General features: G+C 45.5%; 5 protein-coding genes, 1 long non-coding RNA gene, 1 other non-coding gene and 1 pseudogene across 13 annotated transcripts; 3 read left to right on the top strand and 5 right to left on the bottom strand.

The window, feature by feature from the left end:
- Positions 1–789: 789 nt before the first annotated feature.
- Positions 790–38,694, top strand: sbf1 (SET binding factor 1). Of its 4 annotated transcripts, none has more exons than XM_067254538.1 (41): positions 790–966; positions 13,407–13,492; positions 14,103–14,240; positions 14,471–14,590; positions 14,698–14,808; positions 18,688–18,793; positions 18,988–19,120; positions 19,339–19,447; positions 20,300–20,413; positions 22,711–22,902; positions 23,057–23,185; positions 23,279–23,377; positions 23,694–23,904; positions 24,024–24,136; positions 24,273–24,422; positions 24,528–24,596; positions 24,741–24,902; positions 25,077–25,363; positions 25,485–25,657; positions 25,767–25,840; positions 27,197–27,389; positions 27,502–27,629; positions 27,763–27,938; positions 29,170–29,306; positions 29,437–29,644; positions 29,746–29,942; positions 30,082–30,219; positions 30,371–30,466; positions 30,838–30,912; positions 31,756–31,928; positions 32,116–32,292; positions 32,472–32,573; positions 32,675–32,860; positions 33,734–33,860; positions 34,462–34,592; positions 34,730–34,972; positions 35,059–35,166; positions 35,337–35,542; positions 35,662–35,749; positions 35,848–35,979; positions 36,117–38,694. In XM_067254538.1, the coding sequence occupies exons 1-41, from the start codon at positions 912–914 to the stop codon at positions 36,213–36,215; spliced, it is 5,751 nt and encodes a 1,916-aa protein (XP_067110639.1). In that variant the 5' UTR covers positions 790–911; the 3' UTR covers positions 36,216–38,694. The 4 variants fall into 4 exon arrangements, with proteins under 4 accessions (XP_067110639.1, XP_067110640.1, XP_067110637.1 ...); XM_067254539.1 differs by having other exon boundaries at positions 14,465–14,590; positions 25,077–25,351; XM_067254536.1 differs by having other exon boundaries at positions 14,465–14,590.
- Positions 38,695–39,810: 1,116 nt separating this feature from the next.
- ppp6r2a (protein phosphatase 6, regulatory subunit 2a) lies at positions 39,811–50,491 on the bottom strand. 3 transcript variants are annotated; one of them, XM_067254542.1, is made up of 24 exons: positions 50,433–50,491; positions 47,225–47,394; positions 46,743–46,997; positions 46,411–46,597; positions 46,167–46,304; positions 45,967–46,032; positions 45,730–45,842; positions 45,513–45,626; positions 45,296–45,422; positions 44,993–45,145; positions 44,647–44,874; positions 44,486–44,550; positions 44,258–44,373; positions 44,074–44,159; positions 43,892–43,972; positions 43,661–43,758; positions 43,470–43,527; positions 43,257–43,384; positions 42,911–43,083; positions 42,662–42,806; positions 42,450–42,550; positions 42,141–42,327; positions 41,450–41,578; positions 39,811–40,990 (listed from the first exon to the last, which is right to left on the bottom strand). In XM_067254542.1, the coding sequence occupies exons 3-24, from the start codon at positions 46,967–46,969 to the stop codon at positions 40,942–40,944; spliced, it is 2,769 nt and encodes a 922-aa protein (XP_067110643.1). In that variant the 5' UTR covers positions 46,970–46,997; positions 47,225–47,394; positions 50,433–50,491; the 3' UTR covers positions 39,811–40,941. The 3 variants fall into 3 exon arrangements, with proteins under 3 accessions (XP_067110643.1, XP_067110642.1, XP_067110644.1); XM_067254541.1 differs by having other exon boundaries at positions 50,173–50,458; XM_067254543.1 differs by having other exon boundaries at positions 42,929–43,083; positions 50,173–50,458.
- LOC136960560 (small nucleolar RNA SNORA84) lies at positions 41,939–42,078 on the bottom strand. The gene has a single exon (XR_010878856.1). It is a non-coding gene; the product is annotated as a small nucleolar RNA SNORA84 (small nucleolar RNA).
- A 393-nt stretch (positions 50,492–50,884) lies between the features above and the next one.
- Positions 50,885–54,119, top strand: cbll1 (Cbl proto-oncogene-like 1, E3 ubiquitin protein ligase). Of its 2 annotated transcripts, none has more exons than XM_067254447.1 (6): positions 50,885–50,930; positions 51,580–51,747; positions 51,835–51,944; positions 52,050–52,112; positions 52,221–52,294; positions 52,402–54,119. In XM_067254447.1, exons 1-6 carry the CDS (start codon positions 50,918–50,920, stop codon positions 53,423–53,425), a joined length of 1,452 nt encoding a protein of 483 aa, XP_067110548.1. In that variant the 5' UTR covers positions 50,885–50,917; the 3' UTR covers positions 53,426–54,119. The 2 variants fall into 2 exon arrangements, with proteins under 2 accessions (XP_067110548.1, XP_067110547.1); XM_067254446.1 differs by having other exon boundaries at positions 52,050–52,133.
- A 208-nt stretch (positions 54,120–54,327) lies between these two features.
- On the bottom strand, positions 54,328–58,988 carry LOC136960492 (chloride anion exchanger-like). The gene is made up of 19 exons (XM_067255002.1): positions 58,861–58,988; positions 58,589–58,728; positions 58,387–58,497; positions 58,089–58,249; positions 57,585–57,749; positions 57,276–57,428; positions 57,080–57,162; positions 56,850–56,997; positions 56,606–56,719; positions 56,352–56,429; positions 56,140–56,235; positions 55,923–56,029; positions 55,776–55,845; positions 55,577–55,669; positions 55,399–55,494; positions 55,000–55,227; positions 54,797–54,851; positions 54,572–54,699; positions 54,328–54,402 (listed from the first exon to the last, which is right to left on the bottom strand). The coding sequence occupies exons 1-19, from the start codon at positions 58,986–58,988 to the stop codon at positions 54,328–54,330; spliced, it is 2,229 nt and encodes a 742-aa protein (XP_067111103.1).
- Positions 58,989–59,344: 356 nt separating this feature from the next.
- On the bottom strand, positions 59,345–66,769 carry LOC136959918 (chloride anion exchanger-like). Its single transcript, XM_067254154.1, has 21 exons — positions 66,699–66,769; positions 66,066–66,241; positions 65,599–65,738; positions 64,969–65,079; positions 64,492–64,652; positions 64,210–64,374; positions 63,910–64,062; positions 63,567–63,649; positions 63,313–63,460; positions 63,099–63,212; positions 62,626–62,703; positions 62,264–62,359; positions 62,036–62,142; positions 61,416–61,485; positions 61,222–61,314; positions 60,703–60,798; positions 60,335–60,562; positions 60,189–60,243; positions 59,938–60,083; positions 59,770–59,844; positions 59,345–59,640 (listed from the first exon to the last, which is right to left on the bottom strand). Exons 2-21 carry the CDS (start codon positions 66,194–66,196, stop codon positions 59,614–59,616), a joined length of 2,277 nt encoding a protein of 758 aa, XP_067110255.1. The 5' UTR covers positions 66,197–66,241; positions 66,699–66,769; the 3' UTR covers positions 59,345–59,613.
- A 2,617-nt stretch (positions 66,770–69,386) lies between these two features.
- Positions 69,387–77,613, bottom strand: LOC136960491 (pendrin-like; annotated as a pseudogene).
- A 4,026-nt stretch (positions 77,614–81,639) lies between these two features.
- On the top strand, positions 81,640–82,705 carry LOC136960036 (uncharacterized). Its single transcript, XR_010878810.1, has 3 exons — positions 81,640–81,808; positions 81,926–82,300; positions 82,404–82,705. It is a non-coding gene; the product is annotated as an uncharacterized lncRNA (long non-coding RNA).
- Positions 82,706–121,896: the final 39,191 nt, after the last annotated feature.

The following is a 121,896-nucleotide window of genomic DNA, read 5'->3' as shown; positions in this document are numbered from 1 at the left end:
ACAATGGTTTATCTAGTATATGTGTTATCTTGTTTGACATTGTTGTCAAAGATGGTGTCTGTCAAAGGAAACCAGTGACCTCCTTAAAGCCAATTATCTTCAGTCAGGGGCATAAACAGCTTAACCAGGAAAATTGAAGAGAAACTGTTGCTGAAAGGCAAGCATCAATGCAAAAATGCATGAGAAAAAGCATGCCTGGGAATGTTTTTAATCCCAGAGTGATAAGTACTTTTGGTCAAAGTTCACAGTGCAGGAAGTGTTGGAATTCTCTCTGTGGCATTGCTGACTGGACAGGCACAAAATATGTAACTGTTTGGATAGATTTCTGGGACAAAACTCATCTACCCATAACTTCTGTATTTTAATTTATCTGTCCGTTTGCTATAGTTTACTTAGTCATAAATATGGGGCCGTCCGTCCTATTACAATGTGACATTAAATATGAAATATTAGCATAAATTATTTATGTAACTGCTGCTTACAAAATCCTTATGTCTAAATTAGAGATTTACAAGAAGACAGACACACACACGATTGATTTAATGTAAATACCACCAGCATGCTTTTAGTAAATTATTGTCTTTACAGACTCATCCCAAATTAATTGTAGCCCCCTGTCCGTCGCACAGTCAGCAACACCCGTTTTACTCAACTAATGTCTGTCATCCTCGTAGAGTTAAGTCAGAATGTGTACTGGACATTCCTGCCATGTGCCCCTCCCTGAGAGTTTGTGCGCAGACTCATTGCTCTCCACTGTCAGGGCAAGGCAGACTGACAGTATGGCGGCGGGATACAGCTGGAAGGATGCTACTGTCGCCCGTGATGTGTCTTTCACCATCAGAATGTGAATGGATTATTGACGTTCAAGTGCAAGGATATAGCTACAAAGGCCTGTCGCCGTAAACTCCAAGATGGCCAGGCTCGCCGACTACTTCGTGGTGGTCGGTTACGACCTCGATAAGAGAGGTGAGGTTTGAATGCTAGCTACATACATGCTACATAATGCTAGCGTATTAGCTAGTACGGTGCAGCGCTGTGATAAACAGGGGGCGGAGGAGAGGGAGGCGGGGACGGGCTCGGGACGGGACGGGACAAAACGGCTTCCCACAGCTCAGAGGTGTCTGATGGGGCATAGCACTGAACTATAGATCGCGGAGTCAAACGACGGCCCCTTGAGATTAGTCACTTGCGTCGTCCTGTCATGTCAAACTACGAGAAACAAATTGAGTAAAAGCGTGCATGTTCATCTTTTGCTGGAATGCATAACTGTAACACATAAATGTAAATAACCACGTAAGGTAACTTGCCAATATTGAAAGCGAACTTGCTAGCCAAAGCTTTAGCAACATTAGGTTAGCTAACAAGGCTACTCCTCCAGCTAGTTATCTAGCTAGCCAGCGAGTGGTGTCTATCAGACTGGGTTAGCTATAGTGGCTACAAATTCATTAATTAGGCACTGTGCACATTTCTAAAACCGCTTCAAGATTCAGATAAATGTTTTGTTAGCTAAATTAATCTTAACGAAGTGGCCAGAATTGCCACTTCATCCTTCCTAGCAGGCATCTACTGTGTAGTATGATACATTGCAAAGTTTGTAAATCTTTTTGTTTGAATGTCTTGATAGTTTGCAAACGTGTTGTGTTTGTTATTTGTAACCTGTGTCTTCAATCTTTATACATGTTGGTGGATTTCTTTGTTTCTGTTTGTGGAGATTAACCTAGAAGGGTTTGCCCCTCCCCGAGCCCCCTTCACACAGCAGTCAGAATGGAGACCAGCTCAGCTTTCCTCCTGTTGTGTTGTTGGGACGAGGACTCTTTAGGACCGTTATCTGACGCTCCCCCCTGTTTGTGCTGCCCTAGATCCGTGCAGTATAATGGCCCGTTAGCCATTAAATATTCAAGCCGCCTTATTCAAAGAAAGCATGTAGCTAGTTTAAAACGTGTAACGTGTAGTCTTTTATTTATAGGCTGGATTTCTCTATGATTTATTCAGAAGTAGCATGGAGAAAAAATTGCAACATGACAATCTTTCTGCATCTTAAAAGCAAGCAACAACTGGCATTGCTTTTTGGCAAATTAAGAGGTTGTACAATGAACAGTAGTGTTTTTGCATGCGCTTATTGCATGTTTGTTTGATGGGGCAAAATACGTGCAGGTTCGGCAGGATGCTATGATGTGGACGTTGCACACGCTGCAGAAACGCTCCTTCCTGTTTCTACCCTGCTGTTCTGTACTGAATACCAGGCCTGTAAAGCATCTGGAAGCCAGACATTAAAGACTAAGCACTGAGATGATCAAGGCTCTCAGTCTCATAAAAGGATCACTCAGGGGCAATGATGATCTTTCGCTGCTTACAACTGTATTCTGCTACCATATGTTTCCTTTTCTCAACATCCTCCAAGGAGTCGAGACTCGTTATCTTAAGTGGATGTAGCCTACTTCTGCAAATCGATACCGTGGCTTGATATGGTTTAATTGGTGAGGCTGATCTCTCTACATTTTCAAGCTTGGTGCTGTTTTTTAAGTGTTATGTCAGCCCAGGAGCACTGTGGCATTAAAGGCCTAATTAAAGACAGGTGATGGCAGTAACTGGTTCGAACATCTGTGTTCTGACTGTCAGACAGACGGCATAGGACATTTCACAACATAGGCAAGGAAGTGACATCATCAGTGTTTGGCAAGCTTGTCCCGACTTCTGACACTCTGCACCGACACAGTGTTGGGGCATGTCTTTCCCACCTGCTGCAACAGTTAAACCCCATTTGTCACACAGTCAGTGACTGTTAATATTGTGCCCGTGAACACACCCTTGCTCTATAAGATGGAGACCTGAGAGCTGTTCCTTCAGATGCTATTCATGCTCTCTGCTAGCCATTTGTGTGTCAGGTTTCATACTTTGAGCTCACCCCAGACACTTACCACTTGGATACACCCTGGTCAGATCCAAGATGGCTACTTGCAGTGGGGGATTAGCACTCAGTTACAGGGGTGTGGTTCTCCTAGCTGGGATTTCTGGTGAAACTGTGCTCCATGTTGCACTGTTTTGACAGCAACCTCCCCCCCCCCCCCCCCTCACCCCACGGGGCTAAGAACCCGCCAGCGAATTGGATGCTCCGTCCACTGGACTCGTGGACCAAACAGGAAATGGGAGAGAGGACCCAAGAGAGAAGTGTTTAGAGCGAGAATCCAGATTGTCCTTCTGTGCATATAAAGAGTTTCTGCAAAACCTGAGGAAGAGGGTGTGTGCATCTTTAAAGTGGCCTGAACTTAAGCAGCCACAATGATTTCAAAGGAGTTTATCCTAATACACACACACACACACACACACACACACACACACACACACACACACACACTGGTCTACATTCTGTCGTCCTCGTAGCGGTAGCGCCTCAGCTCAGGGTGGGGTTGGAGGGGTGTTTGTGTATGCTGTTGTGGTCTAAACAGAATGCAGGCAGAGCAGTTGTTTTCCAGCCTGGAGTGACAGCTCTGGCAAAGAGAGCCTGACAAGAGCGCACTGGTCACCACAGCTTCCCTTAAGCTGTCAGCTGCCCACCCGGCCAGAGTCAGCCACCCACCCACCCAGCCAGCCAGCCACCCAGGCAGACAGGCAGACAGCCCTCTGTTTGGCATTGGGAGCTACAGGATGAACCCATTCTCCTGGGACAATGTCTGGGACTGGTGCTGAGGAAGCCAAATGAAACACAGCCATTTTGCAAGACAACTGCGTTCATACAGACTGAGCAACTTTCACACAGACTGAGCTAGCGTTAACACAGACTGAGCTAGCGTTAACACAGACTGAGCTAGCGTTAACACAGACTGAGCTAGCGTTAACACAGACTGAGCTAGCGTTCACACAGACTGAGCTAGCGTTCACACAGACTGAGCTAGCGTTCACACAGACTGAGCTAGCGTTCACACAGACTGAGCTAGCGTTCACACAGACTGAGCTAGCGTTCACACAGACTGAGCTAGCGTTCACACAGACTGAGCAACGTTCACACAGACTGAGCTAGCGTTAACACAGACTGAGCTAGCGTTAACACAGACTGAGCTAGCGTTAACACAGACTGAGCTAGCGTTCACACAGACTGAGCTAGCGTTCACACAGACTGAGCTAGCGTTCACACAGACTGAGCTAGCGTTCACACAGACTGAGCTAGCGTTCACACAGACTGAGCTAGCGTTCTTGGAAAGCAGCGTGCGCGTCATCAGGGGGTTTCACAGGGCCAGCGTCAGACCGGTGGGTTGTGTGGGTGAGAAGTGAAAACGGTGGTCAGGGTAGGGGAGAGGGGGCAGAGTCGTAATGTTTCAGGCAGAAGAAGAGAGCAGACAAGACGGGGGGGGGAGATTGGAGGGAGGACTGGGGAAGGGAGGAGGGCTGGGGATGTGCCAGTGATGCCCGTCTGTGGCCTGCCACTTCCTCTCTGGTTGCAGAGCCGAGCTGCACACACTCTGGCCTTCCAGAAATAGCCCTCACAATCTGTCTTTCATACGGGACAGAGGGGTGCTGGAAGGAGGACTGTGTGTGTGTGGTTGTGTGAATTCATGTGTTTTTTTCTTCGTCCTTATAAACTTCTATTATTCCAATGTGTGTGTGTTCCTGCACGACCATGCGTGTGTATGAATAATTCCCTCTATGTGGGACTGTTAAGTATGTTTCAATGGTACCAGTGGCCACACTGCTGTGAATAGCCACCAGCTACACTTGAGGTGACAATGCACTGGCTGTTGACTGCTCTTAACCAGTGATGCCCCAGTGAGACTTGGACCTGCATCAGGTCTCTGTGTGTGTGTGTGTGTGTGTGTGTGTCAGATATCCATACTGAGCAGGACTGGCAGGCTGTCACTCTGCTGGTGCTCTAGTGTCAGAGATGCTGGCCATGCAGAGCTGATGCCAGACCCATGAGCTGTGTTAGAGCTTTCTGTCTGCTGGAATCAATGCTCCTTATTCATGGAGGCAGACGACTGCCTCAAGGCCCTGCTGTCTGCCCTCATTCTTGCTCCTGAGATACAGAACACACACACACACACACACATACACTCTTATCTATCTCCATTTCCAACACCCAACGCACAGTAAGCGATGTGTGTCTTGATGATGAGAGTCGCAAGGCTAGCAGTGATCTGCTCCCCAGGGGCACTGGAGGTCAGCTCGCAGTCACACTGTCGGGGGTCATAGGGTGGTAGAGAAGGATGACCCAATGCTAGAACCATGCTTTGATGGTTCTCCATGGAATTTGGAGAATTCCTACCCCCTGCTCGGCTGTCACCCCTGCCCCCCCCCCCCCCCCCCCCCCCCACACACACACACACACACACACACACACACACATACACACACACACACCCCGGCCACCCCATATGCCCCTCCGGACCCCCCTGGAAATCCAGTTCCCAGTCAGCCTGAGGGGGTTAACGGAGTAATCGTTCAAATCCCCCCAGGGTAATTGAGTGGTGGCACTAGATTACGTCTGTTGGCCTTTCTCCCAGCCCCTCCCCCCCTGGTCATCATAGACTGTCTCAGATTGAAAGGAATAATAATCTGGTTGGTACCCCACTGGGTTTGTTTTTTCCCTTAATCTGGCATGTGGATTGGTCGAAGAATGCTGGGGAAAGGCTGCTCATTGGTCCTGGCCAGGGAAGGATGCCCCTTTCTCCGTCAAAGGGCAGTGGCAGGGATTTGTTCCCTGTTCCCCCCTCCCCCTCTGCAGACCTCAGGTTCAGAGGTATCGGAATGACAGATTATCGCTTCTCTTCCACCTCATCATCACTGACCCACCAGTTTCAGGACCAATTTCTGACCCTTTAAGTGGTCTTAGCCATTGACTTGGTGAACATCATTTAGACTTTTTATGGGGGGTTTTACTTGATGAATGTATTGGTTGGGACGGCTCATTAGGGTAAGGGCCAGTGCTCTGTGACACTGGATCATCCTGAAGGACTCTTTCCTGTGAGGTCAGTGACGAGCTGATGTGATGCTGTGGCCCCTTGTGACTTTTGGACCGGAGATGAACCTGTAACCTCCCGAACCTGACGCACAGCGTCAAGGGAACAGCTGACCAATTAGGAAGGGAATGGGATTGCATTGGTGTTGGGGGATGGGGGACGGTGAGATGGGAGTCAATGAGGGAGTGAGGCATAAAGGGAGATTAGGGGCTGATTGCTTCAATCCATTGTGTTTCAATTTCCTAAGCCCCACCCACTCGGAGGCCGTTGCGTGTCTCGGAGGGGCCTGTTGGGACTGCTTGTCATCCGCCCAACACATATTTTGACTCTGAGGAAACACTCTTGGTAAATGCCCTTAACCACTGTAATTCCTCTCATAGTTCTCCCTTCAGTTGCTCCTGATCTGACCAGGCTTGTATTTAGTCTAGCTTAACACAGTTAACTATCTTTGTGCAGTTACCTGACCTAGCACAGTTTGTAGCAGGGTCTTTACCACCAGACTGCCATGGCGTCGTTGATGCTAACATGCTAAAGTGACTTCAGTTCGGAAATGAAATGATTCCATGAGGCCCTGGGTCGTCACCACTCATGTGTGCTGCCCTGTGCTGCTAGCCAGCTGGTGTCTGAATGGGTGAATTTGAACGGTGATTCATCAGTGTGATGCTGATCATTCTTCCAACATCAGCTGCCCTGAACCTCGGTCAATCCCAGCTGTATCTGGAGCAGTGCTTAGAGGAAGGCATAACATTTGGATGCCAAACACTGCGCTGTATAAGCATACAAAACAGACAGAGCCGATATTTCAAGGCTAATATTTTTTTGTGACACTGTTTGAAATGCAAGGCATTTTTGTAATAATGTGGTTTACGTCCAAAGTTCCTGAAATGTCTACAAGGTTCTGGTCACAGTCAAGCAGGTTTCCACAGCTAACCGTGTGGGAGGCGACAGAAATAACAGGCCAAGACAGACACGCACACACACACCACTGCAAAAGGAACCGAGACACAAAACCTCACAACAACCAGGTTCGCATATTGCAAGGCCAAACTTGGACGTCTGACAATCAGACCAAGGAGAAACTGTGGAGTTCTAGGGAACACTCTCTCCCTTTCTGTGTTTCCTCTCCTGGAAAGCCTGTTTTTTGTTTAGTGGGGGGGGGGGGGGGGGGGGTGTGTCGTTCAGAAGGGGGGGAGGGGCTGGTGGAAGGGGTATTAGTTTTGCAGGAAGGATGTGAGTTTGTTGAAGAGCTTTTTGCACAAAGAAAATGTCCCTCATGGTCACCCGGGCGACGGCGGTTGCCAGATGGAGCCTTTTTTCACCCCCCTTCTGGTCGCTGGACACGCGGGTTGCTTGAGTTGGTGTCGCATGGATTTCGGCATTCATTAAGCATAGCATTATATTTGCGCTAACTGTCTTATAGCAAATTTGGAGAGAATCTTAAAGTCAAATAAGTGCATTTGAGTTTGTTCCTTCTCTCATCCAGAGGACCCTGCGTGTGTGAGCCAAGAGAGGCTATGGTCTGGCCTAGTACACTGCTGCTTTCAATCAGAGAAAGTGACTCACTCTCACTCGACCCGTATAAAATATCAACTCTGCTCTGTGTGTGTGTGTGTGTGTGTGTGTGTGTACACGTACGGGCGTTTGTTTGTCTGTTCGCTGCATGCACGTGCGTTTTATGTGCAAGCGTGGCCTGCGATTGTTTTACATTTGAGCGTATCCCCAGAGAAGGACAGTGTCCTCACTGGGTGTGGTGATTGGATATGATATCATCCAAGTGGGGTGTTTTTTGCCTGCACTGACTTCAGTTGCCTGTTCAAAGAGAACAGGAGAAAGTGAGCTTTGTGCATTCATCAGATACTCACTTATCTCTCCCTCTGTGGTGGAGACTCAGAGCCTAAAGGTCGCTGGCTGATAGCTGGAAGGAGGCACACGAATGGAGTCCATATCTCAAAACATGAAAACATGTCCATGTGTGTGATATGTAACTGAGCTATGTAAAGTGATGTATTGACAGTTATGGCCCCATGGCAACCTGCTTCATGACAGCTTGCGTCAGACCAGACACACACACACACAGAGCTAACTTTGTCTTCTGAATTTGGGTAACCAGGGAAACTGTCCGCTGTCGTGTCAGTGTGGTTTGGAGACTTGCTAAAGTGAAATAGTGTTTGAGGATGGATTAGTTTGAGTATCATGTTGCGCCCTTCCATACAGACACACAGGTAGGCTACATGGCCTTTCACACACCCTGAACTCTACCACACAGTCTATGTGTCAGTCTGTGTGCTGTTTTTTCTAGCCAGAGTGCTCATTGTCATAGGTTCAGTAGTGTTCTTGTCATCAAGGCGATATCCACTCCTATCAGTGTACTAGATCAACAGAGTCTTTCTGTCCTTCACTCACTCTTCTCTCTCTCTCTCTCTCTCTCTCTCTCTCTCTCTCTCTCCTCCCCCCCCCCCTCCCCGTCTTTCGTTCCATGCTAGCTTTCATTCGGACTCCTCTCTCTTCCTGCGTCAGTGCTTCGTCAGTGCAGTCACACAACAGGTCTGCTAGAGACCTGTGTCCCTCCCATAAGTCCTCTCCCCATATCCCAGACCCTTCTGTCCCTGTCTGTTTCAGCTAACTCAGCTGGGTCTCCAATAACCTGCTCACCTAACCCACCTGACCCACAGCCATTAGTAATATTAGAACAACTCTACCAACCTAGGATCAAAGTCTAGAATGGGGCCCACCCCTACTGATCATGCAAATAGCCTTGTAGGTGCACCCTGGGTTAGTGGCATAGAATCTATCTACTACCGGTATCTACGCCATATATAGTTGAAACTGTGGCCCGTGTGTGTCTGGCGGTGGCTGTGGTCGATATCACCGCTACATAGTTCCGTATTGCCTTCAAACAGGTGAAGAAGTACCTCTTTAGCACGGGTTCAGACAGACACACCAGACGTGTCAGGTGGCTGGCGTAGGCCGTCTCTGTCAGGAGATACTAGCTTCCTCCTCCTGTGTAAAAAGCATCTCTCGTACCACAGGACTCGTTTGCTCTACTGACTGCAGCCCCAAAATGGCCGCCGCCGAGTTCATCCGCTGCACACGGTTTCAGTTCACCTCCGTCAGGTTTCATTATGATGCGTGTCATTCGGGGACGTACTGATCATAAAGCAGCCGGCCGATTTCAGTACTTAGGGGGTTTTCGAACATTTGATTGTCAGTGAGGAGATGACCTGGGCGTGAGGTCTGAATTGTAGTGCTTGAGAGTTCCCATGACCCTTGTTAAATATGTGAACTCTCACCTAAAGAGGCACAAGATCGTGCAAGAGATGTCCTGGTGCATGACTATCTCCTGGAACATGACAGAATCCTATGTTCCCTCTCCGCCAAAGTTCAATCTCTCACTAGCTTTGGAATTGAAACCGACGAACAAACAGTTTAATCGTGGTCCCAAGGTCTATAACGGTGCTAAACGCCAGCCTCCATGCCCACTTTATCTTGGACTGCCACAATGTCAGCCCAGACCTATGTGAACCTTCGCCAGCTCCCTGTGCCAGGGCCCAGGCATGTCTCCCAGGCATCAGAAGCAGCCTGTCCTGGTGAAGCACGATGGCACACTTCTAGATATAGCACAGACCTTTTGTGGGTAGGGGGGGTAGGTGATTTGAGCAGGGCGACATTCGGCAAGGGCTTTCTGACGTAACATCTCAGTAGTGGTCCGCTGAAAAACGCATCATGAAAGACACTCCTCTGTATCCCCGAGGATGCATGTTTGTTGGCAGTGCCCCTTCAGGCATATCTGCTGTGTTTGCGTGTGGAGCTAATGGCTAAAGGGAGGCCTAGCATACTTACTGTTGTGCTTGATGCCCGTGTGATAACCCCTCCTGCTGTAGGTAGGCATGATGCAGATGCTGGGGGTAGTGTTTCAGGGTTTGAAAGCAGCCCAATCCCCCACAGAGTCAGCACACTGGGAGCCATTAGCATCACCTCTAAAACACTAAGAGCATCCCAGCACTCCACCGTAAGTGTGTGCGTGTGTGCACGGGTGTGCCGCTTGCGTGTGCATGTCCTTGCTCGTGTGTATTTATTAATGGACTGGACTTCCTAAGAGGCTGTTAGTTCTGTATGGCTGAGTCAGCCACAGACATTTACGGAAACTCCGAAGAACTCTCTTCTAGAACGGCAGGCCCAGTCACTGTGCCCTGGCAGGCTGGCTCACACAGCCAGCACCGAGGTCCCCATCTGGGTCATGGTGGTGTCGGAGAGACCGAGGTGGCAGGAAGGATGGAGAGCAGAGGAACGCTCTGATGGCTAGATCGTGATAGTGTGTGAACTTTGGCCTTGTGAATGTGAGTGTGTGTGTGTGTGTGTGTGTGCATGCATTCGCTTTTGTGTGTGTCTCAAGCAGACTGTTTGGCTGGTATCAGGATCCAGGGCTATGTCACTTCCGATGCCCTGCTGGCTGGCTATGTACCCTGTACAGCCAGCCTTGTTCCAGGCAGCTTCTGCTTTGAGTGGGGGTGTATTTGTGTCTGTGTGTACTTCCGTATTTGTGTGACTTATCTATTTATGGTATGAATTATAGTTTGATAAACACCATGCTGTTGTACACCCATGGTTGTTTATTTTCCATGTGTAATTGAGCGGGGGGGGGGGGGGGGGGTGGCAGGTGAGGTTGGATGGCCTGGTGACTGGGGCCTGTGCAGGTGAGGTTGGATGGCCTGGTGACTGGGGCCTGTGCAGGTGAGGTTGGATGGCCTGGTGACTGGGGCCTGTGCAGGTGAGGTTGGATGGCCTGGTGACTGGGGCCTGTGCAGGTGAGGTTGGATGGCCTGGTGACTGGGGCCTGTGCAGGTGAGGTTGGATGGCCTGGTGACTGGGGCCTGTGCAGGTGAGGTTGGATGGCCTGGTGACTAGGGCCTGTGCAGGTGAGGTTGGATGGCCTGGTGACTGGGGACTGTGCAGGTGAGGTTGGATGGCCTGGTGACTGGGGCCTGTGCAGGTGAGGTTGGATGGCTGTGATCTTGAGTCAGTGCAGTGCAAACACAGGAGGGAACATGAGCAGAGTCACGTGTGGAGACACAACAGGGGTGTGTCTCACCGGCTTTCAGCGTCGCCTGCTATTCTATGGTCACCTGACTAACTTTTCGACTAGCCTTTTATGCCTCCTACGTGATTATGTACACACACAAACACACACAGCTTTGACCAGAAGGACATAAATTTGAAACCATTGAACTAGGGCTGCACGATTATGGCCAAAATGATAATCACGATTATTTTGATCAATATTGAGATCACGATTAATTATCACGATTATTTGTTGATTTTAACCAAAACAAATGTTATTGTCACATAGGCTAATGTGAAGGCTAACTGCTTTCACATCCATATTGTGCTACATTCCTGCTAATTTCCAAATATGTGCATCAAAATAGGTCCTCTTATTCACCAAAATTCAGTGCATCTCCTTAAAGAATAAATAAAAATAAATAAATAAAACAATAAAGAAAATTTAGCAAAACTTCAACAGGGCACTATTTTCCATTGTGTAAATATATTTTAGGAAGCCAAAAAAAACACAACTTGATACTATGAACGTAATGACACATTTTAAATATCGCTCGATCACGCAAATTTGATCGTGAGAAGCCAAAATCGTGATCGGGATTAAAATTCGATTAATTGTGCAGCCCTACATTGAACACATCTAACACGTATCAACCCAGAAACACACACCTATGTTATGTGCTGGAGCTCACAGATGCAGACCGTTTAGAAATGACACCCACTTCCCTGTTTGGGGTCAGGGGACTCTCTGGGGTGCATTCTGGGAAACCACAACTTTAGTCTCAGGCTTGGCACTCCTCCTGACCTTCTAAACAAGCTCGCCTCAGGTTTTCACTTCAGTACATGTTGTCATACATATGTCAGTGTGTGTTCAACACCAGTGGGGCTTGTTGCCATGGTGTGAGCTGGGGTAAATTATGGGATGAGTCCCAGTAAATGTAATACGCACAGTAGCATTCCTGCTCCGGTGTTTTACTGGCGCTCGTCATCAGTGTTTGACACCGGAGCTGTTTCAAGTGGTCAGGAATGAAACACAGCTGGTCGGATGAAGAGAGCCTTGAGTGACCAGCGAGATGGGATTCTTCTCACGAGAAAGAAGGAGAGTGGAAGAGAGAGAGAGAGGGTGGGCGGGAGCAAAAGGAGGGAGAAGGGAGGGATGTGGGAAGAGAAGGGAGGGACACAAGTTGACCCCCCCCTCCCTGTAGTTTTGGGAGCTGCCCTACTTTCTGTTTGCGTGTTTGGGACCGTGGCGCGCTGGTTTATTTGTCCTTCGGATAAAAGCCCGGCCGCTCGGCTTCTTTCTCAGATGGAGCTTTCAGACCAAACTTGGCGGTCTGCTCCTCCAGCCCTCCACCCCTCCATGGGTGCAGCTGTGTCAGGCTCAGATCTGCTCCAGCCCAGTGACATGACAGAGGCCTGTTCTGTGTGCGAGCATCGCTTCCAAGCAGGCTGGAAAGCAGGAAAAGCTTCCAAATTGTGTCCGGTTATATAAGCAGGCCATTGTGGCGGGGTTATGATGAGCAGCATAGGGAACGTCCTTGTTAGCCAGCTGTCTGTCTGTCTGTCGGTCTCTGTCTCTGTCTGTCTCTCTGTCTGTCTGTCTCTGTCTGTCTCGCTGTCTGTCTGTCTGTCTCTCTGTCTGGAGGGAGGGAGGGAGGGGGCCAGAGATGTGTCTGTTAGAGAGAGGGAGTTCACTCTTGGTTATCACCCTGTTGTGGGTGTGAGATCACTTCTATAGCTAGCTACGTAGCTAGTTTGTGTTGACCTTTGAGTGAATGTTTGCAGTATGTTGATACTAAGTTAAGAAGGATATAGTAGTAGGTATTGATCCACAAGAAGAAGTTGAAGCAGGCAAGAAGAGGAAATAGGAATACGATATAAGAATAAAGAACAGGTTACAAATACTACATATGCAAATTACTAATACAAGAGGAAAAACTCAATACTCAATACAAAACATACACAAGCCTGTACATGAGGTACAACACAGGGTTGAATCACAGGTTAATACACGTACAAAACAACACAATGCTTGCGACACACAGGGGGTAACACACATATATTTCCAACACATAAAAGGGGAGTCTGGGGAGTCATGTGGCTGAGCGGTGAGGGAATCGGGCTAGTAATCCGAAGGTTGCCAGTTCGATTCCCGGTCATGCCAACTGACGTTGTGTCCTTGGGCAAGGCACTTCACCCTACTTGCCTTGGGGGGAATGTCCCTGTACTTACTGTAAGTCGCTCTGGATAAGAGCGTCTGCTAAATGACTAAATGTAAATGTAAAAGACATACAGAGTTATAAAGTACATGTTATAAAGTCACATCTTTGACCCAACCTGAAAATTGTTCTCCCACCCTCCTTCCCTCTTCCTTTTTCTCTTCCTCTTTTTCTCCAGGGGGCAGTGAGGGTCAGGGTCGCATTCTCCAGCGCTTCCCTGAAAAAGACTGGGAGGACAACCCCTTCCCACAAGGCATAGAGCTGGTGAGTAGCACACACACTCTCACACAAACACACACACACACACACTCACACAATTCAGATATCAGGATTCATACAGGATTGGTTAATGGATACCCCACTTGTCTCAAAATGAAGTGTACTGTTAATATTAACATTCACACACACACACGTTGACACCACGTAGTGAGCGATTACTCGATTAGGAATTGAGATTGCGGTTAATATTTAACTTTTAATATTTTTGCGTTTTATGTACATGAGTAGACGTGGAAAACTTTTCTGAGGCTGTTTGTGTTTTTCCACTGTGGAGGGTAAATTACAGAGCAGGGTCTAGATCAGAGGTGACTCACACAGGGTGCAGTTAGAGCATGTGACACATACCACCCCGTGATGTCACACCAAGCCTGGATGTTCTTCTGTCTCTCTTCACACCTCCCTCAACTGTTCCTTCTACTCACCTCCTGTCTCATCACCGCCACTCTCTCTCTCTCTCTCTCTCTCTCTCTCTCTCTCTCTCTCTCTCTCTCTCTCTCTCTCTCTCTCCACTCGATTTGACCTTCTGTCTGTCTCTTTCTCCTTCTCCCCTCCCTGTCGCTATCTCTCTCTCTCTCTCTCTTCCTCTCTTCTCCAGTTCTGTCAGCCTAATGGATGGGAGTTGGTTCCAGAGAGGCTGCCCCCGTCGTTCTTTGTATCTGTTCTGACTGACATCAACTCGGAGCGTCACTACTGTGCCTGTTTCACCTTCTGGGAGGGCCTGGACAACCCTCAGGTGAGGAAAGCCCCCCCCCCCCCCCCCCCCGCCCTAGCCTCTGGGCCTCACAGCTCCTCACAAAACATGACAGGCTGCTTCCCTTCTGCTTTGCCTTAATGAAACGAAAACAAACAAGTCTGACTCATGGTTAATAGATGAGTTGAAAGCGGCCTACACATTTCATCTCTGTTGATACACAAGTTGAAGAAAGTGTGTGCGCGTGTCTGTGTGTGTGTGTCTAGTTGCAGAAGGCTGAAGCCAGCGAGGCGGACGAGGATGAAGTGCCAGGAGTGCTTCAGCCAGCCCAGGTCTTCGCCCCCAAGAGCCTGGTCCTAGTGTCCCGCCTCGACCACACCGAAGTCTTCAGGGTAGGACACACACACCCACACACCAGACGGGGGGGAAAGGTTTGCTGATGCCATGTAGACTCCGGGGAGGGGTGCTTGTTCCCTGACTGTGCGTGTGTCCTCTGCAGAACTGCCTGGGCCTGATCTACACCGTGCACGCGGACAGCCTCAAGGTCCCCTTGGAAACGGTGATAGGGAACCTGCTCACGTGTGTCATCCCCATCGCCGGAGGCTCCCAGGTACAGAACACACCCGACCCCACACACCTCGCACCCCACCACTCGCACACAACTGTGGTGGACGGGTCATCTCTGTTCCAAGGCGGTTAGCATGCTAGTGTGTTCTAGCTTGTTAGCTGGCAGCTAGCATGTTAGCTTAGCCAGCCTGGTACAAATGAGGTGGCAGTGTATCGTCCACTGTGTTCTCTCTTCCTTCCGATTAGATAACGAATGTCGGTATGTAAATGAGTACACACACGTATGTGTGTTTGGATTTCACACATATTTTCCAACAGTTGCTGAGCAGTAAGCTAAATCTTATAATGCTGTATTTTTAAGTATTAAATCCCTGTTGGGGATTGAAAACAACCGTTGCCATGTCCTCTGACCCACAAACATCTACTGTACGGCACCACAGCTCAAACCTGACTACTCCTGTGTGTACAGCTTGCCCTCAAAATCAGGTCACCTGCTCTCAATTATCCACACAGGCACACCACTGGATAGTGATTGTGTGTTTGGACGGTATAACGCCATGTTGCTGTAACGATGTTTTGTCCTACATATCCCATCCCTTGTGTTACATGTAAATGGATCCCCCTGTTCTGCGTATTGGTTTCTGTGTTCCAGATAAGTGGGTCCCCAGTGTGTAGTTTAGACTCACTTCCTCATGCCCTAGCCTGTGACTGGCTGCTGGGCTGTCTCCAGGTAACGCCTCACTCTGGAAGCTTCTACCAATCAGCCCATACGGTGCACTTTCAATTTGAATGTTATTTTTATTTGTTTTTTTTTTTACTTATTTTGCTGGAACTCAAAATCATGGTGATTAATGGGAGGGACCTTGTTGGATTTGTGGCTGAATTTGTCATACCAATCAATCTTTTTAATTGTCTTGTTTTTTGTTGTTGTCGCACGAATCAAATTCATTGATGGCACTGCTTTACTGGACTTTACAGTCGCATCATTATTTACTCTTTCTTAATCAATCTTTTTGGGTTAATGATCCTTTGACCCTTTTACAAATTACTGAAATGATTTGACTTTGATTTGTTTGTTTCCTGTAGTTTGGAGTGGATCAAATGACATCACTGTAATCACACACACACGCACGCGCACACACGCGCACGGACGCACACACACTGTGTTGTTGTGCGCTCCAGTGCTGGGAGACCATATGGGGCAGCAGATGGCCTCCTAGCTGGCTGCCCTGTCTGAAAGAGAGACACGGGACTAATCAGCATTAACACACAAAGGCCCAGACACACTGCACACAGTACACTTTTACACACACACATCTTAGACAAACAAAACCAAAAATATTGTACACACACACACACTTTCAGCCTTTTGGTGATGGAGTACAGATAGTTCTTCATTTACTATTGAATAGGACGCTTTGGTGTAAACACAGTCAGATGTGTGAGACTGGTTCTAGACTTCTCTCTGAGGTCACTGCACCAGGGAGGTGTCAGACATTAAGCCCCTGCCCGATCATGTCGCGTCAAACCGCTGTCATACCAACTTGGATCACTGCAGTCTTCTGCAGCGACCCATCATTATCCCGGACTACCTGGCAACCCTGTCTCACAAGTCAACCTTTAGCACAGATACCCTGGCCTGTACGATATGTGCTCTGAAATGTCACCTGTCTAGATCTGGTGGTGCGTGTGTGAAAGAGAGAGCATGCACTTATGTCGGAGAGAATCGTAGCGAGACTGAACGACACGTTTGGAGTTGAAGCGCATACACGTGTGAAGAAGGTGTTGCTGGCACATGCACGTAGCTAATTTCGGCTTGAGCGGTTGAATTATGGTTGTAAATCTATACTGTGTCTCCACTGTGACTCTCATTTACCAGCGGGCATTACAGCCCAAGTACACTCTCTGTCCCGCTGCCAAGAACTGGCACTGGCTGTTCTCCAGAGAGGCCTTTTGGATCAAACATTCATTGAGAAACAATAAGTCCTTACCATAGGTGTGCGCTTTATACAAATATGCCAACGTTGCCCCAGTCAAGAACTCCCCCGTCTAGTTCCGGGATGTCGTCGGAACGAACCGTGTGATGCGACCCATCCAGAACCCTGCTGCCCTGCCGACGGTGTTGCGTTTCATCCACCAGGCCTCACGTCAAACCTCGATGCATCTCCAGGGCTCCCGTACAGTCGCGCTGTAGAGGAGCTGCCGTTGTCCTCGCTTGTTTGGTCATGTTCAACATGCTGGTCTAGCTGCTGTGTGTTTGTGTTGTCGTGTGTTGTCAAGTGTCCTGTCGTTTTTTTGTTGTTTGGGGCTCTGCTCCCTCGGTCCAGTGTTGTCTAACCTGTGTGTTCTGCTGTGGTCTCTCTCTTTGTCTCTCTCTCTCTCTGTCTCTCTCTCTCTCTTTGTCTGGGGGGGTGATGTATAGCCGGGCCAGGAGGAGAGTTCTGAGAGTTTGGTACGCCTTGACTTTATTCTCCTTTCCAACCAATCAGCTCCTGTCTCTCCTAGTTCTGCACCGGAAATCCTCTCTCCTTGTATCCCATCCTCTCCCTATCTCCGCCCCCCTGTCCTGCTCGACCAATCCAGACGCAGCCCCTTCTCCCGCCAGGGAGGAGGGGGGAACCCAATCAAAACGCTCTGATGAGACTCAATCTGTGACCAACAGCTGATCCAATCACTAAGATCCATTTTGTTATTGGCTGGCTGCATTCCTAGGGCCCTCTAAGAGTCAGATGAATAGTGAGTGATCAGGTGTTGGCTCTCAGTAGTGGTGTCTGAACAACTCTTCTGCTGCTGCTGCCTGTGAGAGCATGTGCTGCCAACCCTAGCCTGTCCTGTCTCTGCTCATACTCTGGGACAGCCTGCCTGGCAGCTGGATTTGAAGCACTTTCAGACGGCCACAATGCCGCTATGGGCAGACCTGTTTCCATGACAATTGACATTTGAGCTAACCTCTCAAATGAGCTGTCAAATGAATAAAAACATTGAAATAGTGTCAATGCAAAGTAAAGAAATGGTGTTGAACTGTCTGAAAGTACTTGAAATTCTGGAGACTTCCACGTGTAGCAGTGAGGCACGGGGGTGTGTCTCCATACCGGCTGTGTTCTGCTCAGGGGCGGGGCATAGCTGCTCTAAACGTGGTTGTCTGTGATTGGCTAGTTCCCAGCCTGTGCTTCCTGTCTCAAGCTCTGCATACGTTCCACAGCGTTCCTCTGATCTCTCCACAGCCAAGACTACCGTAGAATAACCTCCCTGATTAGGAAACCCATCTCTCTTCTGGATGCAATGGATGCTGAACACCGTCAAATTAAACACACTGCCATTGACTTGATAAAAAAAAAGCTCAATTGAAAATGAGGATCATTACAGTTGTGTGAAACAACAGATCTATAAAGTATTTGGCCCACTTGCACGCACAACGCGAATGCTAAAATCCCTGATAAATCTATTTTGTCCGTGACTCTGAACTCTGCCCTTTACATGCACACACGCACACACACACTCATTTGTAGCAGTGCCTGTGTGTAGAACCTGGCATGTCCTTGGCATTTTTCTTCCATAAAGGCCCATTGATATGGTGCTCTGATTGAGACCTCCCTATGCAATAGGGGTTGCTATGGAGTTTGTGGACTTCATCCAGCTGAAATGGCCAGTGTAATTGGCATGTACCGACTAAGCCCTCCATGACTCGACCTCTTTCCTCCAAACCACCTTCACCTTCCCCGTAACCCTGACGCCTTTCTGTGATTGTGTAAAGTACAGCTGTTAAACCCAATTTCCAGTGAAAGAGTGTTCACACTCCCCCCCCACCCCCCGTTTTTGTCTTTCTCCTCCCCTACACCCCCCCCCCCCCCCCTCTCTCTCTCTCTCTCTCTCTCTCTCTCTCTCTCTCTGTCTCTCTCTGCCTCTCTCTCTCCCTCTGTAGAGGACAATAACTCTGGGAGCGGGGGACAGGCAGGTCATCCAGACGCCCATCAACGAGTCCCTCCCCGTCAGCGGGAGCAGCGTGGCTCAGCTCTTCAGGCAGCTCGGTACGACCAATCACAATCCCCCTTCGGCTGCCACCGGCCAACGAAGCATCTCGAATCTGTCTTTATGCCATTTCTATGGAAGAACGAACACTTGTTATCTTGGAAAAAGAGCTTGATAATGTCCAGAAGAATAGAGACGTTCTCCAGGGTTCCTGATAAACGTGCCTCTGCGTGTGTTCCGTGTTCCTCCCCAGGTATAGTGAACGTCCTGTGTCTGTTCTGCGCCGCTCTGACGGAACACAAGATCCTGTTCCTGTCCAGCAGCTACCAGCGGCTGACAGATGCCTGCCGAGGCCTGCTGGCCATCATGTTCCCTCTCAAGTACAGGTGTGTGTGTGTGTGTGCGCGTGCAGGCGTTGCTACCCAAGCTTGCACGAGTCGCAGTTAAAGTCACTGATCCATCACTACTTGTGTGTGCAGTGTACACACAACCGTGTGTCTGTGTGGGGACTTTACATGTCACTCCTCCAGCAATCCCCTCTCTGGTGATGATGACCACTTCCTGTTCCCCCCCCCCCCCCCCCCCCCCCGGATGCCTTTCTCAGCTTCACCTACGTCCCCATCCTGCCAGGGAAGCTTCTGGAAGTGCTGAGCACCCCCACCCCCTTCATTATCGGGGTCAACTCCTTCTTCCGCTCCGAGACACAGGAACTGGTGGGTGTCCCCCCTCCACACACACACACACACTAACTCCAAACAAGACAAGCTAGCGCGCTGAACGAGAGTTACAGTTACGTAGAATAGATCCAGTCAGATATAGGGAGCCGATAGTAAAGCACAGAGCCTGGTCTCTTGTAAGGCCCTGTGATGATTCTCTCTCGGTGGTCATGTAGGCGGTGTCGGGGACATGGGTCTAAACTGGGTGCGGGGTCTTCATGCGGGCTCGGGTTCCCATCACGTACCGACGGCTTAGTGGCGGTCCGACCTTTGTTTGAACCCGAGAGTAGGGCGTGACCTCCCCGCGACCCGCCTGTCTCAGGTTCGTCCGTGCTAACAAGCAGTCCCACTGTGGTACGGCCACGCGGAAGAGCTTGCCGTTTGAATACCTCCCCGACTCGGAACAGCGCAGCCTTTGTGAGGCGCGCCAAGGTACGTGTCTCCAATATAGCTGACATTGAGGAAGACCCTCCGTCCACGTCCCGACAAGAATGTGCGACTGCCCGAGAGTTCTCTTCCCGAAACGTTGTGGATCGAAATGAGGGTTTAATGAATGATACCCGGGCCCAGGGGCAGTGTGCATTGAACCACATGCTTTGCCTCACTGCTGTTCCGCTACTGTAAATGAGCCCACATGGTTGATGCATTAATGAATGTTGGGGTCAGGGGGGGAGAGGTTATCTCCTTAGCAACTCGTCGTGTGGTCTTCAACGGAAGACAGTCCTCGCTAGCTACCTCCTGTAATCACCAGCTGTTGAGAGAGACTGTCTGTGTGTGTGTCTGTCACCTACTGTAATGAGCATAACTCCTAATGTATACTGGGCTTGTATGTGTGTTCGCCCCCCCCAGTTGGACGTGATCATCGCCGACCTGGACGGGGGCACGGTGACCATCCCGGAGTGCGTCCACATCTCCCTGCTCCCCGAGCCCCTCCTGCAGCAGACCCAGACCGCCCTCTCCATGGTAACCAGCCCATCGCCATGACGGCCACCGTAGCAGACGTCCAGCGGTCGCAGCTTCCCACAGCTCGACGCGTTAACTCGCTATTCCGTTTTCTTTTTCTTCACGAAAGCAGTGGACAGCGTACAGTAGCTTGAGAGCGGCAGCGTCCCACTGCTTGTCTTCCTTCTTACCAACCTCCACCCGTGGAGTCCTTTGGCTCCTTGCCACAACATTTACTAGAAATGTCTCTTATCTGTTTATCTAATGCTGATAAAGTGATTAAAGTAAGGCCCACTGTTTGTTTGGAAAAGGCCTGTTCAGATTTCCTGACTAGCCTCACCCTGGCATCCTTGTTTACCGCACACTTTATGATTTCCCCTCAGTGCTCACGTTTGTAATGTTAAAAACAATAGCCTCATAAAGGTTTATACATCACGGAAATCCATATAATACAATCTCCCAAGTATGTATTATGTCATCTTCCAAGTGTGTATTGTCTTGAACGTAAGGGGTAAACATCATTAGCCTGGCATCCCATCAAAGGCTTTTACAAGAAACACGAATCCAAAAGAGTTTGCTGGTGGAATCTGGAGCTGTTAAAAGCAAAGATTATAAAGATAATTCCTACTTTCCCGGGTAAAGGTAATAACTCCAAGTGTATGAAGGGAAACAGTCATAAACTAGCTTGTTGTGGTAGTTAATAGAAGGGGGTGGGCGTGGGTCAGTCCCCCCCCCTCCCCCCTCCCCTCCTCACGATGTCTTGGTTTATGGGTGTCCTCATCCTCACGATGTCTTGGTTTATGGGTGTCCTCATCCTCATGTCTTGGTTTATGGGTGTCCTCATCCTCATGTCTTGGTTTATGGGTGTCCTCATCCTCATGTCTTGGTTTATGGATGTCCTCATCCTCGACGGACCATCACAAGAGGGTCGGAACTTTATTTGTTTGGAAAGGAGAGACCAGCATGCCATTGAATGCCCGCAGGCATGAGGTTTTCCGCAGCAGTTGTTGCGCAACAGCGTGCATGTTTATTTGGATGGCATTCCCAGAACGCCTAACAAATATGTACATTTGCCATTGTTCAACAGCTCCAAATGGTTAACAACAGAGATCAGAGGAACGTTGTTCAAACACTCCAGGATGTTTGAAGTAGTTCCTTGTAGATTGCCAGGCACCTGCTAGCACCATGCCAGCATGAGTAACAGCCCTGTGCCTGTGGCCTCCCACACACCAGCACTGTGACACGTATCTGAACCAGACTTGACGAAGGGGACTGGGGGGGAGCTGTGGTTTCCTGAACCCGTCTCACATCCTTCCTGTCTTCAAGCTCGGACGGGGGCGTCTGTAGCTAGCATTGCGCTTCGATAGCAAAAGTGAGAGCCAGTGATGATGCAGAATGGGCTAGTTCAACAGCAATGTGCTGGCTAGTTTGTCCATAGTGCTGGCTTTGCATCGGTGGAGAGAGAGAGTGCCACTGGAGCCAAGCCCAGTTGTTCTGCAAGCTTTGACTGGGGGGGGGATTCGGCCACTATCATCAGCCAGTACTGTGTGTGTGTGTAGTTTTGTTGTCCGTAACACACACACACACACAGCTCCACTTACTCCGTGTGGACACTGTGCATGTCTGTCTGCACCTGCTGTGTGTCTATGGCCCCAGCCTCTGCCCCAGCCTCTGCCCCAGCCTCTGCCCCAGCCACAGCCACAGCCCCAGCCACAGCCCTAGTCTCAAGCCCCCTTGACCCTGTCTGTCTGGAAGTCCTGACTGGCATTCTCACAGAGGACTGAGCCCCAGACTGGCCAGTTCACACAAAGGACCCTGGAGCGGAACACGGGGAATAATTGCGAAAACCGATAGCACTGCTTCTGAATCGGAGGCATAATGAATTAGTTTGATCTACCGGAGAAGTTTTGTTGGCGCGGGGAGAGGGGCCTGCACTGATGAGGCTGTAGATAGTTGTTCAGCTGCCGTGGCTTTGCAGAGCGCTGCTCTCCTCTCAAATGAGCTGCATGTGTTATTCACCTCCTAGGGAGACCTGGGGCTAATCTAGTTAATGGCTGCCTGAATACGTGCCACTGTTTAGTCTGTCCGAATCAGGCTTCCAGGGAGCCTTCCAAGTAATAATTTTTTTCCAAAAGCTTTTAACCTGATAGTATGCTGTGGTCAGGTTTTTTTTTATTTTTATGCCACGACGCGACAGTGCCATAAAGCCAAATGATTCATTGCGGTGACATTGTGATAAGCCATCCCAGCTCGTGTGTTCTGAGAAGTGCTTGTGCTGCCGAGCGTGACTCACCCTGGCGCCCGTGTCCTGCGCGCAGGTGTTGGACCCGGAGCTGGAGATAGCCGACCATGCCTTCCCCCCGTCCTCCACCCAGCCCTCCTCCCTCAAGATCCAGGACAAGGAGATCCGGGCCGTGTTCCTGTGGCTGTTTGCTCACCTCTTCCAGGGCTACCGCTGGTGCCTGCACATCATCCGGATCCACCCAGAGCCCGTCATCCGCTTCCATAAGGTACCACAGCCAGATGGGAGTCGGAAGGACTCTAAATGACACGTGCTGGCTGGTCTGGCAAGCTGATGAGATGCTGAGTCACTGGCGTTTGGGATGGTGTGTTTGTTATTCCTGTGTGATTTGTGATGTGTGTGTGTGTGTGTGTGTCCGTCAGGCTGCGTTCCTGGGCCAGAGAGCTCTGTCTGAGGATGACTTCCTGATGAAGGTTCTAGACGGGATGGCGTTCGCAGGGTTCGTCTCGGAGAGGGGGCCGCCCTACAGGGCCACCGATCTGTTCGACGACGTAAGCGCCATTTGAAATCGGCCTCCTCGCCCCGCAGAGCGACCAGGGAAGCGCGGGGCGGCGTCTAACCGCCTTCCTCCTGTCTCTCTGCAGCTGGTAGCCAATCAGGTGGAGCGCGTCCGCCAGGAGGAGAGCTGCCCTCACAAAGTCATGAATCACGTCAAGGAGCTGGCCGAGCAGCTCTTCAAGAACGTACGGGCCACAAACACAACCACAACCACACAGGGTTTATCTCAGAGCCAAACGTAGTCTTGTTCTCATGCTTTCTAACGTTATTTATTGAGTCAGGTGGCTGAGCGGTTAGGGAATCGGGCTAGTAATCAGAAGATTTCCGGGTCGATTCCCAGCCGTGCCAAAAAATACCATGTGTCCTTGGGCAAGGCACTTCACCCTACTTGCCTCGGGGGAATGTCCCTGTACTTACTGTGAGTCGCTCTGGATAAGAGCGTCTGCTAAATGACTAAATGTGAGTCAATCTTTTTTTTTTTATGTTCTCAACCCCTCTCAGGAGAACCCGTACCCTGCGGTGGCCATGCATAAGGTCCAGCGGCCGAGCGAGAGCCCGGGTCAGAACGCCCCCCAGAACAAGGAGCCCTTCCCCCCGCTGGACGACGTTACGGTCGAGCTCTTTGTCGACCACGCCGCCGCCAAGCTCAGGACGGCGCCTCCCGTGGTCAAGGCAGAGGTGAAGGGCATGGTGCCCTCCGGACCCCCGTTGGGTGAGCCGAGCTCGAGCGTGAAGAACGTTCCGGAAACCTTCCGTCACCTCAGCATGTGTTACTAGAGCCAGTGTGGACTGGGGGGGTGTTCTGACTCCTGGCTGTTGGTGTTGTTCCAGGAGACATCGTCGACAGGAATGGGAACGTCCTGGCTAACAGCGCTCGCAGGCTGGAGGTGGTCCGCAACTGCATCACCTACATCTTCGAGAACAAGATGCTGGAGGCTAAGAAGGTGAGAGACAACCGCATGGCTGCCTCAACCTTATCTCGTTTAATACCTCCAATACCGTAACCATGGCCATAGTAAAAGACTAGCGTTGTTAATGTGCTGCCACTATCTCTCTCTCTCTCTCTCTCTCGCCCCCTAGCTGATGCCAGCGGTACTGCGGGCGCTGAAGGGCCGGGCGGCCAGGGTGTGTCTGACCCAGGAACTCAACCAGCACGTGCTGCAGAACCGGGCCGTGTTGGACGACCAGCAGTTCGACTACATCGTCCGCATGATGAACTGCACCTTACAGGTAAGAGCCCCCCCCCTCTCCCCGGACGAGCGTTCCGCGGAGCCGCCGCGGCATGGCCGCAATCCGGCCAATCACATAATCTCTGCTCTCCTCGTCCTCGCTCAGGACTGCTCCCACATCGACGAGCACGGGATCGCCGCCGCCCTCCTGCCCCTGGTCACCGCCTTCTGCAGGGTGAGGACCCATCTTACGGCCACGCCTTTTTTTTTTACCAAGCCCACACAGTGTTCCCTCGTTGTTCCTCCTCGTGTCGCGAGAAGCTCTCTCTCTCTCTCCCCTAACCGTCACGATGGTTTTCCCCCCGTGTGTGTGTGACAGAAACTGGGGGCGGGCATCACCCAGTTTGCCTACAGCTGCGTTCAGGAGCACATGGTGTGGACCACCATGCAGTTCTGGGAGGCCATGTTCTACAGCGACGTCCAGAACCACATCCGGGCCCTGTACCTGGAGACGGAGGAGGCGGAACAGCAGCTGAGCCCTGTAAGGACCCCCCATCCCCCCACCCTGCTGCCCCCCAGGGCTGACCGTGTGTTGAGCGGTGATCCCCACCACAGTTTTTTGTCCGGTGGTGACGTCTTAAGGTGAGGCCTTTAACCGAAATCCACCGATCGATCAGTGACCTTTTTCCCCCTTTGCCTCGCTCCCCCCCCCCAGTCCCAGGAGGTGCGTGAAGCGGGCGGAGGCCAGGGGCTGCTGAGCGCCCTGGACCTGGCGTCGGAGCAGAGCCGCCTGTGGCCCACGCTGAGCAAGGACCTGCAGACGGAGCGCGTGCAGAAGGAGGAGAGCACGGTGTTCAGCCAGGCCATCCACTACGCCAACCGCATGAGCTACCTGCTGCTGCCCCTGGACACCAGCAAGAACCGGCTGCTGCGCTCGTCCGGCCTGGGGGGGGACGTGGAGAGCGTCAGCAACAGCTACGTCACCAACAGGTACACCAACAGGTGCAGACGACCCTTCCTTGTTTTTCACGCTTTTCGTACTTGTGGGAACGGGACCTTTATTGGGGTGGGGGGGGGGTTTGTCTGCGGAGCCGTCACCCGCCGCTGTCGCCCATCCCCCCAGCATCGCTGGGAGCATGGCGGAGAGCTACGACACGGAGAGCGGCTTCGAGGACGCCGAGGTGTCGGACGTGGCCAACTCGGTGGTGCGCTTCATCAACCGCTTCGTGGACAAGGTGTGCAACGAGAGCGGCGTGACCAACGAACACCTGAAGGCCCTCCACACGATGATACCAGGTAGGAACGGAGGTCAGGAGGCGTGGCTGGGACACCGGGGGCCCCCTGAGGGGTGGGGTAACATTCATGGTGGGGCGCCTCTGATCCGCTCCTGTGTGGTTCCTCTCAGATATCGTCCAGATGCACATTGAGACGTTGGATGCAGTCCACAGGGAGAGCAAGCGACTGCCGCCGATCCAAAAGGTAACCAATTCCTTCTTTTACATTCCGCTGGACAAAGGCCACGCCGAACCCAGGCCAGACCCGCCCATCCCCCCCTCCACCAATCCCTACAGCTCAGTGTCACAGTGGCACGGCAGGTACGTCTGTCCCAACAACGTTGCCGCGTAACTCACACAATCTGCCTGAGCGGTGCATGCCGGATGTTGTCGTTCCTTCTCTGATCCCCCCCCCCCCCCCCCCCCCCCCCCTACAAGCCTAGCAGACTCCTTCTACAGTGGTGCATGCTGGGCCTTGTAGTCCTCGGGGGGCCTGTCAGACTACAGAGACCTGTGTGCCTTCAGACAGAAGGGTGCTGTGTGCTCGGTCTGTTTCTAGGAGTGTGCTGCTCGCTGGTGAACAAAGGTAGCTTAACATCGCGTCTCTGTATCCGTGACAACTCCAAGCCCTTATCCTGCCAAATATCAGTTTCAAACACCAATCTACCATGAATCTGGTTAATTTGAGCTGGACTGTGGGCTTTGCTCCCCTGTGTAATACTGTACCTGAGAGATCTCCTCCTAATCCCATAATGCATTGTGTTTTGCGCTGACTAAGCGCTTCAAATCCCCTCACGAGGATACAGGGAATCAGGTGCTGTTGTGCAACAGATTATGGAATGGGTTATAAAACACACAATTCTTTTTTTCATTAGTGGAACCACTTTGTTTGGCGCAGTTGCCCCCTGAATAAGCTGACCAGCAGGGAGGGGAGACAGGAAGTGATGTCAATGCCCAGAGACAGACTCTCACTGCCAGACCCTAGACTGGTCTTCTGATGGTATTTTGTGTACCACAATTTCATTCCATGGATATTTCCCAGTTTGGGAGAATTGTACACACACAAGTCCACCAGAGTCTCTGTAAGCATACAGCACACATATTTGTCTGAATTTCTCCTTCTGCTTATTTAGTTTGATGTCAAACAGGCTAACTCAGCCAAGATCCCACCACTTTGTCGTCATTTGCATACCCAGAAAACCAATAACAACAAATAACGGGGCCAGAAGTCGTCATATCGAGTTTTGTGTTTTGACTTTTGTTGCGTGATATCCGTAGGTAGGTACTTAATTAATTGCAAGGTTGGAAATAGCAGTTTTGCTCCAGTGGGGTGTCATGTTCTCTGGCATGGATGTGAAGGCATGAGCTCTGGGTTGGTGTGACATTTGTCCAGTTGGCCAAATATTGATTGAGTTTGGAGACTAACTCAGCAGCATGGTGTACCTGTTCATGTTGGTGTGCCATGTTTAGGACTGCAGAACAGAAAGCACTGACCACTCTCTTCTCTCTACCTCTCTACCTCTCTCTACCTCCTATGTCCTCCCTCCCTCCCTCCCTCCAGCCCAAGCTGCTGAGGCCTGTTCTGCTAGCAGGGGAGGAGCTGGTGATGGACGGCATGCGGGTGCACCTGATCCCGGACGGGCGCGAGGAGCCCACGGGGGTGATGGGGGGCCCCCCCCTGCTGCCCGCCGAGGGCGCCATCTTCCTCACCAACTACCGCCTCATCTTCAAGGGAACGCCCACCGACGCTCTCGGTAAGACCAGGAGCCCACAGACGCGCGCGCGTGTGCGTGCGTGTGGACGAGGCCACACACACCCTCCTAAACACCCCCTTCTTGCCTGATGGCGCGTCTCCCTCCTGTGTAGTCGGGGAGCAGGTGGTCACGCGCTCGTTCCCCATCGCCTCGCTGACCAAGGAGAAGAAGATCTCCGTCAGCCTGCCCATGGACCAGTTCATCCAGGAGGGACTGCAGCTACGCTCCTGCACCTTCCAGGTTCTCCTTTCCTCTCCTCATCCATCCATCCAACCTCCTGCCCCCACTACCCCATTTCCCTCCCTCCCCCCCCAGCTCCTCCTCTAACCAGCCTGTGTGTGTGTGTGTGCGCGCGTGTTCCCGCCCCGCCCAGCTGATGAAGATAGCGTTCGACGAGGAGGTGGCGTCGGACCTGGCCGAGGTGTTCAGGAAGCACATGCACAAGCTGCGCTACCCGCAGCACGTCCAGGGCACCTTCGCCTTCACCGTGGGCCAGGGCAGCAAGATGGTGGTGGAGCACAAGACCAAGGACAAGAACCAGTCCCTGAAGTAAGCACACACACACACACACACACAGAAGCGCCACTGTCGCCGGCGTTCTGCAGCCCCAGAACCATCAATCCCGCGCGAGCTCAGTTAGGCCCAGATTCTCCCGACGGCATCCGACGCCTTTCGAAAGGCGCCTTTCGACCTCCCACGCCGTAGCTCGCACGCGGGCTGAGATGACACGGCACCGCCCCGACGACGTACGCGACCGACCCGGCGCTGAACTGCTCTGTCGGAGGAGACGTCACGTTCCTGCCCTGCTCTCTGCCGCCTGGGTGTTTCCGCACGTCCCAGCTCTCAGGACGTGTCCAGGCTGTTTTTAAGGAGTTGTGGGCTGAAGTGGGTTTAACGACAGAATTGTATATAGTCAAGAGTGCTGGTGGTGCGAGCGTTCACGGGTGTATGAGCGCGTGGTAGGATGCCACTTAGGGTTGCCGGTGCGTTTTGGTCTCTTACTTGCAAGTGCAAGTGCATCAGCGGCGTGGTTGGGGTTGACGCGTGTGTGAGAACATTGCATGTTTCCGGAAAGCTGCCTGTTTAATTCTGCTGGCTGCACCCTCGTACTCATTTATTCAGAGCCAGCTCTGAAGGGCCTGAGGAATGAGACTGTTTCACATCCTACTGTCCACTTTCCATCCTGGTACAATACATACACCCCCTGGTGCCCCTTTCTCTCTCTCGCTCTCTCTCTGTCTCTCTCTCCCTCTCTCTCCCTCTCTCTCTCTCTCTCTCTCTCTCTCTCGCTCTCCTGTGGGGTATGAAAAAAAGCAGAGCAGCCCAATGAATAATTCAGCGGTGGAAAATGTGACAGCCTCCCTGGTCGCTGTTTCCATCTCTGAGCGGCGTGTCGTTGCACTAAAAGACTCCATTCAGAGACATTAACCTCGCCACAACACCCTCCCTCCCTCCCTCCCTCCCTCCCTCCCTCCCTCCCTCCCTCCCTCCCTCCCTCCCTCCCTCCCTCCCCCCCTCCCCCTGCCAGCGCCAGGCTCAGCCAGCAGCACTCTCCCCCTGCCTAGAGGATGCTTTCATGATGCAGCCCAGACTGAGATGGGCCCCGGTGCTGGAATGCGCCTCTGTCTTGATTGGCCGTGGTTGGAAAACGCCCCCTTTCACGCTCGCGGACGTCGCCGGCCCCCTCGTTAGGCTGTTTTCTCTAATCAGCGATTTGACGTCCTTTCCTGTATTCTCTTTATTTCCCTCCACCCCTGCCCCGTCCCCCCCGACCTCTCAGAACTCTGTCCAAAAACCTGGTGAAGAGCGCCAAGCGGACCATCGGCCGGCAGTACGTGACCCGGAAGAAGTACGCCCCCCCGACCTGGGAGAACCGGGGAAGCCTGCAGTCCGAGCTGGACGAAGACGACCTCTCAGGTGGAGCCCCCGGCGCAGCCAGACACACACCAGACACACACCAGCCACGTCCACGCTCCCTACATGGTCCCTGTATGTTGCTGCTATCTAACAATTGTGTGTGATGGTGTGTGTGTTTGTGTGTCTGCAGTGTCAGAAGAGCTGGACCAGAGCTCCCTCACCCTCTCCTCCACCATCCGCTCGTCCGACAGGCAGACCATGAGCAACGTAGTGGAGCGGGCCTGTTGCCGGGACTACCAGCGGCTGGGTCTGGGCACGCTCAGTAACAGCCTGACCCGCTCCAAGAACGAGCCCTTCCGCATCTCCACCGTCAACCGCATGTACACTGTCTGCAGGAGGTTAGGGACCTTCCACCGCCCTGAAGGACCTCAACCAGAACCTGACCACAACCGACAGCATCTAACCATGAGCGACCTGTGTGTGTGTGTGTGTGCTCCAGTTACCCAGGCCTGCTGATCGTGCCTCAGAGCATCCCAGACACGACCATCCAGCGGATCTCGCGGTGCTACCGGCAGAACCGCTTCCCGGTGGTGTGCTGGAGGAACTCGCGGACCAAGGCCGTCCTGCTGCGCTCGGCAGGCCTGCACGCCAAGGGAGTGGTGGGCTTCTTCAAGTCCCCCAACAACCCCACCGCCGGTGAGCAGAGACACTCCACCCAGCCCACAGGACGTGATGCACACCGGCCCAGACGGCTCTGGCCCGTCAGGGAACGTGATATGGACCTTCTGAGGGTTGAGAGATCGGCGTTGTTTGACGTGTGTGTGTGTGTGTGCAGGCCCGTCCCAGGCAGACTCGACCAGTCTGGAGCAGGAGAAGTACCTGCAGGCCATCATCAGCTCCATGCCCTCCTACAGCGAGCCCAGCGGGAGGAACACACTCAGTGGCTTCACCTCCACACACATGAGCACCTCAGGTACATACACACACACACTTACATACCTACAGCTAAGCATGGAGATACACAAATGCGAATGTGGACATGCACACATTCACAGACATGTGTTGCCCCCCCCTCACACACATACCGGTACGTGTGATTGGACGATGGCTGTGTCTCTTCCCAGACTCGTCGGACAAGCTGAGGCAGCCCAAGATCGGAGTCCTGATGAAGCAGGTGATGGGGAACAAGGAGGACATCCCTGGAACCTTCAGCAGAGGAGGTGAGAGGCCGTGTGTGTGTGTGTACAGTGTGTGTACAGTGTATGTGAGGGTACAGTGTGTGGACGAATGGTATTTGACGCTAAAGGACCACACATTCATCAAAACCTTTCTGACAGAAATATTTTCAGAGATGAAATATGTTCCGAGATGAAATATGTTCCGAGATGCGTGAGTTATGGCTGTGAAACAACCCCACTAAGGAATGTTAAATGGATCTGAACTGAGCATGTCGCAACTCAAAGATGAGCTTTATCATCCTAAAACCATCTCTAGCTCACCTTTGGGTCGGTGTGTGTGTGCTGGTGCGTTGTGTTGACCCATCTCCCATCTGTGGTGTTGGTTAATGAGCATCTCTGTCATCTGACCTCAGCTCTGGGTCAGAGGGCAAGGGTCATCTCCCTCTCTCAGCCCAAAGTCTCAGGCAAGGCCAGGAACTCTCCCAGAGGTACAGTAGGACCCGTCCTGACCCCCCCCACCCCCTTCTTCCAATCTAACCAATCAGATCTCTTTAACAGTGACGTCAGTCTGTCTGCGCTGGTTGGCCCCGCCCTCCCTGTGGTGTGATGTCTGCCTCTCCAGGGACTAACTTTGTCGTCCAAAACTGTTTTTTTTGACATAGCTTCTCTCTCTCTCTCTGTGCGTCTTGTCCTTCCAAGGCATGCTGGCCCATTGGGCCTCGCATCCGCTCTGCAGAACGCCCTGTCCGAGCTCTCTGTGTTTGATTACCGCTGTCTGTTCAATTACTACTGTCTGTTGCGTGTTTGATTACTACTGTCTGTTGCGTGTTTGATTACTACTGTCTGTTGCGTGTTTGATTGCTACTGTCTGTTGCGTGTTCGATTACTACTGTCTGTTGCGTGTTTGATTACTACTGTCTGTTGCGTGTTTGATTGCTACTGTCTGTTGCGTGTTCGATTACTACTGTCTGTTGCGTGTTTGATTGCTACTGTCTGTTGCGTGTTTGATTGCTACTGTCTGTTGCGTGTTTGATTGCTACTGTCCGTTGCGTGTTTGATTACTACTGTCTTGTCCCTCCTGCGTGACGATTGCTGTGACTCTTCAGGGACACGGAGTATGTCTGTGATCGACTTCTGTCCAAACCTCCCCTCCTGCAGCCCAGTGTCTCACCGGCATGTTTAGCAGTAGAGCTGTAGCTGTGCACAGTACAACACGAACGCACATGAACACACGCACAGCCTCCAACACCCCACGTGATTGACTCTCTGTGACGACGGCTGAAGGCTCGCTGGTCATGACCTCCCCCTGTGTGTGCGTGTGTGTGTCCCAGGCAAGTGGGGCAGCATCCGGGGCAGCGGGCGTCTGAGTGCCTACAACCCCGACATCGGGACCAGGCTGGCGGGGAAGGAGTCTCCCCAGCCCAACGGGGGGCCCAGCGACGCCCTGCTCTTCAGACAGCAGAGGGCCTACCTCTACATCATAGGGGACAAGGCCCAGCTCAAGGTAACACACACATACAGACACTGAACCATACAGCCATGACTGTTCTGTTGCCCATTCTCTTGTGCTCTGGTGTCAACCCCCCCCCCCCCCCCCCCTCAAAGCATCAATGGCTTCATACATGTGTGTGTGTGAGACAGCAGGATAGAAGCCCTGTTGATATTGATGTGTGTGTGTGTGTGTGATGCAGGGAGGGAAGCAGGACTCGTTCCAGCAGTGGGAGGTGGTGCCCATCGAGGTGTGTGACGTGCGGCAGGTGAAGAACAGCTTCAAGAAGCTGATGAAGGCGTGCGTGCCCAGCTCGGCCACCAGCGACCCCAGCATGACCTTCCTCCGCTGCCTGGAGGAGTCGGAGTGGATGTGTCTGGTAAGCACAGCACGCCGAGCTAGTGGGTTCTGGTGTGTGTGTGTGTTTGCCTGTTTTTGTCTGTGCCCGATAATGTGTTGGGTGAGAGGAGATTGTTTACCGTTAGTAAGTGGATGGACTCTTTCTTTGATAGACGAGATGTGTTCATCCTCACTGTGTGTGTGTGTGTGTGTGTGCAGCTGAACAGGGTGCTGCAGGTGTCCGTCCTGGTGGTGGAGCTGCTCGACACAGGGTCCTCCGTCATGGTCAGCCTGGAGGACGGCTGGGACGTCACCACGCAGGTGCCCCCCCCCCCCCCCCCCCCTCGTCCACACACATCACATATAACCCCCCCCCCCCCCACACGCGTGCTAACACGTCTCTCCTGCGCCCCGCTCCCCAGGTGGTGTCCCTGGTGCAGCTGCTGTCCGACCCGTACTACCGCACCTTCGACGGCTTCCGCCTGCTGGTGGAGAAGGAGTGGCTGTCGTTCGGCCACCGCTTCAGTCACCGCGGCGCCCAGACGCTGGCCAGCCAGAGCAGCGGCTTCACCCCCGTCTTCCTGCAGTTCCTCGACTGCGTGCACCAGGTGCGCGTGTGTGCGTGCGTGCGTTAACAGGGAGAGCCCATGTAGCGCGTACGCGCGTTTCCCTTTTTCAACATGTTTGTGTTTTCGAGAGACGGTTCTCTCCCCGAGGTGTTTTGTGTGTCGTCTGCCCTCCTTGGCGTGACCGTATCCTGGTTGTCGCGCTTCAGTGAGCGATTTCAAACGCTCTTCCTTCCTCCCCCCTTTTGTTTTTTTCTTCTCGGAGGCTCGTCATATCTGTGTGAAAGGCGGCCGCATGTTTGTCCTTCGGTCATGTGGCTCTGCGCTCGAGCGCGTCCCGGGCGTGTGTGCTAGCCGTCGTGCGTGAAAGGGCTTCCTGTTTTTTTGCCAGGTTGCTGACGTGGATGTCGCAACATTATTGTATGTAGGATGTGTGTGTGTGTCTGTGTGTGAATGGGCCTTGCATGGGTACATGACTACGTCAACAATGGGCAAAAACAATTATTTCACAGGGCTATTAGTCAACCAGGAGCCTCTCCTTTTAGACAGAAGCTTCTCCTCATTGTCCGTCTCTGGGCCTGCTGCCTTGAAATAGCCACTCTGTACACACAGGGAAGATAAACAGATCATGTATTTTACGAAACGGAAGGAAACGCCAAGTTACTTAACGTCCTCGAGCTCCCAAACGGACCGCTCAGAAGCACGACGTCTCACCGTGACGGCCGCTGCTCTCCACAGCTGAAAAAAGGCAGACTCAACATTTTTCAAAGTCTCCGAATCGCACTGTTTATTTAATTTATTCATTTAGCTGACAGTTTATCATAAAAGGGACTTCCAAGAGATTTTCAGAACGGGAAATGCGTGTAACATTTCACGCTTTCTCCCCCGCCGCACCCCCCCCCCCCCCCCCCACAGATCCACCTTCAGTTCCCCATGGAGTTTGAGTTCAGCCTGTACTACCTGAAGTTCCTGGCCTACCACTACGTGTCCAACCGCTTCAGGACCTTCCTGCTCGACTCGGACTACGAGCGCATCGAACTGGGTCAGTCGTTCCTTCTCACCACAACCCTGAGTCATTCACCAAGACATGCATTTGTTCACCAAGACATTCATTTTTTCACCAAGACATCCATTCATTCACCAAGACATCCATTCATTCACCAAGACATCCATTCATTCACCAAGGCATTCATTCATTCACCAGGGCATTCATTCATTCGCCAAGGCATTCATTCATTCGCCAAGGCATTCATTCATTCGCCAAGACATTCATTCATTCGCCAAGACATTCATTCATTCGCCAAGACATTCATTCATTCGCCAAGACATTCATTCATTCGCCAAGACATTCATTCACAAAGACATTCATTCATTCATTCGCCAAGACATTCATTCATTCGCCAATACATTCATTCACCAAGACATGCATTCATTCGCCAAGACATTCATTCGCCAATACATTCATTCACCAAGACATTCATTCATTCACAAAGACATTCATTCATTCACAAAGACATGCATTCATTCACCAAGACATTCATTCATCCATTCACAAAGACATTCATTCATTCACCAAGACATTCATTCATTCACCCGTAAACCTCCCATGCTGACGCCCCGGGCCATGTGTTTGCTGTGTGCAGGAGTGCTGTACGAGGAGAAGGGCGAGAGGAAGAACCCGCAGGTGTGTAAGTCCGTGTGGGACTACATCGACCGGCTCCACAAGAAGACCCCCGTCTTCTACAACTACATGTTCTCTCCAGAGGATGAGGAGGTGAGGGGGGGGGCTGTCCGTGATGTTGAACGGACTGCTCGCAGAATCAACCTGGGTTTTTTTTTGTAGGTGGCTGGTACTGGTTGACTCAATCAACTTCATCGACCGTGTGTGTATGTCTGTGTGTGTGTTTCCAGGTGCTGAGGCCCTACAGCTACATATCCAACCTGAAGGTGTGGGACTTCTACACGGAGGAGACCCTGTCCGAGGGCCCGTCGTTCGACTGGGAGCTGGTGAGGGGCCGGCAGGAGCGCCTGGCCGAAGAGGCCCCCCCCGACAAGCCCGACACGTCGGGGCCCAAGTCCCAGAGACACATCGTGTGGCCCTGCTACGACAGCCGCAGCAGAGTGGTGCCCGACGCCATCACCAAGCTGCTGCAGGTCGGTGGCTACAACTCACATAAACACACCCACACACACACACTTAAGGTGTACTAAGGTATGTGTGTGTGTGTGGTCCTTCCCAGGATCTGCAGGGTCTGGAGGCGGAGCTGGGCCAGGTGTCCGATAAGTGGAAGGAAACGTGGGATAAGATCAAGAACAGCCAGAGGGCCGAGGCCAAGCTGGAGAGCAAGGTGAGACCCCCTGCTGGACAACCAGCTCCTAACCCCCCCACGGGGGGTTCACCATCCCGCTCCGAGCCGTCTCAACCCTGCGACCGCTGTCGTCTGCCGACCTCTGGTGGCCACGTGGTAATATTGCTGACTGGGTCTTCCTCCTCTTCCTCCTCCATCCCTCCACCCAGCCGTCCTTCTCCAGCTCCCTGCTGATGTCGTCCAACCTGAGCCACCAGCGGCGCTCCCAGGGCGTGTACCTGCAGGAGAGCGGCCGCGGCTCCTCCATCAACCTGGCCATGGACTGCGAGGCCAGCGCCACCTCCACGCCCATGCCCGGGCGGCCCAGCACCAGCACCCTCTACAGCCAGTTCCAGAGCACCGAGAGTGAGAACAGGTCGGTGCCCCCCGCTCCCCAGGCTTCCGGCGAGGGCCTCGGAGCCCGCACTGCAGGGCCCCCGTGGGTGTGGGTGTGTGTGTGGTGACCGTGCGTTCTTTGTGCCCTCTGAACCCCAGGAGCCACGAGGGGATCCTGTTCAAGAAGGGTGCCTTATTGAAACCGTGGAAACCGCGCTGGTTTGTTCTGGATAAGACCAAACATCAGGTAGGAGCAGGAAGAACGGATGACTGTGTTGAAACCGATGATGGGATTAAGTCGATTCATGCTGATAATCTCCCTCGCTCTCCCTCTCCCCTGTGTAGCTGAGATACTATGAGTCCAGGAAGGACAAGGAGTGTAAGGGGGTGATTGAGCTTGCGGAAGTGGAGTCTGTCATTCCAGGCACGCCCACCATGGGAGCGCCCAAAAACATAGAGGAGAAAGCCTTCTTCGATGTGAGTGGCATTCAAGGCAAAACGTGTTTTGGTTTCCGCACCATGTCTGAACACGTCCTCGGTCATACCTTCCTGCTGTTTCTCCTGCCCTTCATGCTGCCTCCCCTTCTCTCTCTCTCTCCCTCTCTCTGCCACAGCTCAAGACGACCAAAAGAGTGTATAACTTCTGTGCGCAGGACAGCTTGAACGCACAGCAGTGGATGGACCATGTCCAGAGTTGCCTCTCAGACGCCTAGAGAGGGGCGGGACTCCCAGAGAGGACTGGACCAATCCAGCACAGCAACAAACGAGCAGTGTCGAGGCGTCCGACGGACATGTCTGCCGGCCAATCCCCCACCGAGCTCGTCCCCCCCTCCAGAAGAGAGCGGGAACGGGATCGGAGAGGGGGCCTCTCTAACACTTAAGCTCTGTTCAGTGTCGGTAGCGTTGAACTGACAATGTTACAACAGGAAACAAACAAAAAAAGTTTATTTGTTTTTGTTTAAAAAAAATAAGAAAAGGAAAACAAAAAATACGAAAAGAAAAGGACGTCCCCGAATGACCACTCGTTTTGCTGCGTGGCTGCAGTCGCTCACCTCCGGTAGTCTGACCACTATGTGTGCTGGATGTCTATATGCAACTATGGAGCTAACAAAATATCGCATGAAATCCTCGGTGATGCAGGTCTGAAGGGCCGTTTGCTTACCAGACCGAATGAACCTTGGGGCTTCCAGCATGCAGATCTCTCCTGCCCCCTCCACCTTTAGACCTCATCTACCCCCCCATACACACACACACTCTTAACGCACCAGGGAGGACGCAACAGAGGACTACATCTCCCATGTCCCCCCCCAGCCAGCCGTGCAGATGAACAGGCCCCTGCTGATGGCGGGCGATCGCAGTAACCGGCAGGATGATCTTGAAGTGCGCTCTATCCTCCTTTATCCTCACCCCCCCTAAACCTAACCCAGCACCGAGACAAGGAGGGAAATCCTCAATTTTTTCATGAAGGATCTTTTCCTTACCTTTCCACCCCGCCCACCCCACCCCCCCCAGTGATATCAGTCCTCCTTCCTCCCTCCCTTGATGATGGTATACTGTGAACTGTTAGCCCTCGTGATCAAACCAGGAGAATGCCAGTTGGAGATTAGAGTCTCACTCCGTCAGACAAGAGGTCGGCGGAACTCCATTAGTGTTTACAAAAGAAGCTACGGACAGTGACTAGCTTAGCCTCCTCTTCTAGATTTCTAATTCTCAAAAAAAAACAAAAAACAAATACAACCACTATTAAAATTCACAATATTAAGGGATGCCGATGGAAAGGAGGGATGTATTTTGTCGTGATGATTCATTTTGTGCACAAAATATTACAGAGGACTAAGAGGTGAGATTGAGACGGGACCGGTGAGCGGAGGGTATTATAAGATGCCTCAGACTGTTTACACAGCGCAGTGCCGAGAGACTGGAGCTGGCTGCCATGACGACCAACACGTGACCACATCGCCCCTCTCTGTGGCTTTAGTCAAGTAGTACAGACCGAGACAACAGTATTGTACTTATGAGACCAGGACATTGCTACCCTCTTTTCTACACAGGAATTGCAAAGAACATGAGATTGTGACATGGCGTACATTCATCAACCAGAGGGGTGGGGTTATGCAGCAGTCAAGACATCCGAGACGTCATCCATTTAGGGACGTCCGGCTGCACATCGACACGTGCGACGTGTTACATTACAAATCACCTATCAAGCAAGCAGCCAGAGGGTCGTGGGGCTCGGAGAAGCATGTGTCTCTACAGTGTTGCTGATCTGAACATAGAGCTAACATCAGCCAGTCCCAGCGCTCCCAGCACTGTGCGTCTGTCTATGAACCAGTGTTTTTATCTAGGGCCCGTTGTCTTCTATTCGAAAGCTTGTACATAGGAGTCTATGTCTGCTAGAGCATCGTAGAGAAAGAATATGTTTAGATGGATTTAGTGAGATTGCAAGATTGTCACTTTTTTTTTTTTTTTGCTACAGACCAGTATGGGTTAGCCGTCGTTTTGAACCCATCACCAATTCACAGATACACATCAACCACAAAGCCCACACCCTTGTTCTTGTTAACACAAACATTGCCGTGTAAAAAGGTTATACTGCTGTCTCGTTGAACATAAAATTTGAATTGTAGATTTTTGTGTCTAATAACTTCTTTGTATATACTACTCAGATTTGTATGTAACGTTTATGTCAGTAATTTATTTAACTTCCTCAGTAAGAAAAGTTCCTCAAGCACCACTTATTTTTGAATTAGGAATCCGATGTGCCATTTGTTTATTTCTGTATTAATGTGACTAATGCTACTACTTTTTTGAAATTTTGTTGTACAAGTAAACCCTCATGTCTTTTTTAAAAACACGGTTGTCCTCCCCCAATGTCGACCCGAGCAATAGTAAGAAGGTGTGCTGGTGAAAGTAAAGGCAAGTCTTTTGAAAAAGGCTTAATCCACGTTACTTGACCTGCACAGGTGGATGCTTAGAATATCAGTCCACAAGCCCCGCTCACCCCATTCCCTGGGGTTCATCTCCTGATTGGACTTGAAAACATAAAACATCCATCAGAATGACACATTGTAATTATTTTATTTATTTTTATGTTCCATCTTTTCTAATTAGAAATTTCCTTCTGAGCCGGGTTATGTTGTCAATCATGTAAAATATTTTTTAGAATTAAAACAAAAAAACACTGTGGGTTTAAAAGCCGTCGTTCCTCTGCGTTTTGTTTGAACGAGTCCCTATTGTTTTCTAGCTCGGCTGCTTAGCAACTTCTGCTTCCAACCTTGATGACTGACGAGACAGATGGGGATGGGTGGCCTCACCCTGTTGGAGTGGCTGGTGGTCAGAGCTATGGGCAGGGAACATCCCTCACAGCTCTATATAGTCTCCCTGTGGTTAGTGTGGTCAGACTCCAAACCCAACAGACAAATACAGGAGGCAGCTTGTAAGAAACAAGGAAAAAAGGTTAGTCCAGGCATCATTTGAGGGAAATGAGATATGGGTCAAATAACTTCTATTTTAAGTGAATTATTCTTTTCAAGATGAAACCAAGAGCGACTGCATGCGAAACAAAAAACTAATCATGTTTGGTCTGAATGTACAGGATATATTTTGATGGAATCAAGTTGGCATAAGACACTCGCCCTCCACTCGGGTGACAATCCAAATGAGAAGTGTTGAGGGAGGGGGAAGTGCTATTATAAATATATGCAAAGGATCTACACCCTGTTCAAATCATGCATCATCTCCTTTAAAGGTACAGTAGGCAAGATTCTTTCAGAAAGAATACGACTTTATACCTTATGAACGTGCAAACGCCTGAGGCACTCTGCGTTTAGCGACACAGCTCTGTGCATAGCTCAAGCTGGCAGAAAGCGTTGAAGTTCAGACAAGACTGGCTCCGTTTCTCATCTTGGAATTTTTTTTATGATGTTGCCTATTGCAGCTTTAAGGTCATCTCAAAACGGTGGGATGGTGAACGTCTGGTGGTGAACCTTGTCCCGTCTCTACCTGACCTCAGTGTTCTGGGAGGAAAAGATGCATTCGTTCCACATTGACAAGCAGGCCTTTGGCATTCATATTGTCAACCAGAAAAGTTTAATTTCAAAACGTGAAACAAGGATCATAGAACTTGATAGCTGTCAAGTGATTGTGTAAGCACACGGAGAACTCGAGATGTTCTGCGCGGCCCACAATGCCCCTCTCCAAGACCCGCCCCTTTCAGAGACGGCAACATCCTCAACAGATGCAACAGGCACTCCTACCTTGTAAGTGCAGGGAGGATAAACGGAACATAGACACACAGGCATCTTGAGATTGCTTGTAAAATTACTTTAAATGTAGATAATATTTGAATATAGGTAGATAATGTTTGGTTGATTTAGGGGGGGATAGCAGTAAGAACTTAAAAGTTGATACAATCAGGAGGTCTCAGCTCACTAGCTAGGTCAACAGAGAACCACTTATACATGCAAGAACAAAAATAAAACAAGACAAAATCAAAACCTTGATTTGAGATTATATCCAAATTGGTTTGCCCATAGTGATACCGAATGAGTCATCTTTTTCCGACGACACGCAAGTTGATAAAAAGAAAAAACAGATTAAAATTTAAATTAAATGACTAATTGACATTATTGCACATGAGCAGAAGACAGTAATACTACAGAAGTCTGTTCATCGACCCACCACTATCCTCTGTGAGACTCCCCAGAAGCATTTAACACATTCAGAGAACTGGAGACGTACAAGAATGAGAGAATGTTTCAATAAAAGCAACCCAAAGAACGAGAACAGATTTGGTAAAAAAAGAAGAAAAAGATTTGGATTTCAGTGAGGGACGAGAACACGATGGCCTGCAGAGATGAGGGGGAGGAGTCGGACACGTACATTGTGCTATAACGTTCAGGAAATGGCTGCATAAGTGCTTTTCTTAAGCAAAAAAAAAAAAAAAAAAGAAGAAGGTATTTATTGTTGAGGCATCATTTCATTTAAAGTTAACCTGTGCTATCCGCTTTGGGCAATGATGTTACATCCCTACAATTCTGATCCAACCTTTTGTTAAGAGTAGGAGAGAAATCCTTCAGAGGGGGAGGGGGGGGGAACAACAACAACAATGGTTTATACTCCACGGATTCTGTCGTTAAAAGATCACTGCTACATTAAAACCGCACGTATTTATGTGCAACATCAGAAAAGGCTTGAAGAATATCCCTCTACACTGTTCTGTCTGTTGGTTGGTTCATACATGTCCCGCCTCCTCATTATTGGTGTTGATTGGCAGTGTCCAGGTCCAATAACATGGCAGAGTGATTCAGTAAAACACCATAGGTTGCAGTGAGGTTATTGGGGGGAGGGGGAGAGGGAGAAGGGAGGGGGTAGGGGTCACTGGAAGTGGCACAGAGTCTGTGGCATCCATCCAGGCTGGGCCTGTGTCTCTCACTTGCCTCAGATGGGCCCATTCACTGACACCTCGGGGGGCTGTGGCGTGTCACCTCTGGAGGGAGAGAGAGGGGGGGGGGGAGGAGAGATTCAGTGACATTTCTTGAGAGAGAGCTGGGTTGAAGGGGAACGAGGGACACGATGGCAGTAATGGCACACTGAAGGACAAAGGTGCAGCGCGAGGGGCCATCCAGACATTTGGAGAGCCCCGCACAGCCGAGCCGTTCTCCCCTTTTCCTGGCCGACTAAAAATAAGTCACAGTAAATATTTCTCCAGGCAGCGCAGAGCTGGCACCGAGCGCTCCCATTGTTCTGATCCTTGGCCCGGCCTCTATAGGCCAGCTAACGGGCTTTCCACAATCAATGGACCAGCTGGGATATCTATTCATCTGCAACATCTACACAGAGAAGGTTCTTTAACACGTTAACACGTTCCATGGCAGAAAAAGGAGAAAAGGAAAGGAGAAGTAAAGGGGGTCTGAATCGGACTATTTCCACAGTCCCAGGTACCTACTTCCTATCAGTCTGTGTGGCGGGGCTGGGGGGCGCGGCTGCTGCTGGACTCTGCTCCGGGGCCACTGGGGGGGAGGCTGGGGGCGAGGCTGTGAGGGAGAGCTTCTCCAGAGACACTGAGATCTCCTCACTGAGGGGAGAGGGTGGAGGGGAGAGAGAGAGACACACACAGAGCCGTTATGTTTCCTTCCAGAAGCTTCACTGGCAGTTCATGGGGAGCTCTTGACAAAAACACAAACTCTTGAGTCCAGAACTCCCAGTCCCCGTCCAGTCTATAATTACTTCAATGTGGTGACTACAATCCCATATATAGATGCCTATTGACATGGGCCACTATCTTTTCCCACTGAGGGTGGACAGTGTGGGCTGTTATACAGTGCTGAGAGGCACTACGGAGGCCCAAGAGGCACACAGCTTACTGGTGTGTAAACTCTCATTGTGCAACAGCAGTGAAATACAGGTTACCGCGTTAACGAGCTAAATAGGCATGAAATGTCTCTGCGACCGGGCTATGGAGGCTGCTGGGGAACGGCAGCTCCCATGCATAGAATCACAGAGGGGGTAATGTGCGCCTGTCAATCCTAACCTACAGATCAGCATGGAAACGGCTGTCTGTAGGAACCACCAGGCGCAGGGACGAGGCCCCTTTGTGGAGTGGGTGTACGGAAGGAAGCTTCTTCTCGGCTGCGAACCTTTTGAGGTCGGCTCTCTTCTTGGCGCCGGGGCTGGCGCTCTGGGATGCGGCGGCGGCTGCGGCGGCGGCGGCTGCCTTGTCATCCTCCTCGCTGTCTGAGCCCCCAGAGGAGCTGCCGTCTGAGCCCACCAGGGGCGCCTTCTTCCCCTGGTCCACCGGCCAGTCACCGGAAGAAGGGGTTGCCGCTGCCACACACACACACACACACACACACACACACACACACACACTTAGCTTGTCTAATGCCGGGAGAGGGAACTTCCCCGATCTTTCGTGGGACTGTGAATGTGGTTCCCCTCTCACTCACCGCTCTTGTTGGGGCTCTTTTTGGGGCTCTGTTTGGCTTGTTTGTCGGCGTCGCTGCTGCCCGTGTCCGTGGGAGAGCTGCACCTACGGCCCATCTCTGAGCTGCCGGGACACAGGACGAGACGGCGTTAGCGGCACCAGATAAGAGCGAGCCACGGTGTTCCCTGCGCAGCAGCTGACGTGGGGAGGGGAGGGAGGGAGGAGGGCACCCACCTGCTGAAAGGCTGGAACTCGGTGAAGTTGGCCCAGCCCGTCTCCTGCGTGTCTCCACCACCCCCACCTGGGGAGTCCCACCCCACGGGGGCCGGGGAGGACGGATCCCCCCCTGACTCCCCGAAACTGGCCGTCCAGCCTGGACCTAGGGGCCAAACAAGAGAAAGGGGTTAGGGCGGTGCCTGTGGGGGGGGAGGGGTGGAGGATGGCTACAGAAGCGCGTGTGAGGGACTGGAGGGGGTCGTTTACGTGAGTCGGGGGCCGTACTCTGGGCGTCCTTGCCGTCCTCCGCGCCGCGTGCCTCCGGGGGGCTCTGTCGGGAGTCCTCGTCCTCGTCGGAGCCCGACCCGCGGTCCCGCTCCCGGCCCCCGTTCTCCAGGCTGCCCCTGGAGCTGCGCTCCGAGGTCTGGGACCCCCCAAACCTGACCCCCCCGCACAGGGAGAGACGACGGGACCGGGGTGGAAGGAAGAAGGGAACGAGAGAGGGAGAGAAAAGGGGGGGCAAGAGGGTAAAAGGGTGCTACAATTAGAATCATGTGTTAGAATATTCAAGATCAAAAATGATAATATAAATAAAAATGTATAGAAACCACACCTTGTTCTGGATTTGACTTGAGCTGCATAGTTGATCTCCTTGTCATCCCAGATATCCTCCTCCTCCTCAGCGTCGTCAAACTGCCGTATCCTCTCTTTACAGCAGGCCTCGAAGGCAGCCGCGTTGGCCTGCAACCAACACACACACACACATCAGGGGCGCGGTAGAATGCTGGCAGAAGGCTGATCCGCTGCCAAATTCACAACAACTTACACTATTATCATCAGCATCTAGATTGAAGTTGATTTCGGCATTCCGGTCAAACGTGGAGCTGGGAGGAGAGATATCGAATGTTATTATAAAATCCTACCAAGCTTTTTGGCACACTAGAAATATTCACTGTGCACCGTTTGTGTTTTGGAGAAACTGAGTGGAAGGGGAGAGGGGAGAAAAAAAAAACTCACTTAATGTTTTCGTCATGCTCACTGAATTCCTCATCATTGAACCCAAACTGATCTACGAAGTTGGCCGTCATCTGCTGGATCTGATAGTCTGAGAACGCCTGAAAAACACATCACAGGACATGTGCACCGTTTGGCACAGTTCTTTCAAATCAAGCGTGGTGTGACGGATTTCTCCCGACAGGCATAGATAGAACAGGCCCGGTTGCCATGGCGGCCGTGGCTCCCTCCTACCTGCTGGAGTGACAGGTCGTTGGGGAAAGGACTCTCCATGTCGTCATCCTCGCTGGAGGAATGAAGGTTATGGGTGCTCACCTGGAACACAGGGGTCAGGACTGTCAGAGGGAGTGACTGTGTGTGTGTGTGTACAGTTGGTGTAAAAGTGCATTTTAGAGGAACCCAGGTGTGGTCCTCACCAACTCCACTGTGTTTCTCCTGTTGGTCTCTCTCAGGGTCTCATCCACAAAGCTCTCCCATCGTCCCCTGCAGTCCTCTGGCAACTCTGGAACAACACAGACCAACGTCACTTCCACATGCTAGTCAGGAGGGCTGGACACCAGACAGAGGAGCAGCTACACGTGAAAACACACACACACACACCTTTGATGAGGTCACTGATCTGGGTCTGCACCGGTCCCTTCTCCAGGTTCTGTACCACCATGTTAGCAATCCTGGTCAGGTGACCCATGTTGCCTCTCCTGGTGCCTCCCTCCGCCCTGTGGATCACAGACAGAATGAGGAGGACAGATCTCTCGAGGGACCGGGCCCGGGGACGACACACAGGGACCAGCCAAGCGGACCAGGTCCCACAGAGCACGGAGCACGTACTGGATCTTATCGTTCTCCTCCCAGGCGTCCAGGATCCTCATCACCAGCCGACACTTCTGGAAGAGCTGAGGGGAGACAGGAGGACTCGTTAGGGGAGACCCAGGAGGAGCCAGGTACATGAGAGAGATCAGACAGGGTGGGTCTGAGGAGGGGCCACCTACGTGTGCCACCAGGGCGTGGTGGAGGGGGGTCTCCGGGTCGGCGCTCTTGCCCGGCTCCCCTCCCTCCTCCTCCTCCTGGGTGCCGGCGCCCGCCGAGGGCTTCTCCTCGTGGTTCTGGAGGCCCGGGTTGAGCCGCTCCTCGGGGACAGCGTGGCTCAGGATGGACGCCACGCACAGCTCCACTTGGAAGTGCAAGAAGTTGTTCCAGCAGTATTTGAAGAAGAGATCCTGGAGAGACAGAGCAGTAGGGAGCGCTTGAGAGATGGAGAAGGACAGCGAGAGAGAGCGCGCGAGAGAGAGAGAGACGCATAGACAGTCTAGCGGAGGCCTGATAGGCCAGCTGTACCAGTAGCAGGTCCATGGTGCTGAGCTGGCACAGCTCCTGGCAGATGCTGGGCGCGCTGGTCTGCAGCAGGGCGGCCACCAGGCGGGCCACGTGAAGGCGGGCGTTCCCCAGCGGCTCCTCCAGAACGCCGACGGTTGTCAGTATTGCACTTTTCTACACGGGGGTGGGGGGTGGAGGGGGAGACACACACGAGATGCAAACAATGCAGTGACTGGAGAGAGAGGACAGCGTGGGCTGGGGGAACGGGTCAGGCAGGTTCACCGGACGACCGTCTGGTCGTCCGACGAGGCCGGTGGGGCCTACCTTGGGGGGATTCAGGAGAAGCTGCTGGAAGTCCTTTAGATGGGGCTCAATGGCATGTAAAATACTGCTGTTGACAGTGTAAGACCTTTCATATCCCTGAGAATACAGATCCATCAGCCCTTCCAACCTGAGACAGAGAGGAGAACATGACTGTGTTAGCATATGCAGGAGGGATGAAGGGGGTCTGATGAGAGGGGGCATAGCAGTGTCCACTCACCCAGACCTCCTGGTCTCCAGTAAGGTAAGTAGCACTTGAGTTCCGTTCACGATGGAGGCCTCGCTCCTCTCCCCCTCAAACATGGTCTTCAGAAGACCTGCCACGCTCTCCTGCCTGAAACACACACACACACACACACAGAGTGACTGATTCTATAACACAGACACACCCCCTCCCCCATATTCAGTCACATCTGTAGGGTTCCAAGCCGACTTACGACTCCAGCACAGTCAGTAAGGGGTCGGCCTCCACGTTTTCCTGCATCTGATTGGCCTGGTCTCGACTAAGGCGGATGATGTCACAAAGCGTCTGGGATGCGTTTGATTGTCTCTGCGAAAGAACAGGCCGACCAAATCAGCATTCCCCTTGGCGCCCAGCCAACCAACGCGGCCCGAAAGAATGCCCTGCCACGTCCAGTGTTGCTATTTGAACAGGTGAGTTCTACGGCGCTTACCTCCTCGTCTTTGCCTGTGTGGATGAGCTCTGTTAGTCTCTGGATGAGCTTCTCCTCGTTCAGCCACTGGCAAACACAATAAGTCACGGATGAGTAGCACTGCCGCGAGATGCTCATAATGGGCTCAAATCCTTTCATCGAATCAATGGCAAATCTGAATCGGTCTCTAAGTCTGGACGATGCATCTGGGGCAAGCTTACATTGAGGACCTCCTGCCTCAAGGGGGCGGGCTCCACGCAGCTGATGAGCCGAAGCAGCAGGTCCATCATGGCGGAGGCGTCGATGTGCTTCAACACCAGGCCGATGAAGCCATCCTTCTTCCTCAGGAAGGAGATCACCTGGGGAGAGACACGCGCCTGGTGAGGATCTTTGCTTCAATGAATGAAAAGGTGTACCCGCACCCGAGTCCTGATTATCTGTCCCCACGAGCAATGAACTTGTTACCTGTTCGGTTTTCCTGGCGATGAGATTGCCGATGGTCTTGCTGAAGAAGCTGGCCAATAGAGGGTTCAGGGGCGGGTCCTGTTCCAGGAAGTGATATAGTGTCTCCAGGAGCGACTCATCCCCCCCCAGCTTGTCATTGATGAGGGACACATCTGATGTCAGCAGCTCACAAGCAATGTTAGAGAATCTGGAAGAGGGGAAATAAAGAGACGGAAGCCTTTACAGTCAGGTCAAAGGTCGATCTACTCTAATCATCACAACGCCCATATTCCATCGCCAAAGCATGCCCCCCCATCATCTCCTGGTTGTCCAGCACTGCTCCCCACACGCACTTGAAACGGCTCCTCTCCTCCAGGTCGGCGGGGGGTTCCGTGGTGATGAGGTTGACGAGCTCCTGCATGCAGTGGTCCTGGGAGAGGAAGAGGAGCAGGCGTCGGTTCTGGGCCTTGCACTCCTGCAGGACGTCGTCCTCCTCCATCAGCTCCCGCAGGGTCACGTCCTCGCGGTCCAGCAGCTGGTCGATGTGGGAGATGGTGTGCAGGTCAAACTTCCAGAACATGGTGGCCGCTGGGACAGGGGGCACAGCCCTGTGAGGCGGACGAGGTGAGAGAAAACCAGGGGGGGTGGGGGGCAGAGAGAGGGGGGGCACGGGGGGACACGACAACAAAGAGGAAGGGTTAAGGCACAAGACGTAGCAGAACGGCATGGTGGAGTAGAAGGGGAAATGAATATCCAAAAATCCCAAGGACAGATGTGGACATGGAACGCCATCAGATGTGGTCTGAAGCGGGTGGAGACGGGTGGTTGTTCCTACCAGTAGGTGAAGCGTGGGTATCTTTAATCAGACCTCCCCCACAGACAGGCAGGCATTTGTGTTTGTGCAGACGGCAGAGAGCGTGGCGAGGCCTGGCATTTATCAGCATGGGTCTCCTCTTAGAACACAGGCCTCCTTAGTAGCAGAGACACAAAAGGACTCACCATAACCTGAGAGAGAGCGAGAGACAGAGAGGGAGAGAGACACAGAGAGAGACAGAGCCGTTATGTTTCCTTCCAGAAGCTTCACTGGCAGTTCATGGGGAGATCTCGACAAAAAACACAAACTCTGCGCAGTAGGGAGCGCTTAAAAGATGGAGGCGAAGGACAGCGAGAGCGAGAGAGGACACAGTGTCAATTTGTTCTAATGTAACCTCTGACTAAAACCTCTGACCTAGCGCACACTATGCTGTGTGTCTTAAAAGACCTGTAGGAACTTAGCTTTGACAGTTTTTGTTATTAGTCATTCAGTTGGGGCAAAGCTTTCTAGTTGTAGACAGGCAGTAAAAATCACTTGACAATAAAGGCATTGATTTATGTAATATTTGCTTCAGGGAGCCTAAACCCAAGTCAACTTGTTTCTATGACACAATGACCTGACAAACCAGTAGTGACTTGCCTATTTTACATAAGTCGAGACAGTACCTCGTTACCAGATGTAGCCTAAATAAACTAAATAAGCCTGATGCTCGGAACTAAAAACAGGAACAATGAGGAACTTACAGCCGTAGAAATGGAGTTCAGATTTGTTTGCAGACAATGGTGCGAGTCACAAACAAATAAGCCTGGTTTAGAATATATCCAGCCTAGAAAGTCGTGTTCAAGTCAGGTGCCCCTGGATTGTGTTAGTGGCTTAAGTCATATGTTTTGCGTAAGAGATACTTTCCTCTACAACCGACCCGTACTATTCATACATAGATGGATAGGCTATACATAGGTCTATTTAAAGACAGGGCTGGCACTTTGCTTTACTCGGGGCGCACCGTCAAGCAACAAGTTCCCCACACTCAGTACAGACGAGGTCACGCAGCGTAAAACAGAGTAGCATGTAGCGCTCTACAACAACCACACGCAGCATTTGCATCCGGTGCAATGCATGCACACTATTCTTAACCCACTCAAGACCCTGGTTAGCTAGCTAGGTCTGTTTGCAGATGCTTGATTTTAGCATTGCACTGTTAAAAAGACAAGCCAGCCACAAAATTTTGTTGTAGGTCGTCCTACTTCAACTGTTAATATCTTGTCATAATAATGCAGTGCAGAGACTGCTAACATATCAGCAGTGACTAAATCTAGTGTGGTTGCCTCCTCGAAAGACTTGACACTGACTGCCCATCACACAACACTAAAAAAGGAAATATAAATGCTTCCTCCATTTTCCTTTTTTCTTTCTTCGTGTGACGACCCTGGCCTGCACGTGCGACAGCAACCATCTGGCATACATTTACAAAGCACACACAAGTGCAACAATAACACATAGAGTGCTCCCCATGGATACTAAACAGGAAAGCCTGACTTTTTATCTAAAATAGAACTCACCGGGGGCAACCTCAACAAAGAAGTCCACTGGTGAATAGCATAAATGTTGAAAAGAGGAACAATGTTGGAGAGCAAGCAAGTGGATGTTATGGCCCAACAGTGATCTGAATTTGGCAAGTCGAAGAAAGGCCTTTGAGAAAATGCAATCAGACAGCAGACTTGACTAAAACCTTTATGGTAAATAAATCTTGATTTGATTCATCCATGTAAATGCTTGCCACTTACACACAAAGTATTTTATTGCCTGACAGTGCACTATGGTCGACTACTTAGTACAGTATATATATATATAGCTATGGCTAGTTAAGTTACCACAACATTCCTCAAAAGGTTATGCACAGGTTTTTCCATGAAGAGGGCGAACTGGGGGACACAATCCCAACATAACATGAACAAACGTGGTGTGTTGAGTGAACTGACTAAAAATGGAACAAATATAAACATTTAAATAGTCAACTCTTCAACCATTCCACAATAGGTGATTTGAAAGAGCATCCCTGTGGATTATTTTAAATTGGTAATGACAATGTATGGAGACTGAAGTGTGTTCAAAAAACGTAAACTGATATGTTGTGGCCTTGACTAGAAAAGCACTTCAATATCCCTGTCGTGGGAGCTCACATTTCTGTTTACTTCACTACTAACCAGTGCCGGCCAATACTACGGGTTTTCTTACCCTCAATAGTACAAATCTATGCTAATTTTGATCGTATCATTGGATAATGCTTACGTTAGTTGACGTACCTAACTTCTTTTAAATGGCTGAACACCAACTGCCTTTTATATAGCTAGCTACTAGCCAACTAGGCCATTAGGTAGCCATAATACATTTAGCTAGAGCTAGCTATCTAACGTTAACTACATAATCTAGGTAATCTACTATCTAATAATTTTAGAGTTGTGTTAGATAGCCATCTGAATGACTACCGTTGTTGACAAGCAACCCCACGCATTTCAGAAATTTTACTAATTTGAGGTGCCTTACTATTATGGTAAGGTAGCTAGTTCGTAGTTAGCAGAGTATTGGTAGCTAGCTACATTATTACAAGTTAGACGATTAATATTGTAGCAATACTCCAAGTAAAATCGGAACATCTACACCAACAAACACAAACATTCATGTTAGATTGTTACCTGGACACTAGTTCGTAGTTAGCCTAGCTATCTTAAGACTAGCATGCTACCATAAAGTCCACGGATGGGTTGAATCAGATCGTCTCCGAGCTATCACAACACAGTTAACTTTGCTAGCCAACTAAGTAGAGCTAGCTCAGTAAGTTGCTTTGGCTAACGTTGGCTAGTTTGCGTCGCTAACCCAACGATAACGCATCACAAATTCAGCTATCACTAGTCAAAGTAAGACAACTATGGCTGTTTGGAGCAGTACATCATAGGTCCTCTAAAACCTACCTTAACGGTTGAAACCTTGCAATCCACTTGTTTGTTGCTACCTTAACTAGCGGACCTAACGTCACCGTGGCTATAAGGTAGCTAGCTTGCTAAGCTAGCCAAAACGTGATTTGTTTTGATGGGTCAGGCTGAACCAGTAGTAGCTATATGTCAGCCCAGTGCCTTTGAAATACGTTTTATCAACATTTAAGCAGTTTCCTCACATAAATAGCTACCTTGTGTATTACATCAAAAACGAAATACTCTGTTACATTCGTTACCGTAAAATTTTAAGTCCAACCGTTAGCTCAACTCTTGCATGCAAGGCAGGAAAAACTCATATTTTCGAATCAAAATGGCGAATACTGCGGCGGGAGCGCGCAGCAGACCGCTTAATGCACGGGGGCGCGCCTTTACTTCAGAAAGATAATTAAGATACGTTCAGCTATTGTGTATTTATATTTTTTTTTTTATGCCAAACGAAATATTACAATATAACAAACACTTTCAATGGCCTTGCAAATAGTAATGTTTTCTTAATTTTAAAGTAGAAAATATTGATACTTGCCGACACGAACTCATATAATTTTCTGACATGTATACATTGGTCAGAAGAGAATGATAATCAAATAAGAAACTGTTTTATTCCATTCTAGGTATATTCTCAATACTGGGGTTTGCAACATACTACTTTCCTGTAGAAGCTGAACTCTCCCCGCCCTTTACCAGCGAGCTATCCCACAGTGCAGTGCGTCTCTACTGGATCATGGATCAGAATGGTAAGCGTAATACCAACTTCTAAAATCGCTACTAAAACGTGTTTAATTATCTAGTTTGCTAAGTATGCATTCATTTACATATCTGGAATCAACTTATTCTAAATCAGAATTCAAATAAATATTATAATGCTGAAGTTTCCGAGTATCACTTGCTAAATTACTCTTAAGGCCTTTTTACCGTGGAGCTTGCTAGCACTAGCTATTAGCCAGCTAGCCAAGTTGCTGCATTTAAGAAAGGTAAATCCGATAAAACGCATTTGCAAGGTTCCTTTTACAAAGAAAATATGTAGTAACATATTATAATTGCAAGCTCGTAAGATGGGCTAAACGTAATTTGTCCAGCAATATGACTCAGCTACCTGGTTCTGGTCTTCCCAGTAAATGGACTGCATGATTGTCACTGTTTGGCTCAGTGAACCTTCATGTGCGTGTTTTGTCCGTCACAAGATTTTGTGGACTGTCAAGATGCTGACAAATTTACTAACTTAAGATAGACTCTTGTGTCATCTAGTAATGTTGCAAACTATAGAGATGCAATAATTTTAATTTGTGTGGGTCAACCGATATTGTCATGTAGCTGCTTGGGATGTTAAGACAGTGTGCATTGATAATTCATAACTAAATATGGGTTACACGTGTCTTTACACAGACAATGACTTACAAGGCACGGATGGCTCGGGCAGTTTGGGGGGCCCAGATGTGCGCAGACGAATCCCCATCAAACTAATATCCAAACAGCCCATCAGAATCAAACCTGCCCCCCGAAGCCAGAGGCCCATGAGCCGGTTGCCGTCGAAACCGTCTGCTGGGGATGAAGGTATGGTGTTATGTGTTTGTTTTCTGTTTGTGGTTTATTCAGTGTAAGAAGGACTTTACTTAGAATGTGTTATTTTTCTTTCTTCAGAGAACTTTGGCTTTAAGCAAGGAGAGGAGAGGTTTGACTGTGGGACCAAAGCTGGTGATGTGTTTGCTGGTCAGCGGAGGTTCCCCCAGCAAATGTTTTGGGACTATAAGGTATTTTCTCTTCAAAATCCAGCTCTGTCCTCATTGTTGATTTGGTCATAATGTCTGCTTCTAAAACAATCTTCTTGTTAGTAACGTATACTTTTTTTCTAACAGTTGAACTTAATTGGTGAAAAGGATGATGTTCCTGCTCACTTCTGTGACAAATGTGGTCTGCCTGTAAGGATATATGGACGGATGGTATGGGTTTTATAGATTTAATTTGATATAGCAGTTGTTTTTCACATGCCTCATCTAACAAGCGCATTATCTGACTGACTTCCATAGATCCCATGCAAACATGTGTTTTGCTACGATTGTGCGTTACTTCATGAGAAAAAGGGAGACAAGATGTGTCCAGGGTAAGAACAGTAGTCAGTGTGTTGTTTTAGAAATAAAGATGGCACCATTGTGTCTCTGCTTTCTCTGCATGTGCCCCTAAACGGTGCCTTGTTTCTCCTACGTTCAGTCTTAACATGTACAGCTGCACAGACCCCGTCCAGCGCATCGAGCAGTGCCTGCGAGGCTCCCTCTACATGTGCAGCATCGTGCAGGGCTGCAAACGCACCTACCTGTCCCAGCGGGACCTGCAGGCCCACGTTAACCACCGCCACATGCGAGCGGCCAAGTCCGGGGGCGGCCGCCCCGAGCCGGTGCATCTGCCCCCGGCCTCCGAGGTGCCCGACCGCTTCCGCGTGCCTCCGCCCCACCTGCCCAAGGCCCACGTTCACCTCCCTCCCCCGCTCCACGACCCCTACGGTCAGCCGCCGCCTGCCTCCCACGATGCCCCGCCCCCTTCCTCCGGAGACATGGGCGCCCGAGCCCTTGGCCAGGAGACGTTCCGCATCGCCACGGTGACCACGCGCAAACACAGTAACCTCATCACTGTGCCCATCCAGGACGACTCTGGCTCCTCCTCCTCCTCTAGAGATACCCTTCCACCTGGGCCCGGCTCGGCTCCCCCTCCCCACCACCACCCTGGGGACTACCCAGGCCAGCCTGTAGTGTCCCACCCACACCACATGATGGCACCCCCGCAGCAGCATTATGGCCCTCCTCCTCCTCCCCCACCTCCCATCAACCACCCAATGCAACACCCTCCACAGGGTTCCGGAACACCCCACATGGTTTATAATCAGGCCCCTCCTCCACCCATGTCCTCTGCGCCCCCTCCCATCACCCCTCCTCCGGGACATATTATGGGTCAGATGCCCCCCTACATGAACCACCCTCCCCCAGGCCCCCCACCTCAACACGGGGGTCCTCCCGTCAATGCCCCTCCACCCCACCACTACAACCCTAACTCCATGCAGCAGTTCCCTGAGGACCAGGGAACCATGAGCCCTCCTTTCAACCAGCCAGGAGGGCTCAGTCCTGGGATGTGGCCTGCCCCGAGGGGGCCCCCTCCCCCACGGATGCAAGGTCCCCCTCAGGGTCAGATGCCTGGACCTCACCACCCTGATCAGTCCCGCTACCGGCCATACTATCAGTAGACTCCTCTCAAGGAGAACAGTGCTGCACTAGGTTTCCCTGTTGCTTTTCCCTTTTGTAATCAACGTGGTCGTGAACCTCAGGGTTGATTATGACACTTTCAGTGCAAACAAGGAATGAGACCAGTCTATTCTGTGAAATGTATGTTGTGTTCTTTTGAAATACTTGTGCTTAACTCTTAGTCAGTTTGAACTGAACATACATTTTTCTATCTGACAAGTGTGCTTTCCATCGATTTCATGTAAATGTTAGTTTTAAGAATTCAAAATAAATTTTTAACAAAGTTAAACATCTCTGTAGTGATAACTTTGGAATGTCCTGTATATTATATTTTCCCACATATTAATAAACTCAATGAGACAAGTATATACCAGTACAGGAATTACAGGTGGACTGTGTAAATTGAAGCAAAACGTGTAGAATCAGTGTATTCGACTGTAAATTAGTTCACACCCAGTCAAACTGTTGTGGATTATTGGAGTAGGTGAGAGGAGGTAAACTGGAAGCCAGGAGCAGATGGGCAGTGATTTGGTCTGTGGTATAGTTAAAACCCTCAGTGACTGTTGGGTACCACCTAATAAGATCCGCTCTTGGCCGAAGGCAACTTATACCTCACAAGGTAACTGGGGAATGTATCCCACAAGTCACTACCCCACAACGTATATATATATTTTTTAAAATATTTATTTGTAAAGAAATCCGTCACCTTAAATGCATATTTGTGTAGTATACCTAATATTCCAAAAATCCTTCCACCAGGGTTGGTGTGAATGTGATGTTGTTTTGGACGTCCATGCACTAAAGTCCTGTTTCACACAACTGTAGACAAAACAACATTTGTTGTTTTAGAAACTGCCAAAGAGACAATCATAAATGCGTTTAATGAATTGATTCAGTCTCATACTCACAATTTTTTCTCTGTTTCGCAAAGAGACCCCTTCATTCTTTGAGGTGTAGGCATCAATATAGAAGTTCTGTGCTTGTATTTGAATAGGAACATACAAGAGGATTACAATTATGACTACAATTATAAACCAGCAAGAGAGGTCAAATTCATACTCAATATAGTCATTTAAACTTGCTATGACATAATTAGAATAATTGTAATCAGCATTGAATACAATATACTGTACGAGGTTCTCTTTCACCTGTACATCATCTTTCAGATGTTTTTGCTGTACATGTAGCATTGCGTCATGAAGAGTTTGAAAGAACATTGATGTCTTTATCTCGTTATCAAAGAACTGGCAGTTGTGTAGATTTTCCAGAATGTATGCTGTAAAGTATGAAGTTCCAAATAAGGGAGGATGTGTGTACTGTATGTATAACATAAACAATAACCTGCACTGTGTTTTTGAGTAGTGTATACTCACCATCACATGACACAATGTACATTTCTACATCGACACGGAGGAAATCTTTCAAAATCTGAAGAGATGACATTTATACAAACTTTTGGTGAACCAGTTAAAAGCATTTATAGTTTGATCTAGTCCTATCCAGTGTACTCAAATGCGCACAATAGTTGTCCAATGAAGAGGTTAAGCTAGAAATGTGGTGTAAATAAGAGACTGACCGCTTTGAGTCCCTTCAGGGCAGAGATGTCCAGGAAGGAGACAGCAGAGAAGTCCAGGACCAGGCTGTGGATGTCCACTCTGGGGACACAGATGTTGGCAGGGAGCTCCGAGTTCCAGTTCACCTGGATGGGGAGGTCCTTGAAGTCAGTGGGCAGGTCCAGGTCCTCCATGTTGCTATCATCTTCAGACTCTGCAGTTGTCCAGTAGGCTGTTGGCTCTAGACCTCTCTACATCCCAAAATATTTTGTTCCAAATTATTTTAGGTTATGTTGTTCATAGGTCACGAGGCAAATTAGTTTAGTGTTCTTATTGTAACTGACCTTAACTGTATTACACAGGCACTATGAATCTCAAACCGATGTTTGTGTGTGTTCAGAATATTCTGAGAAAATACGTACGTCTGTAATCAGTAACTCTCCTCCCCTCAGTTGTTTCCTGATCTTCCTCAGGGCTTTGTTCCTTTTCCTCAGCACTTTCAATGGGTTGAATCCCACCTGGAAGTATGACACCATGACCAACTGTCCATCTTCACCTGGATCAGGTGCAATGTGACCTGCACTGACACAGTATACATACAGCCTCCACCAGTTTTCCTGTAAAGAACTCAATATTGGCGAAGAAGATCGGTGAAGGCATCCTGAAGATCTTCACTCCCTCTGGTTCATATATCTGAGGAGGACATGATGCAGCTGAGTTAACTGGACTCCTAGGATCAAGGATATATGTTCAACCTCAATGGACTCCAGTATATTCAATCGGAATGATTTCAACTCACACACTGATAATCCTTGCGGTCCTTATAGATGTCTGTCCCAGCAATGTTAGCCAGCACTGAACAACGGGGGCTGAAGATATATTCTGTATTACTATTTATATTAAGGTAGTATTAGATTATATGAATGTTTGAACGTTTTGGACTTACAACTGGATCCTGAAGACAACAGTGAGCAGCTCCACCCCCAGACCCACAGCCAGCCCCAGATCCAGCCCCAGCAAGATGGCTGCCAGGCAAGTCACCACCCACACCACCTGGAGAGCGACATGGAATGTAGGGGAGAACCTTTCAGTTGCTCATGTTTAAAGCTTGATCTGCAGGAGTGGTTGTCATGACTCCAGAGATTGGTGATGTGAGCACTCACGCAGTCTGGTCTGTCCTTTTTCCAGAGGTACGGGATCTCTTTGACCTGCATCAACATGCCCTTCAGGTTGACGATGACTAGAGCGCCCAATACTGACTGGTATAGAACAGGTCCAAAGTCATATATCACAATAGCCACACTGTGAAAAGGCTAAAGACGACGATCTCTTCCTTAAGTTTGTGATAGGGATGTGTTGTCATCCAGTCTCTCACCCTTGGGAGTGGCTCAAGAAGGAATCCCAGTGCCAAGGTGACAACCATAACCACCATTGCTGAAATCAGCCCTGCAATCTGCAGTTATAAACTCAGTTAATGTTTTTCTTTACAGATTAACTCAAAGGAAGGGCACAATAAATGTCGTTTTTATAGATTATGATCTATTCTTTTCCCGTACATCTATACCAATAAATGTGAAGACACATTCTGTCTGTGAGCCATAAAACGAGAGTAAGGCTGTGCTTGTTTACCTGTGTTTTACCCCCTGAGCTTTCCTGTATGGCAGTCCTGGAGAGAGCTGTACTTGCAGCAAATGACTTGAAGCTCGCACCAAACATGTTACTGACGCCAAAGGCTATCAGTTCCTGGATGGGAGAGACAAGTTGGTAGAGACCGACTGGCTGTCCCCCTGTAGACATGCTGTAGCACAGTGAATCCCTGTGTGACTTTTTCCATAACCATAACTACATGTAGTGCTGCTCATCTGCCTCTTACCTGATTTCCATCTATGGTGTAGTCGTGTTTGATAGAGTAGACCTTGGCAACTGAGAAGGCCACAGCAAATCCCACAACAGCTATAGGGAAGGCCTCCACAGCACTCTCTTTGAATACCTCCACGTTGGGCGCTATGGGAGACTCATACCTGAAAGGCAACGTTCTCCGTTTTAGTCAACAGATTGGCTGCAAACCTTCAGTTGTGAACGACTGTTGAAGTGGGTACTTACCCACTCACCATCTCCCCGACAATTACAACTTGAAAGTTTTCCTCAAAGTTGAACCCATAAGACACCCCACAAGCTATGACCGTCTGTTTAAATAGATGAACAAGATTAATGACTCCTTGTCTGGCAATGGAGAATCATGATGTGGAGTCAGCATAGTAAAAAAAAAAAAAAAACGGAATAGAAATGTCTCATTTACCATAATGACCTCTATGGGGATGGGAACAGGCAGCTTGGCTTTGAATCTGTCGTTGACCTCTTTCACTATGAACACCACCACCATGATCACTAAGGACGTCACCAGGTCGCAGATGTTTGTCTTTGTGATCTGGACAAAGATCTTCTCCAGAGTCTGACAGAGAGCCGGGGTAGAGAAGAACTTCATGTTAGAGCAATTAAAACAATTACAAATAAATAAAAGAGCAAGCCATTGAGAGATTTGGACATGAATGGTCAAAATACATTTACCATAGAACAACTAGGCCACTGAACTGAGACATGGACTTACGTATATGATGGAAAGTGGTCCACTAAAGCCTGGAACTTCCAGGCCCAACACAAACTTCAACTGGGACACCAGGATGTGGACTGCTGCTGCCGTGGTGAACCCAGACACCAGGGTGTCTGACAGGTACATGACGATGAAGCCCACCTGTAGCACCCCCATGGCTAGCTGGGAGATGGAGGCCCAGAAATCAAACGATTTATCCTTTTAGCTATCAGAATCAGAATCGTGTTTAATCGCCAAGTAAGTGGTCACAAACAAGGAATTTACTTTGGTGGGCAGGTGCATACAGTAAACATTTAAACATAATGAACAAAATAAAAATTTCGAAAATGTACAACAAAATAAAATAAAAAACTAGGGCTATACAATATAATGTAAAATACGATAAATAAAATAATATAGAAAAAAGTAATACTGAATGTGTTAAAGTGATTTGAAATGACCGGGTTATGTGCAGGATCATCATAAAACTTTTACGACACGGATACCCTTGGTCGCGTTCACCTGGAATAAACCCATAAGGAAGGTAACAGAGGAAGCCACAATGACCCTCTGCTGCTCCGTGGTCAAGCTCTCCAAGCCAGTAATGTTGGCCACAGGTCCGTGATCTGGGACCAGCCGGGTCACCACAGCCCCGACCATCAGGCTCAGGACAGGGAAAGAGCCTGCCCACAGAGAGAAGGGTCTGTATTAGATCAAACATGAAGTCTGACTGGACAGATTAAAGCTCACAGCCTTTGTATGTCTCCATGAAACAACATGAATGTATTGAATTATGCTTTTTGGTCTGTGTAGTTCCTACCAATGGATATGTGCCTTGAGGTGCCCAGAAAGAAGTAAACAATCATGGGAAAGAACGCTGTATAGAGCCCATAGCTGGGTGGGAGAGAGGCCAGGAGGGAGAAGGCCAGTCCTGGATCACAGAGAGACAAAAGGTGAGGCACAGGAATGGTGCTTTGTACTGGACGAACTGTAATGGTGAGGTCGATTTTTTAAGAAAATACCTTGCATAACAGACACCAATCCAACACTGATCCCTGACACAACATCTCCCAGCAGCCACTTTCTTAGCTGATAGATTCTCATCCAGCCAATGACAGGTAGCAAAGAGAGGCCTAGGTTCTTAGCACGTTTGGAGTTACAACTGAAAAAATCACATATTACAAGCACAACGTTTTTGATTCACAATTGTTTCTTTTTTTTCTCTCCGTATGAACATATGTGATCTGACTTTCGACAGGAGACCATGACATCATGCAGATGATGGGTCACTTACATTAAATATTCTTTGACATGGTCCAGAAAGGTCTTGTGCTGCCTATGGATCTTGACATGGTCCTCAGCAAAGTTATCTTCAGAATAGATACATCTAGACACCGCATAAGGCCTCCTCAAAGTTTCCATACTGACAATGTCTACACTGTAAGAGCTCTGGAGACAGTCTGGGATTCTCTGGGATTATCGCTCCACATTTTTGTTCCTGTCCTGTCGATAATCATTGACAGAAATAAAAATGAACTGGAAATAGGCTCCACCTTCGGCATACACCCCTGAAAGTTTGCCATACAGACACAGACACAGACATCTGAGCAGTTAAACTTCCTTGTTCGGCTTTGATGTGAAATAAAAATGAATGGTCTTGTTTTGTATTTCTCAAATAAATGTCTTTGCCATTGCTGTTTCTTGTAGATCATGTTTTCTATCACACAAACACTTTGACAACATACAGGATGATGTTTAAAAACTTTATTATTCAGTATTGTCATGAAAAAGAACAAGCATTACTCCAAAATAATATGTAGTGACGTTTCTACAAAATTACAAGTATGGACAAGTATAAAATGCATATACATACTTACTAAACAGACTTTTCTCAGAATTTCAGAAAATAAAAATGTACTGTGAAACATGATTGTTCTATTTACATACAGTAAGACAGTTCATCATTGCTTGGAAGCATCTACGTTACAGAAAACCAAGACAGGACCAATTGACACGAAGCTCAAGGACCCCACAGTAAGATCAGGAACTAGAATTTGGTCTCCGGTTCAAAACTCTGGAAAAAAAATCATTCAGATATTGCAATACTGTATGCGGTAATATTCATTATATTAATCAGAATCACAATTCCCATCTCATTGAAAATATGCATGATACCACCCAAATTCAAGGCATTGTTACTCACAGTTATGTCTCTGCTACGTAAATGGCCCCCTTCATTGCTTTGATTGTTGTAGTGGACAGTGGCAGTTGTTACAACCTGTAAGACAACATCATTCCTTAAAATCAGAACTTCAAGAACTGCTGTATGCTTGTTGTGTAAAGACATCTACAGTACGACTACAGTTCATACCTTTGCAGGAACTGAATGCTTTTCCAGCAGAGCAGGATATTTCTCCCGAATGTGCAGCATGGCATCATGGAGTGTCAAGAAGAACATGGATGACTGGACTTCATCATCGAAAAACTGGCAGTCATGCAGTTTCTCTAAGATGTACACTGTGGGCAAGAATCATTCACTGTCAGGCTGCACAAGAAACTACCACCTTGCCTCAGCCAAAGACAGCTCACTGCCAAACCAAGGAAACACTGTAACCAACCTACCATCACACGCCACAATGTAGATGTCAACGTCAATCCGAATAAATTCTTTAAGTGCCTGCCAAGAACACCACAAAATATAATCAGTACACTGTTGAAAGGCACACAGATAAGACTGTTTCACGTGACAAAATGAGTCAGAGACTGACCACTTTGAGTCCCTTCAGGGCAGAGATGTCCAGGAAGGAGACAGCAGAGAAGTCCAGGACCAGGCTGTGGATGTCCACTCTGGGGACACAGATGTTGGCAGGGAGCTCCGAGTTCCAGTTCACCTGGATGGGGAGGTCCTTGAAATCAATGGGCAGGTCCAGGTCCTCCATGTTGCTCTCATCCTCCGATTCATCAATGGGTCCAGATGACGTGGTCAGGAACCCTTTCTGCAGAAGGAAACATCAAGTAACCATTACAGTGTTGGTTTCCATCCAAAATTGTCAAGACCAATATCGGTCAACATGATTATATTTCTGACAAGAAAGGTGTTCATTTATACAAGATCAATGCTCAAGTCATTCCTTACAGGTGTCATCTGCAGATCTGCTGTCTTCAGCAGTTTCCTGATCTTCCTCATGGCCTTGTTTCTCTTCCTCAAGATCCTCAAAGGGTTAAATCCCACCTGGAGGGACAATTGAGTAATTAAAACAGATTTGGGAAGACTTAACTGTGCCTACCCTTACTGGAACGACAAAGGTCCCTCACAGAGTTGACGTCAACACTGAGATTTAACACTAATAGTCAGTAATAGTCATTGGGAGCTTTAGCATAATATTAATGAGGATACTTCACATTTATTGCAACACATGGGTCAAAGATCCAAACAAAACTGAACTGATGTCATCGGGATTTGAAAATGGTTCATTTTAACAAGTTAACAACAGTGAGCATGACATCAGAAGCTGTGCTCATAGCTTTGATCTTCATGCATTGTCATTTCAACTCATGTATCTTTTTTCTTTTTTTACGTTTCTACAACCGAGCTGGGCAAATGTGTACAATTTCACCCTCTACTTATGGGATTGTCTGTTTGAATGCTACTCACAGCTTCCACCAGTTTTCCTCGGAAAAACTCAATGTTGGCAAAGAAAATGGGAGAAGGAATCCTGAAGATCTTAACCCCCTCTGGCTCATATATCTGTGAGGAGTAAGAGTTGTTTTACAGAGCTGGTACCAATAAGACCAATCCACCATATGTTGGATGTAGATGATTGGAGCCACATAGGGAAGCTGACATACACTGAAGTAGTCCTTTCTGTCTTTGTAGATGTCCGTTCCATGGATGTTGGCCAGAACACTGCAACGAGGACTGGGGAGAGGATACAGAAGGGAGGTCTTTAGTTGTGTGTTGGCAGACCCTACACACTGGAAAGGCCTTTTAGTAAATTGGTGTTCCTGGGTATGTGTTCTTATATGTCATATCTGCACAGCTTCCATTTCATACTACTGTAACTTTACAGGAGGAACATGAATTAGTTAAGGTGAGAAAAATGCTGAACATACATATTATGTTAGTATGGAGTAGGCCCTGTCATCAATTTAGACTTCAGAGATCACAAGTCTATTTATGGTGTTGCATTTGATTCATTTAGCAGATGCTTTTCTCCCAAGCGAAACACAAATGGCGCATGGGAGGTCAGATGGCTGAGCGGTTAGGGAGTCGGGCTATTAATCAGAAGGTTGATGGTTCGTCATGAAAAATGACGTTGTGTCCTTGGGCAAGGCACTTCACCCTACTTGCCTCTGGGAGAATGTCCCTGTACTTACTGTAAGTCGCTCTGGATAAGAGCGTCTGCTAAATGACTAAATGTAAATGTATCCGTGTGCTGTGTGTAATGGAGGTGTGTGCCTGCACTCACAACTGAGTTCTGAAGACAACCGCGAGTAGCTCCACCCCCAGGCCCACAGCCAGCCCCAGATCCAGCCCCAGCAAGATGGCTGCCAGGCAGGTCACCACCCACACCACCTGGGGAAGCACGATATATGAGTGAGGGTATAAAGGTAGAATTTGAAGTGAAACATGGAGGCTTTCTTAGTTGTAAAGGCATAGTAATGATACAAGTGAAAGTCCTTTGCGAAACGCTTACACAGTCAGGACGGTCCTTCTTCCACAGGTAAGGGACGTCTCTGACCTGCATCAGCATGCCCTTAAGGTTGACTATGACTACGGCCCCCAGCACAGACTGTGAACACAGGGGTCAGAGGTCATGTCATGGTCATGCTTTATGGCTGTTCTTGATGGAGCAGATATCAGGTGGCTAAACGGTTAGAGAACCAGGATAGTAATCAGAAGGTCGCCGGTTCGATTCCCGGCTGTGCCTAATGACGTTGTGTCCTTGGGCAAGGCACTTCACCCTACTTGCCTCGGGGGAATGTCCCTGTACTTACTGTAAGTCGCTCTGGATAAGAGCGTCTGCTAAATGTAAATGTACAGTTAAGATGGTCTCACCTTTGGAAGTGGCTCCAACAAGAACCCAATGGCCAAGGTCACTATCATCACAATGAGGGCTGACAGAATACCAGCGACCTGAAAGAGAGAGACACGGAGCAGGTTATTCAAATGTTCTTTCTGGATGGGTTGATGAGTACGTTCCCCTACAAGGACAAATCCACCACTGACTAATACAAAGTAATATCGTACTATCGTATCATTGCTTGGCAAACTTCAAAATACAGAAGGCCACCAATCAAAAGACTGGACTGTTTGCTGAATGTGCAGATTATCTTGTGTCCGGATCAACTGTTGATGCTTAAATTCAACTGTTGAATGAAATTTGTCACATTTCAAACACTAGAGGTCAACATTTCCTCAATTTTAGGAACTGGATCTCCTGACCCTGGTGTAGATGTGGATGTACCGTGCATGTCATACTGGATTTATTTGATGTGTGAAGTACGTCAAGCAGTTGCTCCGTGCCCTACCTGTGTTTTACCACCCGTGCTCTCCTGCACCGCGCTCCTGGAGAGAGCTGTGCTGGAGGCGAAGGCCTTGAACGCAGCCCCAAACATATTACTGACCCCAAAGGCTATCAGTTCCTATGACATAACACACAAAAAGACATAACCCGTCAAAACAATCAAAGCTTTTTCAACAAACCCCCAATCCACCTTACCCCCTCGTGTCACGGCAACTCACCTGGTTTCCATCGATGATGTAATCGTGTTTAACCGAGTACACCTTGGCGACAGAGAAGGCCACGGCAAAGCCCACGATAGCCATGGGGAAGGCTTCCATGGCTGTTTGCTGGAAGATCTGAATGTTGGGGGCCAAGGGTGACTCGTATCTACATAGGAGGAAGGTTTACAGTCTGATGATGCTTTCATTCCCAATACTGGCAGGTCCAGGGCCAAGTGTGAAGCCTTCAGGCTGCTGCGAGTGAAGATGCTTACCCTTTTGGAATGTGGCCAACAACATCCACATTGAATTTCTCCTTGAAGTTGAATGCATAGGAAATGCCACATGCTATGACAGTCTGTGAGAGACACACCCCAGATCCATTCATTACTGATTGGTTAGATGGCGAGATGGAGATTTCAAGTTACTTTCATGCTTCCAAGACCTTGTCTATTTGTCAGTCAATAAAACTGACAAAGTGTTGCTAATGTTGTACCATACAATCATTAACGATGCGGATCCCAACTGAGGAACTGTTAAATGTTCCTATCTGTGTACTTTACACACTGTGACTCAGATTGTAACTACTAATGATGATGGTGCAATTCTTTTACTCACCATAATGACCTCTATGGGGATGGGAACAGGCAGCTTGGCTTTGAATCTGTCGTTGACCTCCTTCACTATGAACACCACCACCATGATCACTAAGGACGTCACCAGGTCGCAGATGTTTGTCTTTGTGATCTGGACAAAGATCTTCTCCAGGGTCTGAGAAACAGAACATCAACATGAATCAGTAAATTAAACTGGTATCACCATATTTGAGATTTAAGGCACTATTGATGACTCGATCAATTATATGAGCTGCTTGACAGCGTGACTGTGTATCCATGCAGAGAACCTTCCAGAACTCACATAAATGAGGGCAAGAGGTCCACTGAGACCTGGAACGACCAGGCCCAACACAAACTTCAACTGGGACACCAGGATGTGGACTGCTGCCGCCGTGGTGAACCCAGACACCAGGGTGTCTGACAGGTACATGACGATGAAGCCCACCTGTAGCACCCCCATGGCTAGCTGGGAGATGGAGGCCGAGCGGAGAGAAAAAATGTTTTTGTTCAAAGTGTGTTCTGATAACGGAAATAAATGAATAACGTGGATCAAGGTGTGTGTGGGTCTGGGTGGGGACTCCACCTGCATTATCCCCATGAGGAAGGTGACGGAGGCGGCCACAACCACCCTCTGCTCGTCCCTGGTCAGGCCTTCGAAGCCTGTGATGTTGGCCGGCGGGCCTTCATCGGGCACCAGTCGGGTCACCACAGAGCCTATCATCAAACACAGGACTGGGAACGCTCCTTCAGAGAAGCCGAGAGATAAGGAGAGGAAGAGAGAGAGAGGGAGTGGGAGAGAGGGAAGGGCCACAGAGGGAGTCTTTGTGAGAGGGGTTGGTGAAAGGAGGTGTATGGAAACATGAGTGCACACTGACAGTGTGTAACTAATTAACGATATACAGTACGTTCTGTATTTAGTTTTTTGTTTTTTGTTCCTGATCTTATGATGGACATAACTGGACAGTCTGTGCTAAGCGGCCTGGTCAAATACCATCCAGGGCACTTCATTTTAATCACCTACACATAAACACACTTGCACACACACACGTAAACCTCTTACCCACTGAGATATGTCGGGAGGTGCCAAGAAAGAAGTAAATAATGACTGGGAAAAAAGCTGTGAAGAGTCCATACCAGGGTGGCAGGGATGCCAGCAGGCTGTAAGCCAGACCTGAAACAAGTCAACAAGATAATAAGTTACTCAAATTATACAGTTTCAAGGCTCAATAAGTGTTTCCCAATCACGCACATAAGCCCATCCATATATAATCATATTAAAACTGGAACACAATTCCTGATCCACTTCAGTTAGAGCTACTCTATGAAGCCCTCTGTGACATTGCTTGTAAAAAGGGCTAGACATATAACATTTTATTGTATTTGTTACAAAGGGATACGTAAATAGACTACTATTTAGATAACTCTACATGGCTGATAAAGACAGCAATTGGACGATATTATTTTCTCTGCTTTCAACACAAAGCATGGATTTGTTTCAAGCAGCACATACTCCAAGGCATGCCAAGCAATTCCACCTTTGCGTCACTGTCAATAGAAACATGTTTTCAGTACTTCTGAGGAGTAGTTAAGGAAGTACATTCGCGCATATGATGTACTTTCACAATTTGTGCAATTTGTATGCAATTTTGTGTCATTTGTACAGAGGAACTGAGCAGGGGTTTGAATGAACCTTGAAGGACGGCCACCAGTCCAGTGCTGACCCCAGAGACGATGTCACTGAGGAGCCACTCTTTCAGGCGGTAGATCCTTAACCAGCCCACGATGGGCAGGAGAGAGAGCGCTCCTTTCTTGGCACGTTTGGCATCACAGCTGTAAAAGTAGAGGCACCGTCACGGAAATCCATGCTCTTAACCACCAAATGGGCCCAAAATCTAATCTCATCTCAGCTAATCAAGTTATATAAAGCTGTCTATCGATGTGATAACAAAAGCATCTAGCATCTCATTCACGTGTAGACAGATTATATAGGGGTGATCTTTAGACTGTTACCTTTTAAAGAGCTGTAATCCGACTGTATAAGAGTCGGTAAAGTCACAATCCCAGTAAACAAGAAATAACCACAGTCAATTCTACCCACCCACCTACCCACATGCCATACAAAACAGATCAGCAAAGATTAACGGTCAGGGTCCTTACGTGAAATATTCTTTGACATGGTTCAGCAGGGTCTTGTGTTTCCTCTCAATCTTCTGGTGTTCCTCAGCAAAGCGGTCCTCGGAGTAGACTGGCCTGTCCACCAAGTACTGAGTCGCTGCTGGGCGCAGCATTTTATCTCCTCTTCAGTAGCACTACTGTGGCTCTTCAATGTGGCTCTGAGATCCATCAATCACATGACATTAGGGCTTTGTTTCTTATTGTGCCTTTGAACATCACTTTACAGAGATGATTATCGACGTGCAACAAAGGTGCAGGCTGCAGCCCCAGCCATTGGCTAACTACATCAGGCAGGTCATAAGTGACAGAGATCTATCCTGTCCAGGGTGCCAGGGATGAGCTCAAGGCTGTTTCAAGCCTGTCTAGTCTCAGGTGGGTAGCGAGGTCTACCAGGACGACCAAGGGATCAGAAACTAGTGGAGGGTAAGTCTTAAAATATCTCAATAATATTGAAATACGTATCTAGTTATTCTGGCTGGGAAAATCATTTCTGTATTATTGTCAAATGTCATTACCAATTGGAATCTGTTATTGGCCAAGGTCTGATTTCAAATCAAGTTCTTTACAGTATTCAGATAATGGACTGTATATTAAGATATAATTGGGAGATCTTACCTTTGTCTCATTAACAACTAAAAATATGTCTCCAATGTTGGAAAAACGTCCTGTGTTTCTTATCCAAGTGCACACTGAGAGTTCCGAGATTATCTGGGACCCTTGAGATTGCGGCCATCCATAAATCCCATCTTCAGAGCTTATCACAACTGTAATTATTAACAGCAATTATGATTCAGTTTTCACAAATTTCCCCAGACCTTCCTTATCCTTGACCATTGTTCTTAAAGATAAATATCATGGCACCATGTCTCATGTTCAACTAGGGCTTCCTGCCTCGAGTGTCCTGTGTCACAAAGGCCCCCTCATGTGGGCAGGATAGTGGAGATGTGACAATGGTCATCGAGCCTACTGGAAAAGTCTGCAGAAGTTCAGAGGAATGTCACCCTCTAATGAGCTCTGTTCAGCTCTGTCCTTTCTCACCTTGTGTTTTTGTTCTGGAAAGATACTACCGTATCTCTATTGTGATTTCATTGCTCTGAGTACTGTAATATTTCTTTCGTTTTCATTTCACTTTTTTCCAATGTCAGGGATTGTTTGTAATGTAGTCTGCTGAGTCACAGGGACTGTGTACATCCCCAGTACAGTAATGCAGCAGTTGAGATGAATTGAATATGAATTCAAAATTATACAAATTAAATACATGAAATATGTTTTTAGATAAATTGTAAACACATGTTCAAGAATTATCTGTAGTGTTTCTAAATGGAAGTACTCTTCAGGAGCCTTCTTTGGATCGGCGAGTGTGTGCGTTGCTTTATAGCTGAGGGCCGTTTTCTACCATTATGTATGCGATGAACAACCACCTTTTGGCCATTCTCCAAGAGGTTTTTGTTTTTGTCAAGTAAAATGTAATATTTGATACAGAGACCAATAAAAATATTGCATCACAATGTCAAGATTAACATTACTGATTGATGGGCAATGAAAGCCATTTCATTTGTACTGTGATGTGTCGGCTTTGAGTCATCTGGGTTTTTATATACTGTATGTGTTGCCAGTTTAGCAAAGCCCGATAAAAGCTTGACCTCCCTGCTAATGACCTCAAGGACATCCAGTTACTTCTTAATACATTTGTTTCCACTCTCAGAAGAGATTAACTGAACAATGTCTCACTGTAATGTGAACTTTGATGGTGATTGAAGTATTTTATTACATTATCATTTTGAAAACTGTTTTAAATAATAGGAACATTATGATTATAATACAGAGATACACAGGATGGGGTGTCATGAAACCATGTCAACATCAGATGGAGCCTCTCTACTACAGAGCTCTCTCTACTACAGAGACCTTCTCCACAGTACAGCCGACAGTCACTAAGAGGACTCAAGTTTGTTGTTTTGCGTACGTTTAATAATCAACCAATTCATTGATCATGCATAATTATCTATAAATGTTTAGAAATGCTGTGATCTTTCAGTTCTCCGCCAACTGGTTTTTCATAAAGGAAGGTGGAAAGCTGTACCCCTGACTGCATCCCATATGAGCTTGACAGAAACAGAACGCCATATTTACATTACATTTACATTTAGCAGACGCTCTTATCCAGAGCAACTTACAGTAAGTACAGGGACATTCTCCCCAAGGCAAGTAGGGTGAAGTGCCTTGCCCAAGGACACAACATAATTTGGCACAGCCAGGAATCGAACCAACAACCTTCTGATTAATAGCCCGACTCCCTAACCGCTCAGCCATCTGACCCCTTCATATCCAGCGAAGAACACAAGAAGAATGCAATTAAATCATCCCGACTTGCATGGCATAGTGAAGCCAATAACCTACACGGACCTAACCCTAATAACCTGCATCCAACATACAGTAGGGATCAGGCTCAGTTAGACTGACGTAATCTTAGTGACAAAGCATTAAAAAGGAACGCTCTGAACACAAAGTATTTAGACAGTACTGAATAGACTTTAACCACAGCAATAAATCCACACCCTCAACTCTACAGTCACAACCATCTCTTGATAATACGACAATACTCTCCAAGAAATACAACTCTTTTATCTAGCAGTCTAACACTGTTGACATTGCTTATTGATGTCACAGATGAATGACAGCATTTTGTAGAGCAGAAACATACCTGAGGTATCTCAAAATAAAATCCAGTGACAATCACTTCCACACACACACACACACACACACACACACACACACACACACACACACACACACACACACACACACACACACACACACACACACACACAGTGGTTTTACATCAGAACTAACTTGACCTGTCCTAAGTCCAGTCATACAATTCTTTCCTAAATGTCAACTGTACCTGTTTTAAGCAAAACGTTCTATACAAACACATTGATAGTCAAATGGTTATAACCCCACTCACCAAGCAAGAGTCCACTGTAAAAAAGAATAACACTACTTTTCTGGTGTGTGTTATTACAAATGTGTGTTTATCAGGGGTTGTGTGAAAGTGAACGTGCTCAACGTTTGTGTTCTGTACAGTGCTCCAGTAATGTAGCCAGATTAGGAACAAAGTAAACACTATCCGACAATTAGTAACTCAACAGTATCATGCCAGACCTTCGGAACAACCCACACAAGAACGTTCAAGAGAACAAGACAGATATAATCAACCTTCCAGTCACTTTTTTCAGTTTTTAGCAAAAACGCATTCTCTATTTCCTGCCAAACTTTAATGGTAAAATTCACATCATCAAACATCTCAAATCAAAAGCCAGAAAGAGGTGCCAGAGTCCAGTGCTCTACTTTAGTTTTTTTCTAGTTTGAATGGGTTCATTTTTGATTATACAACAATAGCTAATGAGTGCAAAATGTAATCAATTCACAAACAAACACACCTGAAGCTTTCTTTATTGCATCATGTCCACAGGACCGAGGACTCTGCAGCGGAGATGTACCATCTATCTGTTTCATTTGACACCCCCACCTCCTTGGGAGTGCCCATGGTGGGGAGGAAACCAAGTGTTTACAACACAGATCAACTTTGGCTCCACAGAGGGCCAGACCTCACCCAGAGATGACTGTCCTTCCCTGTTGATGTTGTTCATTCTCTGAAACCCGCAACCACAATAAACAATGGCGTATCTAGAAGCGTACATTCAAATTAGCATGTCTGGAGGGTTTAAAAAGGAAATGTGAAAATCACGCCCACATCTAATCGTGACTATGTATAAGGATATGGTTGCTTTCTAAACTAAATATGTGACAACATCCACTATATCTTGATCTTCTCTTGGTGAGGTAAACAATGAGTCCACCTGAGACAAAATAGTATTTTGATCCGAGTCCATCTGCAGTTCCTGAAGAATAAGAAGTAGAGCTGAGCTGTTTTTCTCTTCTTCCTGATGCCCTGGCTCTCTTCTTGGTGTTAGTTAGAGAGTCCATGGATGGCCTAGAAACAAGGAGAATGACTTCAAACGAGATCTAATATCTTAATAGCCCCTGGTGATAAACTTGACATTTGATGTCACTGATCAATTTCCCCTGTGCTGGTTGTCGTAGGTCTCACTCAGGTCCTCTGTCTCTGTCAAAGGGAGTGGACCCTTGGTGTCTTGATTGAGAGACTGGAAAGGACAGAGAGAGAGAGAGGGTAGTAAGGTTCTGTGGCTTTAACATGTCGTTACACATCCTAATAGTCTTAAGATCCCATGCTGTACTCAGTGACGCCTGTCCCGTCCCTACCTTCTCAACAACTGCATCTGGGGCGTTCCCATGGTCTGCCTCGAGTTTGATGAAAAGGATGGCATCGTGAGGAAGAGGAGGTCTCTTGTCACAGCTATGTTGAAGAAGCCCAGGGCCTCCATTTTCCTGACAATCTCATCTGCAGTATGACAAGGGACAGGGTTAACACGGCTATGGGGTCAGAGAAAGGGAAAAGAAGGAAGGGCAACATGAAGGTTTCAGCTGGCCAGAGATAAAGCCAACCTTTGGCCATCCTGTTGCAATAGTAGATATCAAACAAAGACTGGTGTCTATTACAACCATGGAAAAACAATAAACAGCACAATGACGTTGTGCTCATAAAAGTGCCCAAAATGTGCTCAAGGTTGACATCCTTCCAACCCAAACAGTACCATCACAGCCGGCGATGAAGACACTTACTCCAACACGGAGGAATTCTTTCATGACCTGTGGAGGACAGGAGAGGAGACAAATAAGCTGAAAGCACAGCTCATTAATCTCCCTGATGCCACTGAACATACCAACCTTCTGATGGATGACATTCCTGAACTCAGAGGTTGAAAAACGGAAATGGAAATGGCTACATTGAATGACATGTTAAAGTTACTGAACTACAGAGGGTATGTGCTCTTTCCCTGGAGGAAGAGGGAGAACAAGGTTGAACCCACCAGTTTCAGACACTTTGCAGCCACAACATCCAGGAAGGTCACAGCTGAAAAGTCCAGGACCAGACTGTGAATATGGACCTGGGGTACAGACACCCTGACAGGCAGCTCTGCCATCCAATCCACAAGCACCTCCACATCTTTAGTGGGCCACTCTTCCTTCTCCACCTGTCCAGAGTCTTGCCCACTGTCGTGCTCATGCTCAAAACCCTTGTTGTCCACTCCCATGGAAACCTCAGGGACCACCTGACCTGTCTGAGGGAATTCACACTAATGTCAGAAATATAAATAATCACTGTCACAGCTTTTCTAAAGTGTCCTGATTAAATGGGAAAGTGTGACATCACATCACTCACTGTGGCCCGTCAATATTAGCAAAGTAAATGGGGGAGTTGCACTTGAAAATCTTAATTCCAGGAATTTCTGCAATCTGATAAGAAAATGATTTTCTGATACAGTATGTAGGCATTGGCACTGTCTGGTTTGAATGAGAAACAAAATGTTTATCTTACATTCTTGTAGTCTTTCATGTTCCTGTATATGTCTGTGCCAGGTATGTTTCCAAGTGTGGAGCACGCTGGACTGTGGGTGTGGATTGATAAGAGTATTGATAAAGCTGAATTAAAACTGTAACCTTGGTTGTAAAAATAACTACATTAATCAATAAATTGATCTCATACAAGTAAGATCACCACACCATTATTTTCCTATGGACTTTGGTATGAGTTGGATGATATTCCAATGTCGTTTTTAATTATAGTATCACTTTACTACACTTTTATAGACTCTTATCTCACAATGTAAATGGAAAGGTGTTCCTAATCATAATCATAAATGTTACCCTTTAATCAAACTTGGGTTGAGTAAATAATACAGAATGTAAATAAACAGAACACAGATGAACATCACCACATTTGTTACAGAACTGTGTTTGAATGGCTAGATTAAGGGATTTCCTCAGTTATGTGATTAGACAAGGGCTTGGGTTGTATACTCACAACTGGGTCCTGACCACCACAGTGCCCATCTCAAACACCAGGCCAGCCAGCAGCCCCAGGTCCAGCCCCAGCACCACAGACGCAGCCACGCAGGTAGCCGGGACGAAAGCACTGGAGGAGGACGGGACAGCCAGGAGACAGGACAGGCAGGAAAGAAGGCATAAAAAACGCAACCAAGGTTGCCAGTACCACCACTATTACATACACATAAAATCTGTGGATCCAGGATCGGACTATACAGTCACCAGAGAATTCACAGTTGAAGTCAGAAGTGGACGTCATCATCGGCCTCGATGGACAACTACAAGCAAGCAAGCCATACCTGGCTCTTCCCTCCTGTGCTCTCCTGCACTGCAGTGCGAGACAGGGCCATGCTGGCTACAAAGCTGGAGAAGCAGCCACAGGACACATTACTGACCCCGAATGCTATCAGCTCCTACAACACAGACACAAACATTCACGTGCACGCACACACACACACACACAAACAGGGAAAAGGGAGGAAGTCTGAACAATGTCCTGTAATTTGTAAAGCGCAGTGCCTGGAACCTGCACAGTACTTGTTCCTGGTACCTGTTCCTTAACAGACAGGTTATGTAATGCTTGCTAATTGTGATGATTGTTAATGAAAATAACACATTGAGTACCTCAAGTACCTCAATTACATGAAATGTCATCAAATGAATCAGACAAATAAACTATCAAATTAAAGACAGAATTTGAATGTCCAAGCACTGAATGTAGATAACAATGCTCTTTTTGTGTTAAAGAGACCTTGGTACGGTTGTGTGTGAGTGGTCCTTCATGTAAAAGTTTCACCCGCTACAAGAATTAGTTCTGGGCAAGCCTTTGAATGGCAGAAAGTTTGTCTCTCACACACACACACACATCACACTCACACACACACACATGCCCACACACATCAAGAACTACATACAAACCTGATTGCCGTCAATGTTGTAGTCGTGTTTTACAGCATAGAAATTTGCAACAGAGACAGCCACTGCATAACCCACCACAGCTGTGGAGAAGCTGCACCCTAAGATGTCCCAAAACAGCTCAGTGTTTGGGAGTTGAGCTGGAGCGAACCTGCCTGACAGAGCACAGTGTACACGAGACACACATATCAATTCTCTGCTGCCACCTATAGGTTAAATGTTTCACACAGCAACCCCAAATAGGACATCATAAAGGCCAACTGTATCTGCCTGCAATGAAATACAACTACCACAGTGTTACAAAATATTGTTGGATCAGTTTAGTCTCTCTGTACTCTTAGTTTTCATTGGAGCGCTGTTTGATTAAGTTATCGTTGGAACAGTTTGTCTTTGCCTCTCTACTTGGTGCCCTTATTGTTCTGAGGTTAACACAACAGGGCGTCCTACAGATCCCACTGTATAACTAAACCACAATGACAATACAAAGCAGTCCATAAAATATCCAGAACATCCTCCCCCGAGGGAACAGGAAGCAGGAACAGCCGCAGGAAGTGCTCTCACCCCCTGGGGATGCTGTGCACAATGCTGGCGCCGTAACGGGACTCCAGTTTGGTGGCGTAGGAGATCCCCGCGGCAACCACGGTCTGAAGGGGTGACAGGGGTGTAGAGAGGGGGACAGAGCACCAAGGTAAATTGCAGTTCACATGAAATGCACGTGTCTGTAAGTAAGATTTGTTTGGATATTCTGCATTTGGCAGAATCTCAAACATAGATGAATATCATCCCAGAAGAGTAAACAATCGACTGAGCTATTCCGGTGCCTACCACAATCACTTCAATAGGAATGGGGACGGGAATCTTCTGCTGGAATTGGGTGTTGACCTCCTTTACAATCATCACTACGAAAATAGTAATCAATCCGGCGGCCAGGTCAGCTAAGTTGCTCTGTCTGATGTTGGTAAACACATCTATGAGCGTCTGAGTAGAAGATTTAAACACATAAAAACATGAACGTGAAACACTTGTGCACAAATGATGAAGTATGAAAACATGCAACAAAAAAACCAAACAGTTAAACGAATCTACTTTGTCAAAAGAGCAATATCCTCTTATGTATCATTGCTCAGGAAAACCTTTTTGTGAGAGTACACAGTTTCAACCCCTTATTCCTGGCCTGATATACTCAAATTCCCAGGGCAGCTTGGACACTCACACACACCTCAGAGAAGAGGCCGCTGTGGTTGTGGGTGGGCACGGACAGGACGATCTTCACCTGGGACACAAGAACGTGGAAGGCGGCCGTCGTGGTGAACCCTCCCACTAGCGGGTCTGACAGGTACCGCACCTGGAAGCCCATCTGGAGCAATCCTATCACCACCTGGGGGTCGGTTACCAGAGAGACAAGGGTGGCACACCTACTGTATAGCCAGACACATCTCCTTAACAGAAGCGAAGCAGAACATTCCCTCAAACAGCATGTGTCTGTCACTGGACAGTTACTAGTTACTGTACCTGGAACAGGCCAACCAGCACAGTCATGGTGGAGGCCACCATGATCCTGTAAGCCTCCATGGCCTCCAGGTCTACCCCTATCCCATCAGCCCTTGTTCCATTCACACTGGTGCTATTCACAGGAAGCAGGAAGTGGTCATCGAGGGCAAGGGTCAACACTACCGATCCCACCATCAGACATGTGACAGGGAAGGGCCCTGCATGTGGACACAGGTCAGTTACATGACATGCATGACTGACATACTTCAATGAGTTCAGTGTAAAACATTGTTGCAAAATCATTATGCAAGTAATGCAGAGAAAACTGTCTCTTGGCTTTTATGCCATCATATGAGGAGAAAAAGGTCATTAGTCATTGCTCGTTGGTCACTGTACATGTCAGTCAGGTGCCTACCCACAGAGATGTGCCTGGACGTGCCCAGCAGGAAGTAGGTGAAGATGGGGAAGAAAGCAGAGTAGAGTCCGTACACTGGGGCCACAGACACTAACATGGCATACGCCAGACCTGGCGTGCAAAAACACACACGCACATGAAATTAATCTCACTGCTGTGGTGACAAGATTTACATAAAGAGCTGAATGTTTCAGAAGGCAATGGCACGGAACACAGACCTTGCAAGCTGCACACCAGACCAGTGCTCACACCAGAGATGACATCACTGGGAAGCCACTCTCTGATTGGATATTTCGGCAGCCAGTCCGAGACAGGAAAGATTTCATTCACCACCTTCAGGACCTGCCCACCTGAGCAGCTGCATGGAGGTTATAGAACAGGATACATTACAACTGTAGTGTACACATTTTACACAGAGACACCCCCCACACATGCACACACTCCCACACATAAACACACACACAAGCATACATTGACCCTCCACAGTTGCTCTTCAGCCTCTCTCTCAGGGTCTTGTCCTCCCGGGCTTGTCCCTGGTGGTCCTATTGGAAGGTGGGGTTGGAGTAGATGGGTCTGGATACAGAGTAGTGGTCTTCTGGAAGCTGGGGGTCCATGGCTGTCTGGACCTGCCTGGAGTAGAGACACAGACGTTCAGCAGCGGTTTAGACCTCAGATGTCCTGCATGCTGTAGCTTGATGTCTCTCCAAAAGCGACCCTAGGAACCAGGAGGTTGCCAATGACAGAGTGGTGCCAGCCTTCCAATAAAGTTAGCCTAGCATGACTTGTTAATATGAGCTGTGGTTTAACTGTGGGAGAACTAAGATCCAATTGAAAGAACAGAGAGTTTAAAAGGGGGGCTCTGTGTGCCATAAAAAAGCTACACTTCATGACATAGAAACCCTCAATAGCAGGCAGCAGGGGGCTAAAGTAAGAGACCTTACTCTTGATTGTGCTATTCACAGGAAGCAGGAAGTGGTCATCGAGGGCAAGGGTCAACACTACCGATCTCACCATCAGACATGTGACAGGGAAGGGCCCTGCATGTGGACACAGGTCAGTTACATGACATGCATGACTGACATACTTCAATGAGTTCAGTGTAAAACATTGTTGCAAATTCTTTATGCAAATAATGCAGAGAAAACTGTCTCTTGGCTTTCATTCCATCATATGAGGAGAAAAAGGTCATTAGTCATTGCTCGTTGGTCACTGTCATTCAGGTGCCTACCCACAGAGATGTGCCTGGACGTGCCCAGCAGGAAGTAGGTGAGGATGGGGAAGAAAGCAGAGTAGAGTCCGTACACTGGGGCCACAGTCACTAACATGGCATACGCCAGACCTGGCGTGCAAAAACACACACGCACAGGAAATTAATCTCATTGCTGTGGTGACAAGATTTACATAAAGAGCTGAATGTTTCAGAAGGCAGTGGTACGAAACACAGACCTTGCAAGCTGCACACCAGACCAGTGCTCACACCAGAGATGACATCACTGGGAAGCCACTCTCTGATTGGATATTTCGGCAGCCAGTCCGAGACAGGAAAGATTTCTTTCACCACCTTCAGGACCTGCCCACCTGAGCAGCTGCATGGAGGTTATAGAACAGGATACATTACAACTGTAGTGTACACATTCTACACACAGAGACCCCCACACATGCACACACTGTCACGGCCACAGCCGTGCCCCCCTGTTGTTTTTGGTTTTGCCCTGTCCTAGTGTTTCCCTGTCATTGTCTTCATCTGTGTCTCGTTCCCGTTAGCGTCATTGTGTCTACCTGTGTGTCGCTTGGTTCTGGGTATTTAGGTTTCTGTTTTGTGTCCAGTCTTGTCATTACTACCCCTGTCCCTGTGAGTACCCTAGCTGTTTCCCGGTTTCAAGATTAAAGCCTTTGTTTCTACCATGCCTCGCATCTCTCGTGCATTTGGGTCCTAACCCATCTCTCAGCGTGACAGAAGGACAAGACCCAGAAAGGACCCAGCAGAGAGTTCACCCAACCCTTTCCTAGGGACCCGCCTTGCCTTGGGTGGACCCAGGAGTGTCCAGCGGAATGCCAACCCCAAGTCCTGGTTCTTACCCCGGCTCCAGCCCGAACCCCGACTCCAGCCTCGTTCCTGCCCTGTGCCCCAGCCTCGTTCCTGCCCTGTGCCCCAGCCTCGTTCCTGCCCTGTGCCCCAGCCTCGTTCCTGCCCTGTGCCCCAGCCTCATTCCTTCCCTGTGCCCCCGCCTCCTCCGCCAGAGAACTCCTGGCCGCCTCCTCCTCCGCCCGAGGACTTCTGGCCGCCTCCTCCTCCGCCCGAGGACTTCTGGCCGCCTCCTCCTCCGCCCGAGGACTCCTGGCCGCCTCCTCCTCCGCCCGAGGACTTCTGGCCGCCGCCTCCTCCGCCCGAGGACTCCTGGCCGCCACCTCCTCCGCCCGAGGACTCCTGGCCGCCGCCTCCTCCGCCCGAGGACTTCTGGCCGCCGCCTCCTCCGCCCGAGGACTCCTGGCCGCCACCTCCTCCGCCCGAGGACTCCTGGCCGCCACCTCCTCCGCCCGAGGACTTCTGGCCGCCGCCTCCTCCGCCCGAGGACTCCTGGCCGCCACCTCCTCCGCCCGAGGACTTCTGGCCGCCGCCTCCTCCGCCCGAGGACTCCTGGCCGCCGCCGCCTCCTCCGCCCGAGGACTGCTGGCCGCCTCCTCCTCCGCCCGAGGGCTCCTGGCCACAGCCTGCCACCGTGCCCGCACTCCCATGCGCCCGTGCTCCCATGCGCCCCCGTGCCCGCGCTCCCAGGCGCCCCCGTGCCCGCGCTCCCAGGCGCCCCCTCGTCCGCGCTCCCAGGCGCCCCCTCGTCCGCGCTCCCAGGCGCCCCCGTGCCTGAGCTCCGACCCTCTGGCCGCCCCCCGGACCTGCCCCGATCCTCTGCCCTGCCTCCGGGCCGCCCCCCGGGCCTGCCCCGACCCCCTGCCCTGCCTTGTGGGACGTCGGGTGACGTCCCTTGAGAGGGGGGTCCTGTCACGGCCACAGCCGTGCCCCCCTGTTGTTTTTGGTTTTGCCCTGTCCTAGTGTTTTCCTGTCATCGTCTTCACCTGTGTCTTGTTCTTGTTAGCGTCATTGTGTCCACCTGTGTGTCGTTTAGTTCTGGATATTTTAGGTTTCTGTTTTGTGTCCAGTCTTTGTCTTGTCATTACTACCCCTGTCCATGTGAGTACCCTAGCTGTAGCCCTAGCACACACAAACACACACACAAGCATACACTGACTTTCCACAGTTGCTCTTCAGCCTCTCTCTCAGGTTCTTGTCCTCCCGGGCTTGTCCTGTTGGAAGGTGGGGTTGGAGTAGATGGGTCTGGACACAGAGTAGTGGTCTTCTGGAAGCTGGGGGTCCATGGCTGTCTGGACCTGCCTGGAGTAGAAACACAGACATTCAGCAACGGTTTAGACCTCAGATGTCCTGCATGCTGTAGCTTGATGTCTCTCCAAAAGCGACCCTAGGAACCAGGAGGTTGCCAATGACAGAGTGGTGCCAGCCTTCCAACTAAGATCCAATGTAAAGAACAGAGAGTTTAAAAGGCGGGCTCTGTGTGCCATAGAAAAGCTTATTGCAACCATCTATTGTACCTGTATTATAAAATACCATAAAACATAATATCATTATCATATGGTGACTAACCTTTTGATGTTCGAGAATGATGCCAAATCAGAAACATGCAAAAGCTCTCTCTCTCTTTCTCTCTCTTTCCCTCTTTCTCTGTTTCTTGCCCTCCCCAGCACTCTGACTCCCCACCACATGCACTGGCAGCTCCATCCGGTGGTGTGAGACTTAAATGAGGAATCAGAGAAGATTGTCGTGTGTGTGTGTTTAGGTGTATCTATGTCATGCCGGTTCTAGCACATTCGGCGCCCTAGGCGAGATGTATCAACAGCACTTATTAGTATTTGTTTGGTTTATTTTGAGCTTATCTTTAAAAATGTATCATAAGATGTTTATGTGGTCAACAGACGTAGCTGTTGCATTTCTGCTTCATATGGACTGGGACAGTGAAGAGGACATTCAGGAAATGGTCCTGGCTGAATTAAAACTCGGGCCTCTGTGGTAAGGCCTTAGCCTGTGTGTGGCACGCACACTTAGCTTGTGAGCCAACAGGGCAACAGTACATTTCCATGCACTCCAACCACCAGAGACAAACCACAGTCTTACTGTACTGAATATACATTTGAAATTCAAAACATATCTAAGGATAGTGAGGACAGGCGAGGTGTGAAAATGAAGAGAAAATTGTGGTCTGGAATACTGGAGCCTGGAGATACAATCACACAGACAGAGATTGTGAGAAAACCGGAGCACAGAAATGTAGATCCATCTTTGATGCTCTGTATTTGTATCATTATAAAATGTAACCTATGAAAGTCTCTGTGTTAACTTGTGAGGGGGATCATATGGATATTTTATGTTGAGCACAATAAAAATAAATACAGTATTGTAAGAAAATATGTCTTGTAATTTCTGATGAACATCTCAGACACAGACAGGAGAGTGTTTTGTATCATCAGGTGTCAGGGAGTCAGGTGGCTGAGCGGTGAGGGAATCGGGCTAGTAATCCGAAGGTTGCCTGTGTCCTTGGGCAAGGCACTTCACCCTACTTGCCTCGGGGGAATGTCCCTGTACTTACTGTAAGTCGCTCTGGATAAGAGCGTCTGCTAAATGTAAATGTATCATAAACAACTGTACTCTTACTGTACTGAATATACATTTGAAATTCAAAACATATTTACATGCAAATGTAGCTGAACAAATGGAAGCCATGTTTCTAAAGAGGGGAGGAGAGAAAGGTGGATCTATAACCTGATGCTCTGTGACTGTGGCTGTATCTGATGCCTCATCCACTGACCCCACTCAACTTGCTGAGAACGACACACACTAGGTAAGTGTACTGCTGGGAGCCCTCTGAAGATACAAGGTAGTTGTGTAAAAAATAATTTGGAGTAATGAAAGTTGTTTTTTTGTGGTTGTTTTGTTGAAAATGTTTGGAACGTACACATCCAGTACATATTTCAAAAGCCTTTTCTGTGTAGCAGGTAGTGAACAAGTACAATTGTCATGGACTACCACCTGTCATTTTATGCTGTAGGAAACATTAGAAGAAGACCATTTAAACCACATTAACACAACTTGAAATGAAAATGTTCTATATGAATGTGATATTATAATAAATGCATAATGTAGTGATAAAAGCAACACAAAATAACAAACTACATATAATTTTTTTTCTGACTTTTGGTTCACTCAATTGTAGCAGAAATGTGTTGCCAGAGGGTAAATATTAGTTTGTTGGTGAAATTCATCTAGTCTTAATTTCTAGTTTTTTTTTTGTTCCTTCTCTGTTCTCAGAGAATCTCTACCTACTATAGATTTCCTTGTGAAGTGTTTATGCACACGTACACATTTGAATGTGACATCATCTCTAATGTCTGGACAAAAATAGTATCATATGAAAGGTTTTCATTTTCTAAATGAAATGCTTAACTTAAAGTGTGCTATACAAATATACAGTATACATTTTATTGAAGGTTATGTGTGATGATTAATATTTAGTAGTCTTCACTTCAATTTATGTTGATTTTCTCTTTGGTTTATTTAGTTGCAATGCTGCAGCCAACCCTTCTGCTCCTGTTGCTGGGTAAGAAAGCAGTTATAAATACTTCCATCTTCGTTGTCTCTGTTCAGGAAACAACTGGCACACAAAATCCCAGCGATTTTTCAGATGCGTTTCTAAACCTAATGTCATTAGTTTAGTAGTGTAAACCTACAACATCTAACCCTATATATGTTATTTCACCTGTCACTACTTCCCCACAGCAGTCAGCCTCCTACCTGTGTGTGGGCAGAAGATATCTGAGGTGTCTGTACTGGAGGGCTCCACTGTGACTCTTCACTGCCATACAACTGGGTCGGACCATGTAATTTCCAATATTCATCCAGAAGACAGTTTTACATTCAGCTGTCCTATTGACGGGGAAGACTACTGGAAGTTCAAACTGAAAGTGGTGAAAGGTAAGTGATGATGTGGTGCTACAATTACTGCTGAGTGCACATGTACCTATTATGATGTTTTATTACAGCAGCACTCCACATGTCGTACTGTGTATTTCTCCCACTGGAGATGTACAGAATCAAATGTTTAATCTCACAAATATGTGTGTGTGTGTGTATGGCTCTTATTTCATGTTAAATTAAGTTATGCATTTCATTTTTTTTTTTATAATCTGACACAGGTTGTATAAGGGACCTCATGTCCAAAATAGACTTCACTGGAAATGACATTTCCCTGAGTAAAATTGAAATGAGTTCAGGCTCAACAGCTGTGAATTGTAGAGAAAACTGCACTCATTCAGACCGTTGCCAGTTCTTCACATTTGAGAAAAATGGGTAATGTGCTTGTACACTTTGTGTCATGGGCTAACAAACGATTTCATATACATGCAATTCAAAGATCACAAAACAGCACAAGTTGGTTTCCTGGTTTTTGTGCATGCAAAGAATAATCACTGTGTCTATATTTTGACTTCCATCCACAGGAAGTGCTACCTGAAGGCCTCACCTGCTGGTACAACATCGATTAAAATAACATATTCTCAGAACAAAACCTCAGGCTATTCTTTGAGAAACTGCAGTGGTAAAGGTGAGGACATACTACATCCATGTTAGAGACACGAGAGTCATGAGTAGTTATTTTGTTGGAACTGTTAGAGATCTCTGCAATAGTATACTGTAATGCAGTGAATGGCACCACTGAACATCCTACCACTTCTTCTACATCTGGTAATGTATCTCAAATTATAGTTAAAGTGAATAATGTCCTTGATCCTGATTTTGCCTTTTTTTCTCCTGATGCAGAAAAAAATGCAGTGAATGACACCACTGTAGATCCTACCACTTCTACACATGGTACTTATTCAACCCTCTCTTGTGACTAACAAAGAAACTAGGAGTGAGACAGAGTGATTTCCTGCTTGACAAAGTGTGTGTGTATGTGTCTAACTTGTTTAGGTCATATCCATGCAGACTACCTGCACTACTACAACACACCCAAAACCTGGCTTGCTGCCCTGAAGTTCTGTAAGGATCAAAACTCCACCCTTGTCCACATAACCAACTCCACTGTGCAGAAGGATGTGACCCAGCTCCTGTACAGCGAGGACCTGCACAGCGAGGATCTGCCTTGGGGAGTGTGGATAGGGCTGGAAAGGTACATCTTCCAGTCTAACGCTCGCTGGGTGTGGGTCAGTGGTGTGGAGGTGAACTTTACCCAGTGGCACCAATGCTTCCCCCTCAACACTCCTACCCTGTACTGTGGTAAGATGATCTGGGATGATGACGACAAGACACTAAAGTGGCTGGGTGCCTCCTGTCAGGAGGAAATCCCTTTCATCTGTCAAGGTATGTTAAAGACCAGAGTACAAATAGACTGATAATGCTGTTTTTGTGTGGTCCTATCACAGTGCTGATCTTTTTTAATCCAAATTATTTCATGTACTTACAGATCTGCACCACTAGAGGGCTCTCTACCTCTCAGTCTGGACTGGAGGATCTCATTAACCCAGGATGATGTGATCTACATTTTCCCTTTAATATAATTAAGAATCATCATATATTACATATTGCCTATATAGCTTAATGTATAGTCATACAAATATATTAAACATGTGTGCATATAAAGATAATCCACATTAAATGATTCATTCATTCAAATACTAGAACTTAGAACTGTTTGAACCATTGTTATACCTTTAACTTTCACTCTGTTTTAACTTTTACTTTGGGTATAATGGAAATTCTTTGTGTGTTTTGTTTTGAAAATAAAGGTTTGTTCAACTTGTTTTTGTTCAACTTTTTTGTGTGCCTTTAACCAAGCAGGAAACAAGGATAATTAGAAGCATTTGTAACAAACTTACTAATCGTCAATGTCAGAGCATGAGTGTTCCTGGTCTTGAATAAACCACCCTGTTAACGTTGGTGAGGATGAATGGATGAAAGTAACATGACAGTGATGTTGCTATTTCACTAACCCAGCACCCCTCAGTCATAACCAGCTCTACTTGTGTTTCAATGTGCTATAACAGGAAATCAGTAAATCAGTGAGAGAATACAGTTTAAATTAAATGTGGAAGACTCAAGTTGCCTAAAGTGTTTCATTCATACTTGTGGTCATATTGTGATATCAGCTATTGGGCTTGAACTCTAGGGTACTCACCCTTCAGGTTCACCATCGACTCTACAGCAAGGGGTCAGGATGTCTCAGAGCAGCACCAGGACTGATCTGCCAGCTGTGCAGGACCTCTACACCCAGTGGTGTAAGAAGAAGCCTGTTATCCACTCTAAAGTTAGAACTTTGGACGAAGCAAAATGGAACTCACAATATCCAATGATTTAAAACTTTAAGGATTAAGGATTTGTCCCTGGTGGTCCTGTTGGAAGGTGGGGTTGGAGTAGATGGGTCTGGACACAGAGTAGTGGTCTTCTGGAAGCTGGGGGTCCATGGCTGTCTGGACCTGCCTGGAGTAGAGACACAGACGTTCAGCAGCGGTTTAGACCTCAGATGTCCTGCATGCTGTAGCTTGATGTCTCTCCAAAAGCGACCCTAGGAACCAGGAGGTTGCCAATGACAGAGCGGTGCCAGCCTTCCAATAAAGTTAGCCTACCATGACTTGTTAATATGAGCTGTGGTTTAACTGTGGGAGAACTAAGATCCAATTGAAAGAACAGAGAGTTTAAAAGGGGAGCTCTGTGTGCCATAGAAAAAGCTACACTTCATGACATAGAAACCCTCAATAGCAGGCAGCAGTGGACTAAAGCAAGAGACCTTACTCTTGATTGAAAACACGTGGTTCATCTTTCTCTCTCATTGATTATGCTGTACAGTTGGGTCAGTGGAGGTCTGGAATCTCTCTCACAATCAAGCCTAACATCAATGTATGCCACTACAGATGCTCTCTAAACAGATGACCCTAACCCTAACTTCCCCAACAGAGACATGACATAAACCACTCACCTGACATGTTCAGTGTCCATACTTTTGCTAGACCAATTTCCATACTTATTTGATTATCTCTTTTTTCGGCCTGGCTAGACTCTATTGACTCTTGACTCAATAAATAATATTGCAACCATCTACTGAACCTGTATTATAAAATACCATAAAACACAACATCATTATCATATGGTGACTTACCTAACCTTTTGATGGTCCAGAATGATGCCAAATCAGAAACGTGCAAAAGCTCTCTCTCTCTTTCTCTCTCTTTCCCTCTTTCTCTGTTTCTTGCCCTCCCCAGCACTCTGACTCCCCACCACATGCACTGGGAGCTCCATCCGGTGGTGTGAGACTGAAATGAGGGAAAAGAGAAGGAGGGGGGGTCTAGGGAGTTGCCTATCCCTGTGCAGCTACTGAAGGAATCAGAGAAGATTGTCCTGTGTGTGTGTGTGTGTGTGTGTGTTTAGGTGTATCTATGTAGATGTAACTATGAAGGTGTAACTGATTATAAAATGAAGTGGTACTTGACCTGGTTCTCCAGCACAAACTGTCCAGTCATGCTCATCCTCAGGTCAGGAACATCCTAACATCTGATCAACTAAATACAGAGTGTACGGTCCACTGATAATTAGCAAGATACTTTTCACCCATGTCAACGTTCTATTCTTTCTTCTCCTTTTCTGACTGCATTGAGCCATGTAAGTATCTGTTTGGTTTCTAATGAGCTTATCTTAAAAAATTTATCATAAGATGTTTATGTGGTCAACAGAGGTAGTTTGTTGCATTTCTGCTTCATATGGACAGGGACAGTGAAGAGCAACAGGAAATGTAAGGAGGAAAAAGAGTGGAGGACATTCAGGAAATGGTCTGGGCTGAATTAAAACTCAGGCCTCTGTGATAAGGCCTTAGGCTGTGTGTGGACAAACAACAGTTTTACTGTACTGAATGTACATTTGAAATTCAAAACATATTTGCATGTAAATGTAGCTGAACAAAAGGAAACAATGTTTCTAAAGAGGGGAGGAGAGAAAGGTGGATCTATAACCTGATGCTCTGTGACTGCGGCTGTATCTGATGCCTCATCCACTGACCCCACTCAACTTGCTGAGAACGACACACACTAGGTAAGTGTACTGCTGGGAGCCCTCTGAAGATACAAGCTAGTCATGTCATTAAGTCTTTGGAGTAGTAAAAGTAGCTTTTTTGATGGTTGTTTTGTTGGAAAAACAATGTTTGGAACGTACGCATACAGTACACATGTCAAAAACCTTTTCTGTGTAGCAGGTACTGAAAAAGTACAATTGTCATGAACTACCACCTGTCATTGTATGCTGTAGGAAACATTAGAATAAGACCATTTATACCACATTAACACAATTTGAGATGGAAATGTTCTATATGAATGTGTAATATGTATAATAATGCATAATGTAGTGATAAAAGCAACACAAAATAATTAACTACATGAGAAATTATTTCTAAATTTTGGTCCACTCAATTGTAGCAGAAATGTGTTGCCAGAGGGTAGATATTAGTTTGGTCAAATTCATCTAGTCTTCATTTATTTTCTTTTTTTTGTTCCTTCCCTGTTCTCAGTGAATCTCTATCCATTGTAGATGTCCTTGTGAAGTGTTTATGCACACTCATACACATTTGAATAACATCATCTCTAATGTCTGGACAAAAGAGTATAATATGAAAGGTTTTCATTTTCTAAATGAAATGCTTAACTTATCAATTTTATTGACGGTTATGTGTGATGAGTAATATTTAGTAGTCTTCACTTCAATTCATGTTGATTGTTTCTTTGGTTTATTTAGTTGCAATGCTGCAGCCAACCATTCTGCTCCTGTTGCTGGGTAAGAAAGCAATTATAAATACTTCCATCTTTGTCCTCTGTTCAGGAAACGACTGGCACACAAAATCCCAGCGATTTTTCAAATGCACTTTAAACCTAATGTAATTAGTTTAGTATTGTAAACCTACAACATCTAACCCTATATATGTTATTTCACCTGTAACTACTTCCCCACAGCAGTCAGCCTCCAACCTGTGTGTGGGCAGAAGATATCTGAGGTGTCTGTACTGGAGGGCTCCACTGTGACTCTTCACTGCCGTACATATTGGTGGGTCAAAACAACATGCTGGACACGATCTTGTGAACACTGTAAAGGTGATGCCTGTATACAAAACGGTCTTAAAGAAAACAGGATGACCGGCGCAATGGAACTTGTAATTTCCAACATTCATCCAGAGCAGAGTGGGACATACAGCTGTTATAATAGCAATACACTTGGCGTCTACCGGACAGACTGGAAGTTCAAACTGATGGTGGTGAAAGGTAAGTGATGATGTGCTGCTACAATTACTGCTGAGTGCACATGTACCTATTATGATGTTCTTTTTATTACAGCAGCACTCCACATGTTGTACTGTGTATTTCTCCCACTGTAGATGTTCGGTATCGAATGTATGATCTCAGAAATATGTGTGTGTGTGTGTGTATGTCTCTTATTTCATGTTAAATGTTAAAGTTATGCATTGATTAATTTTTTTATATAATCTGACACAGGCTGTATAAGGGACCTCATGTACAAAACAGACTTCACTGGAAATGACTTTTCCGAGAGTCAAGGCTCAACAGCTTTGAATTGTAGAGAAAACTGCACTCATTCAGACCGTTGCCAGTTCTTCACATTTGAGGAAAACAGGTAATGTTTACACTTTGTGTCATGGGCTAACAAACGATTTCATTATACGTGCAATTCAAAGACCACAAAACAGCACAAGTTTTTTTCCTGGTATTTGTGCATGGAAAGAATAATCACTGTGTCTATATTTTGACTTCCAGTAACAGGAAGGTATGCTACCTGAAGGCCTCACCTGCTGGTACAACATCGATGAATATAGCATATTCTCATAAAAAAACCTCAGGCTATTCTTTGAGAAACTGCAGTGGTAAAGGTGAGGACATACTACATCCATGTTAGAGACACGAGAGTCATGAGTAGTTATTTTGTTGGAACTGTTAGAGATCTCTGCAATAGTATACTGTAATGTCTTAGTAGGGACAGGATGTCTCCCAGCCTAAAGTATGCCTGGCATGAGAGACACAGATGCTTATGCCGTTTGTACTGAATGCTAAATATACATTTGACCATATTTATAGGCGTTTCCGTGAACTGTGTTGAATTGCCCTCCACATAAACTAGAATATATTGATCATTGTTTCATTTTTCAAACAGTGATCTACCGAGCCAAGAAGTATAAACTTGTCAGTGAGGTGAAAAACTGGAGGCACAAGCCTACTGTAAGAAGTACTACACAGACCTGGCTAGCATCCACACAGCAGCAGACAGGAAGGCTGTCACACAAGAGCTGAGAAACTCCAGTGGAGATGTCTGGATTGGTCTCCACAGAGAAGGCTCTGGCACACCATGGATGTGGTCAACTGGGGAGAACCTCACGTACTTCAACTGGAAATCTGGAAATCCAACCAACTATCAACATGATTGTGTCTATTCCTTAAAGTCTAAATGGGAACAAAAACATTGTGATGCTGACAACATAAAGAACTATGTGTGTCAGGATGGTAGGTGTGTCTTCACTATTCATCTAAAACATTAGTTACTGTGTTCTTACTTTTAAAATGTGGATGCTCATGAAAATGTATTTTTCTCTGAAAGTTCATCAAGTGAATGGAACAACTACAAAAACATATGACAACATAGCTGGAGATGCGACAAAGACCATGTGGAATGCTCTGTCGGACTGTCAGAGTAAAAACAAAACTCTGGCCAGCATCCTCACCCAGAAAGAGCAGGAGGCTTTTAATGAAGTTGTTCAGTTTCAGGACATTACTTGGATTGGGCTTAGGTATAATCAGACCATCAAAAAGTGGAAGTGGTCCAGTAAGGAGCCATTTGAAGCATGGGTTGATCCCAACATTGAAGACAAACATTGTGTAGTGATAAACTCTGCTAAAAAATGGCAAGCTGAAAATTGTTTACAGAAAAATGTTGAGCATGTATTGTGCTTTGAAGGTACATTCAAAATTTCACTTTGGAAAAATGTCTTACAAATTATAGTTAAAGTGAATCATCTCTTGAATCCTGATTATGCCACCATGAACTGTATTGTTGTTCTCCTGATGCAGAAATACATCCAGGGAATGACACCACTAAAGATCCCACCACTACAACTACACCTGGTAATGCCTCCCAAGTTATAGTTCAAGTGAATCATCTCCTGAATCCTGATTTTGCCACCCTGAACTTTATACTTGTTCTCCTGATATAGAAATAAATCCAGGGAATGACACCACTAAAGATCCCACCACTACAACTACACCTGGTAATGCATCCCAAATTATACTTAAAGTGAATCATCTCCTAAATCCTGATTTTGCCACCATGAACTTTATTCTTGTTCTCCTGATGCAGAAATACATCTACGGAATGACACCACTAAAGATCACACCACTACAACTACACCTGGTAATGCCTCCCAAATTATAGATAAAGTGAATCATCTCCTGAATCCTGATTTTGCCACAATTAACTTTATTCTTGTTCTCCTGATATAGAAATAAATCCAGGGAATGACACCACTAAAGATCACACCACTACAACTACACCTGGTAATGCCTCCCAAATTATAGTTAAAGTGAACTATCTCCTGAATCATGATTTTGACACCCTTAACTTTATACTTGTTCTCCTGATGCAGAAATAAATCCATGGAATGACACCACTAAAGATCCCACCACTACAACTACACCTGGTAATGCCTCCAAATTATAGTTAAAGTGATTCATCTCCTGAATCCTGATTTTGCCACCATGAACTTTATTCTTGTTCTTCCGATGCAGAAATAAATCCAGGGAATGACACCACTAAAGATCCCACCACTACAACTACACCTGGTAATGCCTCCAAATTATAGTTAAACTAAATTATCTCCTGAATCCTGATTTTGCCACCCTGAACTTTATTCTTGTTCTCCTGATACAGAAATAAATCCATGGAATGACACCACTAAATATCCCACAACTACAACTACAGCTGGTAATGCCTCCAAATTATAGTTAAACTAAATCATCTCCTGAATCCTGATTTTTCCACCATTAACTTTATTCTTGTTCTCCCGATGCAGAAATACATCCAGAGAATGACACCACTAAAGATCCCACCACTACAACTACACCTGGTAATGCTCCCAAATTATAGTTAAAGTGAACTATCTCCGGAATCATGATTTTGCCACCATGAACTTTATTCTTGTTCTCCTGATACTGAAAAAAATCAATGGAATAACAACACCAAAGATCCCACCACTACAACTACACCTGGTAATGCCTCCAAATTATAGTTAAACTAAATTATCTCCTGAATCCTGATTTTGCCACCCTGAACTTTATTCTTGTTCTCCTGATACAGAAATAAATCCATGGAATGACACCACTAAATATCCCACCACTACAACTACACCTGGTAATGCCTCCAAATTATAGTTAAACTAAATTATCTCCTGAATCCTGATTTTGCCACCCTGAACTTTATTGTTGTTCTCCTGATACAGAAATAAATCCATGGAATGACACCACTAAATATCCCACAACTACAACTACACCTAGTAATGCCTCCCAAATTATAGGTGAAGTGAACTATCTCCTGAATCCTGATTTTGCCAACCTTAACTTTATACTTGTTCTCCTGATACAGAAATAAATCAATGGAATAACAACACCAAAGATCCCACCACTACAACTACACCTGGTAATGCCTCCCAAACTATAGTTAAAGTGAATCATCTCCTGAATCCTGATTATGCCACCATGAACTTTATTCTTGTTCTCCCGATGCAGAAATACATCTAGGGAATGTCACCACTAAAGATCCCACCACTACAACTACACCTGGTAATGCCTCCCAAATTATAGATGAAGTGAATCATCTCCTGAATCCTGATTTTGCCACCATGAACTTTATTCTTGCTCTCCTGATGCAGAAATACATCTAGGGAATGACACCACTATATATCCCACCACTACAACTACACCTGTTAATGCCTCCCAAATTATAGTTAAAGTGAATTATCTCCTGAATCATGATTTTGCCACCCTGAACTTTATTCTTGTTCTCCTGATACAGAAATACATCCAGGGAATGTCACCACTAAAGATCCCACCACTACAACTACACCTGGTAATGCCTCCAAATTATAGTTAAACTAAATCATCTCCTGAATCCTGATTTTGCCACCATGAACTTTATTCTTGTTCTCCTGATGCAGTAATAAATCCAGGGAATTACATGACTAAAGATCCCACCACTACAACTACATCTGGTAATGCCTCCCAAATTATAGTTAAAGTGAATTATCTCCTGAATCATGATTTTGCCAACCTTAACTTTATTCTTGTTCTCCTGATACAGAAATAAATCCATGGAATGACACCACTAAAGATCCCACCACTACAACTACACCTGGTAATGCCTCCAAATTATAGGTAAACTAAATTATCTCCTGAATCCTGATTTTGCCACCCTGAACTTTATTCTTGTTCTCCTGATACAGAAATAAATCCATGGAATGACACCACTAAATATCCCACAACTACAACTACAGCTGGTAATGCCTCCAAATTATAGTTAAACTAAATCATCTCCTGAATCCTGATTTTTCCACCATTAACTTTATTCTTGTTCTCCTGATACAGAAAAAAATCAATGGAATGACGACACCAAATATCCCACCACTACAACTACACCTGGTAATGCCTCCCAAACTATAGTTAAAGTGAATCATCTCCTGAATCCTGATTATGCCACCATGAACTTTATTCTTGTTCTCCCGATGCAGAAATAAATCCAGGGAATGACACCACTAAAGATCCCACCACTACAACTACACCTGGTAATGCATCCCAAATTATACTTAAAGTGAATCATCTCCTGAATCCTGATTTTGCCACCCTGAACTTTATTCTTGTTCTCCTGATACAGAAATAAATCCATGGAATGACACCACTAAAGATCCCACCACTACAACTACACCTGGTAATGCCTCCAAATTATAGGTAAACTAAATTATCTCCTGAATCCTGATTTTGCCACCCTGAACTTTATTCTTGTTCTCCCGATGCAGAAATAAATCCATGGAATGACACCACTAAATATCCCACAACTACAACTACAGCTGGTAATGCCTCCAAATTATAGTTAAACTAAATCATCTCCTGAATCCTGATTTTGCCACCCTTAACTTTATACTTGTTCTCCTGATACAGAAAAAAATCAATGGAATAACAACACCAAAGATCCCACCACTACAACTACACCTGGTAATGCCTCCCAAATTATAGTTAAAATGAATTATCTCCTGAATCAGGATTTTGCCAACCTTAACTTTATTCTTGTTCTCCTGATACAGAATTAAATCCATGGAATGACACCACTAAAGATCCCACCACTACAACTACACCTGGTAATGCCTCCAAATTATAGTTAAACTAAATTATCTCCTGAATCCTGATTTTGCCACCCTGAACTTTATTCTTGGTCTCCTGATACAGAAATAAATCCATGGAATGACACCACTAAATATCCCACAACTACACCTAGTAATGCCTCCCAAACTATAGTTAAAGTGAATCATCTCCTGAATCCTGATTATGCCACCATGAACTTTATTCTTGTTCTCCCGATACAGAAATAAATCCATGGAATGACACCACTAAAGATCCCACCACTACAACTACACCTGGTAATGCTCCCAAATTATAGTTAAAGTGAATCATCTCCTGAATCTTGATTTTGCCACCATGAAGTTTATTCTTGTTCTCCCGATGCAGAAATAAATCCATGGAATGACACCACTAAAGATCCCACCACTACAACTACACCTGGTAATGCTCCCAAATTATAGTTAAAGTGAATCATCTCCTGAATCCTGATTTTGCCACCCTGAACTTTATTCTTGTTCTCCTGATACAGAAATAAATCCATGGAATGACACCACTAAAGATCCCACCACTACAACTACACCTGGTAATGCCTCCCAAATTATAGTTAAAGTGAATCATCTCCTTAATCCTGATTTTGTCACCCTTAAATGTATTCTTGATCTCATTATGAAAATGAAAATCCAGTCACTAACACCACTGAAGAACCTACCACACCTGGTATCTAAACCTCCCTTGTGACTCTCAAAGGACTGTAAGAGTGAAAGTGATTTCCTGCATGTCAAAGTGTGTGTATGTGTCTAACTTGTTTTGGGCATATCCATGCAGACTACCTGCACTACTACAACACATCCAAAACCTGGCTTGCTGCCCTGGAGTTCTGTAAGGATCGACACTCCACCCTTGTCCACATAACCAACTCCACTGTGCAGGAGGATGTGACCCAGCTCCTGTACAGCGAGGATCTGCCTTGGGGAGTGTGGATAGGGCTGGAAAGGTACATCTTCCAGTCTAACGCTCGCTGGGTGTGGGTCAGTGGTGTGGAGGTGAACTTTACCCAGTGGCACCAATGCTTCCCCCTCAACACTCCTACCCTGTACTGTGGTAAGATGATCTGGGATGATGACGACACACTAAAGTGGCTGGGTGCCTCCTGTCAGGAGGAACTCCCTTTCATCTGTCAAGGTATGTTAAAGACCAGAATACAAACAGACTGATAATGCTGTTTTTGTGTTGTCCTATCACAGTGCTGATCTATTTTAATCCAAGTTATTTCATGTACTTACAGATCTGCACCACTAGAGGGCTCTCTACATCTCAGTCTGGACTGGAGGATCTCATTAACCACTAACCCAGGATGATGTGATCTACATTTTCTCTTTAATATAATTAAGAATCATCATATATTACATATTGCCTATATAGCTTAATGCGTAGTCATAAAAATATATCAAATGTGTGCATCTAAAGATAATCCACATTAAATGATTCATTCATTCAAATACTAGAACTGTTTGAACCATTGTTATACTTTTAACTTTCACTCTGTTTTAACTTTTACTTTGGGTATAATGGAAATTCTTTGTGTGTTTTGCTTTGAAAATAAAGGTAATTTGATTAACTTGATCAATTGTGATCAACTTGTTTTTGTTGAACTTTTTGTGTGCCCTTAACCAAGCAGGGAACAAGGATAATTAGAAGCATTTGTAACAAACTTACTAATCGTCAATGTCAGATGATGAGTGTTCCTGGTCTTGAATAAACCGCCCTGTTAACGTTGGTGAGGATGACTGGATGAAAGTAAAATGACAGTGATGTTGCTATTTCACTAACCTAGCACCCCTCAGAGTCATAACCAGCTCTACTTGTGTTTCAATGTGCTATAACAGGAAATCAGTAAATCAGTAAGAGAAATACAGTTTCTACAATTAGTCTGCGTCATTTCGCAGAGCCGGGGATCGAACCAGCAACCTTCTGATTACTAGCCCGATTCACTAACAGCTCAGCCACCTGACTCCACCTGACTCACCCTTCAGGTTCACCATCGACTCTACAGCAGGGGCTCAAGATGTCTCAGAGCAGCACCAGGACTGATCTGCCAGCTGTGCAGGACCTCAACACCCAGTGGTTTGAGAAGAAGCCTGTTATCCACTCTAAAGTTAGAACTTTTGACGAAGCAAAATGGAACTCACAATATCCAATGATTAAAAACTTGTGTTGGACCTGCCTGGAGTAGAGACACAGACGTTCACCAACGGTTTAGACCCTGTGCAGCTACTGAAGGAATCAGAGAAGATTGTCGTGTGTGTGTGTGTGTGTGTGTGTGTGTGTGTGTGTGTGTGTGTGTGTGTGTGTGTGTGTGTGTGTGTGTGTTTAGGTGTATCTATGTAGATGTAACTACGAAGGTGTAACTGATTATAAAATGAACTGGTACTTGACCAGGCTCTCCAGCACAAACTGTCCAGTCATGCTCATCCTCAGGTCAGGAACATCCTAACATCTGACCAACTAAATACAGAGTGTACGGTCCACTGCTAATTAGCAAGATACTTTTCACCCACGTCAACGTTCTATTCTTTCTTCTGCTTTTCTGACTGCATTGAGCCATGTAACGTGACCAACTTATTAGTATTTGTTTGGTTTATTTTGAGCTTATCTTTAAAAATGTATCATAATATGTTTATGTGGTCAACAGACGTAGCTTGTTGCATTTCTGCTTCATATGGACAGGGACAGTGAAGAGGACATTCAGGAAATGTTCCTGGCTGAATTAAAACTCGGGCCTCTGTGGTAAGGCCTTAGCGTGTGTGTGGCACGCACACTTAGCTGTTAAGCCAACAGGGCAACAGTACATTTCCATGCACTCCAACCACCAGAGACAAACAACAGTCTTACTGTACTGAATATACATTTGAAATTCAAAACATATCTAAGGATAGTGAGGACAGGCGAGGTGTGAAAGTGAAGAGAAAATGTGGTCTGGAATACTGGAGCCTGGAGATACAATCACACAGACAGAGACTGTGAGAAAACCGGAGCACAGAAATGTAGATCCATTTTTGATGCTCTGTATTTGTATCATTATAAAATGTAACCTATGAAAGTCTCTGTGTTAACTTGTGAGGGGGATCATATGGATATTTTATGTTGAGCACAATAAAAATAAATACAGTATTGTAAGAAAATATGTCTTGTCATTTCTGATGAACATCTCAGACACAGACAGGAGAGCTGTTTTGTATCATAAACAACTGTACTCTTACTGTACTGAATATACATTTGAAATTCAAAACATATTTACATGAAAATGTAGCTGAACAAATGGAAGCTATGTTTCTAAAGAGGGGAGGAGAGAAAGGTGGATCTATAACCTGATGCTCTGTGACTGTGGCTGTATCTGATGCCTCATCCACTGACCCCACTCAACTTGGTGAGAACGACACACACTAGGTAAGTGTACTGCTGGGAGCCCTCTGAAGATACAAGCTAGTCATGTCATTAAGTCTTTGGAGTAATGAAAGTAGTTTTTTGGTGGATGTTTTGTTGGAAAAACAATGTTTGGAACGTACACATACAGTACACATTTCAAAAGCCTTTTCTGTGTAGCAGGTAGTGAACAATTGTCATTAACTACCACCTGTCATTGTATGCTGTAGGAAACATTAGAATAAAACCATTTATACCACATTAACACAACTTGAAATGAACATTTTCTATGTGAATGTGTTATCATAACAAATTCATAACATTGATAAAAGCAACATGAAATGAAATGAAATGTAAAATTATTTCTGAATTTTGGTTCACTCATCAATTGTAGCAGAAATGTGTTGCCAGAGGATAGATATTAGTTTGGTGGTCAAATTCATCTAGTCTTCATTTCTTGTTTATTCTTGTTTCTTCCCTGTTCTCAGTGAATCTCTACCTACTGTAGATGTCCTTGTGAAGTGTTTATGCACACTCAGACACATTTGAATAGAGTCTCAAATTTCTGTAGAAAATAGTATAATTTCTAAAAGAATCGCTTAACTTTAGGTGTGTGATACAAATACATAGTATAAATTTTTATGACGGGAATATGTGGTGATTAATGTTAAGCAGTCTTCACTTAAATTTAAGTTGATTCTCTCTTTGGTTTATGTAGTTGCAATGCTGCAGCCAACCCTTCTGCTCCTGTTGCTGGGTGAGAGAGCAGTAATAATACTCCCGTCCTTGTGGTCTCTGTTCAAGAAACAACTGGCACATAACATTCCCTGTGATTTATCAGATAAATGATTAAACATAAGTAGCTTAGTAGTGTAAACCTACAACATCTAAAACCATACATGCTATAACCTGTAACTATCCTCCACAGCAGTCAGCCCGCTCTCTGTGTGTGGGGATAAGAAATCAGAGATATCAGTACTGGAGGGCTCGGATGTAACTTTCCTATGTGACTGGAGAAGTTCAGTAAAACATTTTTTAACAAACGTGAACATCGTTGCAAAGGGCCTTTTAATTTCCAATATTCAATTAGATAACAGTTGGACATACACATGTCATGGTGGTGGAAATTGGAAGTTCAAACTGAAGGTGTTGAAAGGTAAGTGATGATGTGGTGCTGCAATTACTGCTGGTAACTGATGTTCTTTTTATTAGCACTCAGCATGTACTGCGTTTTTCTCCCATTGGAGATGTACAGAATCAAATGTTTAATTTCACAAATATGAGTGTGAATGTCTCTTATTTCATGTTAAATTAAGTTATGCATTTACATTCTTTTTGAATAATCTTATACATAATAATCCCTTATATAACACAGGTTGTATAAGGGACCTCATGTCCAAAACAGACTTCACTGGAAATGACATTTCCCAGAGTCCAATTAAAATGAGTTCAGGCTCAACAGCTTTGGATTGTAGAGAAAACTGCACTCATTCAGACCGTTGCCAGTTCTTCACATTTGAGGAAAATGGGTAATGTGTTTTTACACTTTGGGCCCTATCTTGCACCCAGCGCAATTGACTTTGTCAACGACGCAAGTATCATTCCTAGTTTGCACTCGACGCAAAGCGGACTTTTCCCTCCGCAGACGCACGTCGGTAAATTAGGGGATGACTTTGCGCTCCCGGGGGCGGGTCAACGAAAAAAGGAGGCGTGTTCCGGCGCAAACGTTCCCTGGTGCTATTTTCAGAAAAACAATTCCGCCACAGACCAGGAAAAACGTAGTCTAAAGTCAATGGCGCGTGATTCAGATGCTATTTTAAGGGACTGTTGGCACTGCTGGCTAGGCCAGGGTCTTCTTCCTGCGAAGCATTACATTGTTTTGATTTATTGTATGGCTTTGTTACATTTCTGTCATGTCAATGATTACAAATATTTTCATGACAAATCTCAATGTTTGTGAACTTGATTGGTAACAATCGTGGCAATTTCCTCCCACACCTGTTTAACCGAAGCTAATTTGGGTGGGTTTCGTCTCCCATTCCAATCATAATCAGAATTCGGTTTATTCGCCATTAATGTTACACAAACACAGGATTTACTGTGGCAGGAAGGTGCAAACAATAAACATATACGGTTCGTAAATTAATGAAATGGTTAAACTAATTCTAAGAACTAAACAATTTAAAAGTATAACAATAAAAAAAAAATATATATAGATAAAAATAAGACTAATAATTTGAATGAGCAGCATGAGTGGGCAACTTAGTGCAATGAGAAAACTGCTCTGCCTTTCCCGTACAATGTCACTTCTCTATCTTTTACGGCCCTGACGAGAACGTCGGTCTCCTCGGCTGTGAACTGCTCCTGGCATGCGCCTGGCAAATCCGCCATTATAATAGCAATCCGCCATGGAACAAGCGCGCCTGCTCTTAAAGAGCATGTGAGATGACGCTCTGATTGGTTTATTGCTCGTTACGCCCGAACCACACCCATTAGTAATGTAGCTACTTCAGACCAACCCATTTTAGATTTGCGCCAGGCGCAAAGTAATTTATCCCGCCGGTATAATAGCAACAGCGCCGGAGTCTCGCCCACAAAGTTACTTTGCGTTTTGATACTTGCGTTTTACGATCGTTGAAATAGTGCCCTTTGTGTCATGGGCTAACAAAACAGCACAAAACAGCACAAGTTTGTTTCCTGGTATTTGTGTATGGAAAGAATAATCACTGTGTCTATATTTTGACTTCCAGTAACAGGAAGGTATGCTACCTGAAGGCCTCACCTGCTGGTACAACATCGATGAATATAGCATATTCTGATAAAAAAACCTCAGGCTATTCTTTGAGAAACTGCAGTGGTAAAGGTGAGGACATACTACATCCATGTTAGAGACACGAGAGTCATGAGTAGTTCTTTTGTTGGAAGTGTTAGAGATCTCTGCAATAGTATACTGTACAACAATGTCTGAGTAGGGACAGGATGTCTCCCAGCCTAAAGTATGCCTGGCATGAGAGACACAGATGCTTATGCCGTTTGTACTGAATACTAAATATACATTTTACCATATTTATAGGTGTTTCCGTGAACTGTGTCGCATTGCCCTCCACATGAACTAGAATATATTGATCATTGTTTCATTTATCAAACAGTGATCTACCCTGCCAAGAAGTACAGTCTTGTCAGTGAGGTGAAAAACTGGACGGAGGCACAAGCCTACTGTAAGAAGTACTACACAGACCTGGCCAGCATCCACACAGCAGCAGACTGGAAGGCTGTCACACAAGAGCTGAGAAGCTCCAGTGGAGATGTCTGGATTGGTCTCCACAGAGAACGCTCTGACACACCATGGATGTGGTCAACTGGGGAGAACCTCACGTACTTCAACTGGAAATCTGGAAATCCAACCAACTATCAACATGATTGTGTCTATTCCTTAAAGTCTAAATGGGAACAAAAACATTGTGATGCTGACAACATAAAGAACTATGTGTGTCAGGATGGTAGGTGTGTCTTCACTATTCATCTAAAACATTAGTTACTGTGTTCTTACTTTTAAAATGTGGATGCTCATGAAAATGTATTTTTCTCTGAAAGTTCATCAAGTGAATGGAACAACTACAAAAACATATGACAACATAGCTGGAGATGCGACAAAGACCATGTGGAATGCTCTGTCGGACTGTCAGAGTAAAAACAAAACTCTGGCCAGCATCCTCACCCAGAAAGAGCAGGAGGCTTTTAATGAAGTTGTTCAGTTTCAGGACATTACTTGGATTGGGCTTAGGTATAATCAGACCATCAAAAAGTGGAAGTGGTCCAGTAAGGAGCCATTTGAAGCATGGGTTGATCCCAACATTGAAGACAAACATTGTGTAGTGATAAACTCTGCTAAAAAATGGCAAGCTGAAAATTGTTTACAGACAAATGTTGAGCATGTATTGTGCTTTGAAGGTACATTCAAAATTTCACTTTGGAAAAATGTCTTACAAATTAAAGTGAATCATCTCTTGAATCCTGATTATGCCACCATGAACTGTATTGTTGTTCTCCTGATGCAGAAATACATCCAGGGAATGACACCACTAAAGATCCCACCACTACAACTACACCTGGTAATGCCTCCCAAGTTATAGTTCAAGTGAATCATCTCCTGAATCATGATTTTGACACCCTGAACTTTATACTTGTTCTCCTGATGCAGAAATAAATCCATGGAATGACACCACTAAAGATCCCACCACTACAACTACACCTGGTAATGCCTCCAAATTATAGTTACAGTGATTCATCTCCTGAATCCTGATTTTGCCACCATGAACTTTATTCTTGTTCTTCCGATGCAGAAATAAATCCAAGGAATGACACCACTAAAGATCCCACCACTACAACTACACCTGGTAATGCTCCCAAATTATAGTTAAAGTGAACTATCTCCGGAATCATGATTTTGCCACCATGAACTTTATTCTTGTTCTCCTGATACTGAAAAAAATCAATGGAATAACAACACCAAAGATCCCACCACTACAACTACACCTGGTAATGCCTCCAAATTATAGTTAAACTAAATTATCTCCTGAATCCTGATTTTGCCACCCTGAACTTTATTCTTGTTCTCCCGATGCAGAAATAAATCCATGGAATGACAACACTAAAGATCCCACCACTACAACTACACCTGGTAATGCCTCCTAATTATAGTTAAACTAAATTATCTCCTGAATCCTGATTTTGCCACCCTGAACTTTATTCTTGTTCTTCCGATGCAGAAATAAATCCAAGGAATGACACCACTAAAGATCCCACCACTACAACTACACCTGGTAATGCTCCCAAATTATAGTTAAAGTGAACTATCTCCGGAATCATGATTTTGCCACCATGAACTTTATTCTTGTTCTCCTGATACAGAAATAAATCCATGGAATGACACCACTAAATATCCCACAACTACAACTACACCTAGTAATGCCTCCCAAATTATAGGTGAAGTGAACTATCTCCTGAATCCTGATTTTGCCAACCTTAACTTTATACTTGTTCTCCTGATACAGAAATAAATCAATGGAATAACAACACCAAAGATCCCACCACTACAACTACACCTGGTAATGCCTCCCAAACTATAGTTAAAGTGAATTATCTCCTGAATCATGATTTTGCCAACCTTAACTTTATTCTTGTTCTCCTGATACAGAAATAAATCCATGGAATGACACCACTAAAGATCCCACCACTACAACTACACCTGGTAATGCCTCCAAATTATAGTTAAACTAAATCATCTCCTGAATCCTGATTTTTCCACCATTAACTTTATTCTTGTTCTCCTGATACAGAAAAAAATCAATGGAATGACGACACCAAATATCCCACCACTACAACTACACCTGGTAATGCCTCCCAAACTATAGTTAAAGTGAATCATCTCCTGAATCCTGATTATGCCACCATGAACTTTATTCTTGTTCTCCCCATGCAGAAATAAATCCAGGGAATGACACCACTAAAGATCCCACCACTACAACTACACCTGGTAATGCTCCCAAATTATAGTTAAAGTGAACTATCTCCGGAATCATGATTTTGCCACCATGAACTTTATTCTTGTTCTCCTGATACTGAAAAAATCAATGGAATAACAACACCAAAGATCCCACCACTACAACTACACCTGGTAATGCCTCCAAATTATAGTTAAACTAAATTATCTCCTGAATCCTGATTTTGCCACCCTGAACTTTATTCTTGTTCTCCCGATGCAGAAATAAATCCATGGAATGACACCACTAAAGATCCCACCACTACAACTACACCTGGTAATGCTCCCAAATTATAGTTAAAGTGAATCATCTCCTGAATCTTGATTTTGCCACCATGAAGTTTATTCTTGTTCTCCCGATGCAGAAATAAATCCATGGAATGACATCACTAAAGATCCCACCACTACAACTACACCTGGTAATGCCTCCTAATTATAGTTAAACTAAATTATCTCCTGAATCCTGATTTTGCCACCCTGAACTTTATTCTTGTTCTCCTGATACAGAAATAAATCCATGGAATGACACCACTAAATATCCCACAACTACAACTACACCTGGTAATGCCTCCCAAATTATAGTTAAAGTGATTCATCTCCTGAATCCTGATTTTGCCACCATGAACTTTATTCTTGTTCTTCCGATGCAGAAATAAATCCAGGGAATGACACCACTAAAGATCCCACCACTACAACTACACCTGGTAATGCTCCCAAATTATAGTTAAAGTGAACTATCTCCGGAATCATGATTTTGCCACCATGAACTTTATTCTTGTTCTCCTGATACTGAAAAAAATCAATGGATTTACAACACCAAAGATCCCACCACTACAACTACACCTGGTAATGCCTCCAAATTATAGTTAAACTAAATTATCTCCTGAATCCTGATTTTGCCACCCTGAACTTTATTCTTGTTCTCCTGATACAGAAATAAATCCATGGAATGACACCACTAAATATCCCACAACTACAACTACACCTAGTAATGCCTCCCAAATTATAGGTGAAGTGAACTATCTCCTGAATCCTGATTTTGCCAACCTTAACTTTATACTTGTTCTCCTGATACAGAAATAAATCAATGGAATAACAACACCAAAGATCCCACCACTACAACTACACCTGGTAATGCCTCCCAAACTATAGTTAAAGTGAATCATCTCCTGAATCCTGATTATGCCACCATGAACTTTATTCTTGTTCTCCCGATGCAGAAATACATCTAGGGAATGTCACCACTAAAGATCCCACCACTACAACTACACCTGGTAATGCCTCCCAAATTATAGATGAAGTGAATCATCTCCTGAATCCTGATTTTGCCACCATGAACTTTATTCTTGCTCTCCTGATGCAGAAATACATCTAGGGAATGACACCACTATATATCCCACCACTACAACTACACCTGGTAATGCCTCCCAAATTATAGTTAAAGTGAATTATCTCCTGAATCATGATTTTGCCACCCTGAACTTTATTCTTGTTCTCCTGATACAGAAATACATCCAGGGAATGTCACCACTAAAGATCCCACCACTACAACTACACCTGGTAATGCCTCCAAATTATAGTTAAACTAAATCATCTCCTGAATCCTGATTTTGCCACCATGAACTTTATTCTTGTTCTCCTGATGCAGTAATAAATCCAGGGAATTACACGACTAAAGATCTCACCACTACAACTACATCTGGTAATGCCTCCCAAATTATAGTTAAAGTGAATTATCTCCTGAATCATGATTTTGCCAACCTTAACTCTATTCTTGTTCTCCTGATACAGAAATAAATCCATGGAATGACACCACTAAAGATCCCACCACTACAACTACACCTGGTAATGCCTCCAAATTATAGGTAAACTAAATTATCTCCTGAATCCTGATTTTGCCACCCTGAACTTTATTCTTGTTCTCCTGATACAGAAATAAATCCATGGAATGACACCACTAAATATCCCACAACTACAACTACAGCTGGTAATGCCTCCAAATTATAGTTAAACTAAATCATCTCCTGAATCCTGATTTTTCCACCATTAACTTTATTCTTGTTCTCCTGATACAGAAAAAAATCAATGGAATGACGACACCAAATATCCCACCACTACAACTACACCTGGTAATGCCTCCCAAACTATAGTTAAAGTGAATCATCTCCTGAATCCTGATTATGCCACCATGAACTTTATTCTTGTTCTCCCGATGCAGAAATAAATCCAGGGAATGACACCACTAAAGATCCCACCACTACAACTACACCTGGTAATGCATCCCAAATTATACTTAAAGTGAATCATCTCCTGAATCCTGATTTTGCCACCCTGAACTTTATTCTTGTTCTCCTGATACAGAAATAAATCCATGGAATGACACCACTAAAGATCCCACCACTACAACTACACCTGGTAATGCCTCCAAATTATAGGTAAACTAAATTATCTCCTGAATCCTGATTTTGCCACCCTGAACTTTATTCTTGTTCTCCCGATGCAGAAATAAATCCATGGAATGACAACACTAAAGATCCCACCACTACAACTACACCTAGTAATGCCTCCAAATTATAGTTAAACTAAATCATCTCCTGAATCCTGATTTTTCCACCATTAACTTTATTCTTGTTTTCCCGATGCAGAAATAAATCCAGGGAATGACACCACTAAAGATCCCACCACTACAACTACACCTGGTAATGCCTCCCAAATTATAGTTAAAATGAACTATCTCCGGAATCATGATTTTGCCACCCTTAACTTTATACTTGTTCTCCTGATACAGAAAAAAATCAATGGAATAACAACACCAAAGATCCCACCACTACAACTACACCTGGTAATGCCTCCCAAATTATAGTTAAAATGAATTATCTCCTGAATCAGGATTTTGCCACCATGAACTTTATTCTTGTTCTCCTGATACAGAAATAAATCCATGGAATGACACCACTAAATATCCCACAACTACAACTACACCTAGTAATGCCTCCCAAATTATAGGTGAAGTGAACTATCTCCTGAATCCTGATTTTGCCAACCTTAACTTTATACTTGTTCTCCTGATACAGAAATAAATCAATGGAATAACAACACCAAAGATCCCACCACTACAACTACACCTGGTAATGCCTCCCAAACTATAGTTAAAGTGAATTATCTCCTGAATCAGGATTTTGCCAACCTTAACTTTATTCTTGTTCTCCTGATACAGAAATAAATCCATGGAATGACACCACTAAAGATCCCACCACTACAACTACACCTGGTAATGCCTCCAAATTATAGTTAAACTAAATCATCTCCTGAATCCTGATTTTTCCACCATTAACTTTATTCTTGTTCTCCTGATACAGAAAAAAATCAATGGAATGACGACACCAAATATCCCACCACTACAACTACACCTGGTAATGCCTCCCAAACTATAGTTAAAGTGAATCATCTCCTGAATCCTGATTATGCCACCATGAACTTTATTCTTGTTCTCCCCATGCAGAAATAAATCCAGGGAATGACACCACTAAAGATCCCACCACTACAACTACACCTGGTAATGCTCCCAAATTATAGTTAAAGTGAACTATCTCCGGAATCATGATTTTGCCACCATGAACTTTATTCTTGTTCTCCTGATACTGAAAAAATCAATGGAATAACAACACCAAAGATCCCACCACTACAACTACACCTGGTAATGCCTCCAAATTATAGTTAAACTAAATTATCTCCTGAATCCTGATTTTGCCACCCTGAACTTTATTCTTGTTCTCCCGATGCAGAAATAAATCCATGGAATGACACCACTAAAGATCCCACCACTACAACTACACCTGGTAATGCTCCCAAATTATAGTTAAAGTGAATCATCTCCTGAATCTTGATTTTGCCACCATGAAGTTTATTCTTGTTCTCCCGATGCAGAAATAAATCCATGGAATGACATCACTAAAGATCCCACCACTACAACTACACCTGGTAATGCCTCCTAATTATAGTTAAACTAAATTATCTCCTGAATCCTGATTTTGCCACCCTGAACTTTATTCTTGTTCTCCTGATACAGAAATAAATCCATGGAATGACACCACTAAATATCCCACAACTACAACTACACCTGGTAATGCCTCCCAAATTATAGTTAAAGTGATTCATCTCCTGAATCCTGATTTTGCCACCATGAACTTTATTCTTGTTCTTCCGATGCAGAAATAAATCCAGGGAATGACACCACTAAAGATCCCACCACTACAACTACACCTGGTAATGCTCCCAAATTATAGTTAAAGTGAACTATCTCCGGAATCATGATTTTGCCACCATGAACTTTATTCTTGTTCTCCTGATACTGAAAAAAATCAATGGATTTACAACACCAAAGATCCCACCACTACAACTACACCTGGTAATGCCTCCAAATTATAGTTAAACTAAATTATCTCCTGAATCCTGATTTTGCCACCCTGAACTTTATTCTTGTTCTCCTGATACAGAAATAAATCCATGGAATGACACCACTAAATATCCCACCACTACAACTACACCTGGTAATGCCTCCAAATTATAGTTAAACTAAATTATCTCCTGAATCCTGATTTTGCCACCCTGAACTTTATTCTTGTTCTCCTGATACAGAAATAAATCCATGGAATGACACCACTAAATATCCCACAACTACAACTACACCTAGTAATGCCTCCCAAATTATAGGTGAAGTAAACTATCTCCTGAATCCTGATTTTGCCAACCTTAACTTTATACTTGTTCTCCTGATACAGAAATAAATCAATGGAATAACAACACCAAATATCCCACCACTACAACTACACCTGGTAATGCCTCCCAAACTATAGTTAAAGTGAATCATCTCCTGAATCCTGATTATGCCACCATGAACTTTATTCTTGTTCTCCCGATGCAGAAATACATCTAGGGAATGTCACCACTAAAGATCCCACCACTACAACTACACCTGGTAATGCCTCCCAAATTATAGATGAAGTGAATCATCTCCTGAATCCTGATTTTGCCACCATGAACTTTATTCTTGCTCTCCTGATGCAGAAATACATCTAGGGAATGACACCACTATATATCCCACCACTACAACTACACCTGGTAATGCCTCCCAAATTATAGTTAAAGTGAATTATCTCCTGAATCATGATTTTGCCACCCTGAACTTTATTCTTGTTCTCCTGATACAGAAATACATCCAGGGAATGACACCACTAAAGATCCCACCACTACAACTACACCTGGTAATGCTCCCAAATTATAGTTAAAGTGAACTATCTCCGGAATCATGATTTTGCCACCATGAACTTTATTCTTGTTCTTCCGATGCAGAAATAAATCCAGGGAATGACACCACTAAAGATCCCACCACTACAACTACACCTGGTAATGCCTCCCAAATTATAGTTAAAGTGAATTATCTCCTGAATCATGATTTTGCCACCCTGAACTTTATTCTTGTTCTCCTGATACAGAAATACATCCAGGGAATGTCACCACTAAAGATCCCACCACTACAACTACACCTGGTAATGCCTCCAAATTATAGTTAAACTAAATCATCTCCTGAATCCTGATTTTGCCACCATGAACTTTATTCTTGTTCTCCTGATGCAGTAATAAATCCAGGGAATTACACGACTAAAGATCTCACCACTACAACTACATCTGGTAATGCCTCCCAAATTATAGTTAAAGTGAATTATCTCCTGAATCCTGATTTTGCCACCCTTAACTTTATTCTTGTTCTCCTGATACAGAAATAAATCCATGGAATGACACCACTAAATATCCCACAACTACAACTACAGCTGGTAATGCCTCCAAATTATAGTTAAACTAAATCATCTCCTGAATCCTGATTTTGCCACCCTGAACTTTATTCTTGTTCTCCCGATGCAGAAATAAATCCATGGAATGACAACACTAAAGATCCCACCACTACAACTACACCTAGTAATGCCTCCAAATTATAGTTAAACTAAATCATCTCCTGAATCCTGATTTTTCCACCATTAACTTTATTCTTGTTTTCCCGATGCAGAAATAAATCCAGGGAATGACACCACTAAAGATCCCACCACTACAACTACACCTGGTAATGCCTCCCAAATTATAGTTAAAATGAACTATCTCCGGAATCATGATTTTGCCACCCTTAACTTTATACTTGTTCTCCTGATACAGAAAAAAATCAATGGAATAACAACACCAAAGATCCCACCACTACAACTACACCTGGTAATGCCTCCCAAATTATAGTTAAAATGAATTATCTCCTGAATCAGGATTTTGCCAACCTTAACTTTATTCTTGTTCTCCTGATACAGAATTAAATCCATGGAATGACACCACTAAATATCCCACCACTACAACTACACCTGGTAATGCCTCCAAATTATAGTTAAACTAAATTATCTCCTGAATCCTGATTTTGCCACCCTGAACTTTATTCTTGTTCTCCTGATACAGAAATAAATCCATGGAATGACACCACTAAATATCCCACAACTACAACTACACCTGGTAATGCCTCCCAAACTATAGTTAAAGTGAATCATCTCCTGAATCCTGATTATGCCACCATGAACTTTATTCTTGTTCTCCCGATACAGAAATAAATCCATGGAATGACACCACTAAAGATCCCACCACTACAACTACACCTGGTAATGCTCCCAAATTATAGTTAAAGTGAATCATCTCCTGAATCTTGATTTTGCCACCATGAAGTTTATTCTTGTTCTCCCGATGCAGAAATAAATCCATGGAATGACATCACTAAAGATCCCACCACTACAACTACACCTGGTAATGCTCCCAAATTATAGTTAAAGTGAATCATCTCCTGAATCCTGATTTTGCCACCCTGAACTTTATTCTTGTTCTCCTGATACAGAAATACATCTAGGGAATGTCACCACTAAAGATCCCACCACTACAACTACACCTGGTAATGCCTCCCAAATTATAGATGAAGTGAATCATCTCCTGAATCCTGATTATGCCACCATGAACTTTATTCTTGTTCTCCCGATGCAGAAATACATCTAGGGAATGTCACCACTAAAGATCCCACCACTACAACTACACCTGGTAATGCCTCCCAAATTATAGATGAAGTGAATCATCTCCTGAATCCTGATTTTGCCACCATGAACTTTATTCTTGCTCTCCTGATGCAGAAATACATCTAGGGAATGACACCACTATATATCCCACCACTACAACTACACCTGTTAATGCCTCCCAAATTATAGTTAAAGTGAATTATCTCCTGAATCATGATTTTGCCACCCTGAACTTTATTCTTGTTCTCCTGATACAGAAATACATCCAGGGAATGTCACCACTAAAGATCCCACCACTACAACTACACCTGGTAATGCCTCCAAATTATAGTTAAACTAAATCATCTCCTGAATCCTGATTTTGCCACCATGAACTTTATTCTTGTTCTCCTGATGCAGTAATAAATCCAGGGAATTACATGACTAAAGATCCCACCACTACAACTACATCTGGTAATGCCTCCCAAATTATAGTTAAAGTGAATTATCTCCTGAATCATGATTTTGCCAACCTTAACTTTATTCTTGTTCTCCTGATACAGAAATAAATCCATGGAATGACACCACTAAAGATCCCACCACTACAACTACACCTGGTAATGCCTCCAAATTATAGGTAAACTAAATTATCTCCTGAATCCTGATTTTGCCACCCTGAACTTTATTCTTGTTCTCCTGATACAGAAATAAATCCATGGAATGACACCACTAAATATCCCACAACTACAACTACAGCTGGTAATGCCTCCAAATTATAGTTAAACTAAATCATCTCCTGAATCCTGATTTTTCCACCATTAACTTTATTCTTGTTCTCCTGATACAGAAAAAAATCAATGGAATGACGACACCAAATATCCCACCACTACAACTACACCTGGTAATGCCTCCCAAACTATAGTTAAAGTGAATCATCTCCTGAATCCTGATTATGCCACCATGAACTTTATTCTTGTTCTCCCGATGCAGAAATAAATCCAGGGAATGACACCACTAAAGATCCCACCACTACAACTACACCTGGTAATGCATCCCAAATTATACTTAAAGTGAATCATCTCCTGAATCCTGATTTTGCCACCCTGAACTTTATTCTTGTTCTCCTGATACAGAAATAAATCCATGGAATGACACCACTAAAGATCCCACCACTACAACTACACCTGGTAATGCCTCCAAATTATAGGTAAACTAAATTATCTCCTGAATCCTGATTTTGCCACCCTGAACTTTATTCTTGTTCTCCCGATGCAGAAATAAATCCATGGAATGACACCACTAAATATCCCACAACTACAACTACAGCTGGTAATGCCTCCAAATTATAGTTAAACTAAATCATCTCCTGAATCCTGATTTTGCCACCCTTAACTTTATACTTGTTCTCCTGATACAGAAAAAAATCAATGGAATAACAACACCAAAGATCCCACCACTACAACTACACCTGGTAATGCCTCCCAAATTATAGTTAAAATGAATTATCTCCTGAATCAGGATTTTGCCAACCTTAACTTTATTCTTGTTCTCCTGATACAGAATTAAATCCATGGAATGACACCACTAAAGATCCCACCACTACAACTACACCTGGTAATGCCTCCAAATTATAGTTAAACTAAATTATCTCCTGAATCCTGATTTTGCCACCCTGAACTTTATTCTTGGTCTCCTGATACAGAAATAAATCCATGGAATGACACCACTAAATATCCCACAACTACACCTAGTAATGCCTCCCAAACTATAGTTAAAGTGAATCATCTCCTGAATCCTGATTATGCCACCATGAACTTTATTCTTGTTCTCCCGATACAGAAATAAATCCATGGAATGACACCACTAAAGATCCCACCACTACAACTACACCTGGTAATGCTCCCAAATTATAGTTAAGGTGAATCATCTCCTGAATCTTGATTTTGCCACCATGAAGTTTATTCTTGTTCTCCCGATGCAGAAATAAATCCATGGAATGACACCACTAAAGATCCCACCACTACAACTACACCTGGTAATGCTCCCAAATTATAGTTAAAGTGAATCATCTCCTGAATCCTGATTTTGCCACCCTGAACTTTATTCTTGTTCTCCTGATACAGAAATAAATCCATGGAATGACACCACTAAAGATCCCACCACTACAACTACACCTGGTAATGCCTCCCAAATTATAGTTAAAGTGAATCATCTCCTTAATCCTGATTTTGTCACCCTTAAATGTATTCTTGATCTCATTATGAAAATGAAAATCCAGTCACTAACACCACTGAAGAACCTACCACACCTGGTATCTAAACCTCCCTTGTGACTCTCAAAGGACTGTAAGAGTGAAAGTGATTTCCTGCATGTCAAAGTGTGTGTATGTGTCTAACTTGTTTTGGGCATATCCATGCAGACTACCTGCACTACTACAACACATCCAAAACCTGGCTTGCTGCCCTGGAGTTCTGTAAGGATCGACACTCCACCCTTGTCCACATAACCAACTCCACTGTGCAGGAGGATGTGACCCAGCTCCTGTACAGCGAGGATCTGCCTTGGGGAGTGTGGATAGGGCTGGAAAGGTACATCTTCCAGTCTAACGCTCGCTGGGTGTGGGTCAGTGGTGTGGAGGTGAACTTTACCCAGTGGCACCAATGCTTCCCCCTCAACACTCCTACCCTGTACTGTGGTAAGATGATCTGGGATGATGACGACACACTAAAGTGGCTGGGTGCCTCCTGTCAGGAGGAACTCCCTTTCATCTGTCAAGGTATGTTAAAGACCAGAATACAAACAGACTGATAATGCTGTTTTTGTGTTGTCCTATCACAGTGCTGATCTATTTTAATCCAAGTTATTTCATGTACTTACAGATCTGCACCACTAGAGGGCTCTCTACATCTCAGTCTGGACTGGAGGATCTCATTAACCACTAACCCAGGATGATGTGATCTACATTTTCTCTTTAATATAATTAAGAATCATCATATATTACATATTGCCTATATAGCTTAATGCGTAGTCATAAAAATATATCAAATGTGTGCATCTAAAGATAATCCACATTAAATGATTCATTCATTCAAATACTAGAACTGTTTGAACCATTGTTATACTTTTAACTTTCACTCTGTTTTAACTTTTACTTTGGGTATAATGGAAATTCTTTGTGTGTTTTGCTTTGAAAATAAAGGTAATTTGATTAACTTGATCAATTGTGATCAACTTGTTTTTGTTGAACTTTTTGTGTGCCCTTAACCAAGCAGGGAACAAGGATAATTAGAAGCATTTGTAACAAACTTACTAATCGTCAATGTCAGATGATGAGTGTTCCTGGTCTTGAATAAACCGCCCTGTTAACGTTGGTGAGGATGACTGGATGAAAGTAAAATGACAGTGATGTTGCTATTTCACTAACCTAGCACCCCTCAGAGTCATAACCAGCTCTACTTGTGTTTCAATGTGCTATAACAGGAAATCAGTAAATCAGTAAGAGAAATACAGTTTCTACAATTAGTCTGCGTCATTTCGCAGAGCCGGGGATCGAACCAGCAACCTTCTGATTACTAGCCCGATTCACTAACAGCTCAGCCACCTGACTCCACCTGACTCACCCTTCAGGTTCACCATCGACTCTACAGCAGGGGCTCAAGATGTCTCAGAGCAGCACCAGGACTGATCTGCCAGCTGTGCAGGACCTCAACACCCAGTGGTTTGAGAAGAAGCCTGTTATCCACTCTAAAGTTAGAACTTTTGACGAAGCAAAATGGAACTCACAATATCCAATGATTAAAAACTTGTGTTGGACCTGCCTGGAGTAGAGACACAGACGTTCACCAACGGTTTAGACCCTGTGCAGCTACTGAAGGAATCAGAGAAGATTGTCGTGTGTGTGTGTGTGTGTGTGTGTGTGTGTGTGTGTGTGTGTGTGTGTGTGTGTGTGTGTGTGTGTGTGTGTGTGTTTAGGTGTATCTATGTAGATGTAACTACGAAGGTGTAACTGATTATAAAATGAACTGGTACTTGACCAGGCTCTCCAGCACAAACTGTCCAGTCATGCTCATCCTCAGGTCAGGAACATCCTAACATCTGACCAACTAAATACAGAGTGTACGGTCCACTGCTAATTAGCAAGATACTTTTCACCCACGTCAACGTTCTATTCTTTCTTCTGCTTTTCTGACTGCATTGAGCCATGTAACGTGACCAACTTATTAGTATTTGTTTGGTTTATTTTGAGCTTATCTTTAAAAATGTATCATAATATGTTTATGTGGTCAACAGACGTAGCTTGTTGCATTTCTGCTTCATATGGACAGGGACAGTGAAGAGGACATTCAGGAAATGTTCCTGGCTGAATTAAAACTCGGGCCTCTGTGGTAAGGCCTTAGCGTGTGTGTGGCACGCACACTTAGCTGTTAAGCCAACAGGGCAACAGTACATTTCCATGCACTCCAACCACCAGAGACAAACAACAGTCTTACTGTACTGAATATACATTTGAAATTCAAAACATATCTAAGGATAGTGAGGACAGGCGAGGTGTGAAAGTGAAGAGAAAATGTGGTCTGGAATACTGGAGCCTGGAGATACAATCACACAGACAGAGACTGTGAGAAAACCGGAGCACAGAAATGTAGATCCATTTTTGATGCTCTGTATTTGTATCATTATAAAATGTAACCTATGAAAGTCTCTGTGTTAACTTGTGAGGGGGATCATATGGATATTTTATGTTGAGCACAATAAAAATAAATACAGTATTGTAAGAAAATATGTCTTGTAATTTCTGATGAACATCTCAGACACAGACAGGAGAGCTGTTTTGTATCATAAACAACTGTACTCTTACTGTACTGAATATACATTTGAAATTCAAAACATATTTACATGAAAATGTAGCTGAACAAATGGAAGCTATGTTTCTAAAGAGGGGAGGAGAGAAAGGTGGATCTATAACCTGATGCTCTGTGACTGTGGCTGTATCTGATGCCTCATCCACTGACCCCACTCAACTTGGTGAGAACGACACACACTAGGTAAGTGTACTGCTGGGAGCCCTCTGAAGATACAAGCTAGTCATGTCATTAAGTCTTTGGAGTAATGAAAGTAGTTTTTTGGTGGATGTTTTGTTGGAAAAACAATGTTTGGAACGTACACATACAGTACACATTTCAAAAGCCTTTTCTGTGTAGCAGGTAGTGAACAATTGTCATTAACTACCACCTGTCATTGTATGCTGTAGGAAACATTAGAATAAAACCATTTATACCACATTAACACAACTTGAAATGAACATTTTCTATGTGAATGTGTTATCATAACAAATTCATAACATTGATAAAAGCAACATGAAATGAAATGAAATGTAAAATTATTTCTGAATTTTGGTTCACTCATCAATTGTAGCAGAAATGTGTTGCCAGAGGATAGATATTAGTTTGGTGGTCAAATTCATCTAGTCTTCATTTCTTGTTTATTCTTGTTTCTTCCCTGTTCTCAGTGAATCTCTACCTACTGTAGATGTCCTTGTGAAGTGTTTATGCACACTCAGACACATTTGAATAGAGTCTCAAATTTCTGTAGAAAATAGTATAATTTCTAAAAGAATCGCTTAACTTTAGGTGTGTGATACAAATACATAGTATAAATTTTTATGACGGGAATATGTGGTGATTAATGTTAAGCAGTCTTCACTTAAATTTAAGTTGATTCTCTCTTTGGTTTATGTAGTTGCAATGCTGCAGCCAACCCTTCTGCTCCTGTTGCTGGGTGAGAGAGCAGTAATAATACTCCCGTCCTTGTGGTCTCTGTTCAAGAAACAACTGGCACATAACATTCCCTGTGATTTATCAGATAAATGATTAAACATAAGTAGCTTAGTAGTGTAAACCTACAACATCTAAAACCATACATGCTATAACCTGTAACTATCCTCCACAGCAGTCAGCCCGCTCTCTGTGTGTGGGGATAAGAAATCAGAGATATCAGTACTGGAGGGCTCGGATGTAACTTTCCTATGTGACTGGAGAAGTTCAGTAAAACATTTTTTAACAAACGTGAACATCGTTGCAAAGGGCCTTTTAATTTCCAATATTCAATTAGATAACAGTTGGACATACACATGTCATGGTGGTGGAAATTGGAAGTTCAAACTGAAGGTGTTGAAAGGTAAGTGATGATGTGGTGCTGCAATTACTGCTGGTAACTGATGTTCTTTTTATTAGCACTCAGCATGTACTGCGTTTTTCTCCCATTGGAGATGTACAGAATCAAATGTTTAATTTCACAAATATGAGTGTGAATGTCTCTTATTTCATGTTAAATTAAGTTATGCATTTACATTCTTTTTGAATAATCTTATACATAATAATCCCTTATATAACACAGGTTGTATAAGGGACCTCATGTCCAAAACAGACTTCACTGGAAATGACATTTCCCAGAGTCCAATTAAAATGAGTTCAGGCTCAACAGCTTTGGATTGTAGAGAAAACTGCACTCATTCAGACCGTTGCCAGTTCTTCACATTTGAGGAAAATGGGTAATGTGTTTTTACACTTTGGGCCCTATCTTGCACCCAGCGCAATTGACTTTGTCAACGACGCAAGTATCATTCCTAGTTTGCACTCGACGCAAAGCGGACTTTTCCCTCCGCAGACGCACGTCGGTAAATTAGGGGATGACTTTGCGCTCCCGGGGGCGGGTCAACGAAAAAAGGAGGCGTGTTCCGGCGCAAACGTTCCCTGGTGCTATTTTCAGAAAAACAATTCCGCCACAGACCAGGAAAAACGTAGTCTAAAGTCAATGGCGCGTGATTCAGATGCTATTTTAAGGGACTGTTGGCACTGCTGGCTAGGCCAGGGTCTTCTTCCTGCGAAGCATTACATTGTTTTGATTTATTGTATGGCTTTGTTACATTTCTGTCATGTCAATGATTACAAATATTTTCATGACAAATCTCAATGTTTGTGAACTTGATTGGTAACAATCGTGGCAATTTCCTCCCACACCTGTTTAACCGAAGCTAATTTGGGTGGGTTTCGTCTCCCATTCCAATCATAATCAGAATTCGGTTTATTCGCCATTAATGTTACACAAACACAGGATTTACTGTGGCAGGAAGGTGCAAACAATAAACATATACGGTTCGTAAATTAATGAAATGGTTAAACTAATTCTAAGAACTAAACAATTTAAAAGTATAACAATAAAAAAAAAATATATATAGATAAAAATAAGACTAATAATTTGAATGAGCAGCATGAGTGGGCAACTTAGTGCAATGAGAAAACTGCTCTGCCTTTCCCGTACAATGTCACTTCTCTATCTTTTACGGCCCTGACGAGAACGTCGGTCTCCTCGGCTGTGAACTGCTCCTGGCATGCGCCTGGCAAATCCGCCATTATAATAGCAATCCGCCATGGAACAAGCGCGCCTGCTCTTAAAGAGCATGTGAGATGACGCTCTGATTGGTTTATTGCTCGTTACGCCCGAACCACACCCATTAGTAATGTAGCTACTTCAGACCAACCCATTTTAGATTTGCGCCAGGCGCAAAGTAATTTATCCCGCCGGTATAATAGCAACAGCGCCGGAGTCTCGCCCACAAAGTTACTTTGCGTTTTGATACTTGCGTTTTACGATCGTTGAAATAGTGCCCTTTGTGTCATGGGCTAACAAAACAGCACAAAACAGCACAAGTTTGTTTCCTGGTATTTGTGTATGGAAAGAATAATCACTGTGTCTATATTTTGACTTCCAGTAACAGGAAGGTATGCTACCTGAAGGCCTCACCTGCTGGTACAACATCGATGAATATAGCATATTCTGATAAAAAAACCTCAGGCTATTCTTTGAGAAACTGCAGTGGTAAAGGTGAGGACATACTACATCCATGTTAGAGACACGAGAGTCATGAGTAGTTCTTTTGTTGGAAGTGTTAGAGATCTCTGCAATAGTATACTGTACAACAATGTCTGAGTAGGGACAGGATGTCTCCCAGCCTAAAGTATGCCTGGCATGAGAGACACAGATGCTTATGCCGTTTGTACTGAATACTAAATATACATTTTACCATATTTATAGGTGTTTCCGTGAACTGTGTCGCATTGCCCTCCACATGAACTAGAATATATTGATCATTGTTTCATTTATCAAACAGTGATCTACCCTGCCAAGAAGTACAGTCTTGTCAGTGAGGTGAAAAACTGGACGGAGGCACAAGCCTACTGTAAGAAGTACTACACAGACCTGGCCAGCATCCACACAGCAGCAGACTGGAAGGCTGTCACACAAGAGCTGAGAAGCTCCAGTGGAGATGTCTGGATTGGTCTCCACAGAGAACGCTCTGACACACCATGGATGTGGTCAACTGGGGAGAACCTCACGTACTTCAACTGGAAATCTGGAAATCCAACCAACTATCAACATGATTGTGTCTATTCCTTAAAGTCTAAATGGGAACAAAAACATTGTGATGCTGACAACATAAAGAACTATGTGTGTCAGGATGGTAGGTGTGTCTTCACTATTCATCTAAAACATTAGTTACTGTGTTCTTACTTTTAAAATGTGGATGCTCATGAAAATGTATTTTTCTCTGAAAGTTCATCAAGTGAATGGAACAACTACAAAAACATATGACAACATAGCTGGAGATGCGACAAAGACCATGTGGAATGCTCTGTCGGACTGTCAGAGTAAAAACAAAACTCTGGCCAGCATCCTCACCCAGAAAGAGCAGGAGGCTTTTAATGAAGTTGTTCAGTTTCAGGACATTACTTGGATTGGGCTTAGGTATAATCAGACCATCAAAAAGTGGAAGTGGTCCAGTAAGGAGCCATTTGAAGCATGGGTTGATCCCAACATTGAAGACAAACATTGTGTAGTGATAAACTCTGCTAAAAAATGGCAAGCTGAAAATTGTTTACAGACAAATGTTGAGCATGTATTGTGCTTTGAAGGTACATTCAAAATTTCACTTTGGAAAAATGTCTTACAAATTAAAGTGAATCATCTCTTGAATCCTGATTATGCCACCATGAACTGTATTGTTGTTCTCCTGATGCAGAAATACATCCAGGGAATGACACCACTAAAGATCCCACCACTACAACTACACCTGGTAATGCCTCCCAAGTTATAGTTCAAGTGAATCATCTCCTGAATCATGATTTTGACACCCTGAACTTTATACTTGTTCTCCTGATGCAGAAATAAATCCATGGAATGACACCACTAAAGATCCCACCACTACAACTACACCTGGTAATGCCTCCAAATTATAGTTACAGTGATTCATCTCCTGAATCCTGATTTTGCCACCATGAACTTTATTCTTGTTCTTCCGATGCAGAAATAAATCCAAGGAATGACACCACTAAAGATCCCACCACTACAACTACACCTGGTAATGCTCCCAAATTATAGTTAAAGTGAACTATCTCCGGAATCATGATTTTGCCACCATGAACTTTATTCTTGTTCTCCTGATACTGAAAAAAATCAATGGAATAACAACACCAAAGATCCCACCACTACAACTACACCTGGTAATGCCTCCAAATTATAGTTAAACTAAATTATCTCCTGAATCCTGATTTTGCCACCCTGAACTTTATTCTTGTTCTCCCGATGCAGAAATAAATCCATGGAATGACAACACTAAAGATCCCACCACTACAACTACACCTGGTAATGCCTCCTAATTATAGTTAAACTAAATTATCTCCTGAATCCTGATTTTGCCACCCTGAACTTTATTCTTGTTCTTCCGATGCAGAAATAAATCCAAGGAATGACACCACTAAAGATCCCACCACTACAACTACACCTGGTAATGCTCCCAAATTATAGTTAAAGTGAACTATCTCCGGAATCATGATTTTGCCACCATGAACTTTATTCTTGTTCTCCTGATACAGAAATAAATCCATGGAATGACACCACTAAATATCCCACAACTACAACTACACCTAGTAATGCCTCCCAAATTATAGGTGAAGTGAACTATCTCCTGAATCCTGATTTTGCCAACCTTAACTTTATACTTGTTCTCCTGATACAGAAATAAATCAATGGAATAACAACACCAAAGATCCCACCACTACAACTACACCTGGTAATGCCTCCCAAACTATAGTTAAAGTGAATTATCTCCTGAATCATGATTTTGCCAACCTTAACTTTATTCTTGTTCTCCTGATACAGAAATAAATCCATGGAATGACACCACTAAAGATCCCACCACTACAACTACACCTGGTAATGCCTCCAAATTATAGTTAAACTAAATCATCTCCTGAATCCTGATTTTTCCACCATTAACTTTATTCTTGTTCTCCTGATACAGAAAAAAATCAATGGAATGACGACACCAAATATCCCACCACTACAACTACACCTGGTAATGCCTCCCAAACTATAGTTAAAGTGAATCATCTCCTGAATCCTGATTATGCCACCATGAACTTTATTCTTGTTCTCCCCATGCAGAAATAAATCCAGGGAATGACACCACTAAAGATCCCACCACTACAACTACACCTGGTAATGCTCCCAAATTATAGTTAAAGTGAACTATCTCCGGAATCATGATTTTGCCACCATGAACTTTATTCTTGTTCTCCTGATACTGAAAAAATCAATGGAATAACAACACCAAAGATCCCACCACTACAACTACACCTGGTAATGCCTCCAAATTATAGTTAAACTAAATTATCTCCTGAATCCTGATTTTGCCACCCTGAACTTTATTCTTGTTCTCCCGATGCAGAAATAAATCCATGGAATGACACCACTAAAGATCCCACCACTACAACTACACCTGGTAATGCTCCCAAATTATAGTTAAAGTGAATCATCTCCTGAATCTTGATTTTGCCACCATGAAGTTTATTCTTGTTCTCCCGATGCAGAAATAAATCCATGGAATGACATCACTAAAGATCCCACCACTACAACTACACCTGGTAATGCCTCCTAATTATAGTTAAACTAAATTATCTCCTGAATCCTGATTTTGCCACCCTGAACTTTATTCTTGTTCTCCTGATACAGAAATAAATCCATGGAATGACACCACTAAATATCCCACAACTACAACTACACCTGGTAATGCCTCCCAAATTATAGTTAAAGTGATTCATCTCCTGAATCCTGATTTTGCCACCATGAACTTTATTCTTGTTCTTCCGATGCAGAAATAAATCCAGGGAATGACACCACTAAAGATCCCACCACTACAACTACACCTGGTAATGCTCCCAAATTATAGTTAAAGTGAACTATCTCCGGAATCATGATTTTGCCACCATGAACTTTATTCTTGTTCTCCTGATACTGAAAAAAATCAATGGATTTACAACACCAAAGATCCCACCACTACAACTACACCTGGTAATGCCTCCAAATTATAGTTAAACTAAATTATCTCCTGAATCCTGATTTTGCCACCCTGAACTTTATTCTTGTTCTCCTGATACAGAAATAAATCCATGGAATGACACCACTAAATATCCCACAACTACAACTACACCTAGTAATGCCTCCCAAATTATAGGTGAAGTGAACTATCTCCTGAATCCTGATTTTGCCAACCTTAACTTTATACTTGTTCTCCTGATACAGAAATAAATCAATGGAATAACAACACCAAAGATCCCACCACTACAACTACACCTGGTAATGCCTCCCAAACTATAGTTAAAGTGAATCATCTCCTGAATCCTGATTATGCCACCATGAACTTTATTCTTGTTCTCCCGATGCAGAAATACATCTAGGGAATGTCACCACTAAAGATCCCACCACTACAACTACACCTGGTAATGCCTCCCAAATTATAGATGAAGTGAATCATCTCCTGAATCCTGATTTTGCCACCATGAACTTTATTCTTGCTCTCCTGATGCAGAAATACATCTAGGGAATGACACCACTATATATCCCACCACTACAACTACACCTGGTAATGCCTCCCAAATTATAGTTAAAGTGAATTATCTCCTGAATCATGATTTTGCCACCCTGAACTTTATTCTTGTTCTCCTGATACAGAAATACATCCAGGGAATGTCACCACTAAAGATCCCACCACTACAACTACACCTGGTAATGCCTCCAAATTATAGTTAAACTAAATCATCTCCTGAATCCTGATTTTGCCACCATGAACTTTATTCTTGTTCTCCTGATGCAGTAATAAATCCAGGGAATTACACGACTAAAGATCTCACCACTACAACTACATCTGGTAATGCCTCCCAAATTATAGTTAAAGTGAATTATCTCCTGAATCATGATTTTGCCAACCTTAACTCTATTCTTGTTCTCCTGATACAGAAATAAATCCATGGAATGACACCACTAAAGATCCCACCACTACAACTACACCTGGTAATGCCTCCAAATTATAGGTAAACTAAATTATCTCCTGAATCCTGATTTTGCCACCCTGAACTTTATTCTTGTTCTCCTGATACAGAAATAAATCCATGGAATGACACCACTAAATATCCCACAACTACAACTACAGCTGGTAATGCCTCCAAATTATAGTTAAACTAAATCATCTCCTGAATCCTGATTTTTCCACCATTAACTTTATTCTTGTTCTCCTGATACAGAAAAAAATCAATGGAATGACGACACCAAATATCCCACCACTACAACTACACCTGGTAATGCCTCCCAAACTATAGTTAAAGTGAATCATCTCCTGAATCCTGATTATGCCACCATGAACTTTATTCTTGTTCTCCCGATGCAGAAATAAATCCAGGGAATGACACCACTAAAGATCCCACCACTACAACTACACCTGGTAATGCATCCCAAATTATACTTAAAGTGAATCATCTCCTGAATCCTGATTTTGCCACCCTGAACTTTATTCTTGTTCTCCTGATACAGAAATAAATCCATGGAATGACACCACTAAAGATCCCACCACTACAACTACACCTGGTAATGCCTCCAAATTATAGGTAAACTAAATTATCTCCTGAATCCTGATTTTGCCACCCTGAACTTTATTCTTGTTCTCCCGATGCAGAAATAAATCCATGGAATGACAACACTAAAGATCCCACCACTACAACTACACCTAGTAATGCCTCCAAATTATAGTTAAACTAAATCATCTCCTGAATCCTGATTTTTCCACCATTAACTTTATTCTTGTTTTCCCGATGCAGAAATAAATCCAGGGAATGACACCACTAAAGATCCCACCACTACAACTACACCTGGTAATGCCTCCCAAATTATAGTTAAAATGAACTATCTCCGGAATCATGATTTTGCCACCCTTAACTTTATACTTGTTCTCCTGATACAGAAAAAAATCAATGGAATAACAACACCAAAGATCCCACCACTACAACTACACCTGGTAATGCCTCCCAAATTATAGTTAAAATGAATTATCTCCTGAATCAGGATTTTGCCACCATGAACTTTATTCTTGTTCTCCTGATACAGAAATAAATCCATGGAATGACACCACTAAATATCCCACAACTACAACTACACCTAGTAATGCCTCCCAAATTATAGGTGAAGTGAACTATCTCCTGAATCCTGATTTTGCCAACCTTAACTTTATACTTGTTCTCCTGATACAGAAATAAATCAATGGAATAACAACACCAAAGATCCCACCACTACAACTACACCTGGTAATGCCTCCCAAACTATAGTTAAAGTGAATTATCTCCTGAATCAGGATTTTGCCAACCTTAACTTTATTCTTGTTCTCCTGATACAGAAATAAATCCATGGAATGACACCACTAAAGATCCCACCACTACAACTACACCTGGTAATGCCTCCAAATTATAGTTAAACTAAATCATCTCCTGAATCCTGATTTTTCCACCATTAACTTTATTCTTGTTCTCCTGATACAGAAAAAAATCAATGGAATGACGACACCAAATATCCCACCACTACAACTACACCTGGTAATGCCTCCCAAACTATAGTTAAAGTGAATCATCTCCTGAATCCTGATTATGCCACCATGAACTTTATTCTTGTTCTCCCCATGCAGAAATAAATCCAGGGAATGACACCACTAAAGATCCCACCACTACAACTACACCTGGTAATGCTCCCAAATTATAGTTAAAGTGAACTATCTCCGGAATCATGATTTTGCCACCATGAACTTTATTCTTGTTCTCCTGATACTGAAAAAATCAATGGAATAACAACACCAAAGATCCCACCACTACAACTACACCTGGTAATGCCTCCAAATTATAGTTAAACTAAATTATCTCCTGAATCCTGATTTTGCCACCCTGAACTTTATTCTTGTTCTCCCGATGCAGAAATAAATCCATGGAATGACACCACTAAAGATCCCACCACTACAACTACACCTGGTAATGCTCCCAAATTATAGTTAAAGTGAATCATCTCCTGAATCTTGATTTTGCCACCATGAAGTTTATTCTTGTTCTCCCGATGCAGAAATAAATC

Source organism: Osmerus mordax, chromosome 17 (genome assembly GCF_038355195.1).
Source record: "Osmerus mordax isolate fOsmMor3 chromosome 17, fOsmMor3.pri, whole genome shotgun sequence".
In the NCBI taxonomy this organism is placed as follows: domain Eukaryota; kingdom Metazoa; phylum Chordata; class Actinopteri; order Osmeriformes; family Osmeridae; genus Osmerus; species Osmerus mordax.
The sequence above is the reverse complement of the archived record's forward strand: the minus strand, read 5'-3'. Positions and strand labels throughout refer to the sequence as shown.

What these genes read in the sequence shown, in the direction of transcription:
- sbf1 (XM_067254536.1), top strand. Translation starts at nt 912, where the DNA reads ATGGCCAGGCTCGCCGACTACTTCGTGGTGGTCGGTTACGACCTCGAT. An exon ending in ACCACACCGAAGTCTTCAGG is followed by an intron (nt 14,591 to 14,697) that starts GTAGGACACACA and finishes TGTCCTCTGCAG; the next exon opens with AACTGCCTGGGCCTGATCTA. An exon ending in CCATCACCAAGCTGCTGCAG is followed by an intron (nt 34,973 to 35,058) that starts GTCGGTGGCTAC and finishes GGTCCTTCCCAG; the next exon opens with GATCTGCAGGGTCTGGAGGC.
- ppp6r2a (XM_067254542.1), bottom strand. Translation starts at nt 46,969, where the DNA reads ATGTTCTGGAAGTTTGACCTGCACACCATCTCCCACATCGACCAGCTG. An exon ending in GAGCATGACGAAAACATTAA is followed by an intron (nt 43,528 to 43,660) that starts GTGAGTTTTTTT and finishes CTCTCCTCCCAG; the next exon opens with CTCCACGTTTGACCGGAATG. An exon ending in GAGTACGGCCCCCGACTCAC is followed by an intron (nt 42,807 to 42,910) that starts GTAAACGACCCC and finishes TTTGGCCCCTAG; the next exon opens with GTCCAGGCTGGACGGCCAGT.
- cbll1 (XM_067254446.1), top strand. An exon ending in ACCGTCTGCTGGGGATGAAG is followed by an intron (nt 51,748 to 51,834) that starts GTATGGTGTTAT and finishes TTCTTTCTTCAG; the next exon opens with AGAACTTTGGCTTTAAGCAA. An exon ending in TAAGGATATATGGACGGATG is followed by an intron (nt 52,134 to 52,220) that starts GTATGGGTTTTA and finishes TGACTTCCATAG; the next exon opens with ATCCCATGCAAACATGTGTT.
- LOC136960492 (XM_067255002.1), bottom strand. Translation starts at nt 58,988, where the DNA reads ATGGAAACTTTGAGGAGGCCTTATGCGGTGTCTAGATGTATCTATTCT. An exon ending in CATGTCAAAGAATATTTAAT is followed by an intron (nt 58,729 to 58,860) that starts GTAAGTGACCCA and finishes TGATTTTTTCAG; the next exon opens with TTGTAACTCCAAACGTGCTA. An exon ending in CAGGAAAACTGGTGGAGGCT is followed by an intron (nt 55,495 to 55,576) that starts GTATGTATACTG and finishes TCATACTTCCAG; the next exon opens with GTGGGATTCAACCCATTGAA.
- LOC136959918 (XM_067254154.1), bottom strand. Translation starts at nt 66,196, where the DNA reads ATGCTGCGCCCAGCAGCGACTCAGTACTTGGTGGACAGGCCAGTCTAC. An exon ending in CTCCCGACATATCTCAGTGG is followed by an intron (nt 64,653 to 64,968) that starts GTAAGAGGTTTA and finishes GCTTCTCTGAAG; the next exon opens with GAGCGTTCCCAGTCCTGTGT. An exon ending in GACCTCTTGCCCTCATTTAT is followed by an intron (nt 64,063 to 64,209) that starts GTGAGTTCTGGA and finishes TCTGTTTCTCAG; the next exon opens with ACCCTGGAGAAGATCTTTGT.